The following is a 139,932-nucleotide window of genomic DNA, read 5'->3' as shown; positions in this document are numbered from 1 at the left end:
TATGTATTTCGCTTTCAATTCGTTCAATTTCTGCCCATTCGAAATGCTTTTGATTTATTTGTATTTATGTGATTCTTTCCTCATATTCAGCTTCAGCGATAAATCCTCGCACTCAACAAAATACATAAACGATTTATAGTTGCACAATCGCAGCAACAGCAACAACAATAATAATAACAATATCTAACAACAACAAAAACAACAATAGCAGCTAGAACAGTAGATGTGAGTTGCCAGGAGCAAGTTTTCCAGTTATACCAAATCCCAGTGCAACATAAATCTTTTATGGGAATATGTATCTTGGCACCAAAATGCGGCACAGCAGCTAAGTGAACCAAATGTGCGAGGTTTTCTCAATGCATTTGTGAACAAAACGTTGTTAACTTTTTATTATTATACGTCCCAGATTTATATAACTATACACATAAAACTCTTTGTCCTGACTCACTCACTCACTGATCATTGTACAGCCCGAAGCATAAGACCTAGTTAAATTAAATTAAATTATTTTTAATTGATGAGAAAACCTGAGATTTAAAATTTTCAAATTGGCATTAAAAAAGAAACCCAGATCCAGAGATTTAAATAAAATACTATTGTACTTTAAATGAGTATCGAGTGTAACTGAGCAAGCTCTGAATAGAATTGTAATTGTCAAACGAGTTCCAAACCGATTTCAACTTATTCGACAAACAATCGTCAAAGGATTGTAAGATTTTTGTGATTTGGAAAAACTTTGTTGAGAAAAACTGGACGTAAGGATGAGCAGCAATGAGCAGCAAGCTGACGGCGAGGATGAGAAGCCGCCATATGCATTTTTCTTTGGTGGAATGGGAGCTGCATCGGCCATAATATTCTCCTCGTTGGGTGCATCATTTGGCACCGCCAAATCGGGAACGGGAATTGCTGCCATGGCTGTAATGCGACCTGAGCTGATTATGAAGTCCATCATTCCCGTTGTCATGGCCGGAATTATAGCCATCTACGGTCTGGTTGTCTCCGTGCTAATTGCTGGCTCGTTGGGCACTAGTTATACCATACGCAAAGGCTACATTCATCTGGCGGCGGGATTATCGGTGGGATTTTCCGGACTGGCTGCCGGGTTTGCCATTGGCATCGTTGGAGATGCCGGAGTACGTGGAACTGCTCAACAACCGCGTCTATTTGTGGGCATGATTCTTATACTGATCTTTGCCGAGGTATTGGGTCTATATGGTCTGATTGTGGCTATTTATTTGTATACCAAGTAATCATGTTGATGGAGTTCCTGTTGCCGTTTTTGTTTCATTAAAAAGTCATGACACATGTGTACAGCTATTGAACAGTCATTGGAGAAACTCTGGGAAATTACTTTAGAGTGGGGACGCTTAAAAGTGTTAGGGAAAATTCATCTAGCTTATGGCCATAAAGGAACTGAAACCTATAAATTCCCAGGCGCAACAAATCTGTGGCACCTTGTGGCAACTTAACAATCACATCAGTGCGACGTTTCCTTCTTCTCGTTTCCTCGTTTCCTCTTCCCTTCTACCCTTCACACAGAACGCTAACGCAAGTAATAAAACTCAGGGTTGCCTTCCTTTCCTCCTGCAGTCTTCTGTTCCCTCGGTACGCAAAATATTCAAAATGCAAAACATTTCTCGAGCACAAATAAAAATGTCATGAAGCTGCTATATCAGGACCACGCGGTGTGCAGGGATTGAACAGTTGTTGTTGTCAAACGAAGACACCCTTCCCTCCACATCCCTCCCTTCACCTCACTTTGAGCTGCTCCCAGCGGTGCCAGTGGCAGAAAATTTCCATTTGGTTTTTGTGTGTGAGCAGGAAAATGTCGCTAGCTAACCACTGTGTATTTTCAACATTTCCGATTTCTCCCTCGCCCCTTGCCCCCCATCTAGACCGCAGCTGGGGTTCATATTTTCCAATTTGTTTAATTGAAACAAGTGCGAAAAAGTAAAGAAAATGTTCAAATAAAACCGCAACTTCGATTTTCAATAATCAAAATTCGCTTTTGCGGTTTTTGTTTACTCTTCGAGGTTAACACGATGGGGTTGGCCCCATCCAAAGAAAAAAGAAAAAAAACATCGAAAAACCGCTAACACTGGGAGTGGGGTCATAAATTTTCACATTTTTGCTGGATAGCCGGAAAATTTAACGGCACATAAAGATAAACCTCGTTAGCAGCAACAAAAACAGAGCAGCAACAAGACCAAATCAACTTTTGCCATTAGAAACGACTGACAAATACCCTTTCAACTAGGTATAAAGTCAGACTCACAAACATTTATGCAAAATCAATCGATAATAGTAGCTATTAATATTTTTGCTATTATAGAAAAATTTCAGCCAATCTATTCACTACTTATTATACCCCATTTGTCACTTTTCAATGTTTACAGGGTATGCAAGCGCTTATACACATGCTATTAACGCTATTTGCTATCTAAAATGGGTAAATACGTATATCAGCTGCCGCATAAATATTAGAATTATCATAAAGAAAATTGTAAACTCGATATGGAAATTAGTTGCACTCGATTGGTTGCACTCTTGAGACTGGAAAAACGAAAACTCCACCTTGTTTTCTGTTGAAATAGGTCAGCTCTTTAGAGCTGGAACTTTTTTTAGTTGATCCTAGAAAGTTTTCATAATTTTGTCTCAATTGAATTGTTTTTTCCGAAAGATTGAATAGCAAATTTTAAGGAATTTTAGAAGAAACTGTTAAATATTCCCAACTATCTATTATAGAAGTGTGGAAAATGTCTCATGCCACGGCAGATGACAACAAGCCGAGTTATGCCGTCTTCGTTGGAGGTCTTGGATCGGCATCGGCTATAATATTCTCATCGCTGGGTGCTGCCTATGGCACGGCTGTGTCCGGTGTTGGTATTGCAACAATGGCTCTAAGCAAACCGGAGCTGATAATGAAGTCCATCATTCCCGTGGTCATGGCTGGCATTATAGCCATCTATGGTCTGGTTGTCGCTGTTCTTATAGCCGGCTCCCTCAACCATGATTATACCATTCAAAAGGGCTACATTCAATTGGGAGCTGGACTTTCTGTGGGCTTAGCCGGACTGGCAGCTGGTGTTGCCATTGGCATCGTTGGAGATGCCGGAGTTCGGGGAACGGCTCAGCAGCCGCGTCTATTTGTGGGCATGATTCTGATATTGATCTTTGGCGAGGTATTGGGTCTATATGGTCTGATTGTGGCTATTTATTTGTATACCAGAAATTAGATTACTTAATATAAATAACGATTCTTTACTCTTGTCGCTTTTCTTTCATTTCGAACGTTTCGTTTCAAATACATTTAAATCAAGATTGAAAATTATTTCTAAAATGTTCCTGCTTATTTTGGTTTTTATCTTTGTTTAATAAAAGTAAGAATTTTTATTAATTCACCTGTAAGTAATGACTACATTCCTCTATCGCATACACCTTGTTTAAGCTTGTTTCTGTTTCATTTCCGTCGTTCCTTGACATGTGAAGATGTTTGCCTGCAAATTAATTAACATTTGAAGCATCGCTTGTGCTTTTCCAGGTATTTAGGCATTGCTTTTACCTTATTGTTAATCGTAGGCTGCATTTTAGGTCTATTTAATTTGATAAATGAGGCGGCAGCCATTAACATCATCAATACGAATGGCCATAATCGCACTTAATGCTAAACAGGGGGAAGTACCGACCAAATTGCTTGTTTATACAATTCCTCAAGTTGATGGCTGTCAGGCAGCTGTATTTCAGATAATATAAATATGTAGATGTATGTGTATGTGTATGCACCTTGGCTCTTGTTCTGGGGTGGAACTGGGTGGGAATACGATTGTGGAAAGAAGGGACAGGGGACAAGGGATCTCTATGGTCTTAGGCACTCGGCGCGTGTGTCATTTTTGGCAAAACTCAATGGCAATTGGCATTAGCGTTGAGTGTGTTTGCATAATAAATTCGATAACATAAAATATCGATTCGATTTAACCACAAATCTTGTGGGTGGAGTGTTGAGTATTGGGTGTTGGGTGGGTTTCGTTGGGCGGCTGTTGACATAGAAAGTAATAAACGAAATTTGCAATTTACTTTTGGATTCGAGGATTTATGTTTCACCTTCCTGCAGATAATTGTTTTCACTTCCTTTGCCACTCGAATGAACTTTTAATGCTGAAATAACAGTAAAATGCGTGTGGATGAGGGTTGCCAACCCACACCACTTCCCGTCCCACTGCCCTTCCGATCTATATTGTATTCTCGGTCGGAGCGTTAAGCACAAACGGAAGCAGTTGAATTTGCAAAATGCTCTACCCCCGACCTCCCTGACTCGCCTTTCCTCCCCTGGCAGCACTCACAGCCTGACAAAGTGCTTAGCGAAATGGGTTTATTAAGAGCAAACACTTTATTCAAATGCCAAAAATAAATACATAAGCATTTATGTATTTTAACGACTATTTAGCTCTGACGGTAAAGGATTAAAGTACTAAAGTCAAGAAGATATAATTAAAAACGTATGCCTAATATTAGATAGTCTTTTATAAAGATAAAGTATTATAAAATTATCTTCAACCTTCCATATAATTATAAAATAAAAAATTTTATCAACAAAAAAATTAAAGTTGTGTAAAAATTTCAATTCTCTAGCTTCTACCGTTTAAATGAGCTTACATCGTACAGTCAGAAAGTCATTCAGTCGAGATAATGAGTTTTTAATACAGTTAGTGTTTTTTTTTAATAAAAATACTTCTTAATAAAAAAAAGTTTATTGTTTTTAGAAAAAATAGAATTAATATGATCTACTTTAAAATAAATTATTTTAAATGGTAATGTTTGCTGCTTGTTATGTCAAACTCTTTAAAATCCAAGGATTTTAAATTTTTTCTGAAATTCCTTCTGCTTGTCTCATAAGAAAATGTCCTGGAAAGTGTTGTAAGCTCCTGCAAATGTATTCGATAGCCGGCTTAAAACGTGCCTCATTGGTAATTGGCGAAATGTTGTTGGCCATTAAAACTGCACGCATCAATTGAGGCCAAAATATTTGACATTTATTTTGAATGTGGCCAACTTGCAGACGAGTTGTTAGCCCCCTTAGAACCACTGCCCCGCCCCCCATCGCCCTGCTGTCTGATTCTTTTAGGCAATCATTCAAGCGAGCATTTCTCGAGACTGGATTTCAGTCTAAAAGCCATCATAATCATCAATGTCATATGATTTTTGGGTGTAGTTCATTTTGTACTTAATTTCATTTTCTGTATTTTCTGCGGCTGGGATAACCAATGACCTGGAAACAATTTATACTCGTCCATTGTGTGTGTGTATGTGTGTGTGTGTGTATGTGTGTGTGTGGTGGGCGCTTTGACAGGCTGTGCGACAAGGACATTTATTTCTTGCTGATTTCATTTGATTGCCACCTCCACTGGATCGCCCCTCGACTGTCCTCAATATGTGCGAAATAAACACTAAATGTGTAGTTGCTTACACTGATAAAAAAATGTTCTAATATCAAGACTTTGGTCTCAGAACTAAGATTTTTGGTCTAAAAAATGCGTGGAGAACATAAAATTCTTAAATTAAGAGAAAACACCTTGATTTTAAGAACATTTAAAATAAGACCAAGCTCTTATTTTAAGAATAAATGTTGTTGAAATTAAAAATGAAAAATAAAAATAATTTTGTATATTAATATTTTTTTTTTCATTTTGATTTATATACATTTTATTCTGTCTTTAATTTTAAAAATGTTAATATGATTTGATACGAAATAGTACCTATATATACTTTTCTAACAATTTAAGATTATTTATTCTTATATTAAGACTTTAAGATTTTTTAGATTAATAATCTTAGTTTTAGTAATTTGGTCTTAAAATAATCTTATTTTAAGAACAAAATATTTAACATGAATGTTCTTGATTTTAGAATTTGTTTTTTTTTTCAGTGTACATACCCCACCACTGCCCACAAACCCAGCTATACCACCACCACCTCCCCCCACCAAACTTGCCTTTCCTTTCGCATTTTCTTTTTTCTGCTGATTTGAAGCTTTTCCTGTTGGCAACACCTCTGAGAGTCGCCTGACTTTTGTCCTTGCCATTGGCATGTTTGTCCTTTGGTTTGTAACGCCCCTCCCCCTTTTTCGTCTCTTACGCCCTTTCACCTTCTTCTCCCCCCACCTTTGCATGAGCAATGAATTATCGTTATGCGAGAGCTGTAAGTTGTCGATTTGTATCAAAACTTTTGTCATAATTTCAAAATTTCCTCTTTCAACTTTTAAAGTTAACTTAACTTTAGTTACAATCTGGAATTGTCTTATAAAAAATAACATCTAAAATACAGTTTTTATATACATTTTTAGTTTATATGTCTGAAAAGTTTTTTGCATTTCATAAGCATTTTATCTTTATTGGAATCTTTTGAAAAAAGAAAAGAGTTAAAACTTCCAGAGTTTGCAAATTAAAACATGAAAAATAATTAACTTAACCAAATTAAACTTTTATTTTTTTTTTTTGTTGTTTCTGACAATGACAATGACAATAACTTAATGAGCAGCCCTCGCAGTATCCACGCTTTCTATAAATATGTCAATTAGTCGAATTGACGAGTGTCCTTTGAGCGCTGAGTTATGTGTTTTACCACAAAAGGAATCGAGTATATTGATTCCAATTCGAGTCGATGGTAAAAATGTTCTATACATATAAATTATTCATTTTGTCTTTTATGAAATTCGTTTTAGTCAACGCTTTTGGATTGTGTCTAGTGTTGTATAACGAACAGGAATTACATTGTATGAATTATTATTGCTTCAATACGGTTTCAATTTCCTTTTTGACGGTTTCGCTTACCACAATGCTCACTTTGGCAATGGCGCAAAAATCGCAGAACTCAGCAAAAAGCAAACCGATCCCTAGAGTTAACTACAATCGAGTGATGGTCCCTGAAGGGGAAGGGGAAGGGGGGTCTTGGCAGCCCCTCAACGAATGTCAGACTGTCTGTCAGTCAGTCAATCTACGGAAAATTTTGCTCAAAATCAAATTTATTTGCCAACCACACCGAAATTATGACGATAAAGAGGAAAAAGAATGAAGGAATGATGGCATGATGGCATGATGGCATGAGGGAATCAGAGAATGAAGGAATGGAAAACACGACGAGGACAAGCGGAACGATTGGAAACACATGTGCGTTTTATTGCATTCGCAGAAATATGCGTTCCAATTGGATGCTATAGCATTTCCACACCACCCCCAACCACACCCAACCACCCCCAACCACCATAGCACCGCACCACACTGAGCCACACCCATAACTATTAACGTTGTCAACGCCTTCTGTGTGGGGGGAGGGGGCGGGGCAGGGAAAGGACATTGTCTGTTCGGCGCTGCCTTTTGTACGTTCGAGTATTTTTATTCATTCTAGTTCTAAGGTTTTTATTTTATTTATTTATTTCGCTCGCCCCTCGCCAAACAACAAAAAGGAATAGAGAGCAAGTGGAAGAGAGGCAGAGCAAAGAGATTTTTATTTTATGCTCTCAGTATGTTGTAAATCTTGTCGCTGCTGCTGATGAAATGAAACGAAATTAAGAAATTTTTTCTATTTTTTTTCTCTCATTTTATTTTTGTTCCTTTTTGCAATTTCTTGTAATGAAAGAAATGCCACCAAATAAGAGTGTATGCCATTCTCCACCACTCCAACCCTGGTTCCCTGTCTTCCTCCCTGGTGCCTGCTGATAGACGGTTGTTCGGCAATAAATGTCTGCCTGACATTCATAATGAAATCATTTGGTATTTATTATTTCGTTTATGTGGTTCCCATTTGAGATATTGCCTTCATTTTGTCCGTTGTTAACGGCGACAGTTTCTGAGCAAGAATTCTTGGGAAATTTGCTGAAAGGAGTCTTTGACATTTCCTTAAAGTTCCAACACAAATTTTACTACAAGTCATTTGGTTTTGAATAAATTTGCTTCTATCATTTTAAAAGATTTTCTACAAGAGAATCCGAAACTATTCCATTGATGTTTCTTTATAGGAAATCTTAAGTAACATTACTCTGATTTCTCATTAACGTTAAGTCATTAAATTCATTTGCTTTTCTGTCATAAGACATGTTTTGAGTTTAGAAGATTCCATATGTTGTAAATTTTTTTATTTATAATTATTTTTCTTGCCTTTTTATTAGAACCTTTAAAAAAAATACATTTTTGTACTGCATAAATTCTTTACTATAATGGTAAAATTTTCCTTGAGTTAATATGTTCTGTACACTTCAAATTTAATACGGGTAATTTTCTAGTCGCTCAATATTTGCTGTTTTTTTTTTTAAAGTAATTCTGCAGAATTTTATTTGCTTTGATAGCAATGCTGATTTTCCTTTTGAAATCCTTTACTGGACACATAAGTTATCTTACTATTTACACCTCTCTCTCTCTCTATCTCTCACACACTATATTTTTCTTTCAGTGTTCTTGCTCTTTCGCACATTGCATTAACCCACATTTTGGTGGATTTTACGTAGCATTTCCCTCCCGTTGCAACGCATATCTCCGAATCAGTCTAAATGTTTTTATGTAAACACGAAATCTCTTTCCCACTTCTATCCCTTCACAGTTCCTGCTCCTCTCTACAATTGAAATGTACAGTGCGCTATAATTGTGTGCGCCTTTGTTAGCGTTGCAGCTTTTGCACTTTACTTTTGCACTTCCTTCCTAGCGCTTTGTTTTCCAGGCAGCGACACCGTCTCCGGAACCAAGGAGAACTGAGAACTGAGAACTGAGAACCGAGAATCGAGTCTGAATAGCTGACTGACTTGGGTGTTCTATGGGTTAATGGGTGTGGGGTTTTTTGCTTAGTTGTTGGCTTGAATGGCGGACAGCTTTGGCAAATGTGTGTGTGTGTGTGTGTGTGTGTGTATGTGTGTGTTGTTGCCTTATACAATGACTTAAGCTGAAATGTCAATTGGATGTGCAAGGAGCAAGGAGCAAAGGCACCAAGCGAAGCCCACGAAAACGAAACGAAACGAAAATGATGAAAATACACCCCAGGGTAAATGGCAAAACGTAACGGCCCTCAAACCCGGACACGGACACGGACATGGACTAGGTCCTTTGGCCTGGGGCTGCCATCAGAGCTGGCAATGGTGCTGAAGATGGAGTTGGAGATGGAGATGGGGACTGGAGGCATTGCCAAAGATACGGCCAAGCTGCAAAAGTGCTTATGACAGCAACAGAACACGCACCCTTCTCCCCGCCGTACTGCCACCATTCCTGTGTGTACTTCACAGCAAAATCCTTTCTCCGGCTAATAGAATTCAAACGCATGAAGCCTCTGAATAGGTTCGTTGTCGATACAGTTCCCGTTCCCGTCCCGTTCCCTTACCCTGTCCTGGCACCATCTCAGCCCGCAGGACAAGCCTATGGCTTTGAGCCTGGCGAAAGCAGAAAAGTGAAAGTACGTGACATTACGTTGTATTGTGCGTTACGACACGAGGGTTGCTCAAGAACTTTTGTGAGAACAAGTCAAATTGTTTATTATTCTACAGAATGGTTTCATTCACAGTTTCATTTAGCTTTCTAAGTGCAGTAATCACTAGATTAGGAACGTTGTAGAAATCATACAATATTTGTAGTCCAATCGTTTTTAAGAGTATATTTCAATAATAATTTTGTAGACATTGAAACACTTAAAAAAACAATTTAACTGTTCAGTTATATTTAAAATTAACTATTTATTATTAAAAACTAATATAAACATTTAAATGTAGAGAACTTAACTAATTTTTTTCTACACAAATCTGCAAAATTTTTTATAATATTCATATTAAAACAATATTTACTGAAGAATATTCCTTAGTAAAATTTTTTTGGTACAATTAACTACACTGTTTACTAAAATAATCACAATTTTAAAATTAGGAATGTTATGGAATTTAAATATCTGACACATTCAAAATTTTTGATTTTAATTTCATTTCTATCTAAAAATGTTGGTTTTAGCCATTAATACTTAGAATTTATACAGAAAGTAACTCAAATATATGGAAAACTCACAATTTTCTGTTTGTGTAGAAACGATATATTATAAAGAAGAATTCCTATTCCTTTTCCTATCACTTTTCCTATTCCCATAAACATATTCAATCTACACTATTCAAGCATTATTGATTTTTTTGGGGTTAGGAACGATATGGAATTGAAATAACCTAAAAAGCTGTACGTACATGTTATTTTATGGCTATTTAACAAGCCAACCTCTTGCTAGCTACGCATTTCGAGTAACTTTACCCCGCACCGCCCGCTTATCAAGTCAGTGACGACTTTGACGTGCCCAACGCACAGGTCGCCCGCCTGGACCTCAAACTGAACCTGAACCTGCTGCTTCTTCTGCAGCTGAAGCTGGAGCTGAATGCTGGATGGCTTTGGTAGCTGGACAGTTGGGCGGTTGGGGAGGCTGTCTATGTCAGGAACGGTGTAGTTTGTTTCGTAAGTTTTTGCAAAAACCATTAACGACGCACCGTGGCTACTTTTTTGGGCCCAGTCAGTGGGGTTTACTTTGCTTAAATTGAAAAGAAAAGAAAAAAAGAAGCAACAAAAAAATGGAAGAAAAAAAAGTGAAAAGCTGTAAACTTTTAAAAGTTTGAATCTTTGTTGCTGCTGGACCCGCCCCATTGGAAAGTTGGCCACTTTGGAGCTGAAGGCTGCCGCTCATTTGGTCAGCTGGCAAGGGAAGTCAGCAGGGATGAAGGGGCGCAGGGACAGAGAGGCGGAGGGGGGCAGGTGCCTTGGCTTGGCTTTGGCTTGGCCACTTTTTGACGTGACACGGCCCAAGCAAGGAAATTCATTTTGTCGCTTCGTCTAATGGCTGCGTAAATGACAAAGTGAATTTTCAGTAGATGGCAGCAGAAATTTCTTATATTTTCATTTCATTCTCTCTGTGTTTCGTTGGTTTTTTTTTTAAGCTTTGAGCTGGGTTGCAGAGGTTACTAATAGCATTATATACCTAAGGTTTGAGTCTACGAAAATACAACATTAAATTTGAGCAACAAAATAAGTGGCCTTATTAGAGTCTGCTAACACTCATTAGCTAAATGGAATTAAATGAATAGAAAGCTGATAACGATGCCATCCTGCTTTCCTTCTTCCTTCCTTCAAATATTATATCCTATACCCTGTTATTTATGCAAATTATTCTGAAAGTTGTATAATATTGTATGAAATTTTATATATATACTATATGCTATGCTTACAGAGTCTGAGAATGATGTATCCTTGGATTTATGCAAATGATTATTTATTAACAAAATGATATTCTTTTGTCGAAAAAATGTACTATATTTCTTATTCTTTAAACTAATTGAAATTTTTCATCTTCAGATTAATTTCACTCCTATTAAGTTAGGTTAGGGTATTTTATAGGGAGATATTTAAAACAAAAATGATATTCTGTTGTCGAAAAAATGTACTATTCTTATTATTCTTTAAACTAATTGTAATTATTAATCTTCAGATTTCTTTCACTCCCATTAGTTAGTTAAAATTTCTTTTAAAATCATGAGAGAATTCTAAACGTTAAATTGATTGATTGATAATAACTTTTCTCTCTCTCTCTCTATTAAAAAATAAACGATTACTTGTCTGAAGTGATATATATTTCTTTGGGGTTGTTATACTTATGTTCTTTTAAGCAATTGTCAATAGCTGTCATGTAGTAATAAGTGTAGATATAATCATCCACATACGTCTGGTTGCAAAACTCATAAATAACTTGAATTGGTTAAAAAATTCAGCACTTCTAAATTATTAAGCAGTCTTCTAGGTGCAGTTTTAACCATCTTTGAAGGTGGATTGTGTGGGGGAGTGAGATCTCTCATACGGTCGTTTCTTCTGTTGACTTAAGCTAACTATAATTTTATTGTCATTTACTTTTGTAGCAATAATAAGCTGTACTCAGTGACAGCTGTGGGAACTTTGACAATGTGGGTTACGCATGTTAAAAGAGGCGTGGTCGGGCAAAAACGAAACGAAACAAAACAAAATGAACCCAACTGAACTGAACTGAAGACTGGCAAGTAGGCGTTGCATTGCAATTCCCCTGCTTGAGAACTGGTTGGACATACACATAACTTTTGCATTATTCGAACTCAGAGTGGTGTTTGTATTATTAAATGGGCGTTCCTCAGGCCTATTCTACATCTACGTCTTTTTCTTTAACCTCTTTTTATTTTCTTTTTATTGCATGACTATTGATTGAGGCTCTTAGAATTTGTTATTCATAAAATTGTAGAAGTCATCATTTTAAATTGCCAAGATAATATTGTAATAATGCAATTAATAGGTGATCGACTGATTACACTCACTTTATAACTGTTATTTATATAAACTCTATTGTGAATTAAAATTATTGCTTTTTCTATAACTGACATTAACAATTTTCAAGGTATAAAAAAAGAAAGGGTCTATGGTTAGCGTCGCCGACCTGCCACAAAAAATACTTTTTCTATACGAAAAAAAAACAGTTATTACAAAAAAAATAAGAATAATAGAATGTAAAATTTAAAGGTTGCTTTATTATAACTATTGAAAAACTAATTTTACCTCTTTGATTTTAATTTAAGACACATTTTCTGGCATTCTTTATCTATAACTTTCAAAAAATTTTGTTTTTTTTATTTTAGAAAAATTGAGAAAAATAAACATGAGAAAGGCTTTAGTCGAGATCCCGACCATAGGATACTCTTTACTTATTTCAATATATATAAAAGTACTTTTTAGAAATAACTACCTAATAAAAACTACTGCATACTTTTAGGTGATTGTGTTGAATTAATAACTTTAGTAAGAACTTTGGTTAGCTATTACTCCCATTCCACATGTCCGATCTTGCTGCGTTAAGTGAGATTATAGATAATATTAATAGATAACGTTAATTACTATAAAAACTGTATTATCCCAAAAACTGTGGGTTTTGTGACATTTCGCGATTTGCGGGGCGGAAGGGGGCGTGTCAAAAATTTAAAACAAAGTTGACCTGCTTGGGATCTATAGAAATCTGTGTGAAAAATTTTTTATCTCTAAGTAAGTTTAAGGAAATGGAAGAAAAACTGAAAATATAGCAAAATATATACATATTTTTGTATTATATAATCTATTTAGATGTGGGCTTTTTTTATGTGGTGTGGCCAAATATTAAAATAAATTTGTAATTCAAAAGAGCGTGCAATAAATTTCGACACCCCGCCGAAAAAAAGAAGGAAAATATAAATAGGTTGACTCTCTGCGGTTAGCATGGTAGGTCAAAGAGGAGGTGTGGGTTTCAAGGAGCAAAGGGGGAAGATTTTGCTGATGTGTGCTTGTCGTTGGCATGGCAAAGTACTTGAAGAATTACACACAATGCATGCATTATTCATGCTTACTTCAGAATTTGCGTTACAAAGTAAAAAATGTTGTAAGGACACTTCTGCCTAGCAGGCACACACACAACAACACACACACACACACACACACACACACACACACACACGCTCTATGAGTGTGCTTGTGACAGCGAAAAACACGAATAAGGAAGTGTGAATAAAAGGCCGGCTAAAGCTAAAGCAAATGCGAAAAAAAAAGAAAAAGAAAAAGAAAAAATATACAGTAAAGTCAAGCAACCGCTGATAGATTAGAGTTTTCGGCGTGGTCTCTTCCCTATCCCCATTTTGAAGAACCCCCTTCTTCGCCTTGCCAACTCCCCTGGCATGCAAATTGCCGCACAACAAATGTACATAATCATGTCAAATGTCAGCCGAGACGGTCACAACCTGGCCCCAGTCCAGAAGAGAAGAGTAAGTGCCACAACTGCCACTGACTGTGGCAGGCATTTCAATTGCCTCAGCGAAGAAATTGAGGAAATGAAGCAAAGGGAAGCAAGTGAGAAAGAGAGCGAGAGAGATGTGGCATGACGAAGGTTCTGGAACTGTGGTTAAATTGATGAGACCATCAAATATTGACAATTGCATATCTAATTCGGTCTGAAGGCATAACAAGTACCTTCTGCTCTTGGCATAAATCAACAGCTGAAATATCAAGGACTTTGTCTTACAATTCCAACTATTCCCTCAGGGATATGACCACGTCAGACATTTCCACTTATCGAGACTTTCTTTTCCTAAAGTAAAGCAAGTTTTAACTCGCTTGTATAAAAAAAAGGTCTTTAGTAAATATATCTATAGATATTTCTATGTTTAATCGATAGTCTAGACTCTAGAGTTATAAAATATAAGAATCATCAACAAAAAGAAACAATAGGGTAAAGCTATAGAAGTAGACTCTTTATTTGTATTTTTTTTAGCATACAAAAGTGAAAAATTAAAAAAAATAGCTGAAGTTTTGAAACTCAAGCTATGTATATTATTATTAAGACAAATTCTAAATCAAAAAAAAAAAAAATTATTAATAAAACCGGTTGAAAGGTTACAATTTCGTTTGCGCTTTTAATGTCTGGTTAATACTCAGATTTGGTAGATCTATTTAAAATCATAAGATTAAATAAAATACAATTAAATTAGTTAAAATCATTTAATTAAATTTATTAGATAAATTAAATTTAAATGCTCTAAAAATTACCTAGTACTATAAAGAGTAACAGCAACGTTTGAATTTAAACTAAACAAAATTACGTAGTTTAATCACACGATTTGCCAAGTTTTGTCTATGATTTTGGAAGAACTTAAAGCAGAGGAATTGAAAACGGAACCCTACAAAATTAAACTGAATTCCCAAGTCTTATCAAACCACACACGCTCCCATCATCATCAACAGCAGCAACAACAACAGCAACAACAACAACAAGGTTGCGGTCCTTCTGCTCATATTGAACGGAGAAGAAGAAGATGAAGAAGGAGATGGAGATGAAGAGAAAAAAAAACTTACTACATCATAAACTAGAAACATGTGGGAAATGGCTGGGTTTAGCGGTAGTCGATGGGTTGGATGTGGGTTTGGTGGAAATTATGTTGATAACCTCACATGATCCTGACATTAGAGCTGCTGCTGCTTGTCCTTCTCCTTCTCCCTCACCTCCTTCCCCATTCACTGTGGTTGGTAGATGGAAATGTGCACGTACTGGCTTAAGTATATTTAAGCATATGGAGAGAATCAAGTGAAAATCAATAAAAACCAAACACGTCTACACAAATCACATGAAAATCGATGTGGGTGGCGAATTTTGAGGCGGGGAAAAGGGGGCGGGGCAATAGCAACGATTCCGATGTAACCGAAACTTAAAGGATTGCGAATTGGACTCCTTTCTCCATCCTCATTTGGTTGTTGTTTTATTGGTAAAACGTGCAACGCATTATAAAGTATCCAATGCGAACAGTTCTGTTTGCTGAACAAGGACGAATTCTAAATGCACTTTCCGATATGCGAAAAACAATAATAAAATAATAAATAATTGCTTTTTGTATCTAATTGTATTCTTGTTTAAGAAATCATATTATTCGATCTTTTTGACAACAAAATAATTTTCTTTATCAAAATATCCCTATCCCTATCGACCTATTAAATAGGTCGAATTAATATACATCATATCTACATCGACTTCGAAGTAACTTTTGCAAAACACAAAAGTAGATGTTACATAGTGAGTGTATGATTTACAATACCTTTTCTTAGGGTATATTCAAGTAGCATACGCGTTGGGGTACTTCACAAAGACGCATTTAGTGGTCCATTCGTTGGGCCCGTTCAATCGAATCCTTGGCTAGCTTCTCTTCTCTTCTCTTCTCGTTTTTTATTATTGTAGGAGAGCACCTCCATCTCTATAGGCACCTTCTCTCTGTGTATGTGAGTAGTTTCGAGTTTTGATTCCTTTTCCATTTTATTTCTGTTGTTGTGAAAGGATTGGACCGATAGCTTAAGTGCCTTGGCCAAACAAATGCAGCTTTTAGCGGGATTTACTTCTATGTGGAATTCTCCTTTGATGTTTTCCCCTCTAGCTCCCCTCTCTCTACCTTTTGAAGTGCATTTGTGTGTATTACCAAAGCCTGAACGTGTTCAAAATTTTATCAAAAACTTTTCCTTTCATAAGTTAAACACAAAGGCATCAAAAGTTCACTGTTTAACAATAAGTACAGCGTCTTTACACTTATAAGCCCCATTTAAATCCTGTTTTTAGTTTATTGAGAGAAGCAACTTGGACTTAAACCGAGTTTGAACGGCTTCAACTTGAGAAATTTTAATTTTATTGTGCTCCTTTACTGAAAATGTGACCAAAAAACCAAAAATTCGGTTTACAGAGAAACTTTGGGAAAATCTTTTAAAAATGTAGAATGTAAAATAATTAGAATTTAAAATGATAAAAATTCTCTAAAAATCAAAAATTTTGAATGACAAATACCTGAGGCTATGAAAACTGTTTTATCATCATCTAATTTATATATAAAATAAAATTTTCTATATAATAAAGTTTACATTTCTATGTGATAGTTTGATAATTTTTAGATCATACTTCTGAAGTTTAATATTTTTCATTAACAGTTAGTTTGATCTAAATATCTTGAAAAACGAACAAATATTTCATAAAACATTAATATATTGACCAGATATTCAAAAAAAATTAACGACTAAGTTTTAATTAAATTTAACTTTTCAATTTTTAAATGAGTGTATTGTGTATGTGATTGTATATGGATATCTTAAGGCTGACTACAGGGTATCTGTTAGTCGTTTAGTCTCAACTTTTTTCATTTCTTACATCTGAGACTTCACATTTCAAAATTTATTCCTCTAAATATACATTTATGTTTGAGTAGTAGCACGCTACAGGGTACCACTTAGTCGTGCACTCTCAACACATTGTCGAATCTGGAATTGCACATTTGTTGTGTATGCTTAGTGCTTAATCATGAGTATATGCTTGAATATGTCAAAGTTGACTATAGGGTATATCGTAGTCGTAGACTTTTAACTCTTTTAATTTCTCGAATCTGAAATTGCACTTTTCTGTAAATAGATATTTTTATATGAAAATGTATGTGTTTGGATATCTCAAAGTTGATTACAGGATATCTCTAAGTCGTGTACTTTCAATTGCTTTATTTGAAGAATTTTCAAGTATTTTTCAAAAGTTTTTCACTTGCACATTTCATTTACTGCTGTGCTATTAGTTGACCATAGTTGCGCCCGCTTTGTTGCAAGTGGGCGGTTGTTGGGGGCGTGGCAGAGAAAAAGAGAAAAAAAAAGTAGATTAAAATGCTGCTCGGCTCGGGAGCTGTCACTGTTTTAACGATTCATCTTAATACACAAATAAAAAATGGCGCCAATGCCGTTAGCCAGTCATTGTAATCCCCCCAGCTCTGAACCGGGAAAGTCCCCGCGCCTCCCCTTCAGCTGCCACCCCTCCTCATCCCCCTTCCCCTGCACACTTTTGGCCTGACTATTTGTCAGCGTTGCCAAGACGTTGAGCTGCGGGCGGCAGATCAGGCAACATTCTATGTGCCACACACAAAAGTTGTGCCACAAAAACTTGTCGCTTGCTCTGCTTCTTCTTCTCCTTTTTTTTGTTGTTGTCTGCTGCAAGGAGTGGGAGGGGGCTTACACATGTCAGTTAATGCTGAAAAAATGTTTACACAACACAATTGCCACGTTGGCAGCCAGTGGAAAAGGAAGAGGAAGAGTAAGAGGGAGAGGGGAAAGAGGCGGGGGCAGCGCACAGCGTGTGGCAACACACAGATGCCAAAAGTTTTAAAGGGCAGCTTCCACAACTACCTTATGCCTCCCCTCCCTCGCCACTCCTGGCCGCACTGCAGCAAACGTCGAACAGGATAAAAGTCAGCAGCATGCAATTAATCAAATACATGATTTATATATCGGATTTAACCTCAATAGGACAAGTTTTGCCCGCTGACAACTTGGCCCATATCGTTAGCCAAGTTAGTACTGTTATTTTGACACTATTTCCCCATAATAAATTCACATTTTGTTATATAAAAACTTCATTCTACTTAAATTGTTTATTTAGTCTTATTTCATTATTTATAATATATTTAAATTGATCATTTTTACTCAAGTTCAAAACAACGATTTCTTTTAATTAAGTTATTATCGCGTAATATAATAATTATGTTATAAAAATTACTAGGAATTTGACACCTTATTTCTTTCCCTACATTATTTTCCCAATTTTATGGAAATCCCAACTTGATATTATTAGCATCAAAAGTATTTCCAATACTACCAATAATCCATTCAATAACTTTAATTCAATAGAATTATGGTTTTATGGTTTATTTACATTTTTTAATACGTTTCTATTTTCGAAAAGTAATAAATTAATTAATTAATTTTAATGATTTAAGAAGAGATTTTGTTTTTGATAATTTCTAATATAATTTCTTGCAAAAACAAGGCTTGACATTTGTAGAATATTTTTAATAATTTTTCTTAATTATTAATTGCAACATGATATCCAAATAATCCTATATCATTGACTATACTCCCACTTACAACAAATCTCCTAGCGAGCTTATTAGAAACTCACAAGGTCTGATTTAATTTGCTGTTTGCGCTCGTCTTGAGTGATTCTGATTAGAAACTGTAACGAGCGAAAGTCATGGAAAGTTTTAAGCTGTTTCATTTAAACTCACAGCCTGTAAAAGTTAAGCTGCTCTTGAGTCAATTGAACCCTCTTAACGCATCTCTCTCTTTGTCGCTCTTAAATTAAAGAGCATTTCCATCCCACTCAAAGAGTGTAAGAGAAATGCACTCTTTGAGCGCAACACAACAACAGCTGATGTTGCGGCATTTAAACATATGTTTGCCACACAAAACGTGTGCAGCGCTCAAAATCACTCAAGCAGTTAGGCGCAGCAGAGAACCTACGCGCTCTCTCACTCCTGCTCTGTCGCTTGCGCTCTCTCTCTCTCTCTGCCTGCGTCGACGCATTTACCAGTAGCGGCAATTCACGGCCAAGGGGAAAAGTCACTCATTCGTTAGCGGGCAGCGACGCAGCAGCGGTTCGGAAAATTGCTATAAAAGCGGACGCGCAAACCGCCGGCCGGATAGTAGCTTTGGAAAACTGCTCCGCCACAGAAGTTGCCGCCCAAGCTCCTCTCAGCCGTCAGCCGTTAACCGTTAGCCGTCAGCCGTTGTTGTGTCGTCCATCTTCCATCTTCGTTTTAATAGTTGTTGCTGTTGTTGTTGTTTCAAGCTTTTTTTCGCAGCTGGCAGCAACAATACTCGCTCACCCACACAAATCCAACAACAACAACACACACATACGCAGAGAGAGAGAGAGACACAGCTGCAAGCACAGCTGTGAGCATTGAACGAAGAGTTAACTTGAGTTGAGTTGAGTTCAGTTCAGTTCAGTTGTGTTGGGTTGAGTTGAGTTCAGTTGAATTGAGCGACTCACAATAGCCAGAGCAGAGAACCTATCGTCATTTCTGGCTGAGTTTCTGCGTTCAGTCAAGCAGCGGCCGTCGCACGCAACACAGCAGCTCCACTCAAAACGCACGGAGACGGAACGACGCTAACGCAGCATTAGCCATTATATATATATATAAAATATACATAGACCACACTTGCAAAATACCAATACATATATAGAACTTTAATTAATTCGCAACAAACAATAACTCAACTTTCAAGTGCTGTGCGTAATTTTAAAGAGCAAAGAAACAACATAGAGAGAGAGCTAGAGAGCGAAAAAGAGACGGGCGGCAGTTTTGGCTTTTTTTTAGAATGTATTAAAATTTAAATGTTTAACTAGAATAACAAATTTAGTTGTTGATACTTTTTGCAATTATTTGTTAAACCAAGAAAGTAAAAAAGAGAGAGAGAGAGAGTAGGCAGAGGAACAGAGACAAAGCTTCAGTCAGAAATTGTGTGCCGTAAAAAAACGTGAAATAATCAAATAAAAGCAAATCACAAATAATCAATTAATAAATAATAAATAAATGAACAACACAACATACACATACAACTACAACAAAAAACACACAAAAATCAAATCAAATTCTTGTGATTAAAGTGCATTTCTAATACATATATACATAATTATATACACACTCACACACTCAACTATCCATAAAACGCAACGAATAATCAACAAAATCAACAAAACACAACAAGAGTAAAGAAATCCCAATCAAAATCCCAATTTGAGAAGCTGCACAAATACAAATTTCCAATTCCGATTGGAGACAAAACGTCAACGAGTGAGATAAATTCCAATTCGATTGCTGCGCTGTCCGTCCGCGCTATGAAGATGGAAGTGCTCTCAGTACAAAATCATATTCAGGGACAATTTGGTGTCATTGGTACAACAAAAGTAAAAGGTGAGTTCAAAATACTATTTTAAAAATGTATTTTTTATTATTTTAAAGTCTGTTTATTGAGGTTATTTTATTCATGTGCTTCAAATTGTATATATTCAACTGTGTTTCAAATATTTTGGTATTTAAAGTGTGGCCAAAAGCTAAAATAAATTGAGTTTCTTTAACTTCGTACTTTGAATTAGGACGGGTTTTCGACGTTAAATGTATAGAAAAAGATATTGAAGAACCGGGCCTTCAAATTTTGACAATTTCCTTTGAATGTTACAAAAATTCAAGATTTAAGTTTGTTTTTTGAATTTGAAAACGACGAAAATTTAACAGTTTCGGAATAAGAACTTTGTTCAGAAAAAAATTCCCATAACTGAACTATAGTAAAAATATTTCTTATCTACAAATTTGCAATATCTTTCATACAGTAAAATTTCTTGCTTTAGTTTAGTTTTAAATAAGATTAAGTGAGTGAATACGACAGTTTATTTACTGTGAATTTCGATTCAAATTAAAAGAGTTTACAAATTAAATACAGCAATAGATTGAAAAGTTACAAAGAATATCCCATTTAAATAAAGCAATAGATATAACTGTTATAAATGTTTCGCTCAATTTGATTTCAATCAAAATTAAGTGTGTGAATAAGAATATTTATTTGTTTCAAATTAAACAGACTTTTTGAAAAATGTGAAAGTGAAAAAAGGTCTTCCGTTAATGCATTGAGTTCTGTTAAAACCGGCTTTATTAAATTTTCAGCAACCAAATTCTATAAGTGATTCCATAATTAAATCATTAAAATTTAAGTAGTACCTTTTATTGAACAAAAGTAAGCTGTACTTAAGTTTTCTTTAAATTTATCAGTTTCTATAACAGCTGCAATTATTATTTTATTTAATTAAAGCTAGACGGCCTTAATTTATTAAACAAACCTTTGAAAATTAGAAGTTCCTTTCATGTTCCAAATAAATAAAAAAAAAAAAATTAATTGAATACTTTATTTTCATATACACGTACATATATCTGTAACGAAAATCAGATAAATGAACGCGGTGTTTGAAATGTTGACGTAAGAGCTTTGATTCTCTATTTAAAATACTCATATATTAAAAATTATAGTTCTTTTTTTTATGGAAAGACATTTAAAAAATTGTAAATACACATTTTTATTGTAGTTCGTACATTTGTATTTTAAATTTTGTATCGCCTCTTTTTAATTCAATTAATTTTATGGCGTATGATAACATTTTATTTGATGTTTTCAACAAATCTTATAGACATTAAAAATGTAGAAATTAGCATAACGAAGAGAAAACGCTATAAAGAATTTGTAATTATAGATTGTAGGCAACAAAATGATTGAATGAATTTAGATTACGATTAAACAAGTAGGAATTTAGCTTTCCGAAGATAATATAGGGAATTTGTAAGTTCAACAAGACGGAGTATAATACAGGAACAGGATATGACAGAATATGTTTGGGGTTGTACAGGATTCATTTCTGTTCTTCTTTCTTTTATTTTATTTTCTTTCTTTTCTTTTTTTGTGGGGCGGATTGAGAAACACGAAATTTGCTTTATGCATTTTTGTGTCTCCCTTGAAAGCACTGCAAGCATATCCTGTTGTGTTGTTGTGTCTGTCTGTCTGTCTGTCTGTCTGTCGGTCGGATTATGCAACATCCTGTTAATCCCTGTCACTTTAAACTTGGCCAGACACAGTCGTGCAAATTAGACACGGACACGTACACCCGACTGGAGATAGGGTAATCCGGGGGAATCGGGAACATGCAAACCGACCGAAAATTCAAAATCACCCAAAGGCGCAAGCAATGAAAGATATATATATATATAAATATGTATGTATGTACATGCATAGATCGGTAGAAGGAGCTAGAAGAGGCTTTATGTTGTCGACGACGACATGCAACAACATGTCGTCGCACAGACACATAGACATGCATATGCATGCAAAAACATGCTCATATGCACACCTTGCACACCAACCGGCTAAACTGAAGGCTCCCCGCTATCCCCCTCACTCTCTATGCATGCATGTGTCTCTGCGTCTCTTTCGCTCTTCTATTCCAGTTATGTGTGTATTTGCAGTCAATTTAATTTCATGACTGACTGAGCGCATGCAATTTTATTTTCGAAGGACACAAGCATACAAATGTGTGTGTGTGTGTGTGTCTAGTCATGCATATTCATATGCTATTCAAACTTGGAAATCCAGAACCCGAATAACGTTGTTTAATAAATTACTTAATTCCCTTAGTCTGCAATATTACAATATTCGCATATACAGTTAGTCAAATCAGTGTTTTGACAAATTTGAAATGTATATTATTCATATTGTCCTGTTTTTTGGAAACAATTTAAAAATTACATAGCGCTCTCAATTGGTTTTAAATATTTTTTAAAATAAACAAAAACAAACATACATTTATATAATGAAAATTAAGATTACTATCCAATTTTTTCATATTTTATTTAACAGTCTCTCGATAGTTTCTTTCAAAATATCAGTTTCCCCATTTTTCAAATAATAATCGATTATATTTCTTTGGTATTTATGCATATCGGTTAGTATTTTAATTATTGAGTGTATGGTCACACTGATCATTTAATAGTTCAGTGTTTGATAAAAGCGCGTGTTGTGCACATACACGCATAAGGAAATGTGTGTAAATTCGAGTGTTAATGAGCTTTCCATGAGGATTCGACGCGTGGTCAAAGTATTAAATCCAAGGTATCTATCTTCCATCATATTTCATATTCAATCAACCTTTAGTCAGTTGAGTTCTTTGTGTAGTGCACTCTGAGCATGTTTCGTAAATTTAAACTCAAGGCCACACACACACCTACAACTACACCTACACACGCATAATGCAATCTAAGCTCTCCCCGTCCACCTGCTATTTGAAAGATGAATGCGACTGGCCCTACAACAACAACAACAAAGTGTACAAACAAAGCTTCAACATAGAGACAGCGTTTTCTGTATATGAGAGAATTGCAACAACAGCTACTCGTATATGCATGTGTATGCTTGTATGTACATATTTATGTATGCGTGATGCTGTTGCTAGGCTGTTATTGTTATTGTTGTTATTGCCGAATGCATAAAACAGACAGCCGCAAATGTCGCGTGATGTGCTTGCTTTTAGGCCGGAGAGCGAAGAAGAGGGGGAGAGCAGAGCGCACTGTGTGGCTCTCATACAGAATCAAAATTGCATGCACATACATACATACTTACATGTTTGGGTGTAATTAATTATGTGTGTGCGCTCGTTTGTCTGTTTCCTTTTCGCTTTCGCTTTTGACTTTACACAAACCCTTTTCATGCGGCACTTGACTAAATTCAATAGCCAGCGCAGAGACACACAAACACACACACGCACGCAGTGTAACACATTGCGAGAGAACGAGAAAGAGAGCCGCAAACATGTGCCGTTAATTTCTTAATTACGCGGGTGTGCACAACGCCTAAAGTGCGAGGGAGACAGCGCAGAATATCCATTCAGCCGCCCAGTGCAATGGAATGAGCAGGCAGCAGGTTGCTCTGAGAGAGAGAGGAGCTTCATGAGTTTCGTTTCAGCGCTAATTACATGACATCGTTGAGTCGAGTCAAGTAGTTAATTTGTGCATGGGACAACAGTAAGAAATTTAACTGCTTTTTTATTTACATACTACATACACCTTAAATAAACACGCTCTCAACATGTGTACATATGCGCCTACATATCCATGCTTACATACATATGTATGCATGTGCGTACGTATGCATATGTTTTATGTATGTTAGCATACAGTGGTTGCAAATGAAAATCATTTGATGAAAATGTAAAATTATGTGTAACATGTGTGTAGCATGTGCTCACTATTAAATGTATTCTTTAAAGCTACTCTCACTAAAAATTGAGGAACATTTGGATAATATATTTATCAGATTGAAAAGCAAATATATATATGGATGTTTCTTTAAATTCTTATTTCATTATTCGTGTCTATGGTTCTTAGAATAAGAACAACTATCTGAATAAATTAAAAACAAACATGTGAATTTTTATTTTGTTAAAACACTTTCTTGACTAACTGTATGTAATTCATATTTTGTCAATCCATATTTGCATACATCTGACCACTGTGCGGCTGCTGTGCTCAGCTCTGTCGCAGTCTCAGTCTGAGCTTTTGTATTTGTATACTTGAGTATTAAAATAACAGCAAAAGAAATAAAAACTTTGCAGGCAAAAGCAAACGACAAAGAAGACACATAAAGCAAGAGATGGACAATTGAGAGGGGTGGTGGGTGGAGGGGCAGCAACAAACTGCACAGCAAGGCAAACGTTCAAGAAACTGCTGACTAACGAACGAATGCACGAAAGAGGCAACAAAACGGATGGGACGGACGCGCAATCGTCAGCTGGAAACGTTGAGGCTTCTGCCACATGAAGCGAAAAGAGCGAAAGAGAGCGGAATGGTTGGGGAGAAGGGAACGCAACACATTACCTAATGGCTGGTTGTCTGCTTTAAAGAGAAGGGAGGGAGGGGAGGGTGCTGTTTAAACGAACGGCTGATTTTCCAGCTGTTGTTGCCAGGTGATTTCGTGTTTCCCCTCGCACCGCGCCCTGGAAGCCTCATTGAGTGTGTTGGCGAGTCTGCGCAGTGCTCAGAGGCAATGAGTGCAAATTGGAGCTTGCGCAAGCTCTTATTGCCAAAGAGAGAGAGACACCGAGAGGGAGAGTGACAGAGTGAGTGTCATTTGCCGGTGGCAGCGCAGACATCAGCTGTTTTTATTCTTTTCTCTCTGTGGTTTTGTGGTTTCATTTCATCTGCCGGTCGATGTTTGACGGTGACTAAAACTTGTCCTCTTCTTTGCTCTTCTTTATACAATTGCAGACTGGACGAGTCCGCTGACTGCACCAGCAACGGTTAGCGGCAATGGCAACGGGCGTCGCAGTAACTGTGCCGCCAGCTGCAGAGGTGAACGTGGCTGATGTGGATATTGTGGATGTTGTGGATGTTATGGATGTGGATGTTGTGGATGGACATCCAGCTTCGGTGCTGCACATGCGTCAGCAACAACATCAGGCGCTCAATCAGTTGCAGTTTCAGACGCGGCCTCGTCTCTCCTCCTCCGCGTCATCCTCTTCGTCGGCGGTTTTTAAGCCCCCCGCCTCTCCAATGGCCGTCAGCTTTGATGTGCTCAACGGCGGCAGCGCTGCCGCTGCGGCTGCCTATATGTCCAACGTACTGCAGGCAGCGCCGCCGCCGCCCACGCTGCCCGCCTCACCGATGCAGTCGACAGCGGCGTCGCGCTTCGGCGCCATTGACAATCTAGACGATGTGAATCCGAGCGCTGTGCAGGAGCTTTCGCAACGACTTGAGACGAAGCTGCGCGACGCGAAGAGTCGACATCTCGCCTGCACCGAGGTGACGCTGCCCAACGATCTCACGCAGCGCATTGCCGCCGAAATCATACGCATGGCTGAGCGAGAGCCGTGCGGAGAGCGAGCTTGCACTATTTTCATTGAGTTCGAGAGTGAGCCGAACAACGTGAGGTGAGTACAGGACACCGATCTCACTCTTAGAAGCTTTTGTTGACTGTGCTCTCTTTGCAGGCGCATTGCCTCGTTTAAGGTTGATCCGGACACAGTCTCCATATTCGAGCTTTATCTCACGCTGAAGCAGGACAAGAGCGGCTGGACCTCCCTACTGCCACAGTTTCTCAAGTGAGTGACAGAGACAACATGACATGCACAAAGAGAGCATCAACTAATTTCATTTTGATACTCTCTCTTTAACACAGAAATCTAACACGCAGCAATACGATTTTGATCAGTCCCGATTTTACATTGACCAAGAACAAGCTTTACTCTTCCGAGTAGACAGAGAGAGAGAGAGTGAGCACATGAGGCATGCAGATGGAAGGCGTGGACGTGGGGGCGTGGTGAAAGCTGCTTACACTCATTACACAATCCCTCCGAATAAGTAAATGATAACAAGATCTTGAAAAAGATGATGAAGAAGAAGAAGAACAGAGCAGTTGTAAAATTTGGTGAGCTTTCACGTCGGCGTCTGCTGCGAATTCATAACATAAAAACAACAACAAAACAAACCCATAAAGAGGCAAACTTTGGACCACAATTCAACTACTCCAGCAAAAACAAAAGCAACAACAACAATTATGTATTTTGAGACCTAAAGAAAAAGGAAAAACAAAAAACAAACAAAAACAAATCAACTGCAGTTGCAGGCAACTAAAAACTCTTATTGGACTGACTTTTTGGCTTATAAAAAAGGAACTTTTTGAAAAACAAAAAACAAAAACGAAAACGAAAAACAAATATTGAAAATATTATAAACAAAATTTCACTCAGTGAACGGTTGCCGGTTATCCGTTTTTTTTTAAACACACAAAAGCAAAGAGAATAAGGAGAAAGAAAAGAAAACCAGCAAAAGTAAGAGAAAAACAAAAGAGTATTAATCGAATAAGCTATGTATGAGTATGTGTGTGTATATCGGATGAGATACATATGCAGATACAGATACGGATTCTATATAATGTGGTAGTTGATATATGCATATGTATTTGTATATGTATGTGTATATAAGTATATATATATATATATGCATATACATATATATTTATGTGTGTATATATGTATGTATGTTTTTCTTCACGATCTTATTAGGCTATAAAAGCTCTTTATATATATATATATATATATATATATATATAGTATACATACATATATAAAGAATCAAACAATAAACAAAGCGAGAGTAGAACAGAGAGAAGTTAAAGAAGAAGTTGCAAAGGAAATATAAAAATAAATAAAAACAAAGTTGATGTGATATTATATAATAATTATGAATATTTAAAAAAAAACAACACACACCCACACACTTAAAATATTGATTGATTTCGTATTATCCATGTCTCAAAAAAAAAAAGAAACTAAATAAGAAGCAAATAACAAAAGTAAAATTTATAACTAAGTTCTGTTCCCATATAATTTTCTATATTATTATTATAATTAATGTATTCTCTTTATTTGCCTCCTCCTCCTCCCATTTCTTTCATGTGCAGAGTTCCAAACTCTGCTTCTATATAGATATATACAATATATATATATATGAAATATTTATAATAATTGATGTGTTTCTAGCTTAAGATTTTAATATTAAAAAAAAAAAAAAACAACAGAGAATTCAATGTGTGTAGCTGTGTATTTAACTGTAGTTTATTAAACAAAAGAAACTTAACAATTGGCATGCATTAATCAATAATGATATATATATAATGTTCAACACAGTGGGGCAGCTAATTGTATTTTTGAGTAAAAAGAAAAAGAATTGGGCAACTGTTTGGAAAAATCTATAAAGTCATCTGTGTTAATAAATTTTAAAATAATTTATAGCGTAGATTAACTAAAACAAAAAAACAAATTTAAAAGTAAACAAATTATTGAAGAAAACCCATTGTACAATTTTGATAGCGCTGCTAAACATTTCAAAACAAGGATATAAAACAAAATAAAAACGAAAGCTACAAGTATTTCACACACACATTTAAGCTAGAATATAATTAATAATTTAAACACACACACACAGACACAATCAATCCCCCTACAAAAAAGATCTCGAGAAAATAAAATGAAAGAAGCTTCGGCCAGCACGAAGTTGAAATACCCTGTTCAAGCTCATGAAATGTATCTATTATTAACAAATAATACCATATAAAATTTGGAAATATTTTCAAGATCTGCCAGGGTATAAAAACACTCATATAATAATAATAGACACAACAAATTGAATTTTTAAGTTGCGTTTTCCATAGAACACACTCAAAAAAAAAACAGATGTAAATAGAGCAGCAAAAGAACAACAAAAACAACAACAACTAAGCGTATTTAATAAAACAAAAAAAAAAAACAAAAATGATGTGAACATAAAAACAAGTGAAAAAATAGAACCATGAATGTGATCTATTTAATAATAAACAAAAACAATACAACATAGAAAAACAAAAACGAAAAAAGAAAAACAATTGAAAAATTTGAGTTTTTCTTCTTCATTTTATTTTAAATCTTAAATAAATGTAATACTTTTAATTTGTAGAACTTTAAATATAATTTGCCAAACAAACATTTCATTTATTTCTTGTACGCCACGCTTAAAAATACCACACAAAATACCAAAAAAAATATTAATGTTTGGAAAAAGAAAAGAATTTTTAAAATTGTAGAACCGCAATGCTTTCAATGTTAAAAAGTTTTTCAATTTAAATTCTTCTTTCGTCTTATCAAAAAAAAAAAATATATATATATATATATATATATGAAGCTTCTTTTGTTTTTTAGTATATTTGAAAAGGTCCAGCGAGTTGAAAAGGACGCGATTTTTTGTTGTTTTTCCAATGGATGGGTGTAAAATGAATCTTAGACACGTCCAGTGCTCCTCAAAGTATTTGTAAACAATAATGATATAAACAAACATAAACAATATATGAAGAAAACTACGAATAATTAGTTATTTATGATGTATGTGCATGTGTAAGTGTATGGTTAAATTGTAGAATTTTTACATAATCCCTAGTGAGTATGAATGCGTGCATTTGTGTGTGTGTTGAAAGGGAACCAATTAAAGCGAAGAAACTTTAAAAATTAATCAATCAATTAGAAGAACGCCTAAGAAAACTACAAAAAAAATTAAATACTAGTAAATTCTATTTAAAGAAACAATAAACAAACAATAATAATAATAATAATATATGTATGTACTATCAGAAATATATAAAGCAGAGCAACTATCCCTCATTAACCCCCCTTTGCCCACTCCTCTGCCTCCCTCACACACGCATTCCACACACACACAGACACAACCATTTTTGATATTGATAAAAGAAGAGAAATTAAAAAATATGATAAACAATTATTTAAGCGATTATCCCACCATGTGATTTATATGAAATCTATAATTTCAATTATGTAGAACAAAGAGAATTGTATTTGTTTTTCTGTTTTTGGGAACAGCATCAAAAATTACTAATATTACAAAACTAAAGCTGCATATTAATTAATGTTTATGTTGTTACTAGCGATCGAACACTCTATCTAAAAAAAAAAACAATACAAAGAACAAACACTCTAAAATGTCTTAAAATTAAAAACAAAATGAAATTCCGTTCAAAATTCCAATTTCGTTGCAATTTCAAATAAAATAATTAAGTTTTTTTGTTTGAAATTGTTGTGAAATTGGAACTGAGAACAGTTGATATAGTAGATATGGGAATACTCTATGTTGTAAATCACGTAGTTACACTAAGTTAAAGAATAACAATTTCCATAAACTATATAAAAAATATGAAAAGAAGAAGAACACAAGAACAAGAATACAAAGCAAATGCAAACAAACAATATGATATATATATATACATATATATATATATAATTTACATATATGTATGTAAAAACAACAAATTTAAACTTTAGTAGCGCTTAACAAATTCTAGCAATTTAACAAATTTTAATTAATCAAAATATGAAATATATATATTAAAAAAAAAGAAAAGAAAACATAAAACAAAACAAATGCAACAAACTGCAATTTCATTTTTCTCTGTGTAAAAGTTGAGTAAACAAAAAAAAATAAATTTTTTAAATGTGCAATTGTCGTTTTTTTTTAAGCTTTTGTGGGTTTGTGTCTTGGGAAAAGCTTTAAGCGAGCGCACACATCAGCAAATGAGCTTTACTGTGTCAGCCAATAGCAGCTTAGCTTGAGCGCGCACTCGCTCTCTCTCTCTCTGTGTGCCTAGCGATCCTAGCTGAGCTGGCATTAAGCCAATCAGCTGTCGGCAAGCAGCACTCGGCTTCAAGTTCGGCTTTGGAGTTGCAACGACTGCTTAAGCTGTGTTATTCGTTCAACGTTGCTTGGCGCAAACGGTCGTGTTAACGGATTGCGCTCTCGCCACTTTGATATTTTAACGCGTTCGCTTTTGTGTGTTAATTTGTGGCATTTTCTAACACTGCGTTTTAAAATAATGCTCGTTCTATGATTGGTAGGTAAAATCAGGCTGTCTAGCTCGCTCTCTGCTCCATTGTGTGTGCATATGTGTTTGTGTGTGTGTGATATGTTTATCAGATAATGCAAACTGCCTGCCCTTCAAATTGTCAACGTTATCTGTAAATATCTAGGCTTTTGTTACCAACTCCTTGCGGTTTCATGTTGCCGCATCTTGCAATGGAATTTCCAATTGCTAAGCCTAATGAGTGTATGTGTTTGTGTATGTGTGTGTGTGACAGTTAAAGTAATTCATATGAATACCAATAAATGACTTAAAATACTCGCTTGCAGATCCTCTATCTACTTCAACTACTAAACTGGTAACTGGGTGCGCCTTGGCCAAGTTAGCAGGTAAATTAGCTAATCATTGCCTGGCAATCAGTTAGTCTGGAACGAGGACGAAACTTAACGTAGATCCAATTAGTCAACTCGATATAATTGACAATGTCGCCCACTAGATAAACTCTTCTTCCTTCCTCTTCATCTTCCTTTTCGTCTGCACATAAAAAAATCAGGGGTTCGGAATTAAAAACGGTGAAGATGATATATTGAATATATAGTTTGAAAAGTGGATAGCTAATAAATATTTATATAACATACAGAAAAAATGGACAGTTATGGAAAAAAGTGAATTTTGATGCAGAATCAAAATTAGAGCCAAATAATGATAAAATTTTCATTCCGGAAGGAAATCGGCTTACATTTGACAAAGTTATGACAGTTTACAGTTTTAAAAATACGTCAAGGGGAAAGTATTAAAAGAATGGACATGGATGGATACAAATTTTATTTTTCAATTTCAGCTGTCGATTTTTTATGAAAATCAATTAAATTAACTCGTTTAATTATAAAAAAAATCAAACGCTTTAAGTTGTTCAAAATAACTTCCGAGTTATTGTCCTTTTCAATTATTTAAAATTGCAGTCCAATATAGAAATTGTGGTTGCTCTATAGTTAAAAATGCTATTCATAATATTTATGCAATCTGGAATTTTATTTGAATCATATGCAAAACAATTCTCAAGAATCTGAATCTGAAAGCAGAAAACGAACGTATGAAATGCACTTTTGGTGGCCCATTCAATTGCTAGATGCAGTGCAGCGATACGTGTGGTTTCTTTTCTACCTCTTCTTCTGTTTCTTTCCCCACCTTCTTTTATGCTACCTGCAATTCATGCAACTGAGAGCTGAGAATTTGTTGCATTTCAGCAGTGTTTAGATTTTACCTAAAAAAAAAATCAACATTTATACTTCGTTTTTATGATTCCTTCATCGATTTAAAAATTCACTGTATTTTTAACTCTCCATGAATAACTAAACTGTGTCAAATGTGAAGAAATTAAAAAGAATTAGTTTCTTTTAACTAAATTTGGCTCATAAATTTGAAACGGTGGAGACGGATTACTATAACAGAAGAATTTTGGAGTAAGAATTATTAAAAATGAAATATATTATTTTAGTAATACACCCTTTCGCATCTAAGACTTTTTAGTACAAGGTGCTGTATAAAAACGATCAAATAAGCTATCCATCGTTTCAACTATCTATGCGAACTCAGTTAATATTGCACCAAATTTGATGACATTTGAAAGAGTTGCTGTATCGGAATCATCATGGCATAGTACATATTTATATAAGCTGCAGTTACAGCCTGGCAAAGTAACCAAAAAGTCAGGGAAATGAAGTGAATACCTAGAAATGGGTCTGTTAACCTTTTTGGTTTCTGGGTTCTTCTTTTTCTCTTTATGTAATTTTTTTTATGCTGACTGGCGCCTGTGAGGCGTTAAACATTGCCCCCGAGAACGGTTGATGAATCATGAATTGGGTTTTTTTTTTAACTTTTGGTCAAAAAAAGTTATTGTCAATTTTCAATTGTCAATTGCATTCCCAACGTATCAATTTGCAATTAAAATTCTGCACTTTTCTTTGTCTTCAGCTGAGACTCTGCCAGCACGTGCCCTGTAACTGTAGACTGAAGACTGTAGACTGTCTGCAGTGCAACAAGTATAAGGGGGGAGGGAGCATTGTCGGGGGCATGGAGTCCAGCAACAACAACAACAACCATGAGCCAATAAGTATGGATGCCAGCCCTAAAAGCGATGGGGGAGAATCTTCAGCTCAACCTACACAAATCACCTCCATCGATGGATTCTTCAATCGCAAACGTGGAAGACCGCCAAAGAATCGCTTTGTAGAAGTCTACAAAAGCGTAAGTATAATGCCTATAAATCTACAAAAGTTTTTTAAAAAGAAGGAACTTTGTATAACACTAAACTTATTAATCCTTTTCATAATCTCCAATATAAAAGCTCCGATTTTTACTTTTAGTAATTTTGAAATCTCACATTTAGTCGCTATGTAAAATTTCTGATCTGTATCATTTTTGAAATCTTTAAATCTTTTTTTCTTGATTAAAAATGCATTTTAGATTGATTTTTGTGCTGTAATCATACAAACAGGGTATCTGTTGTTCGAGCACTCTATTTTTTCCAGTTTCTGAGTTAAGAGGAGCAATTCTCTAGCTAATGAATGAGTTAAAAATAGCTCTTTGTAACCGTTTCTAGGTCTACAGTTGACTTAATTTTCTCCCCTTCCTGTTGCCCCCTTTCTTAAGCAACGCCCGACTTTAGTTTATTTCCAAAAAAAGGAGAAAAGGAAAATGAAATAAACACAGAATACCGCAAATGGCAATGGACAAAATATTTATTCAAATTATTCGATTCACACACACATACACACATACGTACGCACATTCAATAATGTGTACTTGGCCAACACCTGTCTCCCCCCGCCTCTACCACCCCTTGCCACCGCTCTCTTTTGCCCAAGAGGCTGACGCGTGGGCTGGATAATCGTAAACATACACACATGCACACGCACACATGTACAAATCACTAACATACACACACACAAACACTGCCGACAAGCTGAGCTCAAAAATGTAGAAATTATGAAAATGACAGTTAAAAGCACAAAACGTACAACACACCATGAGAGAGAGAGAGAAAGAGTGAGGTGGGGGTGAGTTGAGTTAGGTGAGTGAGATGGTGGAAAGAGGTGAGAGGGGGGACAGTTATCACCATTCGACGCGGCACAAGTGAAATAAAATGCGGAAACACTCGTTGTCAATATTAATATGACGAATATGGCAAAAACCAAATCCGAAAACTCAATTCAACACACGCCACATAAAATGCCACATTAGGTCCCCATCGACGCGTCAGTACCCCCTTTTCACCTCAATTGCCTATCTCTCTCTCTCTCTCTCCACCACTCCCACTCAACTCAACACCCGCTCAGAAAGTCCCTCAATGCGACGCTGCACGCAAATAGGCGCAAATTCCTAATTACAAAGAGAATGCGTATGCATGTGTGCGTCTGTGAGTATGTGTGCTTTAATATGCAATGGCCTTAGTTAAGGCGCGCCATGAGCTAGACAAATCAAAGAGCGCGCAAGAGAGAGAGCACGTGAGAGCAGAAAGAAAACGAAGTGCATAGAGCGAAGAAGTGCATGAAATTTGTCGTTTAGTATTTATTAAAGAAAATATTAAAGACATGTTTATTGAGAAAATTTGTTAAATATGCCGGCAGAAAATGATTCGCAAGGGTATGCTGAACTAGTAATTACCCTGCAGGAATAACGAAGAAAGTTCTAAATAACAACAAAACTTTATTAATAAGAAACTTCTTTGGTTTTTTTAATGAATCATATTGAATTTATCTGGATATATTAAGAGCATATTAAATTTTGGAATATTAATAGAACTAACGAATAATTAAATAAAATATGAAACATTCACACATAAATTGATTGCATTGGCTTAGTTTCGTGGCGACCCTCTGTGACCGCCCTCGATCATCGAATATGACGATTAAAAGGAACGACACAACTACAATAACTGCTATATATTGTCTTTAATCATATAAGGTGTGTGTACTTATATGAATAACTGTGTGTGTGTGCAACAACTTATCAGGTAAATCCAAACACGTTTCATTGTCTTTTCAATCTTTTGGAGTAATTATTATTATGGACGCCGGCCAAGTTAACACTTCGACCTTTTTATACCCTGTTTATGCCTAAATTTAGATAAATGGGTACTGCGAAGTACATGCAAAAACTATTTTAATATTTTCAAAATCGTTTTTAGATTGAAGACAAACTTATAGTGAGCTTTTTGGCAGCTTTGTTGAGCTTTCGTAGTGCTGTTTTTGGTTAGAGTATCCATAAGTTGGCATTCCAAATACCGTATCCGAAGTATTTTTGTGGTTTCTCTTTTTTGTTGTATTTGGTTTTTATTTAGCTTATTCTCCTTTTTGTTTTTGCTTCTTTTTTTTATTATTTTTTATTATTATTGATTTTGATGCGTGAACAAAATTTAAATAGTGACATTTTGGGCCAACAATAAACATTAACAGTAATTTCGGAAATAATAAACTGGTTGCGACTGTTTGTCATATCATTCCGAAACTATGACAAGCATCGACAACAGCAACAACAACATCAGCAACAGCAACAATGTCAAGTACAATAATGCCAAAGAAATTCAATGAAACGGCACCCACAACTTTTTAGGGGCCGCAGAGGGGACAATTGGTTCCACATAATCCCTACGAAAGGCCAAGTGAGAGAGTAATTTGAATAATTTTGTAATTATTCAGATATCGTCATGAAATTTTGAGAATAGTTAATTAATTGATTGCAGTATGTGTATAGCAATTTTCAGCTTTAAATCTTTAATAGTTTACTCATAATTTGAATACACTAATATGTAGAACTATAATAAGTTTGTTTTTTTATTTGCAGGCTCAACAATCGCCTCAAGCCATATTCACTAGCTTTAAGCTGGAGAAAAATGATCAGACCAATGTTTCCGGTTTGGTAGCACCCCCTGAAGACGTGGAGAATCCCCTCTCTTCTCTGAGACAAAACCGACTGATCGCAGCTGATCTCACACCTAGTCGGACCAGGAAAAGAGGTCGCGTTTGGACCGTGCAGTCCCACAATGACTTGACCATAACACCGAGCAATGAGAGAACGAGAAGCACAACCAAAATGGAATCAAATGAAAGCCGATCGCCAGATCAGGTGAGTTTTAACTTCTATAGAAAATGTAATGATTAATTTATCTAATAAATAGCTGAATTTTTCTTCACGAAAAGCTACATATAGTCAGGTCTATAGCCGGAAGAGATTGGCGAAGTTAGGAAAAAATTTTTAGAAGATCTAAAGATCTTTAAAATAAAGATGATCTTTAGAATAAAAGTTCACACTGAAAAAACAAACATCAGCTAATGAAATCGACAGACATTTTTGGAAAAGTTAGGAAACATCTTAAGATTTGAACTGAATCCTAGATATTATAAGATATTTGGACTTTAATAAAGTCAGCGGAAGTTAATGATTATATTAGAGTAATATACAAAATTATTTCATTTTAAGAGACTTCTCTTTATTTTTATATATATTATTCATCTTAATATAGCATAAGATATGTGTAAGTTATAAAATATTTAAGATCAGTATAAATATTAAAATACAACTGAAATTAAGTAACTTATCTTTCGCACTCTGTTTATTCGGTTTCAGGTAATGTTCAGCGCTCCTATCGTGGAGTCTTCTGCAACCAGCAACTGTTTGGAGAAAGTTTCAGGTACGTAGAGCTAATAAAACTATTTCAAAATGATCTTAACTTATGATCTATACCTTATTAAATTACAGTTGTGCGTGCAGCAGGAACATTTTATCCGGAGAATGCAGTTGCAGTGTCCGCAGCAGAGACAGCAGACAGCACAAGGATTAGGTATAGTCCTCCGTTGAGTAAGGACTGCAACATGGAGCAACCGGAGGATCTGAGCATGCGTGGCAGCCAAGTGGACTCAAGCGGGGGGCGTGGCGAATCAGAGGCGGGACTAAAACTGTTGCAGTTTAAACAATTGATTGATTTGTATCAACGCCAATGGCTGCTGCCCAGTTTTCTGGCTGCGGCAAGTCAACCTGCCACATTGGACATGCGTCTGCTGCTGGAGAATGCGGCACAGCAGAAAATGCTGCTACTCAATGCGGCAGCAGCAGGAGCTGTCGCAGCTGCCGCAGCGGCAGCAACAGCAACGACCACAACGGAGGAGACACCTGCAATTGAGGCTGCCACTGCAACTTCGATTCCTATACCTATTCCGACTGTGACTGTGACTGCGACTGCGACTACGATTGCTGGGCGTGGCAAGCGGGCAAAGGATCAGGATATTCCCACGGGTTATCTCAAGTTTCGCTTCAATGAGGACTGCGGCTTTGAGCGCTGTGGCTATCGGAATCATCAGTCGCACTTCCACTGCAATCGACGCGACTGTCATTACAGCTTCTGCGACAAGACGCGATTCGTGCAACACACGGCGCGGCACGAACGCATGGACACCTTAATGGGCGATGACTTTCGACAATATCGAGCTAATATGCGCTGCGGTGTTATCGACTGCTGCTATGCCACGCCCACCACACTGGCAGTCAACTGCCGCCCAGGTAGGTGGGCATTTAACAAACCGAAAATCTCTGTCATTTTCTCTAAGCTCTTCTTAATCCTTATAGATGAGATCCGGACATTGGGCGCTGCTCCAAAGAAATCCTCGCATTTCCATTGCCGCAAATGCGATTACGTGTGTACCGATTCCAACAAGGTCGTGGCCCATCGTCGCCTCCACATGCGGCTGGACTATGTGCGCTCGGCGGGATTCCGTAAAGTAGCCAGCAACGAGTCCTGCGATTCGCCGTCCTGCTCTTACGCGTTGCGGCACACGCACTATCACTGCACCACCTGCGACTGCAGCGTTCTCTCTCGTGCTCAGCTCGGTTCGCACAGGCACAGGATCAGTCAGTCAGTCACCAAGCAGCTGGCAGAGAGTCTACCTGATGCCCACTCGGAACAGGAATTGCAGCCATATCCTTAATCTTACGTGTAGTTCATTTAAAGCTGAAAGCAATAAAAGCCATAAACAAATGCACTGTGATCTTCAATTTTATTTAGTCATCATTTAAATTAAGACATATTAATTATGTAAATAGAATTTTCACAGAATTTTAATGTTCGAAAAACGTAAAACACCTTCCAAAAACCATAATTTTTCTACTTCAAAAGCTTAAAACAAATCTGGGATTCCGGCCTAAAATTAATCCAATGCGGTGTCAAAAGTACGGTAATTCAGGCTTCTCATAAACTCAGTTTAAAATTCTTAAATGAAGCCCGATTTTTCTCAACAATATTTTCATTTTTGTGGTTCTGTAAAGTTACTTAAAATTGATTTTTAGAATAATTTTATTTGAAACTATCCATTTCCTTATATAGAAGATTAACTCTAAATCTTTTTGACATCAGTTGATATTATCAGAACTGCAACGCGACATTCGAAAAAACAGCTTTAAAACTCTTTCAATTTTCGATTTAAATGATTTCTTAACATAGAAATATTTTGATAGTAGTTTTTCCTCTGCACCTTGAGCCATACATATTTCTTCCCCGAATAAATATTATTTTATAAATTTTGTTTGCAGAATCATTACAGATTTGGACGTATCAACATTTTCTCTTGTTTAACGAGCATTTGATCATCCCAATATATCTGAATGACGTTTTTTCCATAGTTGTTAACGTATTCGGCATTCAAATTACTGCAAATATATTCAAGATTAATATGTAAATATGTCGAATGCACTAATTATACTCACATAGTCATACAATTCTTATACCACCAGCCACCCTTATAAATCTTCGCACAATTCCCAGGCATGATATCGTTATCCCGATCATAAGTAGTGAACTTCTGATTTTCATGAAACATCAGAGCATTGCTGGTGCCATTTTCAGAAAAGACACCCAAGTTTATCAACCTGTATCCATTATATTCATCAGTAATCTCGAAGTTATCATACTGAGCCCAAGTTTTGGTCCCATTTAAGGATTCCAAGTAGATGTAGAGCTCGTGGGGCTCCTTTTTTGTAAGCCAATGGATCTTTTTCAGACCTAGGAAGAAATCACTATCGAAGCGGCCAAAACCTTCACTGTAACTGTCCCAATTCTGACCAAAATCCAGGCTTCCATTAATCCTTTGTTGGATGACTGTCCATCCATTGTCACATAACACATCAAAAGATTCGATATCCGAAACTTTGATCGTTTTAACACATTGCGTATCTTTATGGGGACTGCAACTTAATTTAAAGCTTTCCTCACATTTCTGTATATTATTAATGTCATACATTTCTTGTTTTTCTTTCATAGATCTAATTGGAGTTTGGGGTACTTTTATAAAATCATTGTTCAAGCTCTCAATGAGTTTAGCAAAGTTCTCAGCTTGTTGTTTACGTTCAGCTTTATACTGATCAACTGCATTTTTAGCTGCATCTCTCAAAAGTTCAAAGCTTTTACTTGTTTCCGCCGTTTCTGCATCACGCTTTAAGGATAATATCCAATAAAGTAAAGATAAGATAATTAATTTAGCAACAAACAATAGAAAATAATGTTGCGCTTTCATTTTTATACCAAATGATCTGATTCGCACTTGTAACAAAACTAAATCGACAATACGAGTGAAACTGAGTCGGAATTGAATTATAGCACACAGTCGAACATTATCGTAATGGCGATAATGGGCTCATTTTTATACCCTGGCCTGTTCGAAAAGGGTAAGATGGCTTTGTGTAAATGTATATAAAAGGATAAAATATGCGTTGCAAACCACAAAATTATTTATATTCGTAATCAGTATAAACAACCGAGTCGATTTCTTTAAATATTAAATATAGGTTAATGGATATCATTCGCAGATCAAGTTTATTTTTATTTTTGGAGCTGGGGTTTTCTGGCCTGGGCTCAGGATTGACTTCAGTCGAGTATACTCGACTGGAGCTGCTCTTTAAAACTAGCAATGCGAACAGTCGCCAAAGCCCATGCTTGTTATCAGTTCAATGAACCCATGAGCTGGAGTCAAAGTTATCGCAGTCTTGACAGCAATGAGAGCAAGTCGAGTCCAACAAATATGTTAAATAATTATACAAATTTTATATTTTTCAAAACATTGCATAAATTATTAAAAAAATGTTTATCTTTTATTTAATTTATTAAATAAAATACTGCTTATATTATCATAAACATTAACTTTTCGGACGTATAAACATCTTTTCTTGCTTAACATACATCTTCTCATTCCAATATACCTCAATAACGTTTGCTCCATCGATGCTAACGGAATCGAGATTCAGATTACTGCAAATATAATCAATTAATAAGTGTATACTTCAAATACATAGTGAGACTTACCTATACATGCAGTTTTTGTACCACCAGCCACTGTTGTAAATCTTCGCGCAATTCCAGGGTACGGAATCATTATCGCGGTCTTCTGTTGAGAACTTCTGATTTTCATGATGTCTCATAGCATCCTTGGTTGCATTACCAGAAAAAACACCCAAGTTTATCAGCCTGTATCCATCATTTTCATCAGTAATCTCAAAATGATCATATCGTGCCCAAGTTTTGATCCCAATCAAGGATTCCAAGTAGATGTAGAGCTCGTGGGGCTTATTTTTTGTAAGGTGGTGGATCTTTTCCAGTCCTAGGAAAAAGTCACCATCAAAGCAGCCAAAGCCTTTTCTGTAACTGTCCCAATTTCGATCGAGATCCAAGCTACCATTTACCCGCTGTTGGATGACTGTCCATCCATTGTCACATAACACATCAAAGGCGTCGAAATCCGGAACTTTTATCGCATGAACACCCAGAGAATCTCTATAGGGAATGCAACTTATTCCAGGAGTTTCTTCATATTTCTTTAGTTTATTGTTATCACAAATATCCAGTTTTTCTTTTTCTTTATGAGCTTTCTGCAACTTATTGAACATTAACGAGGAACGTAAATCAACAAATGGTTCGCTTTTTTCTGGTAGTTTTACAACAGCTGGTTGTTTATACATTTTAATTGCATAATTTAATGTCTCCGCATGAGATTCAGATTGTCGATTTAATCGAATAAATCTCCAAGAGCAAAAAAGTATCAATTTTATGACTATAAGAATTAGCCAATAATATTTGGCTTTCATTTTGCTCTACACTGAAATGAACTACTTCGCAATTGAAACTAAACTGAATCGACGTTAGAATTAAGTCAAGTTTGCGATATGCCATGTATGTATTAATACAGTTCTGCATATTAAAAGTGATAAAAGCTTCCCTTCTTGTTATCAGCCGAAAAATTTTTAAGATTCGTTTTTTTAAACCAGCGCACAGTGGGCAAAAAAATAATAAAAATTTGACTTAAAGTCGAAAATTTCATGGAAGTAAAACAAAATCTGTAATGTATGTGAAATTAAAGTAGAAAGTGTCTATAGAGTAATTTTTGCAATGCTTTTTGCGGCCTTTTCGGTACTTTTAATTTGCAGGTAAGCTTGAGTTCTCTCATGCAACGCTGCTGAACGTTCGATCGACAATATCCGAATATATATATGTAGCTTTGAGCACCTAAAAATTAGTCATAATGCACTTAATATTTATATGTTTTTTATTTATGACTATTTTACATTAACAATAATGATTAAAAATCTCATTACATATTTAGCTTACTCTATTAATTAAATATGACAAGTTTCAACTCGATATCTTTTCATTCGACTTTATGTCAAATATTTCGCGATTTGGCCCACTGTGCAGCGGTGGACACGCCCTTGAGCACGCTGCTTAGGCGACTCAAACAGTTACGTTGGCTTGCTTGTGATTTTCAACATCTTGTTATCATCTAAAAAATGTTCAAAAGCCGTTTTTTAAAACAGCCGTCTACAGAAAGCTAAAATTATCACAGTTTGCACAGAAAATCTTTTAGTCGGGGAAAAATAATTTATTTCCGACGCTATATAATATATATATGCTTGTTCATCAAGAGCTGAGTATATAGCGAAGTCCGTAGAAAAGATCGAGCGGTTTTATGTTTCTAAGCAACACAAGCAAGTTTTCCAAAATAATTACAAGGTCCCTAAAAGTTTAATATTTCTGTTTTTTTTTTATTTTTATTGAATTACATTAAAATTAACATAGATTTTGATAACATTTTCATTGTTAAGTACTGCAAATCTAATTAAATTGTGTTTTATTAGGATATAAAACATGCACGCGATTTCGACGATTAATGCACCAATAATGAATGTACTCCAATAAATAGCGAAGAAAGAGAAAATAGAACAATTCGAAAATAAAGACGACGCTGAAACCAACCATTAAACTTAAAATGCCGCCAGTCAAAGCTGAAAAGAAAGATGCATTTAATGTAATAGAACAATAAAACATATGTTGAGCTGCACTTACACATATATTCAGTGAGACCTGTGTATGAGGACTTAACATTACTCCGAAAATAATTGTCATTATGGTAGAAATTAACCACGGCCAAGTTAGTGCGAATGTAATCGGTGGAGAAATGCTTGAGGTATTCATTGGTCGTCCGAATACCTTGCTGACTGAAGGGTATTGAGAAGGGATCAGGAAAGTAGGAGACATCGTGACAACTTGCTAAACACAGCTCCTTGCACGCCGCACTCTCTCGATCCACAATCTGGAGTTCCGCACGATCCAGGCAATCAAAATGAGCCACATGACAGATGCTCGCATTGCGATAGACCAAAGGCAAATGATATGGAATGCAATCGCAGAGTCTATAAAAATATTGGGCATCACATTCCGCCTCACAGTTGCGACGTGTATAATATCTATAGAAGAGTAGTTCCTGCTCATCGTTGAAAATGCATTGGCGTTTATTACGATCGATGCTACGAATATTCGGCATTGCCTCAAAACTACTCGGAACAAGCCGAAAGTTGGTCTCATGTCCCAGCATGACGGGTAGACCCGATTCCTTTAATCTAGGCTGATCAATGGAGTTATAGAGCAGCACCTGAAAAATTTAAGATTTAAGTAATATGCAAAAAATCAGATTAAGCCAAGAATTAATTACGGAAAAACACTGAAAGAAGTACTTTTTAAGAGCCGGTTTCGGTAAATTTTCACGAAAACTGCTATTTAACTATATTTAACTGTAAAACAATATCGGTCATCTTACAAAGAAGATGTTTTCTGTATTTTAATGTATTTAATCGCAGTTTTTTTATAAAAATCAAATTTTATTCTACTATTGTGTACCGCTAAAACATTTTCAACAAAATACTCCTTTTTTATTTTTTGTTTTTGTATAAATCTCTTAATTACGGAATAACACTGAATCAAGTACTACTGTATTTGTCTAAAATCTTTTTATTTAAAAAAAAAATCAAAATCGGTCATCTTACAAAGAAGATGTTTTTTGTATTTTAATGATTTTTCGATTTTTATCGCAGTTTTTTATAAATTTCATATTTTATTCTACTATTCTGTACCGCTAAAACATTTTCAACAAAATACTCGTATTTTATTTTTTGTTTTTGTATGAAACTCTGGTTTAAAGCATACCTTAAATCCTTGTCCATTTGTAGATGAGCAATAATAATCATCTGTATGACCATTAAGAACTATTTGCAAGCCATTGGACACTCCAGTGCCAACACCTCGACGTGGATAGTAACCAGCGGGCAGATGCTTTGGATAGCCATTGATGGGATTCCAGTCCACAGCGATATCCGAAAGACCCTTCGACGAGGTGTAGTCCCGTGTATAAGGCGCGCTTTTAGATATATTATACAATTATTATTTTATTTTTATAAAATGTATTGACAAGTTTTACCTGTACTTGTAGAGATAATACGGATGCAGAAAGTTGAAGACACAGCATAGACCCTCGTCGACAAAGAACTCCCTGAAGATATCGGTGCAGGGCAAAAGTTTCTGATCAAATGTACAGGACACAATCATTTCCTCGCACTTGTGGCTCACATTCAAGATAAAGTTGGGAAATGTGTCATTCTTGGAACGAGGTTTTATCGATTTGTAATTTGTGAAATTCAAATCCTGAAAGCAAGTCTTTTGCAGCATTGCATACTCCAAGGATCCACTGAAAAATATTATAGAGAATTGCACAACTCTCAGTGAATTTCATCGTTGTTACTTACGCTCGAAAATTTGCCACTTTTGAGTACTTTGCCTTGTTCATATTACAGACCGTTATCGCCGGAAAGGGTATATCCTGTATGGATGTCATCGTGGGGCTGAAGCCAATGATAACCGGTGTGCTCTGCCATTTGTTAAACACATTTACAGCCAAATTAATGGCCACACAGACGGAGATTATAAATATTTTTCCAAAATAGAACTGCACCCAACCTGGCAGATAACTATTCCAAATATATTTCATTCCCTGTAGCGATGTGCTGGCCAGAAATTCCTTTGACTTAACCTCGAAACTCTTCCAGTATTTTTCAAGCAGCTCCTTTCGAAATGTCATTCTGATGTTTTTGAATCACCAATGTTCAATGTAAGAGTTGACCTCTTTCAGACAGCAGATACATTCTGATTTGGAATCACTTAATCGTTTCTACATATTCCTAATTGTTCTAATGGATCCTAAAGTGATTGCATTAATGTCTTTTGATATATCATTAAAAGTAGAAAATAGTAATTAACTTGAGTAACAATTGAAGTTTGGAATCAAAATAAAGGAAATTGAAGTTTTGTTGGAAATACTTAAAGTAACAGCAAATAAATTCTATTGACTTAAGTTTACTACGTATAACTACTAAATAACGGAGACAAGCTGTTTTTTCTCCAAAAGATTCTATTAAATTTACTCAAAAAATATAATAAATATAATCAACTTATGTGACTAATCATTATTGGCTTTTATAACTGAGCGCAAATTTAATTATCAATGCTAATAAAATTAAGTTTTCCTTATAGATTTTTAAATATAATGGTTCAAACAATTATATTTTAAATGTTATTAATACTTGAACCATGCAAATATTTTCCCCAGTTTATGCAAGCTCTAATGAATAAAAAACCCTAGATAACGAATGTAAACTTCCATAAAAGTTTTTTAAAATTGCATTTATTTTAGAGATATACATATTTATATGTATGTATAAATGGTATGTTTACGAGCAGTATCTGTGTCAATGTGTGTATGTGTTTGTGTTTGCCTTTGGATCGCGTATTGCCACTCGGACAAAGCTTACATAACTAATAAAAAACGGAATACATGGTGGAGGGGGGGTATTGGGGGCTGTCGGGCTGACTAATGGCTCGTGTGCTGATAAGGTTTAGATCTATTTATGTATATATATAAGCATTATTTATACAGGGCCCGGGGTAAACAGATAAAAAAAACAACGATGTAGACAAGCTATACTGGGATCAGTTTTCTGGGTAGCAGGATTTCTTAGAATGTATTAAGTGTGACGTCATTCAGCGTCCATTCCAGTAGCCGACACGTCCATTCTCAAAAGCCAGATTGATGCGGGGATATGGCAATGGTTTGGTTGGCTGCAGTGGCTCCCGGAAGTGTGTTGGCGTCGCTGGATCATCCTCAAAGTACAAGCATTGGCGCACAAACTCCAGGAACATGGACTGCGAATGCTGGGCACAATCAGGCAGCGTCTCCAGATTGGCATCATTGCAAAGCTGCTGCACGAGTTGCTCACAGATGCGCGTATTTGTGTCCACATCGAAGAGCGGAACACCAAAGTTCACCTCGAGCAGCGTCCAATCCTCGGTGCTGGGCTCCGGGGACGAGTCCACAACTTGGTCAATGGGCAGCTCCACCGAGTTCTCGGAGATTAGCTCGCCGCGAATGTGGCTGGCGGAGGATGTGGTCTGATTGCAATTGGCCAACTCGCTGGCCAGCAGCTGTGTACAGTCGGCGGAGGTGTAATCATTGGCCGGACCATGCTCCGGCGTGGCCGCAAAGTGATTCTCATCGGGACTCTTCAGTTGATAGCTGGTCAACTGATCAGTATTTGGCACATTCGATTTGCCTGCCAACGACGACGACGTCGCTTGTGGACGCTTGCGTTGTGGCAGCTTCAGCTTCACCTGCAACTCGTACTCCTCGCAACCCAAATCCGGCACGCCCGTATTTAGGAATGTTATATAGCCGCATTGCCGGCGCAGATCCAAGTGATCGGCCAGCTTCTGCACGGCACGATGCGTTGCCCACTTGGCCTGACGGGCATCCGTCGCCTGGAATGGAAAGGATTCGTAATGCAGCTGGCCGGATGAGCGTATGCCGTAGCCCTGGAGTAGGATACAGCCGTTCTTCAGCTGCTCGTTCAGATTGCGAAAGTTCTCCGAGTTGAGCACATAGGCATCCGAGTGCAGGATGTTCACCAGCAGCTTGCCATAGCCCAGGAAGAGCCTTGGCAGCGTCTTAAGCACCGTGCCGCGACACAACAACAAACTGGGCGGACCATATCCTAGGGGAATCCCATAAAGCAAACTGAGTATCAATGTGAAAGTATTTAGAGCAGTCTACTTACCTGTGATGTGGTTGTAGAAGAGCTTGCTCCACATGGTCGTCGCATCGGAGCTGCGCATAAATTGCCCAAAGAATGGAATGCTAAACATGTGACTTAAAGTCGCCGTCAACGGAGTTGCGGACACAATGAACTTGTACTTCTTCTCGAGCACACGATCCCGCGTCTGCCAGTCCAGTCCCTCCAAGCACTCCAGTCGCAGCAGATCCAAGCCACCAGGCAGCAAAGGACGCAACGAGCAGATGGTGGAACGCAGAATCACCGCATGGGCAAAATAACGCGAGACATCGCCCTCACCCTCCGCATCCAGCAGTGAGACCTGCTCCAGTTCGGCCAGAAAGCTGTCGAGGCTCTCCTCGCACAGCTTGCCCACCTCGAACATGGTGACCGCGTGATTCTTCAAGCCCGGCGACAGATTGCCCATCATCAGAAAGGCCGTGAGCGTGGAATCGAAGAGGAAACCCACACGTTTGCCACTCTTCGATGAGGATGCGGAGGCAACTGGAGCTGGAGCAGGCTTTGTTACGGTGGTGGTGCGTTCGCTGACATCCTCCAGCTCGGAGCTAAGCTCCTGATCATCGCTGTTGTTGTTGTTGTTGCTGTGTGTGGGCGCCGTGGGCGTGGCCATATTGGCAAAACTAAAGTCACTCGTGTTGCCATCCGACGAGAGATAGCCAATGGAACTGCTGTCCTTCTCCTTCTCCCTGTCCCTATCCTTGTCATGCTTTGGCGTCTTTGGACTCGACTGCTGGTCCAGATCAAAGCTGCTGCTCGCATGCAGATTATAATTCAGAGGCGTTATCTGTGGCGTCTGTGGCAACTGCTGCTCATTGTAATCCGCCCAGCTGGCATGTTGTTGTTGTTGTTGCTGTCCTCCGGCGGATTCGTGCTCCGTCTGCTTGCGCTGGGCAAAGCCAAGGCGACAGATGAAGCTCACCGCCTGCTTGACACTGTCCAGCTCCAGCTGCAGCATCTGCGCCAGCTCCGCGATGCTCATGTGCTCATCGGCGCTCACAAAGATCTTGTACAGCAGATTCTCAAAGTAATCGCCGCTGACGCGATTCATGACAAAGTTGCGCAACGGTGGAATCGATATACGATCCTCGCCACTAATCGGCACATCCAAGTAGATGAGTCCCTTGCGATATAAACTCTGGACCACCGGATAATCACACTTGCCCGCCGGCTGTGCACCAAAATCAATAAGATCATCGAGCAGACTGCGTTCCCCCGGCGTCAGCAGACGTATGTCCGTCTCCAGGACATAGCCAATGTCCAGACGCCACCAGGGCTCCAGGTGGACACGCACCGGCAGCCGCGGCAGAAAGTCCAATGGATTGGGCTTGGCACTGAAGAGCAGGGAACGCGGTGTGTGCGTCTTCAGGTCGCTGATCAACGCCAGATACTCGTTCCGTCCAATGCCCAGGACACGCAGACAGTCGGCGGCCGTGAAGTTGGGCAACGTGTCGTAGCTTTTATCACTGCGCAGCAGCTGACTCAAGACATCCAGATAGTAGTTAAAAGGAGTCACCCGCAGTCCCTTGGTGACAATGTCTGCCAGGTGATAGGGGAAGACGCCCAGGCCATTGATATTCTTCTGGATGAGCAGCTCGTAGTAGCGCTGCTCCTGGCGAAACACCTTCGAGGCCAAATTGCCACGGAAGCGCAGCTGATTCTTCAAGCTGTAGTTGAAGACGAACTTCTCATAGTCTCGCTGATTGTCGTGCAACATGGAACGCAGATGCACCGGCAGGTCTTGCCATGCCACATTCCCACGCACGCACAGCTGCAGCTGCAACTGGCAGTTGCCACTCTCTGTCGTCGACGTCATCGTCCAGTTTTACCAATCAGAATCAGAGGCAGCAGTTGTTGTTGTTGCCTCTCTCCAAACTTGTCGTTTGTTTACCTGTCGCAGTCTTCACTTCAGTTGTTGTTGTTGTTGCTGTTGCCTTTTGCTCCTCTTCGCCACTTCATGTTGTTTACTTTGCAGCGCAATGTGTTTGCTATGTTTTTGCTGATGTGTTTACTTTCCTTTTTTCAACTTTTCTGCGCTTTGTCAATCTTATTATGTTTTGACTATGCAGGTTAAGCAGGCAGAAAGAAAAATGAGACACAGCTGATAAAAACTAGAGCTGCCAACTTTTTTCAATGCGATAGTCAATTGCAGGTAGTGTTGGGTTGTTCATGAGTGAGTGAACAAAAAGGAGTTCGAGTTCTCCTCTGCGCTCGTACTTCGTTAGGGCACTTTGCGTTCTTGCTCATCTTTGCGTTTGTTTTGAATGAAAATACTCGCTTCTTGAGTAGGCGCCAAAGTTTAATACTCAATTAAAAAATTAACAAAGTGGTTAAATAGTAAGAATAGCGAAATATAGAACCAATTTAAAGATGTGGAAAGCCAGGATGTTAAGTGCAAGTATTTTATTATATAATTTTGTTATTTAAGAAGTCTGAGTGAGTTGATTCCACTCCAAAAGAAGAACAAGTGAACATGTTCACCTTAATGAGCAGTGCTTACTCAACACTAAATGCAAATATTGGCAGCACTTATGTTGAGAATACACGAAAGCTTACAACACTTAATGTTCATGTTTCTTAATATTAAAAACACTTAAAAACACTTGTTGTTATGGCTTAGCATTTGCTTTCATATCAAAATAAATGCTTGACTATGAGCATATTTTAAATGTATATGCTGTGCTCAGAAATCTATTTACATATTTCCATGAATATTTTTATTTATATCTTGTGAATAAATTGAGTGCATTCAAATACCGATATCTATGCAATTAGTCGCGGTTTCGCGATAAGCCTTGCAGACATTGGCAGCACTTATGTTGAGCATTCGCGAACTTTTGCAACACTTAATGCTGATGATTTTCAATATTAAAGGCACTCTGTTCTCTGCCTTGGTTCGGTTTTCTAAACACAACTTTTGTTTAAATATATCAAAACGAATAAATTATAGTTTATGCAAAGTCATCAAGTTGTGCAAACCTCGTGAGATTCCCGTAAGATTCAGTGGACATTAACATGCGGTTGCAGTGCAAATTTTCAGGTCATTGAGAGAGAGTCAAAAGCAACAGAGAGAGAAAAAAGGGACATCGACATCGATTTTTTTACACCCTTTTTAGTGCATATTTTGCGTTGCAAATTAGCACACAAAGGAACGTGCAAAGCAAAAAGGAGCGACAAGTGTCGCCAAAGGAAGCACGCGATTAGTTTATTGAATCGGACGGAGAGGAGAACAGGAGAAGCGACAAAAAGACGAACGCTCAATGAGCGGAGGCGGCGAGGAACACAAGCAGCAGCAACAGAAGGCGCGGCAAGCATCGACATCGCCGTTGCCGTTGCCGTTGCCAGGCGTCTCAAGGTGAGTCTTGATTATGTTAATTTTATTTTTATTTGATTATAAATTGAATTATTGCCATTGCTATGCAGCGCGTCGACTTCATCAGCAGCTGCTTCAGTTGCCAGTGGAGCGGGAGTGGGAGTGGGAGGCGGAGGACGTGCCACACCGGAAATGAAACGCTCGGCGGTGCGTAGCCTCATCCAGCGCTACTTTCATCAGCTGCAGTCTGGCTGTGGTAATGACCACTGTACCAATGCCAATTGCGCGTCCAGCGGCAAAGTGGCGCCCATGACGCCCAACGAGGTGGCAGCTCGAGCACTTCAGCTCTTCTCACAGGATGCACAATTGTGCGATGGTGCAACGCCCACACTGACGTCGGCGACGACAGTAAACAGGTGAGTTGGTGGCATTTAAAGAGAATACATTGAAATCATCTGACATTGCTTGCTTTCTTATAGTCCGCAACAGGATGTGGACATGCTGTCACCGAACGATAGCAGCAGCAGCAGCAGTAGCAGCTCAACCAGCACCATTACCTCCGCCAGCACCACCACAACCACCAGTACTCAATCCCAATCGAATGCCATTGATCCCAGCAAGATCCCGCTCATCAGTTCGCTCAGCGAAATGCTGCAACTAACAACACCTGCATCAACAACAGCAACGGCAGCTGCAACTACAACGCCAGCAACAACAACAACAGCTTCTGGTGACTCTGCTGTCTGCACACCAACGCTGCCACCTGTGAAGTATCTAGATGCTGAATCCTTAGAGGCACTCTATGATCAATGTCTGGCTGCAGACAGTTACGATAGACTCAATCAGGCCATAAGCGATGTCTTCTCCAGCGTCGATCGTTTGAGCAAGAGCTTTGTGTGTCGACCGGGACAGGAGCGTCAACATCTGCCGCCCAAGGAGATAAATGCGCTGAACAAGGAGCAACTGCGTCAGCTAGAGGGTGAGCACGATAAGGATGAGGACAGCACACAGCGTACGGAAACGTTGCCCGATCAGGAGGTGGTGCGAGAGGAAGGTGAACTGGACGAGGAGAGAAATGTTGATGCTGATGCCGAGGATGATGACGATGAGGATGAGGACGAGCCAATGGGACCGTCAAGGCAGGAGCAGCTAGAGGAGTTTCTAAAGAAGGGCACCAAGGTGGACTTTCGGGGATTGCGACATGTGAAGCGTCTGCTCTTCAGCTCCTCCTGCCAAAGCATATCCGAGAAACTGACCAGCAGTGTCATCCAACTGACGGACATTATACGCTACCTGCGGCTCTACAGGCAGGACTCGTGGGAGCAGGTGCTGCACTGCCTCGTCATCTGCTTTGACATGGTCACGAACAGTGAGTATAGTTAATCCTTGCGTGATTTGTTGTTTGACCGAACTCTCTTCTTCGCCAGCTACGGCCAACAATAGTGTCACGGACATGGAGTATGTGGACCGAGTGCTGCCCAAGCTTTGCCACGAGGCTGCCGCAATGCCAGTGCGGGCACAGGCGCGTCTGGCGCACATCTGGGCCGAATACTGTCCGGATCAGTTGCAGGTGCTCCTCTCCTCCTGCCAGCAGCAGATAACGCTGCAGGTGCTTCTCGACGAGGAGTCTGTGCGCGAGAACGAGCATATCATAAGCGTGACCAAAGTGCTGAAGGTAACGAAGGACTTCATCTATTCCTGCAGCACTTTGTAATGTTTTCCTTCAATTATCTAGATTGTTTATTATGCCAACATTCTGGCCAGCGTGCTGGAGCGTCCCTCATGCCGACTGCCACTGCAGGAACAGGATGAAAATGAAGCAGCCGCTGCTGCAACCGAGGAGGCCGAAGATCTGTTTGTTTACAACTCGATGCAGCAACCGCATATGCCCAAATTTGCTGAGGATCCGCTGGAGAAATGCTTGCAGGTGTCGTACATTGACTGTCGCAAACCTCTCGTGCCTCTCGAGGAGTTTTACAACGAGGCACTCAGTGAGCACATCCAAATGCATCAGGACTATCTATCCTACAAGACGCTGGCCATGGAGAGCGAACTGGGCTCCAGTCATACCAACTTTTTCTGCTTCATGCTGTACGCCTTCATCCTGACGCCGGCCACCAAGGTGGATGCACTCTACTATGACTGCCGAATGCGCATGTACAGCGAGCGTTATTCCTCCCTCTACTCGATACTCAACAACTTTGGCCAGGATGGCCAAGAGGGAGCACGGCCTGATCTCAAGCTGTCTGTGCGCCGAGATCAACTGATTAATGATGCACTCATTGGTGTAAGATTCACCATTTATTCCAATATTGAATTTGTAATTAATTGTTCGATTTATATTTGTAGTTGGAACTCGTGGCAATGAGCAATCCAAAGGATCTAAAGAAGCAGCTGGTGGTGGAGTTTGTGGGTGAACAAGGCATCGATGAAGGCGGCGTATCCAAAGAGTTTTTTCAACTAATCGTTGAGGAAATATTTAATCCAGCTTTTGGCATGTTTGTGCAGCAGGAGGAGACCAACAATATGTGGTAAGTTGTGACTATGTCGCTTTTATCTTAATATTTATTTTATTTATTTAAGGAACTAATCACAATAAAGAAATATGCATAACAGCTGTTTGGTTTATCTCTTAATTTTATTAAGATAAACCCAAGCTTTTTTTTATTTTAAACTTAATTATAGAGTTTTAAATTTTTATGAGATATAGTTGTTGAAGATTATAAATATGCTCATTAATTTTTTTTTTTTGAATTCCCACGCAGGTTCAATGCCACGCCCTTTGAGAATGGCGCACAATTCACACTGATTGGCATTATCATTGGTTTGGCCATCTACAACAATGTCATCCTGGCTGTGAACTTTCCCATGGTTGTCTATCGCAAGCTAATGGGCTATCGAGGGACCTTCTATGATCTGAGCGATTGGAGTCCAACGCTTTTCAAGAGCTTGCAGGCCATGCTGGACTATCAGGGCATGGATATGGAGGAGGTATTCGAGCAGACATTCAAGATCAGCTATAGCAATGTCTTTGGCGAGCTGGTGGAGCATGAACTGGTACCACATGGAAGCGAGGTGCTTGTGGGTCAGCACAATAAGCGACACTTTGTGAATTTGTACAGCGATTTCCTGTTGAATGTCAATATTCAGCAACAGTTTAAGGCCTTTCGCAAGGGATTCGAAATGGTCACTGATGAGTCGCCGCTGAAGCTGCTCTTCAGGCCGGAGGAGATCGAGAAATTGGTCTGCGGTAGTCGCGTAAGCTAATCACAAATTCTATACCTTCTTTTACTTGACTTTAATATATTTTTTTGGCATTGCAGGAATTTGATTTCGTTGAGCTGGAGCACTCAACGGAATACGAGGGCGGCTACACGGAGGAAACGCAAATCGTACAGGATTTCTGGAGCATTGTACATGCCATGCCGCACGAGTCGAAGCGCAAACTGTTAGAATTCACCACTGGCTCGGCCCGCGTCCCTGTGGGAGGATTGAAGTGCTTGCGGCTGTTGATCACACGTCATGGACCGGACAGCGATCGGTTGCCCACATCGCACACGTGCTTCAATGTCCTGCTGCTGCCGGAATACAGCAGCAAGAAGAAGCTGGAAGAGCGTCTGCTTAAGGCAATCAACTACTCCAAAGGCTTTGGCATGCTGTAGTAGTCTCAATTGACTGTCAAAGTTGTTGATACACATACCTCCAGCATCGCAACTGAAACCACCTCCGATTAAACTACGATAATGATGATGATAATGATGATGATAAGTTAATAAGTTGATGAATCTTAGTTTCTTTTTGAGTTTGTCGTTTATTTTTGATACAATTTGTTCAACTCAGACAATATATATTTATGTGTACATGCTCAATGTGTCGCGATTATAAGCTGGCAAAGCAAACTAAATAAATTCGCTAACTCTATATATATAATTAACTATATATATACATAAATACTTATATTGTTTATTACGACGCTCAGTTATTTGTATATATCATAAAATACACTAATACGCATACCCATACACTCATGTAAAATTACATATATGTATTGTAGCACACATTGAAATTTTGCTGAATAAATTTTAAGTTGTGCGCCCAACAATAGTAAAGTTGTATCGATTCATTCTATGGCTTTGTTTGGCGGCATTACCAATATTATTTTAGTTTTGGTAAAATTGCTGTGGCAAGAATTTTGTAATGCTGCTTTAATCTGTGCTAAAATTTTTGTCGAATTTCGAAATTTGGATTAGAACTAATTAATGCAAATTCACCGTAGTTAATTTAAATGATAAGTTTCATTAATCTCATTTCCAATTAAAATTGATTAATAAATTAGATTTAATTTTTTCTTTTAAATTGTGCGCCAACTGTTGAGGTTTCTATCGTGCGATAAATCAGTGGGCCGATACTATCGATATAAAAATGCAGATATCTCACGAAAATTTAACAACACTGCTACTATGCTCACCCTCTCTGTTGCGATTCATTCATGTTTTCTTCGTTGTTGTGCTCGGTTGCGCAGCGGAGAAACAGTGCAAACAGTGCTCTTATTTTTTAAATAAAATTCTGTTCGCGGAATATGCAACAATTATCATAACATAAAAGTGTTGTCTGTTTAAATTGTGCAAGTGCAAGAGTGTGAGTAAGTGAACACTATGCAGAACCACAAACAAGGCGCTTTGTTTTTGCGCTCATCTGCGATGCTGTTATTGTTTTCGGCATCTGTGTTGTTGTTGCTCCAAGGAGCTCACTGTAAATCTGATGTCGATGCCGCTGCTGATGGCGTTGTGGCTGCCCCCGAAGTTGTTGCAGCTGCAACACCAACGCAGTCTAATTTGAATGGTATGTTCCTAGTTTCTATTACAATGAGTTCATCACTGGAATTAGCCAGGCAAAAGCACTAAAAATATTAAATTGCATGCATTTAACGTTGCGAGCCTGCCTAGCCACACATACATAAATACATACATACATCTCATGCTCTTTGTGTGTGCGTTTCTCTTTGATTGCGGTTTTTGTTTACATTCCTTTGCCCTCTGTCCCCTTCCTTCCTTCCATAGAACCGCCTTGCGGTCGTTTACATTTCAAGTGCTTAAAGATGTGCAATAGATGCTCTGATTCTTTTTTTACGGCAATTCTCAGAATTTCTTTAATTAACTTTTGACTTGCATAAAGTGTGAATGATTTATCTAGTCGTATGCATTTCTAGCTTCCGTGTCCCTGACACAAAAATTAGGTTATCAATATGTATGCTCCTGCGCTCTGATTGGAGAAAAGAAAATAAGGAGCATTTGACAGAAGTTAATTAAGTAAATATTTTCACAAAATACAATAACTCGCACATATAATTTGGGAAAAAAATCTTTTATTATTTGTATTTGGTTATAGCTTTTATAACTCGATTAAATAAATCAGATTAAAATAATAATTTTAAAATTAAATCAAAATCAAACAACAGACTGTAGACATTTGAGATAGTTTAAAATTGGTATATTAAAGTGTATATTGATGCTCAAAGTAAGCCCCATAAAAATTAAAGATATTAACATTTATTTTATTATAATAAATTTATAAAATTTGCTGCAGATTATATTATGATTGGTTAGTAAGACGCTAGACGAGTTCAAGTCACTGTTGACAAAGGGCATCTGCTAATCGATCACTAAAATAATAATATAATAAACATATTTAATTAACACTAACATCTTTCATTCTAATTTAACAGATAATGTCAAAGTCTTCACTGTGGCCAGCGAGCCAACCGATGGATATCGTCGTTACATTCGCTCTACGACCGTCTACGATATCGAGGTGAGATCTTAAAAAAAATATAATAAATGAATGTATTATAATTAAATTAACAATTTTTTGGAAACGGGCACACCAACACAGTTAAGTTTTGACCACATAACTCTATAGAATTCTTATATTTTTTTGCCATTTCTCTGTCTTTTTTTTTTTGGCAAACATTTGAAATGCAAATCGTGAAAAGATGATAACTTTTTGCGAAATATCACCATAGTTTGATCTTTATGTCTTTAGAACACTATAATTTATTGGCGTGCATATAATTTCATTAAGTAAATGTCGATCGATTGACTTTTATAATTTAAAATCATTTGCCAAACTACGACCAATATCCCGTTATGTTCTGTCGTATTCCAATAGAATAAAATTATCATTGATTCTTCACAACAGAATACAGATTGAGCAAATTTCCATTTTGAATAGTTGAAATCCATTTACTTGATAATGTTCCAAAATTAAATTTATCTATTAAAATTTGTAGAATTGCAATAGAATCCCTAAATGATTTGAATAACATTTAGCAAAAAAACCTTATCAGATATATTACAATTTCTAGATTTAAACGTATGAGAAGAATCGGAGTCTAAAACAGGTTTCACTCAAAACAATATCAGTTTACAAGCTATAAAAATCATTTTACCGCTATGTTCTTTGCATTTCTTAGAATTGTCAGCATATATTTAAATGAGCTCATATTGTTTTATATAAATGAATTTGAAATTTGATTAAGTGTCGTCCGAGTTTCCAATCTATGTATAACTCTTGACATATCTCGCTTTTGCGGCACACTTTTATTACTTTGTATTGGGGCATTTCAATGTATGTATTTGTGTGTGTATTCAAGCATCCGGCGTTGGCATCCAGATGACTCTCCATCTCTGATGTGCCTCACACAGATTGGCTGTGGCATTATGGGGCACCATATAGTGCACACATGTCGACTGTTCGTTTCGATGTTTACTTTGTAGTCTATAATCACGTAGTCCCGACCGATCGGCGGAGAGAAGGAGGGGAATTGGGAATTGTAGGGGTAATTAGCACAATTCAGTAGCCGACTATTCTATTGATAACTTAGAACTTTCCACTTATGTGGCTCTTATCACCAAAAGTTGAGCCCGGTTTCCTTATGTAAACTGATCTTTCACAATGCATATACAATATGTGTTCGTTTGACGACAACATTTTGAATGAAATACACATAAAAAATTAGCTGATAAGCCGGTTAGCCCGGATTTTTTTTTTTGAAACCAATTCTTATATTTCACATTTCACTTGAATTTCGAGAAATGTGTGAACTTTGACATTTGATACCGAAAAAAATGAATTTTTTTGAAACTCTGCATTAATTCAAATTCTTTAAGCTTGTGTTTTTTTTTAAAACATTAATATGACTTTATTGTGTAAAAAACGTTTGTGCTTTTATTTGAAGTTACAAAAACAAATAAATGCGATTTAATATTTATTTGTTTTATTTTCGATAAGATAGATTTAACATTTTTAGTTGGAAAATATTTACAGAAGATATCCAATGAAATCTAAATAATGTAATTTCAACAGGTGACAACCCTTGGCATGGGCGAAGAATGGAAAGGAGGGGATATGAAGTCTGCTGGCGGCGGAGTTAAAATTAATTTGCTGCGCGAAGCCATTAAGTCATTGAAGGATGCACAGGATACCATCATATTATTTACAGATAGGTAAGCAGTTGTGTTTAGTAGTCGTAATGGTCGTAAACCTAATTTAAAATGGTTTCTATTTTCAGCTACGATGTCATCTTTACCACCACGCTTGAGGACATTGTTGAAAAGTTCAAGGAGTCCGGTGCCAAGTTGTTGTTCTCAGCGGAAAAGTTCTGTTGGCCCGATAAGAGCCTGGCTAATAAGTATCCCGAGGTGGAGGGCAAGGCATCCCGTTATCTGAACTCTGGTGCATTTATTGGTTATGCGCCCGAAGTTTATGCACTGCTTGAGGACACCATTGAGGATACTGGAGATGATCAGTTGTACTATACGAAAGTGTTCCTGGACGAGACGAAGCGTTCCAAGCTGGGCATGAAACTGGACACACAATCGCGTCTATTCCAGAATCTGCATGGTGCCAAAAACGATGTGAAGCTTAAAGTGGATCTGGATTCCAATCAGGGCACATTGCAGAACCTTGACTTTATGACCACGCCCGCCATTATCCATGGCAATGGATTGAGCAAAGTTGACTTGAATGCCTATGGCAATTACCTGGCCAAGACTTTCAGCGGCATCTGTACTTTCTGTCAGGAGAATCCCTTGGAGTTGAATGTGAGTGGAATGTGAATTTATTGAGCCGGATACCAGCGGCTTATCTCTAGTTGCTGAATTCCAACAAATTAAAAACATACAGCCTTACAATATAAATACATATTTTACTTGCAGGAACAAGAACTGCCTATGATTACGTTGGCTATAATGGTGCCACAAGCTGTGCCCTTCTTTGATATGTTTCTTGCCAGCATTGAGAAGATCAACTATCCCAAGGATCATATGCATCTTTTCATGTATACAAATGCTCCACTGCACGATGAACTCATCGAGTCCTATGTGAAAAATCAGGGCAAGCAATATGCCAGCGCCAAGTTTGTGCTCTCTGTGGATGAGCTGGATGAACGTGCGGGCAGACAGTTGGCGCTGTAAGTAATCTCTGACAGCTTGTATAAATACTTGACTAATTGCTACTCTTTCTCTTTTGCAGCGACAAGGCGCAAATGCAACACAGTGACTACCTTTTCTTTGTCGACGGCGATGCTCACATCGATGACGGTGAGGTTCTCCGTGAGCTGCTCAGGATGAACAAGTACGTGTTACATCTTTGCTACTAGAACTTAAAGACTAATTGTTTTATCATTTTACAGGCAATTTGTGGCTCCTCTGTTCTCCAAGTACCACGAGTTGTGGAGTAACTTTTGGGGCGCACTCTCCGAGGGCGGCTATTATGCGAGATCCCACGATTATGTGGACATTGTCAAGCGAGATCTGATGTAAGCATGAAAACTGAGTACTCTTTACTCTAAGGATCAACTTTATTGCTTAAACATTGCTATATTACGAGTACATTAATCGAAGGCAATCGAGAAATCTGTCTTGAAACTGCGCCTGTCAATCGAGTACATATTGTCCGCCGTGCACTCGTAGAGTCCGGCATCCATTTGTGTTGCCGGATCGATTTCGATCTTCGATTTGACGCGATCGTCTCCAATGCGCCATTCATGCACATGCATATACAAATGCTGATAGATCTCAGCGCCATCCTTGTACCAAGTGATATGCGGACGAGGATTGCCCTTGGCCACGCACAGGAATGCAATCTTATGGCCCAGCACGTACTCAAGATCAAAGTGCGAGGCCTGCAAGATTTTGGCACCCTGCAAAAAGCGAACTTGTAATATCTGTAAATTAATTTGAATGTGCACTCACATTATTATTGTTATAGTATTGATCCGATTCGGGATCACGATATTTGCCCGTTATGGGCAAACCAATCTGAACTCGCGATTTGGTGCGTCCACGTCCGCGTCCACGACGTGCCTCACACACCGGTGTGGTGAGCATTAGCAAGCCCAGGCTCAGACCCAGGCAGATAAGAAGACACCTCACTTGCATCCTAATCCAAAACGTTGCTGTGCGAATCTCGTCTGCGGTGCGACTGAACCAGCAGCAATATCAGATAGCAGACAGCAGCATCATCATCATCAAACATTCGCTCTGACTCTGTTTGTGCCTCATCTAATTTGCCACAATTGGCGTCTCTTCCATTTAATCCGGACAGCCGCACAGTGCCTCGCACAGTTGGATTCCATTCTCAGATCGCTTTCGTTGCTTTTGAGCTTCGCATGTTTTTCCACATTTCACTCAATTTCATTGGATTTGATTTGCCCACAATCTGTTGATCAAAGGCCACCTCTTTCGGTAGTTTTTTGATATCCAAAATGTGCGACATATTCTCCATATTTGACATTGTGCACAGTGGTGCGAGTTGTGTGAAAACTACATAAATTATTTTGTTATACAGATTAAGCGGTATTGTTAAATATATCTATGGAATTGAGCGAAAAACGCTTTGTTACTTATATTGCTTAACATTTTTAACATTGATTTATATTTTTTTTAATATTGCTGACTTTTTTACTTAAATTATTGTGCTATTAAAAATCAAATTGAGTATTTGAATCTTTCAAAAATTTAACTTAGATTCTCAACTAAAAGATCACAGAAACTAATATCATTATCAGCTTATGCATTAATTTTAACATTCAAGTTCCTCAAAAATCATATTTACTCATAGAGAGCATGGTCAGATAGAATTTTTTTGACCACTGTGCATTAGATATAGAGGATAGGCGACAATACATAAATAAACTGTTTTGCATATGGAACTGGCACAGTTGATTTACTTTTGCTTGCACACATTTTAATAAAATAAATGCAAAAAAATTGTTTAAATAAGTTAATTGAGACAATTTGTCGCCAACGCATACAGAGACACAATGAGAAGAGCGCTCCGAAAACCAGACAATATCGAGAAAGGTCGAGAATAAAATAATTTAATAATGAAATTGAAACGCAAAAACAAAGCGCAATAAAAGAAACGAACTTGAATCTTAAAAGTCATATAGATATATATCATATATATATATATTTTAAATATAGTATAGAGCTCAGAAGGGTGTACATGTGTGTGTATTAGGGAAGTTCTTAAAAATTAACCATGGCATAGTCTGTCCGAAAGCCTCGTCGATCAAACGCATATTCATTATCTGCCTGGCATTCATAATAACCTATAAAAAAAAATATAACATAATTAATATAAAGAGAGAACACTTTCTGATATAATCACAAGAATTATGTTTTCTTCCCTACTCAACACTTACCAGCATCCATTTGTGTTGTAGGATCGATTTCCATTTTAGATTTTATAATATCTGGTTCTGGATGAGTCTCGTGTACCTAATAAATTCAGTTATTAGATATATTCTTTTAAAAACTTCTCACAAAAGAAACTCTCACCTGAAAGAAACGGTGCTGGTACAGTTCCGCGCCATCTTTAAACCAGGTGATTGTGGGACGCGGATTTCCTACAAGCATGAAAACTATATAATCTACACATAGATATTATTGAAATAATACACACCCTGTGCCATGCAGAAGAAGGTGATCTTGCGTCCCAGCGTATAATCCAGCTCAAAGTGTGATGATTTGATGATCTTGGCGCCCTAAAAGAGATCAGTGTATTATAGAATTATGTTAAATTTAGAGAGAATCTTACATTCTCATGATCATAATAGTTGACTGCATCCTGGGATCTGTGCTGAATGACAACTGGTTTTTTGCCCGTATAATTGCGACGAAGCACATTGCGTCCCCCAGTACTTCCTGCATAAGAATTGTTATATTGATTATATGAATCTTTCTTGAATAGATTACTCACTTTGGGATTCCACCTGACTGAGATCACTCAATATCAGCAGACAGAACAGAGCAAATGTTTTGATCTTGCACTGGATAAGCCAGGGACTGAGCATTTTGTATGATCCGTCGATCCTCGTATCTGACTGTAGAATGCGCTCGGTTTGGCCCCCGTCCAACAATGCTACTTGTTGTTGATACTGATTGAATTAAATTGCGATCCGCGTCTCCCTCGCTCTCGTTCTTTGTCTCTCGTTCTCTCTTTCTAATCACTACTTTCCATTTCCACAACATTGTTGCAAATCTACAAAATAAAAGACAAACAAATATCATTAATCTTTTATCTTCTATTTTTTATCTATTATATTTGTATGTCTCTTTTGCTTTATTTAGCGGCATGTTCAATGTGCCACATGTGACGAGCATTTATCTGGTCAAGCATAGCGCCTTTGATGCCATCAAATATGAACACAAAGAATTCGATCCCGATATGGCCATGTGCGAATCTCTAAGAAATGCGGTAAGTAAATCAATAAACTTTTTTAAGAAAATAAACAGATAATCTGTTAAATATATGATCTATTATACTGTCAATATTTTATTTGAATTAAATTTTAACTGATTTTAATTCCATCCTTTTAGGGCATCTTTATGTACATCAGTAATGAGCGTTATTTCGGTCATCTGGTCAATGTGGACAACTTCAACAGCAGCGTTGTGCGTCCAGATTTCCATACGTTGTTCAGCAATAACTACGATTGGACTTTAAAGTACATTCATCCAAATTATTCGGCACAGTTGAATGAGAGCATGGTCATACCACAACCGTGTCCAGATGTCTACTGGTTCCATATTGTAACGGATGCATTCTGTGATGATCTAATTGCCATTATGGAGGCACATGGAAAGTGGTCGGATGGCAGCAACAGTGATAAGCGTTTGGAGGGAGGTTACGAGGCGGTTCCCACCCGTGACATTCATATGCGTCAGGTGGGACTCGACACCCTCTATCTGAAGTTCCTGCAACTGTTTGTTCGACCTCTGCAGGAGCGCGTCTTTACTGGATATTTTCATAATGTAAGTGGAAGGCAGGGGAAACATTAAATTATATTAATTAATAGTTATTTATATAATTTTACAGCCGCCACGCTCGCTGATGAACTTTATGGTGCGTTATCGTCCCGATGAGCAGCCCTCATTGCGTCCACATCACGATTCATCCACTTACACCATTAATATCGCCATGAATAGTGTGGGAATCGATTACGAGGGAGGCGGTTGCCACTTTTTGCGCTACAATTGCTCTGTTACGGAGACAAAGAAAGGATGGATGTTGATGCATCCTGGTCGCTTGACCCACTTCCACGAGGGACTGCTCGTAACCAAGGGCACACGCTACATTATGATATCGTTCATCGATCCATAGATGTGAATATCCCAATGTAATACTGCCATACCGGTTACTCCAAAGATTTTATTCTTAGTATATTCTAAATGTGGAGTATTTAAGCAGATATCGAATCAAATCTAGTTTAGTTTTTGGATTGTGGTCTTATTGCCTTAGTTGCAGTTCGTTTGCGAAAAAGTTTTTGACTCAACAAATCCATAATTTGCCTCGAAACTCCAGGGTCTGAAATGAAACTATTTACTCATTAAGTTTATTGTAAGTTTTTTGAAAAGTGTTCAATTCTATAAACAAAGCAATTTAAAATAATGTTGCAAATATAAAAAATTTGTTTTATTGATTAATTTTATTGTTTCGGCAGTTTTCGACAGGAAATTAACGATGACGAACTTTAAACCTGAATTTTAAAGGTTTTTAATCTTTATTTTATCTATTTTTGAATTTTAAAATGTCATCAAATTATTAACTTAAATCAAATTATGCAACTTTCATTACCTTAAATTTTAATTTAATGTTAAAACACAGTCTGGAAATTATGGCACTGTCAATAACATGACCGTTAGAGCAAGAACAGCAGCCTTACATAGCTGTAAGCTATTTCACCATACGACAACTGCATTATGTTATTAACAGCGGCTGTAACAGCTGCGCACGTATTGCAGCATACAGCGGCTGACTGGTATCGCACTGCTAGCTGATATTTTACTTCGCATGCACAGCTGTGTCCTCAAGTGCTTTCACACCCACGCATGAAATTGCTGACTGCTATGATTAGTAACACACTGATGAGCTGACTGCGGAAATTTGAACCCACCTTGCTAACTGCAGATATACACATATATTCTAATTTATGTTGTTATAAAAGTTTTACGTAAATGGATAGCTTATAAGAAATACATTGACAGTTAAAAAAAATCAATTACAGACCTTAACATGCACGTATATTAACAGTTGGCGCGCACTGTAAATGGATATCAAGTGCTAGTTGCGCAGCGGTTTCTTGTTTCCGTTTCGTTTCGTATCGTTGGTTTGCGTCTCAGTCGCATTTGGAATAACAGTACGTGCGGGTGTCTGTTTGGGTGCGTTGCCATTGCGATTGCCGTAGCTGCCGTTTTAAATCTACATTTAGTTCTAGCCTGGCACTTGGCGCGCCTGGACAACGCAAAGTGCGTTTGGAGTGTTGCCTTAAAAATAGTCAGCAAGGAAAAAGAGCAACAACTTTGTCGGTTAATGTGCGTGGGTGTAATTATTACATTTAAATATGTGTTTATATATAAATCGAATTGGCTGAACAGGAGACGTATGTAAAACGCCGCATCCTGTAAAAAGTGAAACAAACAAAAGCAGCAAAAGGGCAAGGCAAAAGTTTTGTTATTGCCAGCAGACAGCAAGCTCTCTCTCACTCTCTCTGTCTGTCTCTCTGTCTCTCTTTGGTGCGCTCTCATTCGACCGTTTGTCCGCCTCACGGCTCATTCGATTTTCCTTCTTCCTTTTTCCGTGTGCGTGTGTTTTGTTGTTGTGTTGCTGCTGCTGATACTTTTCCCTGTTTCATTTCCCTACATTTTTGTTTTTATTTTACTCTTTAATTCACACTTTTTGACTTAGTGTGCGCGCTGAATGAGGTGGAAGAAGGGAGGGAGCTCCGTTTGCTCACACCTGACGTTTAATATGATGTTGTTTTTGTTGTTGCTACTGCCCTGGAGTTGCTTTGGCAACAACAATAATAATAATAACAACAAAAACAAAATTAGCTGCCACTTATTTGATTTCTACAAATCTTTTTAAAAACGAAAACTCATGTAAAACAGAACGTGTTACAAATAAAATAAAAAAGAACCGTTATATGTGTAATTATCAGAATAAGAAGAAGAACAACAACTGCATCTGCCAACCGGCAAATGAGCAGCCGAAATAAAATCGAAAGTTGCCCCTGCAGCCATCAGTTTGGGCCCTGATGAGCATGGAACAGACGGACGGAGGGCATCCAAATTGTCGCCGTGTTCGTGTTCCGTCCCAAACAAACTGGGAGCTGTAGGTGAGTACTCTGTGTGTCTGAGTGTGAGTGTGTGAATGCTTGATAGTGCTGGTCTTATACCATTCTATTAGCGGCGTGTGTTGTCTCACAGTTTCTCAGGCAAACGCCTTGAAATTAGCTAAGCAGCTGCTAATTGGAGCGGCGGGTCGTGAAAAATGAAGTGCTAAAGATGGAAGAGGGGAAAGAGAAAGCGACAAATTGTTGTAGGGATTTAAGACATTTTCGTGATAATTATAAAACTATCTTCAACATATGGTTGCACTAAAATGTCTATAGTGACAGCATCTTAAAGAAAATTAAGGAATATTGTTCTATATTCTGCACATTAATAATGAACTTTTTTAATCTGTGAAATATTTATTGTTAGATATTATCTTAATCAAATTCTAATCATATGTTCCAAATAGGATTGCAATAAGATACTTTAAAAGATTTACTTAATGAAGTTGTTGGTTTATGCTTTAAAAATCTTTTTCATCAAATCCTTACCAAAGAAACAAAGAACTTGGGAACTCAGGTAGAGCTTTCAAAGGCCCGCAGAATATGCAAATGAGCATAGGGATGGACTGTTGACTCGCCTGCCCCTTGACACATGTGCGTGCGTGCGAAATCTGCGAGCACAAAAATTATTAACAACGGTTCTCCTCTCCCCTCTCGAGGTACATCCATCAATTGGGAGTTGCATAGACAACATGCGGGAGGCGTTTCGTCGCCCTTAACCCCTCGGGACATACGCAGTGCGGCACGAACGGCCCTGGCCCCTCCATGTCTCGGTAACGGTTAATGGAACCGTATATGAGTTTGTTTCTGTGTGTCTGTGTGAGTGTGTGGGCCCCGAGGAGTCGAGTAATTTGTGTCACGTTTTAATTTTTCACGCCGCAAAGGACGCAACGGAAGAGAATGGTAACCAACATTCAACCTACTCACACATACTTACATACATATGTTTAAGACCTCCCCTCGCTGTGATTATGACAATTAAGATTGCGTACAACTCTTGTTTCTAGTTTTTCTTTCTTTTTTGTTTTCCAAATTTGAAAAGAGTTTATTGTGTACTTGTTTTATGCTTGTTACATGTTTCCCTGCAATTACAGTTGTACTTTTATAGCAAGGGTTTAAATGAGATTTTATACTCGTAAACGTTGTAGCAACTATTAAGGTTTGCAGTACGGCTTTAACTAGATTTGGATTTACAAGGAGAACTCTGAGTTACAGTATAATTTTCTCTTTGTGTCTCATTCGTAACCGTTCAGATTTTAGGGTAGTACAGCTTTCGTATTCCAAATAGATTTTAAGTTCATAGAACGAATTCTTAGTTGCATTAAAAAAGATTTTCCTATTAATCTTTGTGTCCTATTCGCAAGAGTTTAAAGATAAATTTAAAATTTATGTTTGATCTGATTTTCTATAACATTATTTCTTCTTCATATTGTATTCTTAAATGTTTTAGCAATACTTAGGTGGAATAATTGAAGTGCTGGTAGACTTGGGACATATTGTGTTGAAGTGACCGAAGAAATCATTTCGGTGGCAAGTTGTTTGCCTGGCTTGCCACAAAAGATGACAAAATATGTCAAAGCAGCATCTGTAAGCCATTTGAAATGCTTTTCACACAGTACACATTGCAAACATGGTCGAAGAACCTTAAGACTGACGCTACAGTCAGAATTCTGTCAGCTGTCAGTTGAAAGTCCATAAGAGAATCTGCAACAAAACAGACAAAAGTATCCGCAGGCAACTTGAGTTTGTCGCACTTTGTCAGCTGGATAGAGTCCTGTTTTAGCTCAAGTGATATTCAATGGAAAGGAAAATAATGTATATAAGTTGTGAAGAAAAAGTCTTTATAGAGTCTGATGGAAATGGAATCATTTTACAATTCGTACTCGTAGTGTATCCTAGTATACATTGGCTTTCAATTAACTTAACTAACTTAAGTAATTTAAACAAGAATGACTTGCAACTCTTATAATGGTAAATGGTGGGACTTTATTTCACAACCATTATTAGATTTATATTATCACTTTATTTGATAAATTTTCAATATTAAACTGATAAAGAAACTAAATTAGAACTCTTAGAATTTCAATTATGTAGCTTTAGTTCCTACCAAAGGATATTATGTGAGTAGTCGGTCGGCTGGCTTACATATATACATATTTCATCGCAAAAATTTTCCGGTTGGGCGGTTTGAAGAGGCGGGCTTCTTGAGCACGCAAGTCATTTGATGGACTCGTTGGGCCATTTTATTCCGACTCCTTTCTGGATGTGGCAAGTGACTGGCAGCTGCGTGAGCTGAAATGAATGGAATGGATTGGAACAGGACATGAACATCAACAAGAGGAGCAACGAGCAGGAAAAGGACTTCACTCAATTTGACAAACATGACACGGAAACCCCCGGAGCTGACTTGCAATTTGGACTGCCAAGCAGTTGGCCTTCCTCCTTAATGGACACAGACACCCCATTCAGATGACGGTACTCGTCTTCGTTCAGGCTCTCATCCTTGTGCACTGCGTCGTCCTGCGTTGGCAATTAAATTTTTAAAATGCCATTTCGTAACCTATTTCGAGCGCCTCTGGAAATGAAAAATGCCAACTGCGTGCGTGAAAGGACTCAGGAACAGCAGCCAGGACAACAGCAATATTTTCGCAAAATAAACCTAAATTGAATTTGTTGACAAGAGTTTGCAGGCTAGACAAGCTGGCCAAAACCCTTATAGCCCTCAGCAAAACTCAACTTTCAGTACCCTATTCAAGGAATGGTGTTGGGAAAGGGTATACACAAGCAAAATCCATGCAACTTACAGAAATAAATAGCTGGTATATACTATATATGTATAAAGCTATATACTTTTCAGAATTGATCACAGAGAATCTCACATTCGAGCAAACTCTGCAATTTAAATTCGATTTCTTGTATGATGCTCATTTTAGAGGGTATCTTCAGGTCGAATACCCGTAATGTTTACTGTAGTTGCAACTCATGTGCTCTGTGGCAAGTTGCAAGTTATTACATTTTTCGCTCCTTTGTTTTGCTAGCTTCGTTCGCCTGGCGTTGAATCACTTGACCGGCCCGAGTGGCATTTCCCCATTGGCGCATTGGAGGACTCTAACTCGAAATGCAGTCTCAACTGTCTTCTTTTTCTTCTTCTCATTCTTCTATTTCTTGGCCGGCTGTCAAGTAGGTCTCTCTGTCCACCTTTGGACCACAGTCCAATTCGACTTGAACTCAATTCGCTGGAGACTTTTGGCGAGTTTCTGCCAGCACTGCAATTTCTCATATCGCTGTCTCTGGTTTCTCTTCGTGTTTTGGCATTGCTTTGGTAATTTAATTGCCAATTTCGAACATTTTTCACTTTCTTGCCCCTAGGGCTGGAAAGAGTGAAAAACAGCAAAGAAATGACATTTCCTTTTCAATAATTTCAAATGCGAAACTTACTAAAGTTGTAATTTGGCAGCTTAGAGAGTCCTTGAAAAATTGCAGCTAAGTAAAAAGAGAACGTTTTCGTCTAGAGTGCTTGAATAAGAAATACTTTGTTATAGTGACTTAAATTACTTAGTTAAATAGTAGTATTTGTGTTGTCTTTCAGGTTTATTTTATTGATATATTCAAAAAATTTATCTTTTAAAGTGTATATAGTAGAAAACTCTACAATCGATAAGTTCTGAATACTATATTTTGCAATTTTGAACAAAAACCACAATGTGAGTCGTTGATATGGCAAATGAGTTTATCCAAAGGCGGATCGCAACTTCCGCTACATTATACAGACATATACTTATAAATACAATGGTATATATGCTTGTACACATGTAAATAAGTAAAATACAATGCTTTTAAACCACTATTTATGCTGTTCATGCAGAACAAGAACAAAACTGCGGCGCACGACAACGACAACAACAAAAACAATACAAACGAGTTCAAAGCAAAGCGAAATATACCACATGATAAATTTATGGTTATCAGAGAGAGAACAATACGCGTCAAGTGCCAATGGGTTAAGCGTACTTTCCCATATGTACATATATATATCTATATCTGCATATGAAAACATACTTAGTATGCACATATATGCTCCTATAAATATATATACATAACGTTTTATCGCTAGCGGGCAAGCTTAAGGCAGTCGCCTTTTTTGTTAAGATATGAAAATTATGTATATGTATTTGAATATACTCGTATATACTTATTTTTATGACAAACTTAGTACTTTATTTCTATCGACTCGTCCATACAGTAAATGCTAGTTGCTTCGACAACTATAGTTAAAAAACTTTTAACTTCGCTCATCAAAATACGTGAAAATTTTAATAGCTTACAAATATAACACTTTTTACAAAATTCATTTATAAAACTTGTATATACTGTAAACTAAGAGAAAACTTAAAAAAAAAACATATACATTCAAAATGTTACTTAATAATATTAAGATTATATAAGAACTGCAATTTTAGTGAAATCCATGAAACACACATTTTTCTTAAACGGAAACTTAACAAATAATGGCAAATTCTGCTAAACTTTACAGTCATAAGCTAGTTTAAATTGTATTACGTATTTCCGGTTTAGTACGTTTTGTAAAACGATTGCAGTTTATATTGTGGTCATAACCACGTAAAGTGTTTGATAACCATGAATTGGCTTAAGGATCTATATAGATAGATAGATTGCTAGTTGGCTTATCATGAAAATGGAAGCTACTCATCGTGTTATATGGTCATTAATACGAAACACTTAATTAGAAGACAGATGTTATAAAAATCATTTTTATTGGCATGCAATAGGGTTTACGACCCCAATAAAGGTCTGGAAGTGCCACACATCACGTCTGATAGATAAGACACCTTCAATAGCAGTCGACCAGATGTTTTTGGCCTATTGAATATATGACTCAACTAGCCCACAAAATGAGAAATTTGAGACAGTTTATTCATTATTAAAAAATATATTATTCATGATTTATTTTAATAATATTTTTATTTTTGTATTTATCAATATTAATTTGTAATAGTTATTACTTTTTACTATCTATAAATGGTCAACCTTCCATCTAACTGATAATTTACTGAAACAAAGTTTTGCGTCCGCATAATTTAATTAATGTGACTCTGACACTAATGATAATGCATTAAAGTTACTTTATAAACATTCTTTTACGGTCATCCTTAATCACTTGTTGCATTGTTAACTTTGTGGCGACACACCCAACTAAATATTGGGTTGAAGGTGGCGCAACAGTTGCCCCATCCGGCTTTCGCATTGGGAAATCCTCTGCCTATGCGTGTCTGTCTTTTGTTCTCGGCTGAGAAATCGACAAAATCCTTTTACACCCTGTATTCACACCATTTTTGTATAATGGGATAGATATGAAGAAATTCAGCATAAAATAATTCAATTCTTCTTTTGTTTAATATAAATCCTTTTTTATGAGCTGTCACAACATTAATAGGTCCCACTGTGCCCCATTGACATTAGTCTAATGGCCTTGTGATAAACCTTTTCCCTCATCATTTTTATGGACTTTGATTTCTTTGATTTGGCCATTTAAACATTTAACTAAGAATGGTTGAATATTTCGACTGTCGAGATATGATAAATGTTATAACATTCAGTGGCGTAATTGTATTATATTTTTTGTTTATTATTGATAGTTTGTTTTTAGCCTCAGTTCGTGGTCGACAAAGTTAAAGAAGTTAACTCGTCATGAAAACTATTTAAATATCTTATCTTAATGTATTTTTATTAAAAATTTGAATAAATATACAAAGAAATTTCCGTGACGCAATTGGGAATTCATTGCTCTATTCTAAAGATAAGTAGTCGATTGGAGTACTTTTTATTTAAGTAGGCTTGGTCTTCATTGAGTAGTTGCTTTACACTGTTTTGTTCACACTTTTTTCGTTACATTTTGACTACATTACATTACATAAAATACAACTAGCACGTTCGGAAGTTTTTTTTATAATGGATGATATATGATACTACTTGATACACTATAACTCACATGCTCGGATAAAGACATTTACAAGATGAAATTTTTCTGTGCTAATCCATTAAATTTGAAATATGACGTTGGAAATTTCGTTTACACTTTTCTTTACGTTTTTTTTTTTTTTTTTATTTTTTATTTTTTTTTGACAAATGCAATAAGTTGTGGACTGTAGAGTCTAAAGCCTGGGTTATGGGTCGAGGCTCCGGGCTACAAGTAAAGCAAAGAGTGAGTCGTTTTCACTTTTGCTCTTGCATTCGACTTCTTTTTGTGTGAGCACGTGCATCCTTCGCTCCTTGCCCTTCCCCCCATAAATTACGGAATTGTTGATTCCGCCCACATGCGAAATTCCGATCCCATTCAGCTCTACACACAGTGGGGCACTTTATGAGCCGCCTGGCGTCGGGATTATGAGTAAAGTGAATTGAAATAGAACTGCAAAGGCACTCGTAAAGACTATTTAAGTTGTCCTTACAGCAAAATTAATACGTCCCAGACAGTTTTAAGGGTCTTATACTTTGCCGCATTCTACAATTTGGCTCAGTTCTATAGCGAGCACAACAGTGGGTCTGAAAGTATATTGACAGAGGTGCCAGATATATAATAAGCCTTTTTCAAATAAGGAATAATATTCCGGAAACTGTTTGAGTTTTCTGGCTAAAATTTATGTATCTGGGTAATAACTTTACTAAAACTTTAATACAATAGGAATTTTTTTTATACTATTGATCGATAAATAACAAAACACCTATTTTGGAAAAAATTTAGGAAGACTTGCACTTTGAAATGCAGTTGTATTATTAAAAGGTTTACTTTACCAAGTGTATAATAATATTATTTAAAAGTAAATAAAAAATAATAATATACCACTTTCTATTTAGCTTGGCAAAGGACAAATGCTTTTCTTTATGGAAATTGCAATCATATAGTATTCTATTCAAGGACATTGTCAGGTCGTCGCTTAAAAGTTTCATCCGGGTCCTCGAGTGCGACTTTCCTAGTATTCAGTGCTGTGCTGTTTCCGCATTTCTTGCTTCTTTCCTCTCTGACTATATTCTTTATTAGTTTGCACCCACTCGTGGTATTTTGTTATGCACTCTGGCACACCCACACATCTGTACATTGTGTAGTTGTTTATGTGTCTGCCTCGTAGTTTGTTGTGTGTGCTTTCATTCCCTTTTTATTTTTTGCAAAGATATTTGTGGCTGGTTTCGTTGTGCAGAGAGGCGGCTGGAATTGTCATGTAAATGGGTTAAGTTCTCGCAGTAAATTGTTTTTACAGACAATTTTGCCTAGTTCTTGGCTTTATTGTTTCGACATTTTGTTAAATGAATTTTCATTTAAGGCTTTTCCTGGCCCCACAACGAACACAGACAGTTTTCAATTTACTACAATAAAATGCTCAACATTAATTAAAATTTTCAGCTAAGGATAGCAGAAGATTGGCAGTATTTGATATTAAAAATGTTATTTATTTTAAATATAAATACCCACAACAAAGATAACTAGTTGAATAAATTCTTGTTGAAGAATTTTTATTTGGATATGAACTGAGATTTGTATTACTTGCCAAAAAATTATTTATTTGACAGTTAAACACAAATTAAAGTTAATTAAAGTTCATACATTCCGAAATTTAAGGAATTTTCCAATTTTGTGAGACTTCCATAAAAGACCTCGCTTCTCGTTTAGTTACATTGCGAACCCTTTAAGTACATTTTAACGTTCTATTTAGAAACTGTTTGAGATATAAGAAGTTGCAAAGTCCATATGCAAATTGCGTAGAGAGAAAAAAGCAAAGCGGCGCCAAATTTGCCAGCGACATGCAAAGCGAAGCAAAAAATAACAACAACAAAATTTTTAAAATTGGCCATTGAACTTTAATATCAGCAACTGAGCAAAATGGTTTTTAAAACGCTTAAACACGCGAACAAACAACAGTCACGCCCCCATCTATAATGCGAAGAGTTAGCGGAAGAACAGTATGTTGTTAAAGTTATTGGAGTGAGAACAGTAAGACACCCTATAAGATATACATACATTTGGAATTCTTTAAGTCTTTTTACATATACTTTATAATTACAACTAAAATTTATTCAAGATAAGTAATATAATAAAGATAAACTTTAAAAGTTCTGTTTAAAAAAAAATATATTTAAGTATTACCAGTTCAAAGATCAGCTAACATACCTATAAACACACACTACACTCTATAGGGTATCTCAACTAGAAACAAAGCGAAACTTCCGCCTGCTGTTGTTCATATACTTTCCACTTCCTTGGACTGGCTAGTTGTTAACGGCCAAGTTAACAGCAGCTTTACACAAATTGTTAAGGGAAAGGCAATCAAAGTGGTAAAGCGCTTACGGCTTTAAGTGCAAATAATTAAAATAAAATTTGATGATAATAGATTTTTTAATTAAGCATTAAAACTACAAACATAATTTATTGTAAAATATTCAATGGTTTGCATAAACTATCTTTCGTAAAAAAAAACTATTTTGCAGTTATCTGTGAAGTAATTAAAAGTAATTGCTTTATCTTGTCACATGTAAAACACTGTCTGTTATTTTTACCGCAATCGTTATCGTTATCATAACTTAACTGACATCGCGCTTGCTACCAATTTGATAATATAGACAGTAAATCAAAGACCTTTGATCAATTGATTTTTAAGCATTTTTTAAAGACATAATTTGAGCTACGTTAATTATACTAAATGCCAAAATAACTTATATTTTATAGCAATAAATAAACTGGAAGAAATGGAAGAGTTAGACACCCCGAAGAGTTAATACCCTTGCAGAGTACTTTTGACTGTCTGTCTCTCTGTCAGGGTATACAATTATGGGCTAATATGATAGACCGACATTCCCAGCTTATTTGTCCTACTGCATTCTTGACTAATTAATATACATATTATATACACATTAATATTCAAGCAAATTTAAGCACATCTAAAATTTCTAATACATCCGAGTAGTGGCTCAATTAAGCTGAGAGCGACTATATTTAAATATATATATATATATATGGAAATACTCGATAAACATACCCATATAAAGCGTCTGTTAGTACTATTTAAATTAGGCGTAAATTTTTCTGTTTATCAGTATTTTTTTCCAAAGATGAGTCACTTTTAAATTTAATTTATATGGCCATTATTAACCATAATCAATAAAATTTTTGAGCTTTGGCTGAAAATTATATTAAGATGAATTTCGCAAGACGTTTCATGAAATATTTTAATCTTTTTCTTGCAGGTTCGGAATGCATTGAATACAAATATGTAAGACCATGAATTACATGTAAGTGAATAAATTTTTAAATTTTTGGTGTAATGCTTAAATTGTTGAAATATGTGTATTGTAAACCTTGATTTCTTTTTGTACACTTATTAATTAAATGAATATTTTTGAAAATACATCTAGATAAAACTGCACAGCCGGCAGGTGATTCAACAGCCCCGCCCAGAAATGCCGCCCACAGCGTAAAGCAATCAGATGAAAAGTAGAAAAAAGCAACAAATGTGAAAAACGAAAATTATGCTCGCAAAGCAAATGAAAAGTGAAATATCAGCAAAAGTATAAAAACGACAAAATAAATATATTGAAAAAATTGCAATCAAAACCAAACGAATGAAATCAAAATACCAAAGAAGAGTTACAAGACCAACACGTAAAAAACAAAAACTTTACAACAACAACAGTGACACAACAACAGCAGCAAGAAGAAGAAGAAGAAGAAGCAGAAGACGAAATGTTGCTGCCACAGGCCAAAGATATAAAATTGAATGGAAACGTCAGCAACAGCAAAATGGGCCTGGGTAAATCCATTAAAATGTACCTGACCATATTCGTAGCCACGACCTGTGTCTATATGGTGCTCTATCAATATCACATGTCCCGACAACCCCTCGCCACCAACGAGGTCATCAAGGTGAGTAATCCCCCTCCCCCGTCCTACAAACTCTCTATATTGACTAATTTCTAATAGATAATGAACTATAGTTATACAAAGTTACATACTTAGTATACTTTGTTGTAGTGTATGGATAGTATGAATAGATAGCACCTATTGATAAGACGATCGCGTAGATTGCACAAATTGATTACCCATGTTATGGTTTGACCTTGACCATCCTTCAAGCTCGAGACTTGATTAAGTTGTAAATATCACACAATTCATTCACACATTTACTGTATTTACACATTATATCTAGCGAACATTTCAATAACATTTAATTTGTTTAACGAAACTAATTAGGAATATAATTAAGAAAAGGTATAATTTAAGAAGAAAACAAAATAATTAGAGATAAGATAAAAGTTACAACAGAATCCAAAATAGTTGAGTAATACTCTATTGCATTACTTTTTGTTAAAGAAATATACAAGTTGAAAAACATCGCAGCTGCAATCTAAGATTTCTATAATATCTAATTTTCTCGCTAAATTTCGATTGCTTTGAACTTCTCTAAATGCTTCTCGCTGCTGCGTTTTCTCAGCCTTACTCTATTAAAAATAAACTTATTTGTAACACAGTAATCAATTCTGATAAAGACTTAATAAAGCTTGTCGTTATAGAAATTTTAGAAAATATCAATTACTTATGAAGAATAATACACTATATATATTAGCTATTAGGAATATATCTTTGTATCTAAACATTATACATCAAACTCATATTGTAATTTTTTGTCTTTTGTTCTTGTTCTTGCTCTATTTCTAACTGGGGAAATTACATGATACATGATATAGCATACAGACAAATCATCATCATCTGCGTCGTCATTTATCGCATCATATTTGTGGTCACCCATGAGCAGCATCAATGCAACCGCAATGGGGCAAGGTGAGGGGCAGGGGCAGGCACAAATGCAGTTGCATGTCTCAAATGCAACTGAACTTTCCTCCTCCCCCTCTGCTTCCATTGTTGAATCGGCTATGTCCTTCTTATCAACGGTTTCATTGCCTTTGTCGTTATCATCACCATCATCATCAGATGCCAAAACCAATATCACAACAACAACAACAACAACAGCGGCTGCTGCTGCTGTAACAACAACAACGACAGCAACAACAACAACACCAACTACAACAACAACTGAAAAACTGTTAAGAACAACCAGAACAACCAGCCACGCCCACAATTCAATGGGAAGCGCCGGGGGCGTCGCTCATAAAACTCGCTCAACATTTATAGCTGTTTCTGAACCCGTAAATATTTTTTAACTAATCTATAACTAAATTGAGCACTTGCAGACAACAATCTAATTAAGTATACTAATTACCTAAGTAGTTTTAAGTCACATTTTTCATGTGCATTCCCAGCTTTATTATCAACATTTTGTTTCGCCTTGTTCCACATATTGTTTTCTAATTAGTATTTTTTTAACTATATAATTTATTGTATTGTATATAATAAATGTAAATACATAGGTTCCGTTTATCATAGTCTTAGTAGATATATAGTTATATTTGTCTGTTTTGGTACACTTTTCTTGCCTTCAATTCTCCGCTTCATGTGACTTTTTTATTTTCAAATTTACTAATTGCTTTTTTAAGTTTTAAGTTTTGCTTCATTGCAAGTCAATAGTGCGTTGTAATGTGAGAGTTGGAAGAGGTTGCAGCTGAATGTGTAGTGGAAACCTCAGTTTTAATTTAATACCAAGTTTGCTTTTTACCAGGGAGTAATAATGGAACCAGCTCTAACCTTTTTATTTTTAGTACTGTAACCGAAAGCGGTCAACAGTCGGATCAACTTTAAACTATCATAAAACGATTAACCAGATGACATTTCTTCTCTTAATGCATTTGCAATCTATACAATAATTTTTATGTTAACCATCTAACAATTTGTTATTCGAGCCGTACAATTATAGCCATAACCAGGCGCTTTATTTGACCAACGAGGCGTTACCATGCAATCGAATTGCTTATTTATTTGACCAAGATTCGTGCACACAAAACATATTAGTTCAGTCTATTATAGGCTGTTGTTTGGTGTTTCTGGGTTAATCAGTTGCAATGCTAATATCTCAAATGACCGACCCCCTGCTCTCAACTATAAATAATATGCAAGTAAAAAGATTTCCATACGAAATTTGCATGAGCCTAATTTGAAAATTGCTCATTGCGCATTGAAACCTCTAAACCGAAACCACAAACAACAACCAACGCCATTGAATAGCACCAAATTAGAAGGCTGTTCCATTTACGAGCGGGGCTTGGGGACAGCTTTAGGTCTCACTATGACGATGATCCAGATTCTCTAAATGCAAGCCAATTGAAAAAGATTCTCAGCGCATTTTATGGATATATTCTGTGCTAGTTAGTTATACATTGTAAGAAGCTATGGATGCACTACCGTCAATGTCAAACGTTAAGGGGCAAAATAATACTGTATTTATACTGAATATATACGCTCCGAATTAACATTAACAATCAGTTCGATCTGCTTAAATTGACTATTTTTATGTATTTACTATTACTGTCATAATAGTTGTAATTTTTTATAATTTTAACAATTGACTGGGAAAATTGACTTTAACTTTAACAATACAAACACCAAGTACTTAGTTGTAATAATACTAAATTTATTTGAAATTTAACGCTTTTCAAATTATTTATATTGTAAGGCTTGCATACTTCGAACCATAAAATTTATACAATATATGATTTAAATATAATATTTTTAGGACATCAATTTGGTAATTTTTTGTGTGTTTAGTTTTTGCTGATTTGCGTGTCAGTGAATTGTTTGTATACCCTTGAGATTTAGATAATTAATTTAAAGTATGTATCTATATTATGAGAAATATTTATAGTGAGAGTTCTGCTTTTAGCGGTTACTAAATTGATTTTGGTTTATTAATTAAGATGCTTATAGGGTAACTGCTAGTCGCAGTTATTTGTCTTGATTTGCGCTACTTTCTGGCTCAGTGCACTTTATTTATTTGAATGTCTTTGTTTATTTTGCGCAAAAAAAATAAATTTGGATGCATTTTTGTGTGTCAACAATGAACAATTTGCAACACCAGCGAACGTCAGTGTGTGTGTGTGTGTGTGTAGTTGGGTGTGTGTGTGTGTGTGTGTGCCATTTGAATGGCCTGCTTAAAGTGTAACTAGTAACCCAACTGCACACAGACACGCAGACTAAACCCGGTCAACTAGTCAACTAGTGGATTAATTTGCATAATTGCTCATGAAACGAAGCACACGCCGCGCGTAACGCATGTAAACACACACACACACACACACACATAGTATAGATAATAATAAAGTATAGACCCTTAGTTAATCCATCCTCACATCCTCTCCGCAGCCACCATTATACATCATCACGCCCACTTATCGACGACCGGAACAACTGGCGGAGCTTACACGACTTGGTTATACGCTGAAGCATGTGCTCAACCTTCTTTGGCTGGTTATTGAGGATGCGAACAGGACGAACCCATTGGTGGCTCACACCCTGGATCGCATTGGCGTGCCCTACGAGTACCTGGTGGGTGAGTATTGTCTCTTAACATTATTTAGCCTTCACTTTGAGTGCTATTAACGTATCGTCATCCTTTCACCTCTCTCTAGCACCCATGCCCGAGCAGTATAAGCTGACAAAGCGGGCCAAGCCCCGGGGTGTCTCGAACAGGAATCGAGGACTCGATTATCTGCGCGCTAATGCCACCGAGGGCGTACTGTACTTTGCCGACGATGATAACACCTACGACATTAACATATTTGAACAGGTATGTACACGTAATACCCAGAAATACTTTCTAATATCAAATCTTCAACTGGTTCAATTTTATATTTAAAAATAAAATTTTTTTATTTCTTGCTCAATTGTTTTCCTATTTTTCTTGCGTTATTAAGACAATAAAATTTTTGAATACAACGATTCCAAACTTTTTAAGTCATCTAACTTTGAATAACGATTTTATTCATATGTTGCACTGTTTCAAAAACAATCAAATAGATAGTAACATATAAAAAATATATAATTTATTCAATCTCTTTTTTTTTTTTTGAATCTGCAGATGCGTTATACCAAAAAGGTGTCCATGTGGCCAGTGGGTCTAGTGACCAAGACCGGAGTTAGCAGTCCCATTATACGTAATGGAAAACTGGAAGGTTACTATGATGGTTGGATAGGAGGTCGGAAGTATCCGGTGGATATGGCTGGATTTGCAGTGAGCGTTAAGTTTCTACACGAACGACCGCATGCAAAGATGCCCTTTAAGCCGGGCTATGAGGAGGATGGCTTTCTGCGCAGTCTGTCGCCGTTGGATAACGCTGAAATCGAACTGCTCGCCGATGAGTGCAGAGAGGTAATAGTTCTTTACAGAGTTAAAGAAAATAGATACCACTAATTCAATTTTAATAAAATCTTTCTACAGATTCTCACTTGGCACACGCAAACAAAAAAGAATCCTGCTGCACTTGCTCTCAATGTAACAAGATATGGAAACACAAATCTGGCGTTTATTGAGAAGCTACTGGTGCGACCATAAGACAAGAGGACTGCTGGTTTTGGTCCAACTGTAGTTAGTATTAGTTAGGTATTACGATAACTATAATGATTATCCAAAGTACGATTGTGTATGGCAGCGAGTGAGCTCACAAAGTGTCCGTGACTTTAACCAGTTGTACAGGGTACAATTTAAGAGTTGAAGTCGTTTCTTTATATCGACTATCATTAGTAATGCACAGCGTAATCTAAATATGAGTACAGTTGCAGTTAGTTATTCTCTAAGCGCACACGTTTATACGATATTTGTAACCATGATGAGGAAGCACTGTTTGACCCCAAACCGGCATTATCATTGACAGTCGCACAGGCACCAAATAGTTACAGTGTATACCTTTAAGTATTGTATATTAATATTATAAATATTAAATTATCCTGAATATACATATACATATATATATTTTGTACATATTTGCAATACATGAACCTAAGCCAAGACTTAATTTAAGACAGTTAATTTTTGATAGATGAAGACAAAAAGTATTTAAGTGCATTACTTTATGAAAGACAACAGCCTAATTGTAATTTAGTTTAGTTTATAAGTTGAAATGGTAATTCGTTTCATGTATTCATCATCTCGTATAAACCACTCAATACAAAAACAACTATGGTTTCTGTTCCTAATATATAAGTTTGTTTTATTTCCGATCGATTTCAATTGCAATTCTCAACCAAAAATTGTTTTTTATTTATATTTTTCAAATTGCAAATGCAACAATCGTTTGTAGTATTAAAGTTTAACATTATTATTAATTAGATTTGTGTTCTTATTCTCAGCTTGTTTATTAATATAACTCTGCTCATTTAAGTTGTGAAATTTCACAACATTCATTTGAGTTCTTGGAACTTGTCTCAGCTTAATGGAAAATGTAAAGATGTCAATAGTTCAAGGCCGCAGTTATATACAAATTCAAGTATTGGGTGGGCGTGTCTAAAGCCGGGCAACTATTTATTTATACTGAGAGTGCTACGAAGAAGCCATCCGAAATGCAAACAAACAGCAGCTAAAATGTGGGCCGCAACCATTTCAATAATGCATGTTGGCACACTTGTCTATCAAGGCGCTACTCCAGACCCTCAACGGACTGACAGACACCAAGACAGATGGGCAGACGAGCAGACAGTGGGAGAGATAAAGCAGAGGCCAATGATTTAGTCACATGGGCTGGGCTGGGCCCTCATGGGACTCGAATCGCGTGCCAACTGATAGCGAGGGTAATGGCAATTGAAAGGGGGAAAATAAACAGCAGTTTGAGAAATTACCGAAAAGCCAACAACATATTTGAGATAATGGTCTTGCTGATGGAATTCAATTATACAAAGTGGGAAAAAATGAGTAACAATTCTAAACAGCATTTTGTTTAATATTCCAATCGATATTCAGTTTGAAATTTTATAGATTACAAATATCTTTGTAAATAAAACTATATAAATATACTGCAGATATGATGATGCACAATTTGGCATTAATAAATATTTCTACAATTTACACATAATTAAACATTTCATATTTATGTATGAGTATTAACGATACTAGTTAGGAACTTACCAAATCTTTACATTTAATAAAAGTAATACGAATAATAACTAACTAATCTCAAGGGTAAATATTTCGTGAAAAACTTAAAATATTCTTATAAATTCTATAAAGCATATATTACAATGATATTCTCGATTTCAACTATTTCAACTTAAGAAACAATTACAAAACAATCTACAATTACGAGTAACCTATTCTTATTTAACAAATACTATAAAAAGAAAAACTCAATTTAAACAAGAATAAAGAAAACTCTTTTGAAACTGGCTAAACACGGAACTTCAATCATTTTTGTGTAAAGAAAACACAACAAACTTTAATAAATATCATACAAATTAAATAATAAATATTTTTTTAAATACTTTGCATTTATATTTAATAAAAATCTGGGTTTTTGTTAGTAAAGAAAACTAATGTTTTTAGATCTGAAATCTATTGATTGTTGATCTTTAGAAAAACAAATTTGTATCTTTTCAGTATATAGCTTGAACATTTATTTCTTAACATTTCTTAACAATTTTCGCATATTATTATATTTGTGTAAAGTAAGTGCAGTTAAAAGTGTTTTAGTTTAGTTTAATCGTCTAGTGGCTCCAGGCGGCAACCTCAACTGGGTGAGTTCCTGTAGTCGCTCTTGATGCATAGAGAGAGGCATTGGTAACAATATTTCCGCAATATTTTACGTGTATTTACCATCGCTGTTATGGAATTCCAAATTCATGTATCTTTTTAAAATACCCTTAAAAATGCAATTCATTAGAACAGAGCTCAGAGACAGCAACAGTAGAACTCCACTAAGTGCAACATACGATACGATTTGATTAACTAGGAATTGTGCAGGGTTTTTTTTTTCGACTAGAAAGCATACAATTGATGGCACTAAACAGCTATATAGTAATTAAAGCTAGACATTATTGGTAAGGATAACTGTACTCTAGGATCATTTGTTATTAAATGGGATTATTTTAAATATCTAGATGAAAGATTACTTGAGCTCTATTAATGCTAACAAATTAATAAAAAAAAAAAACTACGTGAGAACGAAGAATAATTAACTTAAATTTAAATTTTTACGACCCTAAGGGAACTACGAGAGAAGTATTTTAGATTAGAGGATAGTTTAACATCTATGAAACTATAGAACTACTATACAACTTACTTGGCTGGTTGTTGAGATATAGATGTACGTAGTACGGATATTTATGAAAAGGTGTAGGGTATTGGTCATTCGCCAAGAAAGTCGATTTATATCATAGATCAAGAGACAACATAACAAGCTGACATGCTGTCAATGTAAGTTGGGAATCAATAGGAACTACTCTATAGTTGGAAGATTATTAAATCTATATCTATGAGAAGCAAAGAGTTGCTAGTAAGCTATCTTAAGGGAGGTAAGAGGAGAGTTTCGACTGGTCTCAAACTACTGTGTGGTACTAAAAAGATAACTCAACATCGATGGCTGCACGTGAAAGCTTATAGTTGCCTCTTCCCACTTGGTATGAATCAAACGCTGCAATGGCGTGTTGAGCGTTGACTCCTCCTTGGCGACCACATCGTTGCCAGCGCTAGCACCACTAGCACCACCGCCGCTAGTGCTAGCGACACCAACAACTCCGGCAGAAGCACCACCGGCAGCCGTGCCGGCCTCATCCTTGCCCGGCTTGCCCGATAACGAGGTGCTCTCCGGTGTAATTGGTTGTCGCTCCAACATGACCAATGCCTGCTCATTGTACGTCCGATTGTCGATGGTCATCAGTATCTGATGGCCGGAACAGCTATAATAGTTCACATCGAATCGCGACTCGGCATGATAGTTCCTCAACAGATCCGGATTCCGGTTAAAGATGACACCATAGTGGCCAGTGCAGCTGGTAATCCAAATGGGATAGTTGGGCGTTTTTAAACGAGAGCCCGGTTGCCGGGATTGGTTGACAGCAGCCTGCCGGGAAGAAGTAAGGGAAACCCTTTAATAAAATCAACTATACTCACGCTGGCGGATTCAATGTCCCAGAGCAGCAGTCCGATCATGCAACGCTTCAACACTCCATACTGCGGTACGGCCTGCAATCGAAGGAAGTTCCTCATCAAGATCAAAGACAATTATATGTTTCCACAGTTAATCACATAGCTATTCTCATCGCCCACATTGATGACGCCATTATGGATATAGGGCGTGGCACGTCCCGTCAACAGCAAGGTGACAATCATCAGGGAACCCTCCTCATGGTTGCTCATCGTCAACGGCGAACCTTTAGTCGAGTCCAAATCCGTGCGCACTCTGCGATGCATCGATTTACAAAGGTTACAAACAGATTAGACTTGAAGTAATAGCAATATACATTTTAAAAGATATACATATAGAATTTCTTGAATAAATGTTCAAATTAAAGACCCTCTCTACAGCTGAAATCTTACTTTCCCATCGAGCGTGTGAGTACGGCGCTATAAAGGAACAGCAAAGTGCCCGGAGTCTCCTCATCTGTAAACTTTTGAGAGCAAATTAGACAAATAGTTTATGTATCGTAAAGTTATAGCTATAGGTACAGAAATGTTAACTTTTCTGCAACTTATGTTCTTACATATTTGAAATTTCGCTTCATAAAGTGTTCCAGTTCCTCGTTGGGCGAGAGTGTAAAGACATAAAGCTGCACAAAATAAAGGAATTATAAAAAACATTATTATTATTAATGCCAAAGAAAAATATTATTTCGTGATACAAATTTAAAGAAATATGGAGAAACCCCTGAATTAAGTTGCACTACCAATGAAGATAGGTTATCTTCGTGATCGTACAGGGAAACTTCCAGATGACAATGGATGGACGGTCATCCAACAGCGGATTAATGGAAACTTGAATTCCGGTCGAAATTGGGACAGTTACAAAGAAGGCTTTGCTTTGATGGTGATTTTCTCCTAGGACTGGAAAAGATCCATCACCTGCCAAAAAAACAATTTCCAGGAGCTTCAGATCTACTTGGAATTCTTGAATCGGTCTAAAACGTGGGCACGTTATAATTATTTCCAGATTTCTGGTGAAAATGATGAATATAGATTGAAAAAATTAAGTGATTTTTCTGGTAATGGAACCAAATTAAATAACAAATATTTATAAAAACGATTGTTTATTCCTTAAATCACTGTATAAAATATTAAAACTGTATAAATGAAATAATTCTCTTTAAGATTTATAGAAATATGCTCACAAAAATCTGATATTCATTGGACTATTTCCAACGACACTTAAGTAAAATCAATTAGTATTGCATTATGCATTATGCAATCGGTGGGCTTACCTTTTCGGTGACCGTATCATGAAAGTAGCTGGCACTGTGATCCACAAATACCTCATCCTCCGAGGGCAGCACCATAGTGACCTTGCCCTTATCCGAAATGGTGCGTAATATTTCGATTAAGGCATTGAAAAGCGAATCTCGTTGCATCTCGGCGTTAGCCAGAAGCGGACTGAAAAACATATACACACACACGGACACATACACATAGATTATCTTTAGATGGGAATATTCCCAAAGCTAATGACGCACTCAGTGGAATTATTGCGACTATTCTTGCGGGAGAAGAGCAGATACTTCAAGATGAATCCCTGCACCACGGAGAGCAGACCACGTGTGGCGTTCCGTGGACAACGTAGTCCATAGGCCAACTCCTCCTTGGGGGCAGCTCCAAACACAAAGGCCGTCTGCAGCCACTCGGCACGCATTGGGATTGCGGCTGTGCCAAAGACGAGCTTGCGTAGTTCCTAAAATCGACAAGGATTTGGATTGGACTTCAACCCCTGATGGAGGATCGTTTACCGTTGCCAGTTCACTGGTTATGGGCGTGCCGCCCTGCATAATAAACTCCTTGTTCATTGCTAATTGGTAACCGAAAACTTAATTCGGGACTATTTTGCTCTTCCGCTTAGCTAATTTCAACTTCCGCTCGAGACCTTTGCTCCGTTCCGCGACTTGTCTGCAAATGCTTGCTCCACCTGGCAGCGGAGCTACTTCTAAGCCTTCTAAGCATTCGCCTGACTGCCGCCAGACAGCCGACATTTCAGGCGTTTCACACTTTAGCGTTGATTTTTAATTTCATATTTAGCTCTGGCCCTAAAAACAACAATAACAATAACAAGTATGACACCAACAATGGTGCAAAAATTTAAAAAACTAGTTTTTCCTTTTACACCAATGAATTTAGTTTTCACTTTTCCTTGTTTTAATGCCTATTAAAAAATTTCAATCCATTTAATTAATTCAAATTACGATAAAAGTGGTGTAATTATTTATCCGCTGATTTCAAAATAATGAAATATATATATTTTTACTTTCCCACATTGGTGTTCGGACTGCGACAAGTGGCATTTCCTGGGGACCTTTTCTTAAGAAAATAAACGACTTTCGGTTATTTATAGCTGATAACGAAATATGGACATGTTATCGTCATTAATAAACTCAGCTATTCGATATTTGGAGATTTGTGATAATACAAATTTAAAGAAATATGCAGAAACCTCTGGAATAAGTTGCGGTACCACTGAAGATACGTGAGGTTATCGTACAGCTCCGGATATTAAAGCCTTTGATGTGTTATGTGGCAATGGATGGACAGTCAGTCATCCAAGAGCGGATTAATGGGACAGTCTCAGAGAAGGCTTTGGCTGCTTCGATGGTAACTATTTCTTAGGGCTGGCAAGTTATGATCATTTCGAGATTGCTGATGAAAATTATGGATGATAAACTTGGGTGTTTTTTCTGTCATTGGAAGTAATCGCAAATCGATGAAAAATGTAACAAGTAATAATTGAATAAATAACTTTGTTTATTTATTGTCCTTAAAATATTTTTAGTTAGGCCCACTGTACAGCGCGACCTAGGATTAGAGGACTTGACACGCTTGTCTGTCAGTCAGCGAAAGTAACTTTAAATGAAATTGAATTGAATTTAGTTCTGTGTGCACCACACGATACTCCAGATACTCGTATCGTATTCTGTGTGAAAGTGTTGTAAAGGGGGCGAGGAGGCGTCTCACCATTTGCTCATATCGTGCTTATATATTGGGCTACCAGATTTTTGGCATGTTGATGCCTGCCATGGCCCTCCACACAACCGGAAATATGTAGTTGTTGACGCCCATTTGTGCCTATTTCGGGGGAGAGATATGTGTGCTTCAAATGTCGGCAATACATGATATTTTTTAAAATTTGTCTGATTAGTTAGGTACCCTTTACATGCTAAATTACGTTAAGATATCAAAGTCGTTTATAAACTAACGATTAAATGTTACTTAAAACGGTCGAAAGTAGATCCACACAGTGTTCTTATTTTTACAGGGTATACAATTTGGTGTATGCAAATTATGAAAGTCTTGCTTATCTCAAAATCCTATTGATTTGTTGTGTTTTGAGCTCCTAAGTGGCAGTGAATGTTGGTTAGCAATAACTGTTTGAGTGAGCCAACCTTGGATAACTGAACTGCAGTTTAATTAAAATACCTTATGTGACCTCTAGACAGCTAACGGGTTGTCTATTTCCAAAACATGACAAGTGTTAAATATAAAAGTTGAAAGTTTTAATCAATCTATCTAGCAACTTTGACATCAAGCGAATCACAATTATTAAACACGACAGTTATAAATATTACGTATTCGTAACATATGCGAATTTGACTTAACTGAACATATTTGACTTTAAGAATGTGCTAATTTAAAGCTAGTGCAACTGGCTTAGCTTGTCCTGTTGCATAACGTCACGCATTAGTGTCCTTGCCGATTCCGGCGCACGTCCCACAAGATACAAGAAATTCAGATAATAATTCATTAAAATTGGTCGTAACGAAGTTATCCACAGGCAGTACTCAAAATAAATGCGACGGCACAACCAACGCATGTACTGGATCGGTGATCTCATATTACGCTCGTAGAGACAACGTTGGGCATAGCGAGCCATGACTTGTGGTCTATTCACTACATTTCCGTGCATATCGCCAATGGAGCGCACAATATTCAAATTGCGTCTGTAAAGAAGATATTTATAATTTCAATACCAAATACAAATAAATTCTATGCACACTCACATCACGAAGAGCATGCTGCGCGGCATTTCCTTGAGGGTGCTCATGATGACATCAAAGTTTTCCCTGGCTACCTTGCGTATATGCTCGAGTTCCTCTTGGGACAGTTTGCTCTTTATTGGCCCACTTTGCATACGTATGGGCTGCTGGAATAGCACTTCGGCAAATTTAACATATTCGACAATGTCAATTCTGGTAGCAGCCGCCTTCATCTTCGCTTCGTCCCTCAGCACTGTTGCCTCCCAGAACTCACAAAGTGGACCACGCACGCTAGCTGGGAGCTCCTCGTAGAGACCATGATCCAACAATATAATCTCTGCGCTGCCACTTTGCGCATTTTTACGCACAAAGACTAAGGTAGATAAGCTTATTAGTTTTATGAGCCCTTCGTCACATTTTAGTTGATTACCCACTGTTGCCGGGATGTGGATCAGCATGTACGAATCCAGTGTGAAAGATTTGCTCGGCAAACACATTGTAGAGTTTCATGTCAATGTCAACTAGACTCATTTTTTGCTTCTTAATCTCAGGCACATCGCTGATTTTAAAGCCCTCCATCCATTCCATTGTGAGCACGCGCTGTAATTTATAATAAAGTAATTAATTTGAGTTCATGATAATGACAATGAACGACTTACCGTTTTCGTCTGTGGCCAATAGATCTTGGGCACCACAACATATTTCAATTTTTGTAGTCCCTCGGAGCAACGTTCAGCATTTTGGCCTTCCTGCACAAAGTTGAGTTCCTGCACAAGATTCTTGCGCAGATCGTTCATAATCCAACCGAAATTGTAGTTCTTAAAGACAAGTTCGATCATATCCTGCAGAAAGATAATGGTGGCCACGTCGCTGATGAAACGCTTCTGCAAATCGCTATACTGAACTTTGACGGCCACCTGCTCGCCGCTGTGTAGCCTTGCCCTAAACACCTGGGCCAAGCTGGCAGCCGCCACGGGTTTGTAATCAAATTCTTTGTACATCTCCTCGGGCAACTGGCCAAAGTCAGAACGAAACACCTTCTGTATATCGGCCTTTGAGGTCGTCAGACATTCGTCCTGCAGCTTTGCTAGCGTGCTGGTGTACTCCACGGGCAATATGTGATTAATGGCCGCAAATCCTTGGCCCACTTTGATGTAGAGACCACCATTAAGCAGACAGGTTTCCAATAATCTGTTGGCACTCTTCTGATGCAAAGCCTTTATCTTGGTGTTATATTCGGCATCATTCTCGTCCAGTCCCAGATAATCGATGGCTATTAATATCGCTGTTTTAACAGAGCGCACAAAACGCACCGACGATCCGGCATAGGTAAAATCGTTAACAATCCCATCGTATCCAAGTGCTCCAGCTCCAATCAGAGCAAAGCCCACACGCCCGAAGGGGAAAGTCTTCCAACTGCGACTAGGCTTGCTCTGATTCTGATGCGCAGCTAGCCTTCTGCTATGAAATTGCCTAATTCTGAAGGTTGACCGACTGGCAATGCCCAAACATTGCCAAAGATGCTTCAATGGAACATACGAATCATAAGCTTGTTCAATTATTCTACATGCATTACTTACAGGCGTTCGTTGCATTCTTACGCAGTTTTTCTTATCAAAACAATTGTAAACAGCTGTTCACTTTACCGCTGCTGGGTTATGCATATTTTGCCACTTTAACTAACTATCAGACAAGTATGAAAATTTTGAAGAGTTATTGATCAATAAAAGTCGAAATCAAATATAATTTAACAATTAGCAACAGGTGATTTATAAAATTTAGTATTTGTAGTCAATTTTCTATCATGTCGTCATCGATACTCGGCAGACTATCGAATCTAGTGTACAACCGATAACAACATTTGTAACGAAATGAGCTAGCAGATGTGTAGAGTGACCGTATTGTAGGCATTGGAAAAACACCAAGAAACTACAGCGTTACAGATTTATGAAAATTTAACGGTGATCAATTGTATTTAAATTATAATTTTATTCAGCTAATAATTAAATCAAACGTCATGTTGCTTCGATAATTATTACACCATATAAGCAATAGACATTATACAACATGTGTAGCATTAGCAATTAAATATATGTCTTAGGCATTGTACGGATTATAGGGATTGTAGGGACTAAACGTCTTAGGCCTGAGATCGCAGGCTTTTATTCCTGGGCCAATGCACGATGCATAGGCCATTAGATGAGGTATTGTGTTTTGCTCGTAAACGCCGCTGAACAAATGCGCCCAAGGTCCTGAAAATCGAAATAATTTAAATGACGGGAATTATTTAAAAGTAAGCTGATTTTTAACGTACCATTGGCATAGACAGCCACATCACCACCTCCATGGGTCTCCTCGGACATCGGCACGGCATGGGGATAAATTTCGTCCTTATCGCCAATGTTGAGATTTCTGAGATCAACCCGCTCAATTGTACCATTGGCCAATGTAGTATAAAACCTTTTGTAGTTCGGTCCATTGGCATATGATAAGGTGGCGTAGGGTAATTTGTCAACATCGCTTAATTCAGAGTTTAGTCCGGTAATACTATTATCTATGTCTGGGTAGCCGTTAATAGTCATGGTGTGTCCGTGATCCGCGCTGACAACAATAAGAGTCTCCCAAGGATTCGTTAGCTGACGCGCTTTTCTAACGGCATTTGAGAATTGGACTGTTTCATCCAATGCCTTCTTAGCTTTCGTCTCGTGATGAGCGTGATCAATGCGTCCGCCTTCGACAAACAGAAAGTAACCCTCTGGATTCGATGAGAGTACTCCAATAGCAGCTTCGGTCATCTCCGAGAGTGTGGGAGTATCTACACTATCATCCAAATGATATGCCATGTGCGTGGCATTAAACAGTCCAAGTAAGTGATCAGTATTGCGAAGATTAGTCTTCAGCAGATCGGTGCGATTGAAGACCACACGTGCATTGCCTTTTTTGCTCTTTTGCCACTCATTTATCAGATTGCGTCCATCCAGACGTTCGCCTTTATTGCCATAAACGTCTGTCATTGTATTGGGCAGGAATTTCTTGGTGCCTCCACCCAGAACGACCTTTAAATCTTTGCCCACATCTTCCAATAATTGCTGCGCTATGTCAGGGCAATCACTTGGATTCTTTCCCAGCTCTTGGACATCGTAATCACTCTCAAAGTCGCGATTCGAGGTATGTGCATAGACACCAGCTGGACTTGCGTGGGTGACACGGGTTGTGGTCACAAGTCCGGCTGATTTGTGACCACGTTGTGCCCATGCTGCCAAGGAGGATAACCGATTTTGTGGCAATTTGGCGCCAGCACAGTCATTCAGTTGCACATCGGCGGATACACCGATTGTCAGGTAATTGGCCTTTATACCAGACAAATAGGCAGACGCTGTACAGGCAGAGTCTGCTACCTGTTTGTTGACGCAATAGGTCTACATTAAATAAACGAGAATTCTGGTTAAATAACTGATCGAGAGTTGACTTAGAATTTCCAGTATCGTAACGATTATTATTTTTAATAAGCAAATTAGTATTTTGAATTTGATTAATAAAAATGTTAGCATAATAATTCAATTTCAATAAAACTCTTAAGATCGTAAAAATTTAAATTAAATTATTATATTATAACGTTTTACAGGATGCCCCATTCAAAAACGGATATTTCATGAATTCTTATTTAATTTTCTCAAGTTATAGTTATCCATTGAAATTACCTTTGATAATCCCACGTAGTCAAACTTTTCAAATTCCAGTTGATTGCGTTCCCCTATTTTACCCTTCAACTGTCCGTCATAAATGCGACTTGCTGTAACTGTCGGCACCGACATACCATCGCCCAGAAAGAAGATTACATTCTTGGCCAAATATTGATTTGGCGTCATTGAAAGCTTTTCGAAAAGTGTGCGTTGAGCATCATGAAACCAAAAGTTTTTATCCTTCAGCTCGTTTGTGGAGCGAATATTCCATGTTGGATCTGAAAGAGACGAAAGATTTGATCTTACATAGCGAAAGTTCTAATTTCTTTTTTCTATAGTCACAAATTAGTTGCGATATCAAATTTGATTATCACTAGATTACGCAAAAACGTAATTCGTTTGTTTTGTGTTTCTGTATTCTGCTTTCGATCTTTAGCACTTTTACTGTTTATATTTATAATAAAAGTGTCACACCGTCAAAGAGTCACGCACCTGGCTCATAACTGTAATGGCAATAGCACAAAGCAACTTGGATTGAGAGCGTTAACCAGAAAGCTCGCATTGTCGGATCGTGTTGCGAACGCACGAATTTTTTATGAACCACTTTCGACTTTTTTTTGGCAGTACGAGTACGCGATCGAGTATCTCAGTAACAGTATCAGTACCTATGTTGAAAAAAAACGTATTGAAGTCAACGACGCGACGCTCGAGAACGTATTAAGCGGCTTTAAAGGGAATACTTGCTTATTTATATAAGTTCAGAAAACTCAAAACGATTTTATTTATATTAGAGAAGGGGAGCGGTAGATCAAAAACTCACTCTTTTTTTAAATACCGGTCTCATCAGATAACCCACAGACGAGAATTTAAATATATGTATATACGCTGCGCGTGTCTCGTGAGGCTTAATTATTCAAAAATCAACAAACCGCTATTCTTAATCAATAACTGGCTGCAACTAATGCACCTGTTCCGGAAACAGCACATTAAGAAACAGATTTTAGATTTTTGACAAACATTTGTTGCCACACAAACAATTCTATTGAAATACATTTAGTGATTTTTCAGGAATTATACGTATACATCTTTTCTTATCCAGTGACTTAATCTTTATCAAAGTAGACACATTTAAAACTCTTAAAAATGTACATTTATTAAAAAAAGTTGATATTGTTGATATTAGTATTGTTGTTGATCCTATAATATTAATTATGACTACATCAGTGTAATTGCCTCCCATTAGACTGTGATTTGGAAAGACCGAGTCAGTAATATACTGCTAAAAGCGCTGCAACTGAAGAGAAAGGAATTTGAATTCCCGTTTTGAAAACAATTTAATGATATTATGTTATTATTTAGGAGACAGATAAATATCATTCACATTAAATATATACTACATCCAATGTCAAAAACATTTCAATTTATCACATATGCATGTACAAATTTACGTTTCTAATTGAAAAAAATCTTACAGATGTACAATTCTATATTATTCTATATATATTCAATAAATAATAAAATTGGTTTATTCTATGTTTTAAAATAATAAAATAATAATTCTATACTATTTATATAAATTCTTTTAATAATGTATTGATAAAAAATTTTAAATCTGTGCGCTACAAAAATCACCCTGTCAAAATATCGAACTATATCGATATATCGCAAGAAATTAAGCATGGTCCCTCTAATCGCTCATCAACGTTGCCAGACGTTCAAACTATCGGTAGGCTTTTCTGGGATTCAAGTTCGGGTTAAACTCTGTGGCAACCAAGACGTATTTCTTAGTAAATTTACATCGGTGGCAACTCTAAATTCACAAGTTTCTTGCAAAATTTGCAACCTTTATTTTTTGCTTATTAAAAAATTATTGTGTATTCTGTTTAATTAATATGCGTTAGATAAATATATTATTGTGAAAATCGGTGACTAGAAGCAACTGGCAAGCAAGGTGGGTGGTGTGAAAACACAAGTATTTGAGCAGAAGTGAAACAAAGAGCAATAACAAAAAAACAACACAGACACATACAAATTGCATACAGGTGTAATTCGTGAATCGCATTTAATGATATAAGTATCAAAACCTAACTGCGTACGTTTTAAACTGTTTTAAAATTCTAGAAAAGCAACAACAAAGACTTGTTTTTGCCAAATTAAAAAAACTACAACAGCAAAGTGTCTGCATACGAAAGCATGGATTTGCAGCATATGGAGAATGGCCTCGGTGGTGGTGGAGCTGGAGGAGGAGGCGGAGGCTTGAATGAGATTGACTTTCAACGATTGGCACAAATAATCGCGACAAGTATTGAAAAAGTACAACAAAATGGTGAGTAGTATGTTGTTTGGGGCGTTGTGTTTAACCTATGACTAATCAACTATGCTTTCTCTCACTCACACTAATTCGCCTGTGCACAGTGTCCACTATGCAGCGAATGGTTAATCAGCTGAATACGCCACAAGATTCGCCCGAATTGAAAAAAAAGCTGTAAGTGCGATTTTGGGCTTTGCCTTAGCTATCAAAATAATATATTTGCAATTGTATAAAATAACTGAACGCTATGCATGCTAAACACAGTCATCAGTTAATGACCTATACCAAGCAGCTGGTTACGGATACCAACACTCAGCTGAAGGAGGTGGACAAGTGCAAGGAGCGACATCTGAAGATACAACGCGATCGCCTGGTGGATGAGTTCACAGCGGCACTGACCGCCTTTCAGGTATGCTAATCTCTCTATCGATAAGAACGCAAGCGCAGTTAGTCATTGTCATTATCATTTTTGGGCAGGCCGTTCAACGCAAGACGGCTGACATTGAGAGGAGCGCATTGCACCAAGCGCGTGCCCACAACTATAGCATTGCACATCCCCCCGGCTCGACGCGCAACAGCAATGCCAATAGTTTCGAGGATAATTTCTTCAATCGCAAATCAAATCAGCAGCAACAGCAGCAAGTCCAAACGCAAATGCAGGAGGAGGTGGATCTGCAGGCGCTAGAGGAACAGGAGCGTGCCATACGCGAGCTTGAGAGCAACATTGTTGGTGTCAATGAGATCTATAAGAATTTGGGTGCTATGGTCTACGAGCAGGGCGTAGTTGTGGACTCCATTGAGTCGCAGGTGGAACAAACAAGCATTTTCGTTTCACAGGGCACGGACAATTTGCGCAAGGCCAGCTCCTACAGGGTAAATATTTGAAATATGATACATTAGGTAGCAATAATTTGACTAAATTGTTTATATTTTAGAACAAAGTTCGAAAGAAGAAGCTGATACTGGCTGCCATCCTATTCGCTGTCCTATTGGCAATCGTATTGATCCTAGTGTTTCAATTTAAAAACTAAGCATACTAAAAATTAAATGAATATTAGGAAATTGATGTAAAAAAGACAAGTGTTGCCGCATGCTGGGCTCCCATCCGTAATTTAGACGCATTTGTGGCTTTAAAACTAGAAATCACTTCCAAAAATTGGATAGAATTGGAAATGGAAAGTTGAAAAACTTATGGGCAAATATTGCTAAACTTAGTTGCATGTATCAAAAAGTATTCACCCACACAGATAAGCGGCGTTTACACACATACACACACACGCCAACATACATATGTTATATATAATTATTATATTCTAACAAGTTATCTTATATTTTAATAATTATGCACTTTGTATTGTATTATATTGATTGAGTGGCGCATTCTCAATTCCGTTAGCTGCAAATTCTAATACTTTTCCACACTCATTTGCCAGCGCTTTGTAATGTATTTAAGTTTAAGAGGAAGGTATAATATGCATATACGATGGTACATAATAATAATTAATAAAAATAAATATATAATAAAAAATCACGAATGATATGTAAGAGATTAATGCAGGATAAGATCATTTTACATAGCATTTCGAGCACTTCATTTCGGGGTAATGCATGAAATGAATGAATCAATGAATGGGTTGAAGCTGGAGCTGGAGTCGGAGTACCATTTCGTTGGGCATTCATAAAATGCCTGGTCATGGCAATGGTCGCGTCATCAACGCCTCGCTCAGCCTTAACGATCATTAAGATTTGTTGTGCACTGATGATACGCATGCTTCAACGGCTTATCTCCCTGGCTGGAGTATCTGGCTGGGCTTGATCTCGTCTGACCAGCCAACTGGGTGTTCATCTCACATTAATGCAACGGCAGACGGTGTCGTTGTGGATGTGGTTGTGTGGATGCCACTTGAGCCGCAGCCGTTGTTGAGGTGTGTCAAGTAAAGGGTTTCCTCAGGCCGGACTCTGGCCTGCATACAAATTGAGTTTAAATTTTTTGCCAATTCACTGACATTGATAGTTCGTTTGGGCATCGTTTGTGTCGTGGTGGTGGCTTCTTATCCACTTGTTGGTATCAAGTGGTTTTCTCGCATGCATTTAAGTGCAGCTCATTTCCTTCTCTATCGCCCTCGGGCAGCCAAAAAATTGTGCATTGTCATGCAGCTATTTTTAAAACCAAGTCGTATCAATGCTCTATCTTTAATATACGGCATAGTGACTTCGACATAAAGTTTGTGTAAGCATATAGTATAATTTATTATTCACTGGATGCTTATTTACTATATGTATAAATAAGCATTCAGTAAAATATTGTAAAGAATAAAGCGCAATTTCTCATCGACTAGTTAAGTTCTCAGTTACAAACTAAAAGCTATTTTGACGTAAAATATATAGAAATTAATGAAAAATAATTGTAAAGTTTTTATTGAAATGGTTCCAAAGTAGATGCTTATTTATTTCTAAGTATACAGTTTCAAGATTATTTTTAATTCATATTGATTTTTTAATCCGCAAAACTTTGCCGAATGAAAATTCCAAAAAATTAAAGGAAGTCACTTCCAAAAATCTAGCCGAAACTAAAAACCGGAAAAGGAGTTTTTATAATTATAGTTAGATATAAACCTATAAGTGAGTGTATTTGAGACTCGACTTCTTGCAACGGCTTTAATTTCATATTCTCTTGAGTCTGCTTGGCTGTCAGTGGCTGTCTAAATACGTCACCGAGTTTCTTTCCCCTTTTTCTTTCTTTTTTTTGAATTTTAATTATTGATTGGTCGACTGGGGGTTACAGTTTACGACACGGCCTAATCACATCGATTATCGGTGCATGTACATGGGCACTTGGCAGCTTGACAGTTCCATTCATAGTTCTGGGCAAAAGACAAAATCCAGTGACGGGGCCACAGGTCACGTTGTGGCCGATTCAAGTGCGAAGGTGTTGGACATTAACAGAACTATGCACACCTCGCACAGCAGGTAGCCCGACCCGAGTAGCAATCCCATTTGGCCAGATTGCGCGCTGTGTGCGAGCTCAGAACATAACAGAAGAGGACAGAAGAGATTGAGAGAAATAGAGAAGTGTTTGCATAGGTTCGGCCCATGATAATATTGACACATTCGGTGGTCAGAACAGAATCTCATTTGCAAAGTCATTTTGTACAAATAAATCCAGCCTTCTGCAGCTCGTCTTTTCCCAACTTAATGCGCGGACACACAAACCGCATGTTTTGACTTTGGCATATATGGAAATTCCACAATTCTTGGCTGGCCAACTTGCTAAGCGCAGATTGACTTACCAACTTAACAACTTGCTGGCCAGGATCATTGGTGTGGGGGGAATGGTAACGAATCCGCATCCAAATCCGTACCCATATAATCCCTTCACACGCTCACACGTTCCTTATGATTGCCTGTATCATTGATCCATCCCAGCATACAGCCAAGACATAAACATCCGGCTGTGGCATTTCCCAAATCAATAAACTTATTACGAGTATATCCCATATCCCCTCTTGCATTTTTATTTGGAAAAATCTTAATTAAGCATTTGCTTTGCAACAATTCCAATTTTATGAATGAAATGACGTGTTGTTTCTGATCTCTCTTACCTCAACCTCAACCTCTACCTCTACCCTCACCCCTACTCCTACTCCCCCTCAGTTACTTTCCCGCTCCATTACAACAATTTAAGTGGAATTACTTGTGGCCTGTAAATCTTTTGAATTTTTATTAAAAACAAAAACGCCAAATGAAAATTCGTTTGATTGTGCTACCTGTGTGTGTGTGTGTTAGTGTGTGTGTGTGTGTGTATGAATAGATCTGATGCTCACTTTACGTCCAACACTTTCGACATTTTTATTAATGAAATTCGCAGAAAATGTGGCCCACTGACTAACCGAATGAAGTACTCTCACCTTGCCACGTCCCGTTTTTATGAACTGTTTTCTCCCCTCGCTCCCCTCTCTCCCGTTATCGCCTTTTGCAGCCCCTGTCAGCGTAGATCTATTGGGGGACTGGTGGGGCGTACCGTTCTAAACAAATTGGGTGTCAAAAAGTGCGCACATTTCAAAAGATTTAACCATTTTGCAGGCCGCCTAGCATCGGCGGCACGCTTTGATCTCTGCCGTCGACACAGACGCCGCGCCGTCGAACAGTTTACTATATGTGGTTGCCACTGTAGCTGCTGCTCAGCTACTTAAATCAAATCAGCGCACAGTGGCTGCACCTGCATCAGCGGCGATCAATTGAAATTATAGTATTCCACTGTAATTTTTGGGAATAATATACTTAATTTATTCATGAATTTATAAATATATTATTAACAGATTCGTCTCTTAAAACAAATTTTATTTCATAACAAATAAATAATAGCAAAATTGTCATACTTACTTATATTTTAGTAACTTTAGATTTATATCAACTTGATTTTCAGCATAAAAAAGTTAGATTATTGAAAGCCTTGAAAATAACAAATAAACAGACATAATTCAAAACTCATAATTTACGCTATGATTTTTATATTTATTTTTTTAAATGCATTTAAATTAGCTTAGAAAATTTTTTTTATAAATATAAATATTATTATGATATTTTTAATTTGAAGTGGCTTGTTTTAACCATATTCACATTAATTTTAACATTTAAGTTTGTTTTTATATAAATAAAAGTGTTTTCTAACGTTGATTTTACAATGAAATTTTAGGTTTTGAAAATAAATACACAAATATTTATTTATAATTATTTTTAGTATAAGAATTGATTTAATTACGGATTTCTAAAATACTTTGACAATTAGCAATTACTTAAGAAATGTCTGTTCTCTGTAATTATTCCTAAATAAATTTTAGTTTGCTCCACAGTAGCACGTTGCTATCATTTGCGCTATATATTCAATATAAACATGCAGTGTATCTTTTATATGATTTGGCTTTTATACCACGCGCCGGCTGTGAAAAAAGCGTCAACGGTGCAAAAATGGCAAACGCTGAGCAAACTGGGGGCGCTGTTTTTTATAAATTAACACCAACGGCAGCAGCAGCACATGAACAGCCCCGATTCCTGTAGAGTTTCCCCGGAGAGAGAGAGAGGGAGAAAGAAAGAGATCAATCCAAGCGTATCAGCATCAGCATTGCCGGCAAATTCGCAAATTCAATTGAAACTGTAACTGAAGTAAATGAAAGTGTAGTATATATTGAGTTGTCTGCAGGGGCAGGGGAAGGGGAAGGGGCATGGGCAGTGGAAGCCGCAGGCCGGGATTAAGAGGCGAACAATTGATGGATGGATAGGAATAGGGAGATGCCACCGTGCTTGAGTTTTTGGGATTGCCTATTGTCTGCTCTATTATTTTGGTAGGTGTCTCTATCTGTATCTGTGGCCCATTTGCAGCCGCTTTGTTGTGTAATTGTTTGTTTACGAGTTTGTAACAAAGCTAGACAAAAGGCCATGGCCAAAGATTTTATAGTTCAGCGGTTCACACACGTACCAAAAAAACACAAGAAGCCAAGCAAAAAAAAGTGAGCATTGAAAAAATGAATCAAAATCCAAAGCTGCAATAACAAAATCATCTTCCTCCAATGTATCTTCTTGGATTGAGGCAGGGGCATGTCAAATTATTTCTGGTGGCGCGTTCTGCGCGCCTCGTTTATCGTTTTTTGATTGTTTTTTTTCTGTTTTTTTTTTTCCGAGCATTTTCCGCTTATCCATTGGCGCTCTTCTTGGCTAATTGTGCCTGACATTAATGTCACTCTGTATTAAATATAGCCCACAACTCGTGATCCCAGAACGGTAGCGAACAGACAGAGTTCCCCTTGCAACAGCTCCATATCATATTTGGGAGTCGAGAGGCGTCATATGGATGCCACAGATCAGAGGGGTCTTCAACTAAGCAACGTGTTGACAGCGAGTGACAGACACATTCATTAGGCTGAATGATTCATATACCTTAGGATGACACAAACTGGACTGGGACAGCACTGATTTGATAAATGCTGGGCTAATTTGAAAGGCATTAGGGCAAATGATTTAGAGATTCGGCTTTCGTGTTTATCAATGAAATGAAGCAAGCTAAGTAGTCATGATTAATGGCATTTAAACGAAACGAAGTGACACCTCGAACAACATTTAAATCTGCGGTTAGAATCAATTAGAAAGTGTACATGTAGTGCAATACTTTTATGAAATCTTTTTTGAAAACTGTACTGGTTCCAATAGCAACAGTTTTGAACTAAATAGACCGAATTATGCAAAAAATGGTTACTTTCCATCGCACTACATGGAAATAAGTGCAAGCTTCGGAAAAGTGATATATATAGTAAACAAAAAAAAACTGAACAAAAAGATCATTTTACTTTTGTGCTTATCATCTGAAAATAATAAAAATTTAAGGATCGATCGATACCTTAGTTTCTGTCACTTGCACCAAATTTCATGACTATATCCTTTATAAAATTCTAATAATCGCAGTTCCTAAATAACTTCAGCGGTTATCATCTGATATTAAATAATATTTTAGCAAAGATTATAGTTTTTTTCAATGCTACCAAATTTCATGACTGTATCTTTAAAAACTCAGCTATAATTATAATTGCTGTTTTTAAATAACTTCAGTGTTTAGCCTCTGCTCATAATGAAATTTTCAGAATACATCGAGATAAGAATTTTTATCACATGTACCAAGTTTTATGACAATATTTTTAAAAAATCTTGTATAATTTTCTTTATTTTATTTCATGTGCATTTCTTTGAATTTCTGCCTATTGGGGACTCGGTACTGGGGAACACTGTATTGTGGAGTGAGCGTAGCCCGATCGCCATAATTGCAATTAAAGGAGTAGCAAAATCCCAGAACTGTTTATACTTATTGCATAAGAGGCAAACCAATTAAGGATTACGACCTCAAGTCCATATGCGCGAATAATATTATGATTGTAAATATAGCGCGTTCCGACAGGGGTTGCAGCTGTATATGTGTGATTATTATGATGTGTGGCACATCATTTCATATGCACGCTGGGGGCACAGCTCGGACACATAGTGGGCGTGGCCATGTCGCCTCCGGTTGCTTGTCCAAAACGCGCGACAATGCGAAAAATTGTGCAATCGATTGGCAAGTTGTATTAAGAAAGAGGAGCAGGAAGCCAGAGGCAACTAACGAAGTGGCCTCAAATCAGAAATTGCTGCTAGAAAAATCAAAGGTGCCTCTATGAGAATACACCCATATTTGTATTTTATATATTGTATAATATATTCAGCGTGGTAGGAGTAGAGAGCTGCCTGATTGTTTTTTATTCATAACAAGCCTGAGGACACATTTATAATAGACTCCGCATGGTATTTGTATCTGTTGCACAGGTGCAAAAGTTCACATGGTTATAGATTGAGGACTGGGACATCGACAACCACAACGATATCGACTTGGACTTGGACTTGCCTGATGACGCAGACACTTTGGATTCTGTTGAAATTCAATGGAATTTCGGGTAAAAGGCATTCCCGTGCTTCCTCGGATACTCTCCTCAAATAGTTACTCCTCTGTCCTTTGCCCTCTGCCCATTTTCCCGGGTGCGTAACACGAGCAACATCTGCATACAGTAAATTACACAATGAGTGCGTAACCATAAAACCTGTCCCATACACAAAAACCCATCCAAATTCAAGTGTCATGCTATTTTTGGGCAGCTAAGCAACACAAAATTTGTCGCCCGTTTGCCTCAAGTGCTGTGGATTCGATTGGATTGGATTGGATTGGATTGGATTGGACGCAACCCCGACTCAAAGACTGGAAAAAACCATGCCAGACTGTCGGGCGACAGTTTCTAGACTCTAGTATTTGCTCATGTTACATACATATACATATATATATATATGATTGGGCTGCATCGATATGCAGCAATGATCTTGGTCGCTTTTACATTGTCTGGGTTCCGAGTCGAGTTGGGTTCGATCTTGGGACTTCTGCTCGCACTTAATTGTTGGTCATGCACTGACGCTGCATTTATTTATGGTTTTCTTAATGAGTCTCATATTTATTGCACTGACACTGGACTGACGACGGGCACGGGCTTCGGCTTCCACTTGGGTTTTGGAATTGGGATTGGTATCGGCATAAGGACCGAGGGAATTGGGCTTGGACAGCCTCATCCAGATCTATACATTCCAGTTGGCAGGGGAAATACGTGTCACATTTCATTAACGGGGTCCATTCAAATAATTTGGGCAGTTAAGTATATCATCTATGTGTGTGTGAGAGCGAGTGTGTGTGTGTATCTGTAATTTGAATATGCACTTGAAATTGCATGGAAATTATTTGTCGGACTTTTCTTACACTTATTCCGGTCTTTTACTACTGCAATGCGGAAATGATCGTACTTAAGACCGTGGATATTAATTTAAAGTGGAATCATTGTTTGTTTTGGTTCTCTTTTGTCACGGTTAATTTTAGGGAAATTTGTCGTGCATTTACACATTATAATTGAAGAAATTCCTAGATTCTAATGGGGTTATTACCAGTATATGCCAATATCTGATTATTATGTCTAACATTATCTTCTTCTCTTATAAACTTTAATAAAAAATATGAGTTTTAAATTCTTTAAATTGGAATAACATTTTGGTGGGTCTTTAGTTAATATAAGATCAACACTTGACCGTCGGAAAAAATAAATTTCATTAATTTGGTAATATATTACTATCAATTATTTTACTTCAGTTCATTTTGAAACATGAAAAATAATAATAAATTTGTCATCTTCAATTATTTTACAAAAAAAGTTAATATGGTGAATTGTAATACTGTTGAGAAATTGAAAACTCAAATAATTCTAAGATACAAAATGTAGAATTTTTAATATCACCAAGCCATCATAATAAAAATATAATAAACAGTATTCGGTTTAGAAAGTACAATTTCTTTTGTAGTATATGCTCAAAAACTACTTATTGTATTTTTATGAACTTATGCCAAGTTTGATTATATTAAAGCTTAAGTGCTATGGAGAAAATAGAGTCAGAAATTGAATAATGTGGGCGGAGGGTTTATTATAATCAGCTCATGTTAACAATCAACTGACAGTCAGTCCTTCAGTTAGGACAGCACGACGGCAGTAATCAATTAACTTGAACGCATAGCAGCTGGCTTAAACCATTTCGATTTAAGCAGTATCTTTGGGCCGCACACCTTTGAGCCCTCAATGTGAAGCGGAGAGTAGCCGCTGGGCCAAAATTGATAACATTGTAACATTGTGCGCAACAACAAAACGTTGAATTTTCTGCATATAAATGAATTAATTTGCAGATGATGCTTTCTTCCTCTCTCTCTCGCTCTCTCTCACTGTCTCTGTCTGTATCTCTATCAACCCATTCGGCTGGAGGCTGTGTACAGGGCTAATTTCCATAAGCCTCGAACTGAAGAAGTCGCAACGCCATTGTTATGCTAACTGAGGTAAAGACGGGCGGCGAAACTTGCCACAAAAAGGGGTTGCAAGGACCACCAGGTTAGTGTGTACACTGTACACTGTACACTGTATACAGTATACAGTGAAGTGTAGTGAAGTGGACTGAACTGTAGAGTGGCATGGAGTGTAGGGAAAACTGCTGTTAGCCAGCGGCCAGGCTAAGCTCACCACCACGACAAATTGCCGCACAATTGGTAGACAGTCTGTCTGAGAGTCTTACTGTCTCTCTATAAAAAAGAGCAACCCATGTAAGCACCTTAAATAACTGAACAGCCTTAGTTGTAACTGTAACTGTTTCTGTTTTTTTCTCACATGAACCTAATCGTCCATGAGGGTGCAAGGGATAAGAATAGGAATAGGAATGGGAATGGGAATGGGAATAGGAATGCCAATCCAGTGGGAAGCTGCTTATAACCATTGTGCAGTTGCTTGCAATTGCCTGTGAAATTGCATAGAAATGCGAATTGAATTAGACCAACAACAACAACAACAACAACAATGAAAACTCAACGCCCCTGCGGTCCTGTCAATCAGAAAAGAATAAGGTAAGGTGTTCGCTGTCAGATTTTCTTGGGTAGCGGGCGCTATAAATTTTATACGCTTCTCGAAACTTTATTTTATGGCTGCTGTTGCTGGCTGGCCAAGAACGCCGTTAATTTACGACATATACTCCCCATGGCTCTGTTGATATATTGTATACAAAAGATACGAAATTCAAAATCCGTAGCCAAATCCAAAAACCAAATTCGAAAAACCCGAACAATCGCGTGCTCCATTCGTGTGAATTTTGAAATAAAACACACTGCACAAGCAGGCATAATAGAGAGGGAGAGCAGTGTTGTCAGAATTATAGAATCAAGGCATTAAATAGCTAATTTGATCATAAGTATTAACTAAAGAAAATCTAAAGAAATTTTCTAAGTGCTTAAATATAATGATAAATAATTAATAAATTAAAAAAATAAATAAAAATAAAATGTACTTTATAAGTTTATTATTAAAATACCACATGTCGTCTATTATTTTGTTCTATTATGCTGTTGCTAACAGCGTATTTTAAATTTATTATAAATTTAAATCAAAAGTAGTAGCTAAAAAATAGCTAAAGAAATTTTCTACATGCTTAAATATAATGCTTAATAATTAATGAATTCAAAGAAATAAAAATAAAATGTATTTTATAAGTTTATTATTAAAATACCACATTTCTTCTATTATTTTGTTCTATGTTAGCAACAGCGTCTTAAAAATATATTATACTTTTTACTATTTAAATGCAATTTTATTTTCGAAAACAGTCTTTAGCGTTTAAATGCATTAAAATTTCATATTTTCTATTTATTTGTTAAAATTGTTTTTTAAAGTTTTTCTGCTTTTGTAGGCAACAAAATGATAATTTGTTTTTTAATGTTTCTAGCATTGAAATATTTATTTATTATATAATATATGTTTAATTTTTGACTTAGAACATGTACATTCATTTAAAAATGTTTATTAAAGTTGTCTGATGGTAGTCTGAAAAAGAAATCAAATTATTTTTAAATTCGCTTGATTAGTATTCTAGAATTTGCAATTAGAAAATAGCTAAAAATAGCTATAAAATAGCTAAATCGGCAGCGCTGCATGTAAGTAAGAGGAGGAAAGTAGTGAGGAAGCAGGGAGTTGATCTGGAAGAGGGGGGGAGCATCTGCAAAGTGAATCCCATACAGACATGCCACAAATGGACTGCATTGTGACAGCACACACTGATGATCCAAGAAAGGAGCCAACTAGCAGAGAGAAAGAGAAAGGAGAGAGAAACCACCATCAGCAATATCAGGCGAGACATGTGTCAAATGTGGTGTTTGTGTGGTGTGTGTGTGGTGTGTGTTGCATGGTGTAGTCAGTCCTATGTTTGTGGAGCATTTAAAAAATATTTTCTTGTAATTTGGTAAACTAATTGTTGCCGTTTGTTTTGACAATAAGGCATTTGTAGCTTTTCAGCGATCTTTGGCTGACGATTTGATTGACTTGAACTGACAGTCCCCGATCACGATTCTCAACCCCGCTAGCAAATCTCAGTTCCTGCTCAGAAATAGGCAGAGGCACTTTTCACTGTTTGTTGTTAATCTCTAGCTGCTGTTGTTGTTGTTATTACTCGTATTTGGGGTTTTCCGGTTGGCATTGGCATGCTGCATTGCATTATGTTCGACATGGACGTGTAATTGATATATTGGCTACATCGGGGGGACTTCCCTGTATCTTCTCCCATCTAAACAGATGTTGTGACGTTGTTTGTTTATTTTGTATTGTTTTAAAACTAATGCTGATCGTTGCAGTTGTCCATATGGAGTGCAATTACCAGAACTATTAAATAGTTTCAAAACGCAACTGAAAGATAGCTTTTGAATCTTATTAGTTGACATTAAGGAAGGAATATTCAATCTCAAGTACTTGATATATTTATATGAAGTTTTTTGTTGTTGCTGTATTCAATCTTAGAAGCCATGAATACGAGTACTCCAACTCGCATTGTAATCACTCAAAAATTCTATAGAAAATGCATAAAAACTCAAGCATGGTTTGTATACACAAATTTGTTTGCTGGTAATTAACAAATTTAGGGGAACAAAATCATTAATTCCAACAATATAAAATCAGAGTTTATTTCCAACAATAATACAAACATCAACGTCGGGTCTTATACCATTTCCATTCGCATTCCCATTCTCAATCCCATTCTTCATTTCGAGTCCCCGACTCGTTGTTGTCGTCTCTGACTCTGGTTCTACATACTCGTAGCTACATATATCAAAAGCCTAATAAGTACTGAGTGCATTTTGCTGAAGGCCTGCCAGTTGTATCTGTAAATGTATTTGTATCCGTATCTGTAGCTGTATCTGCATCTGACCGGGGGCTGATTGCATGTTTTTTTTTCTGGGAAAAAACTGTCGACGCAACGTCTACGGTGTGCACAAGATCCATAAAACTCAGACGAGCGCATAACTGCAATGATCATTAAAAATGTGCAGAACGTGGCAGTTTATGGCCACAACGTTTAGGCCAAAATGCCACTAAATGCGCGTCAGTTGAATGCACCAAAATTGTGGCAAGACAATCTCTTAGATGTGGACACATTAATATTCATTTCTATTCATTCAGTCTTCAACTGGGTCAATTGTGTGACAATTTAAAGTGTTGGGGATTGTCAAGACCAAAGTCTCTAATTACATTATTTTTCTACAGTTCACGAATTGTCGCTGATTTTGCTGGGAAAGTGCCCTTGACATTTACATTTACACTTAGCTGAACTGAACTTACAACCTGAGTTCTTCCTGTTGACTTAACTGATTTCTGTGTTCCACTTCCACTTAACAACAGGTCACAACATTTCCTCTCTCTCATTTGCCAACGATCATCATGATTACTATTATCATTATCAATATCATTATCATTAAAGTTGTGGCAAGTGCTGCGCAAAATGGCCGACAGTTGGCAGTGGTAACCACCCTGTGTTGGCCAAGTCAGTTCTCAAACTTTGTCTGGCATAGACAAATATTGAGTTTTTCAATTAGCACCCCAAAAAGTTCACCCTCTAGCTCTCTCACTTCAACACACTCTTGAACTGCTGCTCTCGCTTCCTTTGTCACTATCTCTCTCTCTCTCTCTCTCTCTCGCTCTCTATCTCTTGCTGCATGTTGAGCAAACTTACCCTGCTTCGACTTTCTGTCGCTGCGTTACGCTTGAATCTTTTTTATTCCGCCTGCCCTCCGTCTGTTTGTCTAAAGGATCAGGCGATGTGTTTGCGTTTGGGCGCGTTAATTGCCCATAGTGGCAAACGTTTAAAGCCGCCACAAATCCGCCCCAAAACCAAATGTCAAGAGCAGCCTTCTGTCTCTTTGCTTTTTACCTATGCTTCATCCACCTCTCTCTCTTTCTTTCTGTATCTTTCTCCTCTCTCTCTCCCTCTGTCTGTGTGCTAAAAAGATAAAGTGTCCGTTGAATTTTCTGTTCTTCTCTTCGTTTTTTTTTTTTTGTTTGCTCCGCGCTTGTTTTTCATGTTGTAAAGTTAATTATAAATTAAATATTGATTCTGTGGCGTGTGCTCCGGCGACGAGACTCCGTGTCGTTAGCGCCAGTTGCCTGTGCTCATCAAATCTTCCACGCCTGTTGGCCAAGTTGCACACACACACACACACACACATATGTATCTGCATTTATATGTATGTGTTTTAAATGAGATTGTGTATCTTTATTGCCGCATTGCATTGCAAGAGCATTCCCCGCAGCATCAAATTGATTGGTCACGTATGATTTATTAATATTTGCTTTTCATTACGCATACGCAGCGTTGCACGCAGCAACTGCAACTGCAGCGGCAACAGCAATAACAACAATTACAACTTCAGCAGCTGTTTTAATTGGTTTAAAATTTCCATTGACGCGTTTTCCAATTGTGGGCTGCAATTGCCCGCAGTGGTCTGAGGTTTATGGTAATGGACGTCAGCTGTGATCTATTGGCTTGCTTTCAGACTGAATCAAATTGCACTTTTCTGAATTATGACGAGTATTAAAGACCTTGCAAGTATCCCACTAAAGTCTACATATATTTGGTATGACATGGCAATTGAATATTTAAAACTGAATATACTTTCGTATATCTGTTGACTTATTGCAGGCTTAACAATGTAAATATTATTATTTTATCAGATATTTTAAGCATAACTTATTGCGAGTATTATTTATGTTTTGTATGTGTTTTTACTTTGAAATGTTTAACAGAAAAGAACAGTTTTATCTGTAGATAACTTTATAAGCATCAAAAAGATTGAATTTAAATAACTGTGTACTTTGTAAGTCAATGTTTCTGTTGTTATAAAATGAACAACATGGAGATAAGAAGAATAAATAAATTATTAAAATAAAATTTACGTAATATGTTTTAAATTTATTACAATTAATTTAAATTAATATACTGAAAAGAACAAAATTATAATAAAATAGGTTTATAATCTTACACTTAACATTCAAATATATTGTTAAAATAAACTTTACGTTATATGTTTTATATTTATTATAATTAATTTAAATTAATATACTAAAAAGAACAAAATTATAAAATAATAGGTTTATAATCTTATACTTAACATTCAAACATTCAAACAAAATAACATAACAAAAGCTCTAATTATAAATTAAATAAAATAATATAATATTAATGATTATTAGCAATAATTAATGCAAAAAATATTCAATTTGATTGATCATTAACTGTATATAATTTGGTAGTTAATAAAATGATAGCATGATAATTATGAACCAATTATATGGACAAAAAACTTGATATTATTAGAGTAGTTATTATAGTAATGATTTACTTAAATAAAAAAAAAAAATAAACAATTTAAAACATATTGTATAAATTCTGCTTAACTTAATTTAAGCTAAAAGATACACACAAATGAAAAATTTCTATATATTAATAGTAAAAGAATACTTTAATTCAAAATACTGTATCTGTTTATTTAACGTCGACTAAAAACGATAGACCGAAAGAAGTTTTTAGAATTTAGAAGAATATTTTGAAAATAAGAGTATAAAATTATTAATCTTATTTTAGAATTTCAAATATTTAAGTTAAAGTTAATACAAAGAAATTGCAATTATAATGAACAAAACGTTAAACAGAAATAAGAAATTCATAAATTAATAAAGAATAATGTTCATTAAAAAACTTGCACTGAGATTCTGTTGAACTCACCGCAAAATGAAATAGCGACGGCAAAACAGAAGAACGCCCAGCTCCAAAGCAAAGCACCAACACAGCTGTGTAATGTATCTATGTGACGACAGGTAAGCCAGTCAGATAGATGGAAAGATAGACAGACTGGCAGATACGATAGATAGACAGACAGACAAAGAGGCAGACAGAGAGATGGACAAACGGCAGAAGTAGCATGTAATTTATGTGCGGGCCATGATGTGGCGGCCATAAGCGATGCCAATGGCAGAGGGCCAGTACCAACGATCGACTGGTCAAAACAAAGACAACAACAGCAACAGCAAGCAGCAATAACAACAATAATACCAACAACAATTGAAGTAACCACTGGCTATGGTTGTGGTTGTGTGGCTTTTGCTCCGACTCAGACTGCGCGACCCGAACGAGTTGTGATGCCAATTGTTGTAGTTGCTGCTGCTGTTGCTGTCGCTGTCGCTGCTGGCGTCGACGCTGACAGCATCGCTGGCAGCGCAGTCGAGGTGGTTATTTTCATAAATGCTCTAAGCAGAAACAGCAACAGCTACAGCTACAGCTACAACAGCAGTGAGAGTCTCTATGCGTGTGTGTATCTGTGAGATACATTTGTACATCTCTGGTCTGTTGCTGGCGACGTCGACGTCGCTGCCGGCGCACAGTGGGCGGAGCCAGCAAAACAATTTTTGGCAAGCTTTGGTGCTCATTTAAATGTTAAAACTTGTTTCATTGTTGTTGTTGCTGTTGTTGCTGTTGTTGTTGTTGTTGCTGTTGTAGTGGCACGCCCCAGTTAGATACATAAATATTTATGCACGATAGATACTTTTGCTAAGGTTTAGCCAAGGTGTGAACTGCGCCTGACTGCCAAACACAGCGAGTGCGAGCGAGAGAGCAAGCGAGTAGGCGAGACTGCATGCGTTAGCCAGTGTGCGAGCGAGAGCGAGATAGCGACGCTAAAGGTGCAAAACTTGTTGTTGTTATCGTTGCCATTGTTGTTGTTGTTGTTGCTTGTTGCTTGTCGAAGATTATGAAAAAGTTTGCCAAACGACCCACAAAAAAAATGCAAATCGAAAATGGCTGCTGAATTGCCCCCCCCTTCCCCTGCTATTGTTTTTAGCTGTAATTCTATTCTCTTTTTTCTTTTGCTTTTGTTGATTAATTTTTATTTCATGCCTGCGCATTTATTTATTTATTTTCTTTGCGATTTTTGATTTTTTACATGCCGCCGCTAACACGAAAAAAGAAGCCGTCTAAAAACCTGGTCAGGTCTCTTCTGTCTCCTTCTGTCTCCCTTTGACTCTGCTTTAGCTTTTTTGTTTATTATCGTTTTGCATAATTTCGCTAATTTTGCTGTTTATTTTTGCACAACGCACAATCGAACTCTTCCCCTTTTGGCAGCCCAATCATTTATTGGCTTTGTGTTTGTGTCAACAATCTTTTATATATGTTATGTATATGTATCTATTTCTCTCTTAATTTCTATTTTTTTCATCGATTGTGCTAATTTATTTTATTGTATTTGTATCTGTATCTGTATCTGTGTGTTGTTATTGTTGTTGCTGCTGCTGCTGCTGCTGTCCGTTGATTTGTAATTGCTTTGATTTCTGCTGCTTTGCTAAAATTTATTTGAAATTTTAATTGTGATAATATTATGCTTTGGATTATGCGATTTATTTGTTATTAAACGGAAGTCATGAAAATGAAAATGAAAATCGAAATTGAAAATTGTAATTGTAATTTAGCATTGTTATTTCGCATTTCGTTAGCTATTGTTGTTATTTATTTGAAATGGTATCCGCCAGATAAATTTGTATCTCGCCCAACTGAGCGTACTAAACGTATGCTCTTTAATTCTTTTGTTGTTGTTGTTGTTGTTGTTGTTATTGTTATTGCTTTTTTTGATATTTAAATGAAGCTTGAAACATTTCAATTTTTGATTGTTTGTTATTTCTATTGTTGTTATTTTGTGGAAGATTTGTTCTAACATTTTATGATGCATTGATTTGTAATATTTCAATTAAATTGTCAGTGCATAATTTGTATCAATACACATGTGGATTTTATTAACATGTACGATAACAAAACGTGTGAATTATTTGATTTACTGAATGAAATATTTAGAATAATTTACAATCAATTGTTTTGCTAAGCAAATTGTGGAAAATGCCCTTTTAATATAATTTAATATGCAACATATTTACGAAGAATTAATTAGAAACTTGCCTTTATTCATTAATATATTTTAATATATTTTGCAAAACTTAAATTTAACTATCTGTCATACAAACCTTTATTAATTGATTTCCTTTCATCAGGACACATTTAAAAATCTGTTAAAACGCGCAACAATTTATTTTTAGCAAAGATATTTTAAAATTAGCTTTGATTTTAACTTAACAATCATTTCCTTGACTTAAGAAAAGTGTATTTTTATAGAAAAACTGTATTTGGGCATTTAGTACTATAAAGGAAAACGATCTTTTCTGGACGTGACAATTTCCCAATATTTAAACTAGCTGTTCACTTAATTCATAAATAAAAATACCTGCTTTAAGATTATAGAATATTATTAAAATAAATAGTAAAAATTAATTAATATTTTATAAATATTATCATATATAAAAGATTCCTCTCTTTATCTATAGCAGCTATACAATGCTGGAATATTATCTCCAACCACACACACAGTATTTTCGGAGGGATTTCCAAATTGATTTCCCTTGTCTTCCCGTTGCTGCTTAAAGTAAACAGCATAAATCGATTATTGATTATAGGGTGTCTCATGTGGTATATGAGCCTTTAAAGTTGCAAACTGTTGAAATTGAATTTCCAGGGAGTAAAACTAATTAAATGGAAGCACTTTGCTGGCAGCAGCAACAACAGCAGCCGTTGGCTAAAGGAAACGGCAGATAGTCGCCATTATGAGAATGTGACAGACAGACAGACAGACAGACAGACAGAGAGACAGAGAGTCAGTTAGTGCGACAGAGAGAGGGAGTGGCAGTAAGGGAAGCAGCAATGATGGCAACAAAAACTCAAATTCGGGCATAAGTGACAATTCAATAAGCCATGACGTGGCCCAATGTTTATTTAGCATATTGCGACGGCGAATGAGAGACGCGTCGCTTCGTTGGCAGCAAAATGTGCTGCGGAAGTGTGTGGCAAGGGGCAAGAGGCAGGGGCACAGGGGAAGTGGCTGCAACTGCTGCGGTTAAACGGTGGTATGTTTGGGCAGACAATTTAACAGACTCTCTCGCCACTTTCGAAACGCTTTAACACCAAAGATGCGGAGGCTGCCACTGCCACATAGTCAAAGTCGTCGTCGTCGTCGTCGTTGTCGTTGTCTTTGTCGTCGGTGTTGAAATGTTTATTTAGGACAAATTGTCAGTGTGTGTCTGTATGTGTGTGTGTGTGTGTAGGCAGCAGGAAATTGCTCATTGTAGCCAGGGTTGAGTTATGGCAGCTCTAAAACAGCCTTGTTAACGTTGTTATCCACAGCCTGCAAAGCGTATACCAATTAATATGCTCCATTTTGGGTTAGGGTATAACTGTCATCTTTGCACGCGCGCCTTGTACAAATTTCATGGGCGTATTTGTCAAATTGACTGCAAAATCTTTGATGATTTGATGGTTTTCTGCTTTACTCTTCCCTCAACTTGAAAAGACCTTGACTGCAGCTTTTTTAGCTGTTTAAATGCTGAGATACTTTGTATCTTTTGACAGTTTTGCTTGCTTAAAATACATTCAACTTACAGCTTGAGAAAGATTTTTTAATATTTTAAAATAATTTTTCATATCTGACATTTTTGCGAATAACGTTTAGAGCACAGTGAGCAGCAGGAGCAATGCTGCCAGTATGCTAAGATACTTATAATCTTTTGACATTTTTCTTTGCTTAAAATACATTTCAGTTACAGCTTGAGAAAGATTTTAAAATAATTATTTATATCTGACATTTTTGCGAATAACGTTTAGAGCACTGTGAGCAGCAGGAGCAATGGCCTGACCATGACTCTAAAACACAAATATATTAATTAAACACTCTAAACACAGGGTGCCTTACATTGTTAATTTGCTGTGCAACATTCTTGCAACCACCATACCTCTCTAGTCTTTCCCCCCCTATCCCTGTTGCACCTCGCAGTTTCTTAAGGAGCAGCGTCTCTGTTTGTCGTCGTTCGCTGTAGTTGTTTTCACAATGTAAATATTTAAATATTTTCAAGACAAACATTTGCTTGTTGTTTCTGAAAATATGTTGATAAAATATTTGCTGAGTAAACTGGTTAAAAATTACAACAATTCTCATCTCATATGGTCTGCTTCTAGCTGTTTTGGCCTGGTCTGGTCTGGTCTGGTGTCTTGTCTCTTTCTCGTTTGGTAGCCTGACTTTGGCATTTGTTTTATTAATTTTTCTCAACACTTTTCACTTTTCCCACAAGGCGTGGAAAAACAACGCACAGACTCCCCGGTATCGTCCAGTATTTTTTTGAGTTATAACCATTTGCATCTGGTGGTTGCCCCCTTTACATCTTGTTGCCTCTAGTTGCATAAATATGTGCAATAGAGGCCTGTGTATGTATGTGTGTTTGTTGTTGTTACAATTATTGCTGCCGCTGTTGTTGTAGTTATTGTTGTTGTTGTTATTATTGTTGCGGCTCGTGCAGACAGCGCGGCACCAAGTGTTTCACATCTGAGCAAAAATAAAAAGAATTAGAGAAATTTAGAGCGCCAATAGAAACAAAACTGACTCGGAAGCATTCCAAACACAGCCAGAGTTGGCCAGTTGGCCAAGTCCATTTCCCATTGAGTTATGTTATGCGATAACAAAATCCTGTTTCTGATTTTAATCAGCTTTCTCTTTTTCTGTAGCTCTTTTAAAAGGCTCCTCAAGAGTTTAGCGAGTGGCACTTGGAATTGTCTTGTCTTTATTTGGCCATCATTCCAAACAAATTCGAGCAACACATTCCAATTGCCGTTGGCTGACATTAATTATAGCGCAAACGATCTATTAGACGCATTTTAAAATTCATTAATGAATTGTTTCTCAAACAGCAGCAGCAACAACAATATATCTGTACGTACAACAAAACTATGTACATAAATAATCAGATACATGCGCGCCCCAATGTCTATATGAAGAAGCAGGTTGGCATTGCCACAGTGACGTTCAGAAGTTAATGCACACACGCTCATTGGAACGAAAGAAAATTAGGAGAAAATTGAGGAGACTTAATATAATGGCAAGAAAAAATTTAATCTTAAATCAAAACATAATTATTGCAAATAAGGCAAATATTGCAAAATATAATTGTCTTAAAGTTTTGTAGTTGAAATTTTATAGATGTTATGCCTAATTACAGGGTATTGCCTTTTCTATGGAATGATCAAGGGAATGTTGTAGACAATTGAAGTTTAGTATAAAAAACGTTGTTTTTTTATCGATATCTGAGTCAAACTCTCATATAGTGTTATGTATATGTTCGTCAAAAGCTACCCTAGGAACAAATTTTTATTTAAATTTGTAATTTAAGATCGATTCACACTTAATTAAAAAACTATAAAATGCAATAATCTAAAGATTTTCACAATAAAACTATATAAATTCTAGCACTGACAATCAGACTGCCTTTAGTATTTATAATTTCTTATAGAGTGGTAAAAGTATTTCTCTAACACACTGTTATGCCTGTTAGCTTCACACACAATAACAAATTAAGGGAAAAACTGACTGAAAAATGACGAGCTGACGATTTGTTTGGTATTTTGATATCGACAACAGCATTTTCAGGCATCAGGCATCATCCAACCATCAGCTACACCCTCCCACACATTAGCCTGGCGTCTGTGCCCACAACAACAACAACAACAGCAACAACTACGACCTTCCACCCTTCCCGACACGTTCCCTGGCCCTAATAAAAACCCGAAAAAAAGAAAACTTCAGTCCAAAAACTTATTATGCACAAATAAATAGCAGAGTGGGAGAAAGAAAAAAATGTTCAACACCGATAAAAATGTAGAAATGCTGTTGCTTTAGGTTTTTCAGTTGATTTATACGACGAACGGAAATCGTAGACTTTTCGACGCTCAGCATGAGTGCAGCAGACATTGAGGAGGCCAGTGCTAGAGTAACAGATAGAGATACAAGTACAGATACAGCTAAAGATACAGTACAATGAATATGGCATGTGTTGTATCTTCTAGATACTTGCGACTACAAATTGGGCAAAGCGTACGAAATGTGTTTGCAAACAAATTAATATCCATCGATCTGAAACTGCCAGAGAGCCGAACAGATCTATGATCTATGATCTGATTAGATCTGATCAGATTCAAATACATTGTGAGCATCGGACTTAAGAATTGTAGAATTCTTGTGTATAATTTAGGTTAAATAAACAAAGTAATAAATATTTTTCGCTCAGTTAAATGGATGAATGCGATCTTCAGCCAGTTGCAATCCAAAGGCCAGTCAGGTGGTTTTTTGGATTGCTTGCGAGGGCAGTTCTTAGCGTTTATGCATTTACAAATTTATTTAAAATTTTTTTTTTTTCATTTTTTTTGCTTTTTAAAATTTATAATATGAAATAAATTGAAGTTAATGAGTACCACGAGATTTGGTGTGTGGGTGTGTGTAACCATTAATTATAAGTTCCTTGGACTCTGGGCCATATCTGCCATATGGCTTCCATTTAAACTGCAGAATGCAGCCGATAGATTTATCTGCCAATCCATTTCTAAATGAGTCGCTCAGAAGCAGTTTATTGTGTGTGGCTGTTTATGTTGCTTGTTGCCTATAGCCTGTTGCCTGTTGCAATTGCAATTGCAATTCCATTTTCCAATTATTATATTTACAATGAAAACTATTTTCGCTGTAATCGAATTGCTTCCGTAAACAAGGCAAAAGAATGCCCTTGAGAAAGCTAAAACTGTTGCTGTTGCTGCTGCCGGAGATTAATGATGAGTGGATGCAACAGCAAATGGAGCAAATGGAGCAGCAAGTGGCAGCTAATGATCATGATCCATTGGATGCTGACCACATGCACTGTTCACTGTCAGCAGCAGCACTTGGATTCGGACTAATTGAGGTATCCATCTGACCACCAGCTGGGGATTTGAAACCATTACAATATCAACACTCAGAAAAAAATCAAGATTCGTACTTAAACAGGGAATATTCAAGTACTAACAAATTTCAAAAGCTGAGAACAAAAATTTTATTTCAAGTTCGGTTTTCGCAAGTCAGGAAATCTAAAAATTCGATTTTTCGGAGATACTTAAAGTATGTTTTGGGCTTAATTCAAGTCTGTACAAATTTTAAACGTACTATTTGAAGTAAACAAAAATCTTGAACTAATCCCAAAGTGTACTTGTTTCTAGTACAAAACCATATTATTTTAAATTTCATTTAAATCTTGGAAAATACTATTTTAAGTACAAAATAATCTTAAACTAGTTTAGTATAAATAGCTTGGTTTTTACTGGAGTTATCTTAACAATACTCACAGATTTTATTTAAGGATGGTACTCTTATTTTTAATTTCATTTTAACAACCTACTAAGCATACTAGTTTAAGTACACAAAAATTTTAAACTAGTCCCAAAATATACTTGTTTCTAGTGCAAAACCATGTTGTTTGTAATTTCATTTCAATCTTAAAATTAATTATTTAGGTGCAAAATAATCTTAAACTAGTTTGGTATAAACAGCTATGTTTTTTCTAAATGTTTATTCTCACAGATCCTATTTTAGGATGGTTTTATTTTATAATTATTATGATGCATTAAAGCATTTTCAGTGTCGTTTCAAGATTCAACAGAACAGGTAAGTAACAGATTTATAAAATGGCAGGACTCGAACCCATTTAAATTTCAAGCTGTTGTTCTGGTTATGTGACAAATCGGCGACCTTACTATTGAGCTTGAGATTACACATTTTTTTCTGAGAGTACATAAGAAATAATATTATTTTCTCTCAATCTTGGTCCTAGCCACGCCTTCTGTCCACACACACACACACATGGCATGTGGAAAGGATTAGCACAACAGCTAAATGAGATGAAATAAGATGCAATGGGAAATGGGAAATGGGATGAACGGAGCTAATCGAATGCATTCGCAGCATGAGCTGGCGCTATTGCAGACCAGTTTAAGTTTGGGTGTCTGTTTTATAGCCACGTGCGAGGCGAGCCGAGTTACCACCTCCGTGGGCCATAAATCTGCAGTGCGCCTGTGGCGCAATGAACTCGAACTCGGCCGTCGCCAACCTCATTCACCAGCAACAACCAACAACAAGCAACAACAACCAACAATGCAACAACGTCTCCGCCCTCCCTGCCCCCTCAGTCCTCACACTGTTGTGGTTTGTTTAGCTTGCAGGCGACGATAAACACCTTGGCGCCAGTTTATTGGCCCAGAAATTGGAGATGGGGCGGAATTTTTCAGGCATTTAAAAGTGCACTTATTAAAAAATCCATGTTTGACAGTGCCAAAAAGCACTTGAGAGCAGCTCATTAAGCACTGCATGCACCTGTTGCCTCCAACAACATAATGGTCTCCCCTTTGGTTATAGATCAGCAAAGAAATTAAGCATATAGTTATATATCTTAAGCCATATGTTGACGTCTCTTTGGCGGGCGTCGTGCGGCGTGAATTTCCGTGGAAAGTGCTTGAAATTACACACGATATGGCGGCAATTATGCATGCATTTATGTTATTGTTAATTGTTTAAACAATAGACTCTAGCACTGTTATTGTACGTGTGCTCTGCATGTGATATTTGGCTAGCACTTTGGCTAACTGGGGAGGGGGGAAAGGGAAGCGGATAGTGCAAAGTTATGTAATCGATAAGAAAATGCCTTTTATTTGTAATTCTGAATGGCTTACATTCATTCATTTATTTCTACATTTAACAATCAGTGTGAGTAAAGGCAGGTATTCATATTTAATTCATGAAAAGTAACGTATACGCAATGTAAGATTAAGCTTGATTAAACGAGCTTAAAATGTGAGTTTTTTTATAGAAATATATTGGTATATTTAAATTTAAATTATTTGAAATTTATGTTAAATATTCAAAAAATTTTGTATAACTTTATTTTTTAATTAAATAAATAATATAATTCTTCTTATTATATTTCATTATAAATAAAAATAATATATTTAGTTCTCTAGTTCAGCTAGAAAAAATTTGGGCTATGTAATATAATAAAATGCAATTTGAAGATAGTTTAATTTATTCAAATTATTTTATTATTGATTTTAATAGAAATTATTTAAAGATTATTAACTTCTAGTTAACTTTATACATATTCGATAATTGGTCTAAATTTGACCAAAATGTCAGATTAAATACCCAATAACTCTTATGTATTACAATGCTCTATTAGGTTTTGAAATAACGAAATTGTCTGATTTGACAGATTGTCTAAAATATAGGATTTATTAAGACACTAAAGTATAATTATAATATCAAATAATTTTATCATATTTACAATATATTATATCCAATAACCTAAATTTTTTCTGACATTTTTAAGCTGAATTTTTCTATATGTAAAATGTTTACAAAATTTGTATGTTAAATTCTAAACCAATTTCTGCTTATGGTCAAGAAATGTGTAATGAAATTGTATTTATTTTTTAGTCTTAAGAAAATAGCTGAATTGAAAACATAATTAAACGCAATTCCACAAACTGTGTGGAAAGATTTTATTTGATTTATGGCACTTCCAAGGAAATTGTCGACAATTTGTCTGGCCGTGCAGAAGAGAGAGAGAGAGAGAGGGAGGGAGAACATTCAGAATGGCAGAGCAGGCAGAACGATTCGGAAAGAAGTCGTTTCCGTGATTTACGCACAACGAATTTCAAAAATAAACAATGGATTTAGTAAGTATTTGCAGGGTGCGAGTTGGAAATTGAAATGGAGAAGGAACTCGAACTGGAGCTGAAGATGAAGATGACAATGAAGCTGCTGCCCAGATGAGATGTTTAGCTCTGAATTTTGATTATTTAACTTGGGCCTAACGGCGGCCTGGCACTTTGATAGTGCTGAATTTGCTAATTTCAGCTGATTTCTGTTTCTGATTTCGATCACAATTTTGTATTGGGCTTATTTATTTGCTTATGTCGCGCCAACTGGTTGGCAACTTCGTCGGCAGCATCAAATGGCCAAAAGCTGAATGACTAAATGACTGAATGACTGAAATGGTGGCTGACACATAAACAATTTCGAATGTTGACGAGCTAATACCAATATCAAAATGTGACATCAAAGTCCCCCAAAGGCTGATAAGCAAAATAAACTGCACATCAGATTGCCATAATCAAATACGAGAATTTTACTATATGCAGGCGATAGCTTCATTTCTTTCTCTTTTCTTTTCTTCCCTTCTCTTTTATTTTCTGTTTTGTTCTTTCATTTTCCAAGGGGACAAACGACGCGACGTTTAATCACCGTTTGAGCGCCATCTGCTGGCGTCAGCTGGCAACTGCAGCCCACCTCTCTCTCTCTCTCTCGCTCTCCCTCGCTAATGCCAAGACACAGATCAAAGCATTTCAAGCGCAACAGTCAATCAAAAAATTGTTGTTGCAATTTTCTTGCAAGTTGCGAATAATTTTCTGCTTTTGTTGTTGCCGTCTGCGTCAGTCAGCCTAGGCCAATAAATTGCCAACTCCCGCAACTCTTCTGCCCGCCTAGCTGACTGACTCACTGACTGACTGAAGGACTGACTGAGGCTAATTTACTCAAATGTCGACGCCTGGCGCTGCTTTTCCACAATATGTTTTTTTTTTTATTTTTTTTTTCATTTGCATATTTGCGGCGTGTTGTTGTTGTTGTTGCTGTTGTTGCTGCTCTTATTGTTGTTGCATAAATCGATCATAAATTTAATTTGAAAATTGCTGCCTTTGGCTTTTGCTGAAGCGAGGCAACTCCAAAGCCATTTGCGTATTTATAACTCAATAAAACTTCAAAAGTGTTCGAAAACATTCGCTCTCAAAGTTTGTTTAATGCTATAAAAATGCATTTGTTGTTGTCGATCTTGCTGCTGTCGTCGTTGTTGTTGTTGTTGCTTTTGTTGCCTTTGTTGTTGTTCAACATGGTAGACACTAAAACTCGGCCATAGCTTTATGGGCAATATAACTGCCGATAGGGGAAGCGGAAGTTTACTGTATGCTTTTGTATGGGGAACATTATCGAGTATTATTTGAGCCGTTTGAATGAGCACTACAAAGTTGATATAGTCTTAACATTTGATCTAGAACTTAAGGGACTTAAAGTTACATATATATTTCTAAACTTTGATCTGAAATTTATGGTTCTAAGTGATTGATTTCCGTAAGCTCTGATCTATAATTTATTGAGCTGAAAGATATGTAAACTACTTTCTGTGACAATGCTCTCACTAATAGCCTTAAGATTACTACAAATTATTATTAAAAAAAAATATAAATATTGTTAAATTAGAGATATAGATAATATGCAGTTAATGGATTTTAAGTCACTTTATTTAATTTTTGGGTATTTCATTGTAAAAATAAATATTTTTAGATATTTATTAATTCTGTGCTGTGTTAAGCTAAAATCATTAGTTACTTTATTTTAAATTGAAATCTTAGCTATTTTTTTTTTGTCTATTACTCTTGTTTAAATATATGAAGAAGAGATGTTATAAAACTGGATTTATTTTTATTAGATTTTTATATTTTTATTACAACTATTTAGGAATACTTATTTTTGAATAACTTATACAATCAAAATAATTCACATGAAGTCTTTTCCTTAACTAATTTATATAAAGTAGACTATAACTCTGGATTTATACGCATTATCCGTAAATTTAATAGTGTATGCTTTAATAATATTTTAATATAACATTTCTATAAATTTCATATTTGTATGTCTATATTTTCATATCACATTTCTATATAATTCATATTTGTATGTCTATATGGTTGCAATATAAATTTACTTTAGAACGTGGTGTCTCTATTATAGCCTGGTTAATTGCAACGACAGCTGCCAAAACAACAGCAAACCGCGCAAGAGCAACAAGAACAACCACAACAACAACAACAAGAAGGATAACAACCGTTGTTCGCTTCTGTTGTCATCGTCGTCAGTAGAATTTATTGTTATAACGGCGCAATGATAACAGGTTATCAACACAACTGGGCAGGTAAATAAATATGTACAAGTATATGTATAACCAGGTCTCAGTGGAGCAACAGAGAGTGATGTAGAGAGAGAGAGAGAGAGAGAGGGAGAGAGGGAGAGAGGGAGAGAGAGGAGATTCGTGAAAAATAAGCAGCATTAATTACAAAGGAGCTGCTCAGAGAGTGACAGGAAAATAGGCAATTTATAGATATGCTTATTAGCAGAGCTGAGGGGAGTGGAGAGAGGGGTGAGGGGAGTGGGGGTGTTGCCAACTAATACTTGCATTTAATTAGGCTTTCAATAATATTTATGTAAATCGGGCCTGGCTGCAGGACGAACACAGACACAGACACAGACAACAGCTGTCAATATTTGCGCTTGTCGTTTTTGGGCCTTGTTCTCTGTTAAATTTGATTTGATTACCGAGCAGTATGTGTACATGTCCTGTGTCCGGTGTGCCATGTCCTGCATCAGCATCTGCTTTATGTACATATGTGTGTGTGTGCGTGTGTGTGTATATCCTTATCGCTAAGCAAACAGTGCCGCATTTTGCTATTGTCGCCATCGTCATTTGTTTTTCTTGTCCTCCGTTTTTGGAACACCCGCGCAATCTGCAGCGACTGCAGCGACGTCTATTCTATTTTCCATTGATTTCCCATCTAATTTTTATTTTTGTTGTTTACGCATTTAATTTTGTTGCTTTTGACACCGCATGGACTCAAACGCGACGCAGCTTTGTCAACGCAGCAATCGCAACAGCCAAAAAAAATTATTTAAAGTGAATTTGTGCTGAATTTGAGTAGCCAAAATCACAAAGAGAGTCTGCTAGAGAGTAGGACAAGAAAATAAATATCTTAGCCACTGCCCTAATTTCAACTACTAAGATAAGGTTTAAGATTTCTTTTAAAATTGTTTGAACATACGTTTATTTCTAAAATCAACTGAATGATTTTAGTAAAAAAACATTTTATTTTTATATACTCAATTGCTAGAAATACATCAATGATTGCAGATCCCAACAAATAAGAACATTATTTTATTCTTAAAATACTTATTATTATATTGTTGTTTATTTAAGCTCAAATAAATGGGTTTTAAATATAAAGCAGGGTATAAAAATAATATTACAAATATCGATACTTTTTCCAAAAAGTATAGAAAAATGGAATTAAAATAAATTTTCATATTTTGATGCAGAATCAAAATAGAGGCCAAATAATGATAAAATTGACATTCCGCAAAGAAATCGGTTAAGATTTGACAAAGTTATGGCAGTGTGAAATTTTCGAAAAATCATCAAAAGGAAGGTATGGAAAAAATGGATAGTAACAGAAAAAAAATTGGATTTTCCAAATTTAATGCAGAATTAAAATAGGGGTCAAATAATGATAAAAACAACATTCCGCAAGGAAATTGGGTAAGATTTGTCAAAGTTATGCCCGTTTGGAGCTTTCGAAAGAGTGTCAAGGGGAAAGTATGGAAAACATGGTCAGTAATAAAAAAAAATGGATCTTCAAATTTTGATGCAGAATCAAAATAGAGGCCAAATAATGAAAAAATTGACATTCCGCAAAGAAATCGGTTAAGATTTGACAAAGTTATGACCGTTTGAAGTTTCCGAAAAATCATCAAAGGGAAAGTATGAAAAAATGGACTGTAGTAAAAAAATAATTGAATTTTCTAAATTTTATGCAGCATTAAATTGGAGTTGAGTTATCGGTTGTCAATAAAATTCGATTAAATTAACTGAGTTGATCGTAAAAAAAATTAATCGAGTTGATGTAGTTCAGAATCGCTTTCTCGAAAATGAAGTTTTCGATATTTCGACGTATTTTTACACCCCTTTTATATTTGTAGTTGGCATTGTGTTCACTTTTAGGCCCAAAAAGCAAACTTGGCTTGCTTTGGCACACTTTTCAAACACTTGAGAGCCCATGCCCACCCAGAAAGGTTTTGGGCTCAAGACGTGTGCGCATTGAAGACAAAAGCCCAAATGGCCCAAAGGCCCTTAGCCAAGCTCGTGCTTGAGCTGAAGCTATTGCTGAAGCTGTAGCTTGTAGCTGAGTCTGCAGTTGTAGTTGTAGTTGTAGCTGAAGCTGAAGCTGAAGCGACACCTGAGCACAGTTTAGCCTACATCAATATGAATGAATGCTATGGCGATCGTCTGTCCGATCTCAACTCGATCTCAATGCCGCAGTGGCGCCAGGCAGGTATCTCAATCTCAAGTGACAATGGAGCGAACATGACAGCCGCACAATGGAGTCGCAGACCATGACAACAATCTTCACGATTTTGCTCAACAACAACATCATCATCAGCATCATGAACAGCAGCCAAAGTCGAGCAATCGATCGTATCCATCCATAGATAGCTAGATCGCTTGATGAAACGGTTGGGTAACTGGTTCGTTGGGCTAATAAGCGACCCTCGCCATTTTTTCCATATTTTCTGCACCCATCATTAACGTTACGCATTTCGAGTTCGACTTTTGTGTTTTACTTTCTACCAATTAACTGCAATTGTTTGCCAATTAGAGGCCCAGTAGTAAAGCGAATACTTGTCAGTTATTTTAACTAAAGATTTATAATTTACTTCTTATTGTTTGGTGTTTTGGAAATAACCAAGTGAAAGCTAAGTACTCGTATTACTGTCAAAAAAAGCATTTACCACATATTTCTTAGATTTTTTTTTTAGTTAAAAGTCCATTATTTTGATCTCAGTTAGAACTGTTTGGAAAAGCTAACAATTTAAATAAGTTATTCTTCAATACCATAAATAACAGTTCTTAATAATTGTTTTTAATTGTATAAAAACGTAGAGTAATGTACAATATAGAAGCCTGTTCCATAATTTAAAAAACCTTAGTTATTTTAATTAATTTAAAAATGGCCTGCAAAGGCCTGTTTAAAATTGTAAAGTTTAATAAAAATCTCTTATGTGGGATTTTCTAAAAAAACAGTAAATTTATTCAAAATCTAATTTTTTTTTGGAAAACTAGCAAAAACTGGATACAATAATTGTTGAGGTAAGGTTAGGTTAGGTTGAAACGGAAAAACCTTATGGGGCCAAGCATCGGCCAATAAGGCCCCTAATAATCAAGGTGTGTGTGTCGTGGAGAAAGATAGTCAGGTAAGATGAATAAGCTTTCTTCTTTTTGATTGGATTTCTTGATAAAAATTAACAGAAACTTTAAAGCTTTAAATACTCAGATTAAAAAAAATATAAGAATAGGCTATTAATTATTTTGAAAGTAAGTAAAGACTGACTGCAGAATAGATCCTATGAATTACTGTTAACTCCTGGTTACATATTTCAAGTAGTATCCTAAATTTTAAACATAAATGTATATATATTCCCAAAGTTTTCGTTAATATATCGTTAGAAATAAACAGTGCTCTATTTGATTAAATTTTTAAAAATCTCTAGCCTACAAAAATTGTAGATAACTTTAATAAGTGGACTGATAAAAATCTGCTAATTAGTTCTAAAAACCGGCAATAGAGAAACGAATTCAATGCTATTTGGACTTTCGACCACAATTAAACAGTAATAAGCTGTCGGAGCAATAGGAAAACACGTGCAATATGATTAAAGTGCTGTTTAAAATGTACAGTTGATATTCCATTGTCATATTTCTGCGTCCAGTGCAATCCTGACTCATTCATTGAGCACATAAAGAGCTTCTTCTTCTTCGTCTTATATTCCTGCCACTCCAATGATGGTTATTTGATATGTTGCGATATTATTTATCAGCGGAATTTGCGTACGATATCGATTTCATCTGAAAGTCTGTTTTTAAGTAATGCCAAGTGGAAGTGCAACTTTAGTTCTGCAGTAAAAACAAATAAAACTCTCAGTAATTTGTTTTTTTTTTTTTTTGATATTTTAACATATTCTTTTAATACAGTTTTTTGTTCATAGTTGTGTTTGTATTTGTAGTGTACGCTAATTTGATAATATTATTATAAGTATTTATAATTTATTATTGCTTACGTAGGCTAGGCTAGTTAATTATAATATTACTAAGCGATTCACTATTGTAATATGTTGTTAAATATATATATTTTTAATTTTCATTTGTTTAGTTTCTGTTGAAAAAGTGGCTACGATTAAATGAAAACTGTTCGCGTAGCAAAAACTCATCACAAATTGCATACCAGACATAACTACGTCCTAAAGTGATAACAATTATTAATAAGTAGTTAATTGTAGTTACATTTATGTATATATATATATGCTATTTATTAGATGTATCAAATAAAATTAACAACTAAATACGCCATCATTTTTGTGTGGTTTTTTAGAAGACAAAAAACAAAAAATAAAAAACAATAATAAATTCGTTGACATTGAGATACTTTTCTGCTGCTTTGTTGTTGCTGTGAGTCATGCTTGAAAATATATTTACACGAATATACAAGAGAGCACAGCTGCCACGCCCACACGCCCATTTAGACGCCCATTTAGACGCCATACTTAATGCCATATTCCTGATAATGGCCAACATGCGGCCGATAATGACTGAGATTGCTCAGCTGGCCAAGTTGGCCCAGATTCCCGCTGAGATGCGATACATGATGATGATGATGATGATGACTGTTGATCACCGCCGCTGCTGCTGCGGCGGACGCGGCTGCGACGCTGGCAGAGGCCGGCGGACTGGCGGATTGAATGCTGCCCGTCGGACTGCCCGTGTCCAGTTGACAGGATTGATTCTGCTCGAAGATCATGTCGCGGAAACCCAAAGCGGAGCTGGGACTGCTGCTCAGAACCGAGGCGGAGATGGCAGCATTATTATTATTGTTATTATTATTATTGTTATTATTATTATTGTTGTTGTTGTTGTTGTTGTGCATGCTGTTGTTGTTGTTGTTGCTGGTATGCGTAGGCGTGCCGCTTTGACCGGATGCGCCGCCTCCATTTGTGATGGGCTCGGAGGGCGGCGTCTCGGGGGTGTACCAGCCCCCGTGGGCGGGTCCATGGGGCGTTGAGATCGTGGTGGGTGAGGCGCCCGAGGATTGGACACCGCTGCCATTGCCGGGCGTCAGCGGATGCGACGAATGCGACGGATGCGAGACGTGGGCGACATGACGCAGCTGCTGGGCATGATGGGCGGCGGCGGCATGATGGGCATGGGCATGATGCATCTGACTGCTGGCCACCGTCAGATTGTCATCGTTCAAATGATACGGATAGGCGCTGTGATGAATGCGCGGATTGTAGACATTCATGAGGGAATCCACAGTGAATCCCGCATGCTCCACGCCACCCGTCAAATGATTCATTTGCGCCAGACTGTCGTGACAGGAGTTGAGCATCGCCGCATGGGAGACATCCTTGCCGCTGAGACAGCCCAGATCCATTAGTGGCTCCTTCTTGAAGTGCGCCATGTGCTTGGCCTCCAGAATGCCATTGGTCATCAGCTTGAGCGGCTTCATCTCGGCCAGCTTCTCGTTCATCATGGCCTGACGCTTGATCGCCTCCTCCTTCTCCCGCATCACGTCCTTCTTCTTGAAGCGTCGTCGTCGCCGCAGAAACGAACCATTATCGAACATGTTGTACGAGTCCGGATCCAGTGTCCAGTAGGAACCCTTGCCGGGCTTCTTGTCATCCCTGGCCACCTTGACGAAGCACTCATTGAGACTCAGATTGTGACGTATCGAGTTCTGCCAGCCCTGCTTATTATCCCGATAGTACGGGAATCTCTCCATAATATACTGATAGATGCCATTGAGAGTGACCTTCTTATCGGATGCATTCTGTATGGCCATTGCGATGAGTGCAATATACGAGTACGGCGGCTTCACAATCTCCTTGTTCTGATGCGGTGCACCCAATCCGTAGGCACTCGCCGAATACGGATACCTCGAATACTGGTCGTATGCGTAATGTGCCGCTGCCGCCGCCGAGGCGCTGCTGGCGGCTGCCACCGCCGATGCGGATGTATAACCGGCGGCGGTTTGTGCATAATGCCGCGAGAACGAGTTCTGATCACTGAACAACGTGTGCATTATAGCTGAATATATATCTTAGATTCGAGATCGCAGATCAGAGTTCACTGATCAGAGTTCACTTTAAAGGTTTATTCAATTTAAGTTGCGGACTGAGCCGCCACTGAACACTGTTCAGACACAAGAATCTTCCTTTTTTTTTTGTTTGCTTGCTGCTGTTTATCTTTATCTCTCTTTATCTTTTTTGCACACTTCACAGAAGTTTTTCTTATTTTTCTTATTTTTTTGCTCTCGTCGCGTTTATTATTTGTTCAAATAATATTTGCTTAAACAAGTTGTAGCTGCAAATGTATCTGTATGTGTATCTGTATCTGTGTCTAGCACAACAACGCAACGTGCAGAGACACGCAGCGGCAAAGAACCGTTCGGGATAGTAACACGTCTGATACTGAATCTGTGTAACTGAAATAACATACAGCTCGATTCACTGCGACGCCAAACGAATCTCGGCAGCGACAGCGACAGCGCCAGCGACAGCAAAGCCAGCGTCAGCGTCAGCAGCGACAGCGACAGCGATTGTGCAAATGTATCTGTAGCTGTAGCTGTATCTGTATCTGTGACCAACCACCGACGGCAGCACGTTCTGTTTGCTGCAGTCAGTAAGTGAAGACCTACAGCTATGTGTGCACACACACACACACAGATACAAATGTCGACACAGATACAGATACAGTATCTGAGAGCAGACGAGGTGGCCGCCATTCATGATTTTCAGGCATAAGACCGCCTTTGCGCCCTGTAAAGTGGCACTCTCTCTCTCTCTTCCCCTGCCAATGTGTGTGTGTGTGTGTGAATGTGAAAATAGTTGAACCTTCAGTTGCTACTCGTTGTCAGTTTCGTTGCTGTCTGTCTGTTTATGTTGTTCAAACTAATGCTTAAAATGCGGCCTAGCCAATGCAGCGCTCTCTCTCTCTCGCTCGCACTCGCACATTGAACGGCATGCAAAAGCGGGATAGGTAGCGTCACAGCACCTGGGAGTGCAGACAAGTTGCGGGCTCAGTTGGTGGGTGGCTTTATCTTTGGCTTTAGCTTTTCGTATCTGGTATCTGGTTTCAGCATAAATTAATGGCCACAAGTTTTTCTTCTCTTCTTCTCTCCGTTTTCTATTTCTTTTTCGATTTCAACTCACAGCTGTGCGACAATACGTGAAAGTGGCCATGGGAATGGGAATGGGAATGGGAATGGGTAAAAGCATTTCTTCATTTACACTCGTAGATTGAAAGCGTTCATTAACTATATAATAAAGCAGAAGATAGGGAATTCTGTGGCTGGGAATATAAGTTATTAACATTATTGTGACTTTAGACGTCCTTGCACTATACTAAATTAAATGTGGAAAACTAATATAATTTATTATTATTTTTTTCTAAACAACATCATGACTTTCTATGCCTTTATGTCTTTACACAGAAATAAAAATTCATTCTAATAATCAAGCTTAAAAAACTTGATATAATTCCTAAATTAAGATAAAACGTAGATAAAATAGCAACAATATTAATAAACCGACATTAAAAAAGTCAAAGAAGACTAAATTATTTGATCTAACTGAAAACAAGTATTACACAACCGTAAAATTGAAAATATTGTTAAGAAAAATCGGGCTTGATTTAAGTATTTCATACTTGTTTTATGAGAATCCGAGATTACCGTACTTCTGACACCGCATTGGATGGATGTCAGCCCGGAGTTCGGATTTTTTTTCTGTGTATAATTACCTACATTAATTATGTAAAACTTAGTTAAGCTATAAATTAGTTTAAAAAAAAACCTTTTTTTTTCTAAAATTACAATAGTATTTTAAATTTAAAGAAATTTTATGTATAATATTATTATTACCTACACAAGGAAAGTAATTTTCTGAAATCGATCTTAAATTTTACATAAATCTTTCATTATAACTTTAAAGCAGATCAAATAAAGAACATTAAAAATACAATATTCATTACTAAAAGATTTTTTTCTTGCATTAATTGCCAAAAAAAATCCTTTCCAAGTGAAATATTTTAGACAATATTAGAAGTATATTAGTTCCTAAAAAAATATAATTTTTACAATATGTCGCTTTCCAGAATAAACAAATCTCAATTACAGTATGGTTAAAGAAATGAGTTTAAACAGAGCGAAGAAAGTTGATTTTTTAAGATTTAAAAATAAAGACTCTATTTTCTTATAAATACCTCTTTAGCAACGTCTTAAGAATCTGTTAAAAGTGGAGCTTAAATTGTGTACTATAAAAACGAAGGCTGCAAAAAAAAATCAGTACTTAACCCAGATTTTAGCTCAACTTTCGATTATAAAAGCGCAGTTTAAATTTAAAAATTACTTAAATTATAAGAAGCATTTTGATATTGTGTAAATTCTCGGTCTTAATTCGCCCACACATACTGGGAATCGTAAAGTTGATCGTTGTTGTTGTTGTTGCTGTTATTGTGGTTGTTTTTATTCATCTCTCTCTCTCTTTCTCGCGGTAGGAACAACAAGAGCCTTTCTTTATACATTCCCAATTCGCTGTTTTTTCTCATATGTTCTCACGTTTTTTTTCACATCTCTTTCGATTGTTCTCCTGTTGTTGTTGTTGTTTTTGTTATGAGCCCAAGCGATTTTTTGCAGACTTCGTTTTTGAAATTTTTTTTTTGTTTTTGCTTATTGAAACAATATTTTTTCGTACAACAATATTTATTGACTTTGTCAGCTTTAAAGTAAATTTTATATGTTTATTTGGGCAAGTGTGTGTGTGTGTGTGTTCAGACTGACTCAATGTTTGAGTGGGTGTGTGTGTGTGTGCGTGTCAGTGTGTGTACATGTGTGTGTGGAAACACTTGCATTTATTTTGATAATTTAAAAGTATAATTAATTTTATTTGCATTCAATAAATGGGCAACTGTTTAAAAAAACACGCATAGAAAACGATATTATTGTGCTTCTATTACATTCTTTCCCTCTCTCTCTCTCTCTCTCTCTCTCTCTTTCTCTCTCTCTCTCTTTCTCTCTCTCTCTGTCTCTCTGTTTGTCTGGAAGTATTTCGATAGCCTGGATAATTGATACAAGAATAATATTTGGCTCTATTAGCGCAATCGCATTATTTTGACAAATATTTTTATTGTTTTAACATAATTTTTCGCATGCGAGCTGAATGACGGACACAAGGAGGACACAAGGACATGAAGTGAAGTGTTTCACTTGCGTACATCTCATGTGCTCATGTCCAGCTCCGATTGCGGCTTCGTCTCCGACTTTGACTGCCAGGTTCGAACCCAGCTCAGTCCTGCGTCCAGCTCTGTGTCCCGTTATCCTGTTCGAAAGTCCTTTGGCTGCATTTGAAATTCGAATGAGGCTGAATGTGAAGCATCACATTTTCTATCGTCTGCTTTGCTTTTTATTTCTCCTGCTCCGCATTTCGCCTTCATTTTCGTCGCTGCTGATTTTACAAATTTTCGTCTTTCTGATTGTGTATATATATATATATATATATGTGTGTGTGTGTGTGTGTAACTTTGTCTGCCTCTGCATTTTGCACAGTTCATGTTATTTTTTGAGTAGTTGCCTCGCCCGTCTGTCCCAATCTGAGCCCCCGTCTCAATTCCCAGTCTCAGATACTTAGTCTCATGTATCTCGAGCTCGTATCTCAGCCCGGCCATATCTACCCCCACTCCGCTTTGTCTGTCATTTGACCTATGAAAATATTGTTTTAATCTCTCTGTCCCCAACACAATTTCCCAACTGCAGTGAAAGTTTAATCAATCTCTAAATAGAAGTGAAGGTGAATTAAGCATTTATTTAGAAATATCTCAGTTATACTTGAATTGACAATTAAAAATCAGCCCATTTATTGATTAACAATCATAAAAGCAATTTAATTACAGATCAAGCATTGAATTTGATTACGATTTTAATGAATGTTGCAGTTCCATTGCAATTAGAAAACTGAAAAAAATGACTTTTTGTTTATATTCCGAATATTTAAAATTAAGAAGGATTAGATAAGATTTCTCATGAATTCTTGTGTGTATTTCAAAAGAACGCGAATCGAAATTAATTAAGATATTTAAGATAGACAGTTTAAATTAAAGACAATACATTTTATTAAATTTTCAAATTACAGCCATTTTAACTTCAAGTTTCATCTCTTGCTTATCCTATTTAGATCGTATTATTGTCCTGTTAAAATAAACATATATCTTCTTAGTCAGGATAAAGTGCTGAGTTGCCTTTTAGTTTCAATGACAATTTGTCTATTGTTTTCTATATTTTTGAACAGCAGAAATAGGGGAAATATATATAGAAATAAATTTGTAGAAATATATAGGTCTTAGCAAATCCAAACATCCTTTAAATATCATTCAAATCATTCTAAAATTTAAAATTTTGGCACTTATTTTTAGGTAATTATTTAAGATATTATTATTAAATTAAAATAATATGCGGATGAAATTGCAAAGACTCAGCATTAAAAATGTCAAAGGGGTCTCAAATATTTCATTAAAGAACAGAACCCTGATAGTCAAAGTATTACAGAGAAAATTGAATAGATTAGTTATAGAGAAATGTAAGAAAATCTGGGACTAGAGTTATTTTGACACCGCATTGGATTGATTTAATGCCGGAATCCCAGATGTTTTTCTCTGTAGACCTTCTGTTTAAAAAGTTGAATGAACTTTAATGATATAAATTTAAAAAAAATGGCGATTGCGCAATAAGCTTTCTGGTCACGCTATTAGCATATGAAACATATTAATTTGAGAAAGAAATTATAAAAAAAGTACATATTTGTGTGGTATAATCAAGTTGGGGCGCCCCTCTCTCTCTCTCCATTTTGCACGCTCAATTTGAGTCAGTGTACAGAACGTTGACACCGCAGTTGACAACAACAACAACAACAAAAACAAAGCAATGTTTGAGCTGGTGTCGCGACATTTGATGTGTTGCGATGTGAAGCCTACGAACTCCCCTCGCCAAGGGGGAATTATGGCTAGACTGATGTTAGAAGTCTAGAGGGCAATTTGCAACACATGTCGGCTAAGCAGTGAGGGGCGTGCATTCAGACGGTGAGACAGTGAGACGGACAGAAGGCGAAACATATGGCAACTCATTGCCTATTAAATTTTTAGCAATTTATTTCCTTTTTTCGGACAGATTTTAGTATTTTTACTTGAAGTAATCTAAGAATAATATTTATTTTAAAGCGCTGAGTGCAAGGAGTGCCCTAATCAGACAGTTAACGGCACTTGAGCCTCACACACACATACACACGCACACATGCACACAGAGACGGAGAAACAGGATTTAAGCTGCAACAATAATAGCATTTCTAGCAAAAAAAAGAAAGAAATTGAAAAATATCTTTCGCTTGAAAACGCGCACTGCTAAAAATGCTGATAAGGCGAAATATGCGCACGCACACACACACACACACGCACACACGCAAACTAACACACACACACAATGCTGCTGCTGTTGCTGCTCTGCTTGCTGCTCTGCTCGCTGCTCTCTTATGAATATGCATGCGGCGACGCAGCGTCGCTGCTGGCAGAGTGCTGGGCCAATAAAGCGTAGACACACGCACACACTCACAGCAGCCGACGACGAGCTCACCTACAGCAACATGCAGAGACGATTGCGCAGCGATTGGTGGGCGTGGTCTCTCTGCACTGCACACAGAGCCCAGAGCCAAGCAGCGCAGAGTGAGAGAGAGCAAGAGCGCAGCAATGGCGCATGCATTGCACTGCTTGCACACTGCAGTGCAAACAACGAGGCAACGCTACCTTGAGTGTGATTGTGTTGTTGGCTTTTATGTTTAAGGGTGGACACTGGAGCTGAAGTGTGCTTTGGGGGGTGGATAGATAATTGGGTGGTTTGGGTGGATACGCTCGATATTGGCAACTCATTAAAATTTATGATTTGTATATGGTTCGAGCTCTCATTATGCCATAGTTCGTTCTTTTTTGCATAGCCAATTTAGCAGATTAGTTGTAGACACAATTTTTGGTTTGTGTTGTTCTTGGAAATTTAATGTGGATGTGGTTGTGGCTGCGGTTGCGGTTGCGGTTGAAGGGGTTGCTCTCAGTGCAAACAGATGGGAAATTTCCGCCATTAGTTTTAATCATAATAATCGCAATCATAATCATGGCGAAAATCTTCCGGTCTTAGGCCATAAGCAGCGGAAATTCATGTCATCACGTTGTCTTCGTTGTCTTCATTGGTGTTGGCGGCGCTAAGTCCTCGCCTACCTGAGGACTCTGAGGACTCTCAATTCCTGGCCACCGGATGCTAATCATCAATACTTAAGGATGGCTTGATCGGCAGGGGAAAACTTTTTGGATGCGGGGTTGGCATGTTTAGACTTTAATACGCGCCGCGGGAATTCTTAATGAAAGCGACAGGAAACGATTGGGTATTTCCCTGGTGCCTGGTCTTAAGGCTTAGTTGGCTAAAATACCTGGCCAGCTACTGGACATCGATGTCGACTGCTGTTTCCTTCTGGTCTCGTGCTCTTTCTTACTTCATGTGCTTGGTTTTCCCCATTACCCATTGGTTACTGATGTCTTGATAATGATGATTATGATGAAGATGAAGATGATGGTTTCTGGGTGATTTGCTTATGCCGCGCGTGTCCTGTCGTTTTGTGGCTTATTTGCGGTTTTACAGTTTTTATGGCCCAGAAGTGACCCGCTGGTTGTGGGTGTTTCTAGCCAACATGGACTGTAGGAAATGGCTAATACAGAAGCGTTAAGGTGTGGACTTTTTGCTCAAATTATGTTTGGTTGCCTGAGTTGCTTCCGAGTTTCCCGGAAACCAATTAAAGATTTACAGTATTTTTGTAAATCATTTAAATTATTTTCTTATATATAACATTTTATTAAATTATGTATTATGTATTGAAGAATTCCTTTAAATTACATTTAATTTATAAAAAATTAATTGAAAAGTTGTAGCTGCCACTTGAAAAAAAATTAACTTTTTGTCTGAATTTTATATTTATTTATATTGTTTATTTAATTATTTATTGTCATCATCATTAACAGTCTAAAGAATTAATGTTGTCATATATTAAATTTAAAAAATTAATTTGGCTGTAAATTTCTTCAAAATTTAAACAACATTTTAAAAATCTAAATAAAAATATCTAAAGATTCGGTTATACTTAAAAAGTAAATAAACTGTCCAAAAATATTATTTATTTATCTATTTATTTATTGAGTGTCAACAAAGAAGAGTTGACTAAACTTATAATAAAATTGGGAAAAATTCAAATCTAAAATTAAACTAAAATTATAAAAAAAATTAATTAAAAATGTAAAGGTAAAAGTAAGGTAAGAACTGTTGACTAACTTACAAAAAATTCAAATCTAAAATTAAAACCGAAATGATAAAAAAAGAAATGAAAAATGTAAAGGTATAAACGTGTAAGATATTTAAATTTAAAATTAAAACTGAAACTAAAAAAAAAATTAAAAATTAAAAAGTATAAAAGTCTGGGAATATTAAAAAATTATTAAATTAAATTTATTATTAAATATATACATACTTATGTATGCTCGCAATTAAAATTTTTAATAAATTTTATATAACACTCGCATAACCTTTATTACCTATAAAAGTGTTCTTTTTCAGGAAACTACTTTTCTGGTAGATACATTATTTTTCCAGCAGAGGAAATAAGTGTGTGTAAATAATTCAATACAAATCCTCTAGTTTCCTTCGCAAAGTTGCAGTTTTTTCTGTGGTTGCAATAGATCTTGAAGCCTAAAACTTGCTTATTAATAATATACCCGTTGATTGCATTCATTCACAACTCTTTGGAATATATTTATACCTGTCTCAGTCCACTTGGCCTAAACACTTTAATTCATTCATAAAACAGCTTCTCTGCTTCTTCTTCTTTCGTCTCTTCAAGTATTTCATTTCATTCAAAAAACTTAAACTTGTCTCGTTGATGTTGCTCATGTTGTTGTTGTTGGTTGGTTGTTCGTTGTTCGTTGTTGTTCGCTGCTTGGTTGCTGTTGCTGCTGTGCTGGTCTAATGTTTATTTTATAAATATTCCTTGCCATGTTATTCCAACAAGACTTTTGTTTATTTATATGGGGAAATACGCGCGACATACTCGAGACTTTGTCTATAAACGATTCGCATGTAAAGTGAAATTCGCCATAGAAATATCTATGAATACATATAATATAGTATGTGAGTAGCCTTTCTATATAGTAACATATATATATACATACTACCATTTCATTGTTTCCTTTGATTTGAGTTTGGGAAACCTGGCAATTTGCTATGCGCGCCTATAAAAACAATTTCTGCAATTTGAAATGAATGGGAAAATCCTTGCGAAAAACGTTTTTAATTTCACATAAATTTAAAATAAATAATACTCGTACATTTAAAAAAAAAAAATTGTTTATTTTAACGCAAAGAAAACTGCTGAATTCTCGTTTATTTTTTGGCAAAAATAAAATGTTCAAATCATTTTATTTATTTATTTATGCAGGCTGGTGTTGGTGTTGTTGTTGTTACTGTTGTTGCTGCTGTGGCATCTTCGATTTGGGTTTTGGGTTTCCACATTTTGGCCATGTTCGTTTTTGGTTGGTAGAGTTCTGTTGGTTCTGTTGGTTCTGTTGGTCCTGTTCGTGTGTTTACTTGACGCACAAATCCTCTTATGCTGAGTCGGCTTCAGCTCTCGGCTCGGCTCGACTCGGCTAGATTCGATTCGCAACGGAACGGAACGAAAAGGACAATTGCATGTTTTGATTGCCGCCTGCAATTGTCCTGCAACTGCCACAGTTGCTGCCACTGTTCCTGCCTCGTCCTCGTCCTCGTGCACTTGTGACAATATTTTCATAATTTTTGCATCTTTTTTTTCCTGCTGCTACCTCTGTGGTTGTCGTTGTTGTTGTTGTTGTCATCGGCGCATCGCCAACGGTAGGTGCGTGTGTAAACATTAACTTTTCAAGAAGATTTAATCCCGATTATCCTTTGACTGTACAATTTTTTCACTCAAAAGTTACCTCGACTGCCGTTTCTCTGTTTATATTACGATTTTACTAAGCTTGAAGTCTGCCTTGTCCAGATATTCAACCTCATCCTCATCCCTTCGTCCTTTCGTCCCTTTAGTCGCTGCTGCTGATAATTATCAATGGCGACGACTTCTTGATGCGATTTCTTTTACTTTTCTTTGGGTCGAACAATGCTCAATGGTCAAAGGACATTTGGGTTCGCTTGGGTTTCTTCAGGATTCGCTCAGTGTTCCATTTGACTCTGTATGAGATTTTAATTTGCTCATAAAGGTGAGACAATTAACTGAATAATTGGATTGTTGGTCTGTTCGACAATGCTTTGGGCTTGTGCCTTAAATTAGATGTATTTCCTTACTCTCTGAGACAATGGCTGTTATCCTTTGATCTGGTTAGCTGTCAGTTTGTGTGTCTATTTGTGTCAATTATCGGCTTTATTAGACTAAAAGTATTGGGTAACAAATGAAGAACTGGTATAAATTTGGAAAAGCTAAATTAAAACTAAATCACTAAACAGACGTTAAACTTTTATTATGTTTTATCTTAATTTGTCCAGAAAAGTACAATAGAAAATAAAGAACATTTTTTTGTGCAGGCAACAACCAATTTCTAGATATTATTTTATTTTATTTTTATTTATTTAGTTATGCAAGACTAAAAGCAGTCGGCAAAGAAAACAAAAATTACCAAGCATAAAAATTAAGTTAAAGATTACAAATACAAATAAAATTAAATATAAATTATGAGCTGTAAGGAAAAAAAATTTAAGTTAGATCTGGGGTAAGCAAAAATTATAAATGATCCAACATTTGTTGCAAGGATTGGGGAAAACCCAGAAAGACCCAATCAGATCAATAAAGATTAGTGTTGTTATTAGTAATTGTATGAATGTTAGAATAGTTTAATGTAATATAACAAGTTATAAGTATTAGTAAGGTTAGGGATTTAACGATAGGTATCGGAAAAGTGCGGATTTTAAGGAAGGGAGAGAGAGCTCTGAGGATTTTCATAAGTATTTTTATTTATCATTTAGAATTTATTTCTTATTTATAATTTATTTATTATTTAATTATAATGAACTTGTTTAATTGCACCCTTATTGTTAAATTAAAATTTTATTTAATTTCATTTAAATTGTGCGCAATAAGTGCACTGCTTATTACACAGCTACACGTGTATGCTGCTTGCTTGTAAATTTACGTTCCCTGCTTACCAAGCACTGGACTGCTTCTTAATTCATCGCACCAAGCAGTTTCCTCTCCGTTTACTGCTTACCAATTCATCGGAAGCAGTGTAAATTCAAACATTTCACTGCATTGTATGGATTATTAAAGCAGTGTTGTTGAAACTAGTTCACTGCTTTGTAATGTTTACTGCTTTGCATCATCGCAGCCAACTTCACTCTACGCCGTTTTGAACGCACTTGAAGTTGGCTGCACGAATACTTGATATGAAACATTTAAATATTTATTTTTTTAATTTAAAAATAATAAAAAAAAATTAATTAAAAGAAATAATACTATTTAAAAAAAATAAAAACACTATATTCGAGCGCTTAACTATGAGATACACAGTACTAAATTGACAGACATATTAATTTGAGCTAGGAATTATTTTAACAAATAGGCTATTGCATTGTAGAAAAACGTTAAACAGTCTTCACTACCGCTATGAGGATGAACGTTTGTAAAAGTCTCTTTGAGTTTGTTTTGCTAGAAATCAATCCGGAATTGATTAAATTTGTATTTTCATGCAAAATATCTTTTTTGATTATGATTCGTTCTATGAATTGACTCTATAGTGAAACATGGATCATTTGCGACAGTTAAATGTATTTAAACTTTTTTAAACAAATCCGCTAATCTCTCCACGTTCTTCTAAAACACATTCTGTATGGCTTAGTTCAAATAACAAGTTGAAAGTCTGAATTCTGAAATCTTTATAATATTTTTATTATCATAGAAATATTTTTGGAGAACTCAATAATATTGATAGCATTAAACATTTTATTAAGATTAATGCTTTACTGTTTGTTTTTCAAATACTTGCTAATTAAATGATATTTATTTGATAATAACTTGTTTGTTTACGCACTAAGCAACTAATGTGATCAAATTTGGCAACTACTTAGGAACTAACATTAAAATTGATTATCCTTTGAGGTAATAATGCCAAATAACTCATACATATTGAATTAATAATATAATTGTGATAATGCTAAGGGTTAATTTGAATATTTAATTGTCTCATAGTAGCCGCCATTGACCGATGTCGGGGGCGGAGTTATCGGTGGCAGGTAAACCGGTTTCAAATCGACGGGCGAACGATCGATCGCCTGATTTCCCGATTGTGATGGCGGCGGCGTCATGGTTCCATGATGATGATGATGATGGGGATGATGATGATGATGATTATTGTTGTTGTTATTGTTATTATTATGGTGTGACTGGGATTGCGAGTGTACCGTCTGAATGGAGGACAGAGCGGGCAGCTGCTGCAGCGACATGGAGCGCAGACCTGATAGAAACAAGAACAACAACAAGAACAAGAAACTCGATTAAAATGCGTATTTTTTTATGATCTGGTGTTAAAAATCACACAGAGCCGCGACGTCGGCAGCGTCAGCTATAAAATATAGCGACAGAGGGACAAACAGTGCCATGTGTTGCTATGCGGCGGTAATCGGAGATCAAGATCACACACACGCACACACACTCAGTCAGTCAGTCAGTCATTGAATTTACTTGGCTCTGATTGACACGAACACCCAAGGCGGCGCGAGTTGCAGGCGCACTTACCGTTATCCAAGCCGCTGCCACTTGTTGCATAGGAATAACCCGCTGCCACGAGACTGGCGGCTGGCGCATAATCGCTTTGAAGCGCCGTCACCGGCGAACTGGAGGAGCCCGCCGTCGAAGTCATGCCCAGGGCGGAATGAGCCAGGGGTGGCGTAAGCGAGCCATTCAGATTGTTGCCCACGGTGGTGAGGCAGGTTATGTTGGAGTACTGTGGCAAGGTGCCCACTCCAATGGCCGGTGCACCACTGTGCGCCGCATGCACATTCCAGGCATCCCCAAAGCCCTGAGCCGCTGAAGAAATGACATTGGGAGCGGAGCTGGCGGATGCACCATAATCATAAGTGGCATAAGCTGGTGCCGCATAGAAATTGGCATTATCCTAAGTAAAATTAAGTTAAAATCAGTTAAATTATTTTTATTTATTTAAGAGAGAACTCACCATGCCCGCATCTCCATAGCTGCCACTGTAGAAGCCATTGGCATTCACCGCATACGTTTTGACCTTGATCTTGGAGCGATAGCCGCGAGGACGACGCCGCAGACTGCCCTCATCCTCAAACAGATGCGCCGAGTTCTCATCGATAGTCCAGTAATTGCCTTTGCCCGGTTTGCCCACTCCCATTCCCTTGGGCAGCTTCTTGAAGCACTCATTCAGGCTGAGATTGTGACGTACCGAATTCTTCCAGCCCACGTAAGGTCCACGAAAGAATTCATAGCTGCAAGCACATTTTAGATAGTCAGATATTAAGTTATATATTATATTATAGTCTTACTAAAATAACAGTTTTTTAAGTCAAAAATGTTCTTAAATATTTAATCCACAAAATAAGAAAATATTAGGAGAAAGATTAAAAAAAAATTACAAATCGCTTATTTACTTGAGAAACCCAGATTTTTAATGATTTAGAAATATTCATTATATTCTATATTGTGCAAAATTTATATTTTAATATCATATTCATATCTCTTCATATGAGAATCAAACCAGACTTAGATTTCTACAAATATTTTTGTTATAATATGAAATATTTTTACCAGACATATCAAATCAAAAAAAAAATAAAAGAATAAATAAATAACTAAAAATAAAAATGTAATGGTAACAGCAAATAACTTTTACAAATGCAGTTGAAACGGTTAATATCGGTTAACGTAACGGTTACGGTATTATTCCCTAAAAATAATTAATGCAAGTTTATTTATTTGTCAGATATTAAATTACCCATATACCCTACCATTCTGCCCTCTTCATTTGCATTCATTCTAATTGATTGTCGCCACAAAACTCAATTATAAAATTTTTCGGCTGCACAGACTTGGCAACAACAAACAAACGATATTAAGGCACACCAGCGTACTAAAACTGAGTTCTCTTATTTGGTCTCGTTCCCAGTCGCGGTTGTCGCCAATATCGCCAATATATCCAAACATATAAAGTGCCAAGCGCTGAGAAATATGAGCAATCAAAAGGATGCGCCTTCTTGGCTTTGTCTTCAGAGAAAATGTGGGGGGTGGGGAAAGTCGATCATATTTTGTTGAGTAAATAAAATCGGACGCAAGTAAATAAACGCCAAGCGACAAATCACATGACAACCGACACAATTTGCCAATCCCCAATTTCGATTTCGATTTGTATCTGTATCTGTATGTGTATGCATGTATCTGTATCTGTAGCTTTCGTCCATTGCCATTTGACGTGGTGTCGATGTCAGTAATGGGTCTCAATCGACACTTGAGAACGCGAAGACTTTTGATTCGAGGCTTGGGAATGCGTTAAGCGATAAGAACTGAGAGTCTAGTTTGACAGATTGAAAGGTAAAATTTACTTATTTTCTATGTTTTATAAAATTAGCGTGTACAATAGAAAAATTCTAATTTTAACATTTTCTTAACAATTCATAAAAAGAAATTTATTTATTTATCTATCCCGCAAATAAAAGAATAATCTTTTTTTTGTTTAAGTGCTAGTTGATCAAATTTGATGGTTAAAATCCCTTATTTCTATATTTTTGAACACTGGCTAATGAATGAAAAAATTAAAACTCAACATGTTTATATATAATTTGTAAAGAATAATCTATTTTGAGTTTGACAAGCATACTTTTTTAATATATGAAAAGTTATCATTAGTCGAAAAAAATTACTTGTAAACAGGGACTGCAAATAATAGTTATGATTTTTATAAATATTACTTTTAATTTCTATAATTAAAATTGAAATTAATAGGAATTTTTAAACTTTTTTATAAAAGTCAGCATATAATTTTTATTTCATAATTTGTATTTTAAAAATTATAACTGTTACGATCCCTGCTTATAAATAATATTCAAAATTCAACATGTTCCTTTAATATGTTCATTAATAATTATTATTATACTCAATTTTTTTTTTTTTTTTTCTTAGAATATATTAAAAAGTGACATAATATTTAGATTTTTGATAATCACCAAATATTTGGATTATTAATAATCACGAAATATTATGTCAGTGTCTTTAAGCTCCTCAGGAAAGAAACGCTTTATGACACTTATTGAAATGTAATTTTCAAATATGATTTCATTTATCTGATGTCATTGCTCAAGCAAAACACGTATTTTTTTCAATTTTTTCAAATCAGATTTTTTTCAAAAATCATTTGCTGTAAAACAAAAATATCCCAAGTTTATTATACCCTTAAAAAACATAGATCAAATCAAATATATATTTTTAATGGGTCCTTAATCATTAAGGCTTAATGAATCTATTGTATTTTTTGTATTTTTTTTATAAGCCCTTAAAGCTTTACATAGGCTTAGGTCCTATATCTTTGATATTAGAGTTACTCAAATAATATAAAGACTGAAAGCCCAACATATGGTCCCTGAA

General features: G+C 36.8%; 19 protein-coding genes across 27 annotated transcripts in view; 8 read left to right on the top strand and 11 right to left on the bottom strand.

The window, feature by feature from the left end:
• Positions 1-743: 743 nt before the first annotated feature.
• LOC117787359 (V-type proton ATPase 16 kDa proteolipid subunit-like) lies at positions 744-1,331 on the top strand. The gene has a single exon (XM_034625864.1). It carries the CDS (start codon positions 762-764, stop codon positions 1,248-1,250), a length of 489 nt encoding a protein of 162 aa, XP_034481755.1. The 5' UTR covers positions 744-761; the 3' UTR covers positions 1,251-1,331.
• A 1,410-nt stretch (positions 1,332-2,741) lies between these two features.
• LOC117787495 (V-type proton ATPase 16 kDa proteolipid subunit-like) lies at positions 2,742-3,269 on the top strand. The gene has a single exon (XM_034626039.1). The coding sequence runs from the start codon at positions 2,757-2,759 to the stop codon at positions 3,234-3,236; it is 480 nt and encodes a 159-aa protein (XP_034481930.1). The 5' UTR covers positions 2,742-2,756; the 3' UTR covers positions 3,237-3,269.
• Positions 3,270-19,025: 15,756 nt separating this feature from the next.
• Positions 19,026-26,306, top strand: LOC117786323 (protein charybde). Its single transcript, XM_034624511.1, has 4 exons — positions 19,026-20,296; positions 25,184-25,845; positions 25,906-26,016; positions 26,094-26,306. Exons 2-4 carry the CDS (start codon positions 25,226-25,228, stop codon positions 26,170-26,172), a joined length of 810 nt encoding a protein of 269 aa, XP_034480402.1. The 5' UTR covers positions 19,026-20,296; positions 25,184-25,225; the 3' UTR covers positions 26,173-26,306.
• Positions 26,307-30,224: 3,918 nt separating this feature from the next.
• On the top strand, positions 30,225-37,348 carry LOC117786269. Of its 3 annotated transcripts, XM_034624433.1 has the most exons (6): positions 30,225-30,347; positions 32,289-32,561; positions 35,160-35,441; positions 35,943-36,006; positions 36,075-36,872; positions 36,939-37,348. In XM_034624433.1, exons 2-6 carry the CDS (start codon positions 32,388-32,390, stop codon positions 37,295-37,297), a joined length of 1,677 nt encoding a protein of 558 aa, XP_034480324.1. In that variant the 5' UTR covers positions 30,225-30,347; positions 32,289-32,387; the 3' UTR covers positions 37,298-37,348. The 3 variants fall into 3 exon arrangements, with proteins under 3 accessions (XP_034480324.1, XP_034480325.1, XP_034480323.1); XM_034624434.1 differs by lacking the exon at positions 30,225-30,347 and having other exon boundaries at positions 32,102-32,561; positions 36,075-36,876; positions 36,939-37,024; XM_034624432.1 differs by lacking the exon at positions 30,225-30,347 and having other exon boundaries at positions 32,135-32,561.
• On the top strand, positions 33,345-53,218 carry LOC117786267 (ubiquitin-protein ligase E3A). Its single transcript, XM_034624430.1, has 9 exons — positions 33,345-33,362; positions 48,878-49,158; positions 49,227-49,532; positions 49,596-50,485; positions 50,544-50,791; positions 50,852-51,403; positions 51,466-51,647; positions 51,882-52,374; positions 52,440-53,218. The coding sequence occupies exons 2-9, from the start codon at positions 49,064-49,066 to the stop codon at positions 52,776-52,778; spliced, it is 3,105 nt and encodes a 1,034-aa protein (XP_034480321.1). The 5' UTR covers positions 33,345-33,362; positions 48,878-49,063; the 3' UTR covers positions 52,779-53,218.
• Positions 37,348-38,838, bottom strand: LOC117786271 (ficolin-2-like). Its single transcript, XM_034624436.1, has 2 exons — positions 38,073-38,838; positions 37,348-38,015 (listed from the first exon to the last, which is right to left on the bottom strand). Exons 1-2 carry the CDS (start codon positions 38,621-38,623, stop codon positions 37,904-37,906), a joined length of 663 nt encoding a protein of 220 aa, XP_034480327.1. The 5' UTR covers positions 38,624-38,838; the 3' UTR covers positions 37,348-37,903.
• LOC117786270 (ficolin-1-like) lies at positions 39,471-40,480 on the bottom strand. The gene is made up of 2 exons (XM_034624435.1): positions 39,664-40,480; positions 39,471-39,609 (listed from the first exon to the last, which is right to left on the bottom strand). Exons 1-2 carry the CDS (start codon positions 40,440-40,442, stop codon positions 39,498-39,500), a joined length of 891 nt encoding a protein of 296 aa, XP_034480326.1. The 5' UTR covers positions 40,443-40,480; the 3' UTR covers positions 39,471-39,497.
• Positions 41,467-43,762, bottom strand: LOC117787097 (pickpocket protein 28). The gene is made up of 5 exons (XM_034625541.1): positions 43,431-43,762; positions 43,106-43,372; positions 42,835-43,045; positions 41,698-42,283; positions 41,467-41,636 (listed from the first exon to the last, which is right to left on the bottom strand). Exons 1-5 carry the CDS (start codon positions 43,760-43,762, stop codon positions 41,467-41,469), a joined length of 1,566 nt encoding a protein of 521 aa, XP_034481432.1.
• Positions 44,350-47,925, bottom strand: LOC117786268 (protein FAM91A1). Its single transcript, XM_034624431.1, has 2 exons — positions 45,792-47,925; positions 44,350-45,728 (listed from the first exon to the last, which is right to left on the bottom strand). The coding sequence occupies exons 1-2, from the start codon at positions 47,617-47,619 to the stop codon at positions 44,722-44,724; spliced, it is 2,835 nt and encodes a 944-aa protein (XP_034480322.1). The 5' UTR covers positions 47,620-47,925; the 3' UTR covers positions 44,350-44,721.
• Positions 53,219-53,600: 382 nt separating the features above from the next.
• Positions 53,601-62,108, top strand: LOC117787818 (procollagen-lysine,2-oxoglutarate 5-dioxygenase). The gene is made up of 10 exons (XM_034626437.1): positions 53,601-53,958; positions 54,842-54,927; positions 56,482-56,621; positions 56,687-57,218; positions 57,333-57,586; positions 57,649-57,750; positions 57,809-57,934; positions 60,753-60,879; positions 61,002-61,436; positions 61,501-62,108. Exons 1-10 carry the CDS (start codon positions 53,772-53,774, stop codon positions 61,783-61,785), a joined length of 2,274 nt encoding a protein of 757 aa, XP_034482328.1. The 5' UTR covers positions 53,601-53,771; the 3' UTR covers positions 61,786-62,108.
• On the bottom strand, positions 57,953-58,596 carry LOC117787820 (immunoglobulin domain-containing protein oig-4). Its single transcript, XM_034626440.1, has 2 exons — positions 58,371-58,596; positions 57,953-58,318 (listed from the first exon to the last, which is right to left on the bottom strand). The coding sequence occupies exons 1-2, from the start codon at positions 58,554-58,556 to the stop codon at positions 58,010-58,012; spliced, it is 495 nt and encodes a 164-aa protein (XP_034482331.1). The 5' UTR covers positions 58,557-58,596; the 3' UTR covers positions 57,953-58,009.
• On the bottom strand, positions 59,601-60,638 carry LOC117787819 (immunoglobulin domain-containing protein oig-4). Of its 2 annotated transcripts, none has more exons than XM_034626439.1 (6): positions 60,382-60,638; positions 60,220-60,326; positions 60,085-60,166; positions 59,961-59,995; positions 59,825-59,900; positions 59,601-59,731 (listed from the first exon to the last, which is right to left on the bottom strand). In XM_034626439.1, the coding sequence occupies exons 1-6, from the start codon at positions 60,473-60,475 to the stop codon at positions 59,649-59,651; spliced, it is 477 nt and encodes a 158-aa protein (XP_034482330.1). In that variant the 5' UTR covers positions 60,476-60,638; the 3' UTR covers positions 59,601-59,648. The 2 variants fall into 2 exon arrangements, with proteins under 2 accessions (XP_034482330.1, XP_034482329.1); XM_034626438.1 differs by having other exon boundaries at positions 59,961-60,028; positions 60,382-60,621.
• Positions 62,109-62,774: 666 nt separating the features above from the next.
• Positions 62,775-78,954, top strand: LOC117786766 (galactosylgalactosylxylosylprotein 3-beta-glucuronosyltransferase P). Of its 5 annotated transcripts, none has more exons than XM_034625136.1 (10): positions 62,775-62,843; positions 62,900-62,996; positions 63,623-63,799; positions 73,058-73,102; positions 73,226-73,733; positions 74,555-75,013; positions 77,121-77,307; positions 77,387-77,544; positions 77,836-78,126; positions 78,196-78,954. In XM_034625136.1, exons 5-10 carry the CDS (start codon positions 73,554-73,556, stop codon positions 78,307-78,309), a joined length of 1,389 nt encoding a protein of 462 aa, XP_034481027.1. In that variant the 5' UTR covers positions 62,775-62,843; positions 62,900-62,996; positions 63,623-63,799; positions 73,058-73,102; positions 73,226-73,553; the 3' UTR covers positions 78,310-78,954. The 5 variants fall into 5 exon arrangements, with proteins under 5 accessions (XP_034481027.1, XP_034481025.1, XP_034481023.1 ...); XM_034625134.1 differs by having other exon boundaries at positions 62,801-62,843; positions 62,894-62,996; XM_034625132.1 differs by having other exon boundaries at positions 62,804-62,996.
• A 1,382-nt stretch (positions 78,955-80,336) lies between these two features.
• LOC117787746 (inactive ubiquitin carboxyl-terminal hydrolase MINDY-4B) lies at positions 80,337-83,979 on the bottom strand. Its single transcript, XM_034626351.1, has 8 exons — positions 83,679-83,979; positions 83,409-83,623; positions 83,160-83,328; positions 82,446-82,511; positions 82,282-82,352; positions 81,991-82,144; positions 81,856-81,927; positions 80,337-81,805 (listed from the first exon to the last, which is right to left on the bottom strand). Exons 1-8 carry the CDS (start codon positions 83,733-83,735, stop codon positions 81,287-81,289), a joined length of 1,323 nt encoding a protein of 440 aa, XP_034482242.1. The 5' UTR covers positions 83,736-83,979; the 3' UTR covers positions 80,337-81,286.
• A 1,434-nt stretch (positions 83,980-85,413) lies between these two features.
• On the bottom strand, positions 85,414-87,738 carry LOC117788358 (uncharacterized aarF domain-containing protein kinase 5). Of its 2 annotated transcripts, XM_034627108.1 has the most exons (5): positions 87,494-87,726; positions 86,573-87,436; positions 86,348-86,513; positions 85,938-86,286; positions 85,414-85,877 (listed from the first exon to the last, which is right to left on the bottom strand). In XM_034627108.1, exons 1-5 carry the CDS (start codon positions 87,506-87,508, stop codon positions 85,574-85,576), a joined length of 1,698 nt encoding a protein of 565 aa, XP_034482999.1. In that variant the 5' UTR covers positions 87,509-87,726; the 3' UTR covers positions 85,414-85,573. The 2 variants fall into 2 exon arrangements, with proteins under 2 accessions (XP_034482999.1, XP_034483000.1); XM_034627109.1 differs by lacking the exon at positions 85,414-85,877 and having other exon boundaries at positions 86,139-86,286; positions 86,344-86,513; positions 87,494-87,738.
• A 144-nt stretch (positions 87,739-87,882) lies between these two features.
• LOC117787436 (alkaline phosphatase) lies at positions 87,883-90,272 on the bottom strand. Its single transcript, XM_034625960.1, has 4 exons — positions 90,089-90,272; positions 89,615-89,874; positions 88,228-89,332; positions 87,883-88,165 (listed from the first exon to the last, which is right to left on the bottom strand). Exons 1-4 carry the CDS (start codon positions 90,156-90,158, stop codon positions 88,011-88,013), a joined length of 1,590 nt encoding a protein of 529 aa, XP_034481851.1. The 5' UTR covers positions 90,159-90,272; the 3' UTR covers positions 87,883-88,010.
• Positions 90,273-91,402: 1,130 nt separating this feature from the next.
• On the top strand, positions 91,403-93,411 carry LOC117788453 (syntaxin-7). The gene is made up of 6 exons (XM_034627231.1): positions 91,403-91,547; positions 91,718-91,922; positions 92,012-92,081; positions 92,172-92,316; positions 92,385-92,780; positions 92,843-93,411. Exons 2-6 carry the CDS (start codon positions 91,790-91,792, stop codon positions 92,936-92,938), a joined length of 840 nt encoding a protein of 279 aa, XP_034483122.1. The 5' UTR covers positions 91,403-91,547; positions 91,718-91,789; the 3' UTR covers positions 92,939-93,411.
• Positions 93,412-123,320: 29,909 nt separating this feature from the next.
• Positions 123,321-125,358, bottom strand: LOC117787870 (fork head domain-containing protein crocodile). The gene has a single exon (XM_034626493.1). It carries the CDS (start codon positions 125,253-125,255, stop codon positions 123,708-123,710), a length of 1,548 nt encoding a protein of 515 aa, XP_034482384.1. The 5' UTR covers positions 125,256-125,358; the 3' UTR covers positions 123,321-123,707.
• Positions 125,359-136,303: 10,945 nt separating this feature from the next.
• LOC117787375 (forkhead box protein biniou) overlaps positions 136,304-139,932 on the bottom strand; it is a 5,042-nt gene continuing 1,413 nt past the window's right edge. The window contains exons 2-4 of the mRNA XM_034625884.1: positions 137,507-137,783; positions 137,068-137,446; positions 136,304-136,786 (exon numbers count right to left, since the gene is read on the bottom strand). Of these exons, the coding sequence (XP_034481775.1) occupies positions 136,494-136,786; positions 137,068-137,446; positions 137,507-137,783 (949 nt within the window). The 3' untranslated portion in view covers positions 136,304-136,493. The remainder of the gene's footprint in view (positions 136,787-137,067; positions 137,447-137,506; positions 137,784-139,932) is intronic.

Source organism: Drosophila innubila (assembly GCF_004354385.1).
Source record: "Drosophila innubila isolate TH190305 chromosome 3L unlocalized genomic scaffold, UK_Dinn_1.0 0_D_3L, whole genome shotgun sequence".
NCBI classification, from domain to species: domain Eukaryota; kingdom Metazoa; phylum Arthropoda; class Insecta; order Diptera; family Drosophilidae; genus Drosophila; species Drosophila innubila.
The sequence above is the reverse complement of the archived record's forward strand: the minus strand, read 5'-3'. Positions and strand labels throughout refer to the sequence as shown.

Bases quoted from the DNA above. Each gene is read 5' to 3' on its own strand.
- LOC117787359 (XM_034625864.1), top strand. From the start codon at position 762: ATGAGCAGCAATGAGCAGCAAGCTGACGGCGAGGATGAGAAGCCGCCA.
- LOC117787495 (XM_034626039.1), top strand. From the start codon at position 2,757: ATGTCTCATGCCACGGCAGATGACAACAAGCCGAGTTATGCCGTCTTC.
- LOC117786323 (XM_034624511.1), top strand. From the start codon at position 25,226: ATGGCAACGGGCGTCGCAGTAACTGTGCCGCCAGCTGCAGAGGTGAAC. The intron at 25,846-25,905 runs GTGAGTACAGGA...CTCTCTTTGCAG, and splicing joins AGTGAGCCGAACAACGTGAG to GCGCATTGCCTCGTTTAAGG. The intron at 26,017-26,093 runs GTGAGTGACAGA...TCTTTAACACAG, and splicing joins CTACTGCCACAGTTTCTCAA to AAATCTAACACGCAGCAATA.
- LOC117786269 (XM_034624432.1), top strand. From the start codon at position 32,169: ATGAATTGGGTTTTTTTTTTAACTTTTGGTCAAAAAAAGTTATTGTCA. The intron at 35,442-35,942 runs GTGAGTTTTAAC...ATTCGGTTTCAG, and splicing joins AAAGCCGATCGCCAGATCAG to GTAATGTTCAGCGCTCCTAT. The intron at 36,873-36,938 runs GTAGGTGGGCAT...TAATCCTTATAG, and splicing joins GGCAGTCAACTGCCGCCCAG to ATGAGATCCGGACATTGGGC.
- LOC117786271 (XM_034624436.1), bottom strand. From the start codon at position 38,623: ATGAAAGAAAAACAAGAAATGTATGACATTAATAATATACAGAAATGT. The intron at 38,016-38,072 runs GTGAGTATAATT...ATATATTTGCAG, and splicing joins TATAAGAATTGTATGACTAT to TAATTTGAATGCCGAATACG.
- LOC117786270 (XM_034624435.1), bottom strand. From the start codon at position 40,442: ATGAAAGCCAAATATTATTGGCTAATTCTTATAGTCATAAAATTGATA. The intron at 39,610-39,663 runs GTAAGTCTCACT...TTATATTTGCAG, and splicing joins TACAAAAACTGCATGTATAG to TAATCTGAATCTCGATTCCG.
- LOC117787097 (XM_034625541.1), bottom strand. From the start codon at position 43,762: ATGACATTTCGAAAGGAGCTGCTTGAAAAATACTGGAAGAGTTTCGAG. The intron at 43,373-43,430 runs GTAAGTAACAAC...AATATTTTTCAG, and splicing joins AAAGTGGCAAATTTTCGAGC to TGGATCCTTGGAGTATGCAA. The intron at 43,046-43,105 runs GTAAAACTTGTC...TATATCTAAAAG, and splicing joins TATTATCTCTACAAGTACAG to CGCGCCTTATACACGGGACT.
- LOC117786268 (XM_034624431.1), bottom strand. From the start codon at position 47,619: ATGACGTCGACGACAGAGAGTGGCAACTGCCAGTTGCAGCTGCAGCTG. The intron at 45,729-45,791 runs GTAAGTAGACTG...GGATTCCCCTAG, and splicing joins CTTCTACAACCACATCACAG to GATATGGTCCGCCCAGTTTG.
- LOC117786267 (XM_034624430.1), top strand. From the start codon at position 49,064: ATGAGCGGAGGCGGCGAGGAACACAAGCAGCAGCAACAGAAGGCGCGG. The intron at 50,486-50,543 runs GTGAGTATAGTT...CTTCTTCGCCAG, and splicing joins CTTTGACATGGTCACGAACA to CTACGGCCAACAATAGTGTC. The intron at 52,375-52,439 runs GTAAGCTAATCA...TTGGCATTGCAG, and splicing joins AATTGGTCTGCGGTAGTCGC to GAATTTGATTTCGTTGAGCT.
- LOC117787818 (XM_034626437.1), top strand. From the start codon at position 53,772: ATGCAGAACCACAAACAAGGCGCTTTGTTTTTGCGCTCATCTGCGATG. The intron at 60,880-61,001 runs GTAAGTAAATCA...CCATCCTTTTAG, and splicing joins GCGAATCTCTAAGAAATGCG to GGCATCTTTATGTACATCAG. The intron at 61,437-61,500 runs GTAAGTGGAAGG...ATAATTTTACAG, and splicing joins TTACTGGATATTTTCATAAT to CCGCCACGCTCGCTGATGAA.
- LOC117787820 (XM_034626440.1), bottom strand. From the start codon at position 58,556: ATGCAAGTGAGGTGTCTTCTTATCTGCCTGGGTCTGAGCCTGGGCTTG. The intron at 58,319-58,370 runs GTGAGTGCACAT...CGCTTTTTGCAG, and splicing joins AATACTATAACAATAATAAT to GGTGCCAAAATCTTGCAGGC.
- LOC117787819 (XM_034626438.1), bottom strand. From the start codon at position 60,475: ATGCTCAGTCCCTGGCTTATCCAGTGCAAGATCAAAACATTTGCTCTG. The intron at 60,327-60,381 runs GTGAGTAATCTA...ATTCTTATGCAG, and splicing joins CAGTCAGGTGGAATCCCAAA to GAAGTACTGGGGGACGCAAT. The intron at 59,901-59,960 runs GTGAGAGTTTCT...TGAATTTATTAG, and splicing joins ACCAGCACCGTTTCTTTCAG to GTACACGAGACTCATCCAGA.
- LOC117786766 (XM_034625136.1), top strand. From the start codon at position 73,554: ATGTTGCTGCCACAGGCCAAAGATATAAAATTGAATGGAAACGTCAGC. The intron at 77,308-77,386 runs GTGAGTATTGTC...ACCTCTCTCTAG, and splicing joins GCCCTACGAGTACCTGGTGG to CACCCATGCCCGAGCAGTAT. The intron at 77,545-77,835 runs GTATGTACACGT...TTGAATCTGCAG, and splicing joins ACATTAACATATTTGAACAG to ATGCGTTATACCAAAAAGGT.
- LOC117787746 (XM_034626351.1), bottom strand. From the start codon at position 83,735: ATGAACAAGGAGTTTATTATGCAGGGCGGCACGCCCATAACCAGTGAA. The intron at 83,329-83,408 runs GTGCGTCATTAG...TATGTTTTTCAG, and splicing joins AGTCGCAATAATTCCACTGA to TCCGCTTCTGGCTAACGCCG. The intron at 82,145-82,281 runs GTAAGATTTCAG...GATGCATCGCAG, and splicing joins CTCACACGCTCGATGGGAAA to AGTGCGCACGGATTTGGACT.
- LOC117788358 (XM_034627108.1), bottom strand. The intron at 86,514-86,572 runs GTAAGTCGTTCA...TATAAATTACAG, and splicing joins ATTGGCCACAGACGAAAACG to CGCGTGCTCACAATGGAATG. The intron at 85,878-85,937 runs GTGAGTGTGCAT...TCTTCTTTACAG, and splicing joins CGCAGCATGCTCTTCGTGAT to ACGCAATTTGAATATTGTGC.
- LOC117787436 (XM_034625960.1), bottom strand. From the start codon at position 90,158: ATGCGAGCTTTCTGGTTAACGCTCTCAATCCAAGTTGCTTTGTGCTAT. The intron at 89,333-89,614 runs GTAATTTCAATG...TATTTAATGTAG, and splicing joins ACTACGTGGGATTATCAAAG to ACCTATTGCGTCAACAAACA. The intron at 88,166-88,227 runs GTACGTTAAAAA...TTCGATTTTCAG, and splicing joins TGTGGCTGTCTATGCCAATG to GACCTTGGGCGCATTTGTTC.
- LOC117788453 (XM_034627231.1), top strand. From the start codon at position 91,790: ATGGATTTGCAGCATATGGAGAATGGCCTCGGTGGTGGTGGAGCTGGA. The intron at 91,923-92,011 runs GTGAGTAGTATG...GCCTGTGCACAG, and splicing joins TGAAAAAGTACAACAAAATG to TGTCCACTATGCAGCGAATG. The intron at 92,781-92,842 runs GTAAATATTTGA...TTTATATTTTAG, and splicing joins GCAAGGCCAGCTCCTACAGG to AACAAAGTTCGAAAGAAGAA.
- LOC117787870 (XM_034626493.1), bottom strand. From the start codon at position 125,255: ATGCACACGTTGTTCAGTGATCAGAACTCGTTCTCGCGGCATTATGCA.